The following is a 144,179-nucleotide window of genomic DNA, read 5'->3' as shown; positions in this document are numbered from 1 at the left end:
CGGGACGCCCCTTTGCTGGGGCAGCTGTGCGCTTTACAAGTATACGACATTTAACATTTATCAAGAATGTATATTATGCAGGAAATAAATAGGCTTCTGGTAACATAGATCTCTGCATCCATTGAGTGCTGTTTGTCAAAATCTTTTACAATTGTGTGCAATGATTTACAAACTTTTCACCCATTCCAGGTGGTATGAGCTATATAGATACTGACAATCACTAGTGTTTTGTTTGAACTGCATAAGGTAGGCAACAAGTCTGTAGGCTGCATCATGCCACAGTGACCCTTGTGAGCAAATGGGTTCTAAGGATTTTCTGCATAGTGTTTTCTATTATCTTTTAAGATGTGCGTGTATTTTGTGGAACACTGAATTTATATCGACCTCAAAATTATCGAGTTGCCATAATATTGTTGAGAAAATATCGATGGTCAAAATATCGACTGGCTATCTTTAAACAGATAAGTACTAAAATATCGACTCTAAAATATCGAGTTACTAAAATATAGACTGTAAAAATATCGTTTTTTTAAAATGTCTTTAAATTAAGTTAAAACTAATGTAATAATAAATATATTTATTATAAACTTACTTAAAATTATTACATTAATGTTATATTAATAAATATTTATTGTAAATTGAAAAAAAAAATAAAACAAATAATACATATATATCTATATAAAACATTTTTTTATTAAATAAACATATATAATAATTTTACCGTAGCATAGCAAAATGGTTAAAATTTATTGTAACAACTGTAGTGAATTCTACAACACCTAAACCGTTGGATAGCGTAGGTGTAAAATTTACTATTCCCACTCCAGTGGGTGCAACAGTAGGGAAAGTCTTGGATAGCGTAGGGGTAAAATTTACTATTCCCCCTCTAGTGGGTGCAACAGTAGGGAAAGCGCTGGATCGCGTAGGGGTAAAAATTACTATTCCCACACCAGTGGGTGCTACAGTGGGGAAAGCATTGGATAGCGTAGGGGTTTAAATTACTATTCCCACTCCAGTGGGTGCAACAGTAGGGAAAGCGCTGGATAGCGTAGGGGTAAAGATTACTTTTCCCACTCCAGTGGGTGCAACAGTAGGGAAAGCGTTGGATAGCGTAGGGGTTAAAATTACTATTCCCACTCCAGTGGGTGCTACAGTAGGGAAAGCGTTGGATAGCGTAGGGGTTAATATTACTATTCCCACTCCAGTGGGTGCAACAGTAGGGAAAGCATTGGATAGCGTAGGGGTTAAAATTACTATTCCCACTCCAGTGGGTGCAACAGTAGGGAAAGTGCTGGATAGCATAGGGGTTACAATTACTATTCCCACTCCAGTGGGTGCTACAGTAGGGAAAGCGTTGGATAGCGTAGGGGTTACAATTACTATTCCTACTCCAGTGGGTGCAACTGTAGGGAAAGCGTTGGATAGCGTAGGGGTTAAAATTACTATTCCCACTCCAGTGGGTGCTACAGTAGGGAAAGTGTTGGATAGCGTAGGGGTAAAAATTACTATTCCCACTCCAGTGAGTGCAACAGTATAAAAAAGCAAAACTTCATAATTAATTATAATTTATAGAAATATTAGTACCAAGTAAATTTAATTTCCTATACCAATAACTTTTATTTACCAATTAATTTTAATTTCATGGACAATTATTAATTAATTAAACACTTTAATTAATTAACTTAATTAATTAATTATTTATTGCTTTACTTCCCACCCTTTTCCCCTATAAACCCACAACCCGCTACTGAAACTAATTTACTATAAATTAATTATTTATCAATTAATCAATTATTATTAATTACCAATTATTTTTTATTTAATTAACTATTATTAATTATTTTACAATTAATATTAATTTACATAATTAATTAATTATATTTAAATTACTACCCACCCTATTCCCCTATAAACCCACTACCCGGTACTGAAACTAATTTACTATAAATTAATTATTTATCAATTAATCAATTATTATTAATTACTAATTTTTTTTTTTAATTACCAATTATTATTTTTTTACACTTATTATTAATAATTACGTAATTAATTAATTATATTTAAATTACTTCCCACCCTATTCCCCTATAAACCCACTACCCGCTACAGATTTATATTACACAATTATTAAAAATTTGTAAAAACTTGCCTTATTTTCCATTTTCTTTTGTCTATATTCTATCTAGTCGATATTATGCTAGTCTATATTTTTTATTCGATATTTTGGCTATTAATATCGATATAACTCAATATTTTTGTAGTCTATATTATGTCTGGTCGATATTTTGTCTAGTCTATATTTTTTCCTCGATATTATGTCCAGTCTATATTTTGGATACGATATTATGTCTGTTTATCATATTTTGTGTATTATTAGATAACATTTACCTCATGGCAGTTTCTCCAGGGTGTAGACAGCAGTGTCGCCCGCCCCTCCATCCCTTGCCAGCAGCCTAAAAAGTTGAAAAATAAAACAATACTAAAACAGGTTTATTATCAGTTTATTTTGCAACTTCTTAGTGCTGAGTCTTGAGTTGAGGCCATCACAGGGCAGTCACGGAGGGGGGGAGGTGAGCACTGCTATCAGTGTGCATGTCAGTTTGGCCAGCCAAACTGACATGCACACTATGGCTGTCTCCAACCCGAGCTGCATTGCCGGGTTGAAGACAGCAGGCACAGGCTCCCAGTATCCATGTAAGCGTACATCCAGGCCACTCAGGCCATAAGGGGAGCGTCAGGATTTGCCGTAGGTGAGCCCGGGAGCCTATGCGGCAGTCAGGAGCCAAAGTGCGTTGATGCGGTGGTGGCAGATACGTTATTTTTTTTCTACTTTTTAGGTCGAGGTAATATCCGGTCTGCCGAAGGCAGAACCGGAAGTACCGAGATCTTATGTTGCTTAGATGGATATTCCTCCCGCCTCCTCTTTTTGCCTCTCCTCTATTGACTGGCTCCCTAAACGGAGGCCAGCCATTGGAGGAGAGAGCCGACCCTCCAAATAGGCTCCGTCTTTTGCAGATTCGGGGGCGTGTTCCATGCTGTTCTTTCCACTGTTTTCCACGCCTCTTTTTAACAGCAGAACACGCCCCCGAATCTGAAAATGGCGGCGCTTTTCTTTATGCCATTTCGCAACGACCGCCGCACCAAGAAGTCACCCGAGTCCTTGCCCCTGCTGCTGCATTACTGCAACAGAGTTCGCAATGGCCGGGGAGTTAGGCGGAGGCAGCCCGGCCCAGACAGAAAACACGCACAGGATCGCAGGTACGGAGCGGGAGCCAGAGCGCACAAGCAGCAGCCCCACTACACCCCATCCTGCAGCTAGCACAGCCTGCACTCCCCATGGCCACCAGTGCCGTGCTGAGCCGGGGAGCACCCTGCCTCCGGCCCTAACCCGTCACCCACGCCCCCCCATTTCATTTCAATGCACTCCTTAGTCCGCTCAACAAAACTCCACCCCTCCTCTATATAAATTTCCTCAGTCCACCTGCAGCTTTGTAGCTGTAGATACCAGCCCTAGATCCAGTGTACGTGTTCGGGCAAATGTCTGCCCCCACCCCGAGAAGACCTCTGTAAGGGGCGGGGGTTGCTTAATTTGTGAAAACAGCGACTGCGCCTTCCCCTTGTAAACCCCCACAAGAAATAAAACGAGACCGAAAAATGCATCTTTACTCAGCGGAATATACTCTGAAGCGGCTCGTTCAGCCTCCGCTAGTGGCCACCTCTCTTGTCCACTGCGGAGAGAAGCCCTACTTGTGTGCGCTCCCCCCTCCCTAACACGGGTGCCAGGCGCAGCTCCTTGGCCGAGCACAGCGCCTTCAGGCCTGGGGCTGTGTTATGTGTTTTCTGCGTGGTGTGAATGTGCCCTCAAGCAAACGTCTTTGGTTGAACACCCCCACCTCCCAATTAATTGGACAGAACACACCACCCCCACCCCACATGCAGCAGCCGCCTCCGTTCATTTCATGAGTGGAGGTGGTAGCTGGTGCCCGTTCAGTTCAGCCCCTCCACGCCGCCGCTGCTCCCCCGCTGCCCCACCCCCGCTCCCTCCAGCTCCTACTGACCATACCCCGCCCCCGCCTCCCAGCTGCCCCTCCCTTCCACAAACAAACCTTAGGTGATAGCGCAAGACTAGGAGCTGTGTCCAGCCTGATTCCGGTCAGAACTGGTCGCTCCTCTCGCAGCTCTTCCCACCCATTTGTGCCAGCGACCTGCATCCTGTCCTGCCATTGTGCCTGGTATCGTTGCCTGCATTGATCACCATTGTGCCTGCTAATTGTGCCTGCGACCGCATTTTGTCTTGTTGAAAAGAAAAAGAGAGTACCCTGCCTCAGGATCTAAAGGCCCTAGTTAGAGGGTCCAGGAGATATATATAAAGGGGTGGTTAACCTAGGGATTGACACTGAACATCACAATCACATGGTCAAATCAAATAGACTAAACAGTTCATATTGAAAAATATATATTTTTAATTTTTTGTTTTCTGATCACACAGATATAAAAAGTTTCTTTTTGGAGTGTAGAAATATGTTTTTTAGTATATCAATAGTGCATATATATCATAAATAAAACAAACACATATATAGAGACAAAAGCAGAGGGGAGATTAGTCCTACCCAGTAACGGCCACTACTTTACACACACCATATCATTCACACTCAATCTTCACTCTAACTAGTCTAGTACCATACATCATTCATTCTACCAATCAATTTTTCTACTCCTTGCAGGTATAGCACAAAGATGGTAATGTGCTGAATATGTCACGATGTTAATCCAGATAGGTGGTTTTAGCTACGGGTCCTGATGTAGTGTGGACAATAACCGTATTCATGGAGACATACGCCGACGCGCGTTTCGGTGACAAGCCAATAAGGCTGCACCTTCGTCAGGGCAAGGGGCAGTATACTGGGGCGGACACAATGATAAAATTCTGCAAAACAAGGAATAAAACACGCATTTTACTTTCATATACATACATATGTTTTTCAGATTACAGTTCAGTCTTTGACATGCTAACATTCATCATCCCAAATGGGTAACTACCGATTTCAAACATTTAAGAAGACTATAGCCTGTTAGTTTGTCCTTCTGATAAACATTGGAGCAATGCTCCTATACCTGACCGTCGGTTGTCATGCAGTGTCAAACCTTCTAGAGACACTCCCTAGAAAAGATTCCCCAAAAGGTGGAACCAAAAAGGCATCATGGTAGCCTTAACTGTATGGACCATAGAGCACATTCAATACCACACAGATTTCTTACTCACATGTAAATCAACACATTTCAAGACAATTCATAGTCTCTCTCAGCACTCCTCTCTTATTGTACACGCATGATTCTAAAGCATCAATCAAGGATCGGGGCCAGACTCAACAGAAAGTTCAGCTAGTCCTTATATGTTAGTGTGAGTCCCAACTGGGACCAGGCAATCTGGTCTAACAATGCCCCCAATAGTTTAAGTATTTCTAGGCTTTTCACTTCTTTGTTTGGCCTGATTGTGACTTTATATTTCGAGAATGCCAGGCATCTGGCATTCATTTTGGCTATTTCTAAGATTTTACTTCTTTGTTTTACCTGGTTTTAGCTTTGTTATTCAAGAATATCAAGCATTGGGCGACTCCTTAGCAGGTATAGGGACGCCGATGCCGCCGGTGCTGTTAAAAGCCAGGCTTCAGGCTGTTCAGATTCTGTCAAAGGGATAATTAGGTTACCTCTTATGTCAAGACCTCCAGAAATTCTTCCAGGAGGCCCCCCCATCCAACAGTGAAAATAACAGATCTGGTTGTAAACCACCATCTTCTTTTACACCTTCTTTGGAGATGGTAGGACCTGAAGTCAATGTATTTGAAAAAACCGTCATGCATAAAATCACCAAGATGACCAAATATGTGCCCCTACCCAAGGACAACCTATCAGCTAAAGAAAAGAAGGCCCTAAAGGACTTGGAAACTAATAAAAATATCACGATTAAGCCTTGTGACAAAGGTGGAGGGATAACACTGTTAGACACGACTGACTACAAGAGGAGAATGAATGAACTACTATCATCCTCTGGACACTACACTCGGATAACGAGAAATCCCGAGAATGCCTTGAAGAAACGGATACTGACAATGGTTCAAAAAGCGGTCAGTCGAGAACACATCTGCGAAGCAGAGGCAGAATTCCTTACTCCGCCCAATACCAAAATACCCATCATATACGGTTTACCCAAACCCCACAAGAACAGCACTGATCCCCCTATGCAACCGATAGTTTCGACCATCGGCTCTGCCACCGAGCCATTATCGAAATATATCGATAAATTCTTAAATCCTATGGTGGCAGAACTGCAATCATACGTACGGGACACTGGACACTTTATCCAGCAAGTGGAGGGTATTCAATTCCACGAAGAGTCCGAAATTATGGTTACATTGGATGTAGAGGCACTATATTCGAATATACCACAACAAGGAGCATATGATGCCATCGAGACTGTACTCTCCAGAAATATCACCATAACAAATGCTGAATTCATCCTACAATGTCTCAAGGTAGTATTATTTGATAACTACTTTGAATTTGATAACACCCTATATAGACAGGCAACGGGTGTCAGTATGGGAGCTAGCTGCGCACCCAGTATTGCATGTCTATATATGGGGGAATTCGAAAGGACAAATATCTTCAATGAGATGGCCCCCTTTTTCGAGAACGTCATGAACTGGAAACGGTTCATTGACGATATCTTTTTTATTTGGAAGGGGGCAGAAGAACAACTGACCGAATTCATTGAATGGCTGAATCTGGCAGACACCAACCTTAAATTCACCAGCCACACCAGCAGATCTAGAATTGAATTCCTAGACATCTGGATTGAACATCAGAATAACACCATCAAAGTATCCCTGTACACCAAGCCAACAGCTCGTAACACCTTGCTGCAATATGCCAGCTTCCATCCACGCAGCCAGAGGGATAGTATCCCCTACAGTCAATTCCTTCGGATTAGGAGGAACTGTACTGACCTTCAAGATTTCTTAACCCAGGCTGACATACTTCAGGAAAAACTGCGGTTCCGAGGATACCCCCCGAGATTGATCAGAGAGTCTTTTAAAAGAGCCAGATACACCAACAGGGAAGCAATGTTCATGGAAAAAGAATCGGAGAAACTAAACCAGCTGGTTTGTGTAACACGTCATTCCGAAATGAATCATAAGATCAGACAGGCTGTGAATTCAAGCTGGCACATTCTAAACCTGGAAAGCGAAAAAACACACCTAAGACGACCTATCTTTGCATTCAAAAAAACCCAGAATTTGAAAAATCATCTGGTAAAGGGGAGAATACAAGAACCTGCAATGAATAAACAGACCACCATGACAGGAATGGAGCCAATATATGGCAACCACAAGTGTGGAACATGCCATATTTGCCCCCAAGCCATTATAGGTGATACTGTCATCACCAACACACGCACGATCTCAGTTAGCAGAAATACCACGCTAACTAATTGTCGCACCAGCAATATCATCTACCTCATACTGTGCCCGTGCAATCTCCCATATGTTGGAGAAACTGGAAGGGAATGCCGGGTACGGATAGGAGAGCACAAGTCTAATATAAGAAACAAAAAAATGACAGCCCCTATTGTGGCCCACTGGCTAGAGAAAAACCACAAAGACACAGAAATTCGCTGGTTCATCTTGGAAAAGATAAAGGCCAACCCTGGAACTGACCCAACATGCCTCCGAAAAAAACGGGAAGTCTTTTGGATTTTTTTCCTTGATTCTGTTGAAAAAGGACTGAATGAGGAATGCCCCTGGCATCAGGCCTTTTTATAACAATAGCATGGGACCTCTATGCCTCTAGGCTGCAAAACTTGGTTAAGATAATCCAGGGTCCCTCTCCCCTTTAATAATGATATGAGTAGTGGCAAAATTATGACTAACAGCTAGGCTTTACCCTATCAAAAAGGGAAGATTCCGGGATCCTCTGTGGCATCACCTAGTGGAGTTTGATTTAAAATACATCAACCGAGAGTGAATTGAAATGGCTGCTAATCTATCGGTATATACTAACTAGGAATGAACCTAAGTGATAGTGAATCCATTGGAACGTGTGGCAAAATGTGTACCGACGTCCAGTATAGGGGATGCACCTAACCTCTTTTCTTCTTGGTGAACGAAAAAAGCCTATAATTCTATTATAACTTTGCATGGCTCGATATCACTATTTGGTCCATCATCGACTTCTTGAAGGTAGATTTACCTATTATTATTATATACATAAATAGATGATGAAAATGGTCTATTTATAAAAATACACATTATTAAGCTATATCTATACTATAAAGTCCGTGCCTTCAAAAATCGTATTCCGATGAAGAAAATGAGAAGTGATGATAGGTTTTAGTAAGATGGCCTCCACAGCGCTTCTAAATGACATCCCAAACAGCGTCTCCATCTACTGCTTGGCATACCCAAGATGGCGACTGAACACAGGGGGGATTGAATAGTCCGTCTATCCTTTCCTCAAAATCAGGAACAGCTGATTTGGTAGAGTGGGCGCGAAAACGACGATCCTTAATAAGGACGCCGGAAACCTCGGAGAATCTAAGCTCCGTCCATCGGCCGACGGACCGGATCGGCGGAACCCCATCTGAAGGAAGACTGCTCGCAAGACGAAGGTAAGCATCCAATACCGAGCGCCCTATTAGTACGAAACCTGTACAGCGAGACATGTTTTTTAGCATTCCCTATGTCCCCGTGTTCCAGGTACATCAGCAGCCAGCAAACCACTGAGGCATCTCTATCCTTCTGGGACCTCTATATATATTAGGAGAATGACATTGTGCAGCGCCACTGGAACCCCGTGTTAAAGACAAAAAGAACCCCTTTTCTAAAAGGTAAATAGCGGCAGGAAATAGATGTGTAACGTGAAACGGCAGGAATTGGGCTCTGTAGCTTTACTGAAGTGCTATCTTTATCTGTAGGAACGCCAGAGACCTATGTGCCATTCAGTGCCGATTTAAATATCATAAAGGAGAACACCCACCCTAACGAGCCTACCCCTCCGGTATGTATGGATAGCTATAATAGCACGGTGGAACAGTTAGACGTGGGGCTAAATAACCTCTTCAAACATGTTGTCTCCCTAAAGGAAGAATCAATAACTACTGTCCTGGCTATAATATGTTACTGATTTAGCGTCGCTCTCTTTGACAGGCTTCATTGTTGTCTGTTATCACTCAGACCTTATAGAACCACCTGAACCGAAAGGGGAACAAAAACAACACGCTAAGGTGCCAACCGATCCTGGTAGGTATCCCTTAAATGTATAGCACTGGGTTTGTTAGGCCATAATAAGCCCCTCTATATTATTCTAAACTTGGTAATTACGGTCTTCGTAAATAAGAGAACTGTAAAGGAGGACAACTGAAAGACCACCTTGATGCCTTATGGCTATAAGCACAGATACGATAAAGGATACTGGCTAATTATAAAAATCTGACCTGTTTTAAATTACCCCGAAAATCTTGACATAAGAGGTAACCTAATTATCCCTTTGACAGAATCTGAACAGCCTGAAGCCTGGCTTTTAACAGCACCGGCGGCATCGGCGTCCCTATACCTGCTAAGGAGTCAGCCAATGCTTGATATTCTTGAATAACAAAGCTAAAACCAGGTAAAACAAAGAAGTAAAATCTTAGAAATAGCCAAAATGAATGCCAGATGCCTGGCATTCTCGAAATATAAAGTCACAATCAGGCCAAACAAAGAAGTGAAAAGCCTAGAAATACTTAAACTATTGGGGGCATTGTTAGACCAGATTGCCTGGTCCCAGTTGGGACTCACACTAACATATAAGGACTAGCTGAACTTTCTGTTGAGTCTGGCCCCGATCCTTGATTGATGCTTTAGAATCATGCGTGTACAATAAGAGAGGAGTGCTGAGAGAGACTATGAATTGTCTTGAAATGTGTTGATTTACATGTGAGTAAGAAATCTGTGTGGTATTGAATGTGCTCTATGGTCCATACAGTTAAGGCTACCATGATGCCTTTTTGGTTCCACCTTTTGGGGAATCTTTCCTAGGGAGTGTCTCTAGAAGGTTTGACACTGCATGACAACCGACGGTCAGGTATAGGAGCATTGCTCCAATGTTTATCAGAAGGACAAACTAACAGGCTATAGTCTTCTTAAATGTTTGAAATCGGTAGTTACCCATTTGGGATGATGAATGTTAGAATGTCAAAGACTGAACTGTAATCTGAAAAACATATGTATGTATATGAAAGTAAAATGCGTGTTTTATTCCTTGTTTTGCAGAATTTTATCATTGTGTCCGCCCCAGTATACTGCCCCTTGCCCTGACGAAGGTGCAGCCTTATTGGCTTGTCACCGAAACGCGCGTCGGCGTATGTCTCCATGAATACGGTTATTGTCCACACTACATCAGGACCCGTAGCTAAAACCACCTATCTGGATTAACATCGTGACATATTCAGCACATTACCATCTTTGTGCTATACCTGCAAGGAGTAGAAAAATTGATTGGTAGAATGAATGATGTATGGTACTAGACTAGTTAGAGTGAAGATTGAGTGTGAATGATATGGTGTGTGTAAAGTAGTGGCCGTTACTGGGTAGGACTAATCTCCCCTCTGCTTTTGTCTCTATATATGTGTTTGTTTTATTTATGATATATATGCACTATTGATATACTAAAAAACATATTTCTACACTCCAAAAAGAAACTTTTTATATCTGTGTGATCAGAAAACAAAAAATTAAAAATATATATTTTTCAATATGAACTGTTTAGTCTATTTGATTTGACCATGTGATTGTGATGTTCAGTGTCAATCCCTAGGTTAACCACCCCTTTATATATATCTCCTGGACCCTCTAACTAGGGCCTTTAGATCCTGAGGCAGGGTACTCTCTTTTTCTTTTCAATGGTTTCTTCCCCCCTATTTCCTGCCATATCCTCAAGCAACCCACGGGGAACCCCCTTCTTTGTTCGCATTTTGTCTTGTGCCAGCTAATTGTGCCTGCGACCGCATCTACTACTGTGCCAGCTTATTGTGCCTGCGACCGCATTCTGTGCCCTGATTGTGCCAGCGATCATTTTTGCTTGTGCCCACGACCTCCCTTGCCACCTCGACCAGCATTTGTTGGTGTGCTTTTAGCCCGTCCACGCCGCCCCTGCTCCCCCACGGTCCCACCCCTGCTCCCTCCAGCTCCTACTGACCATACCCCGCCCCCGCCTCTCAGCTGCCCCTCCATCCCACAAACAAACCTTAGGTGATAGCGCGAGACTAGGAGCTGTGTCCAGCCTGACTCCGGTCGGAACTGGTCGCTCCTCTGGCAGCTCTTCCCAGCCATTTGTGCCAGCGACCTGCATCCTGCCCTGCCATTAAGCCTGGTATCGTTTCCTGCATTGATCACCATTGTGCCAGCTAATTGTGCCTGCGACCGCATTTTGTCTTGTGCCAGCTAATTGTGCCTGCGACCGCATCTACTACTGTGCCAGCTTATTGTGCCTGCGACCGCATTCTGTGCCTTGATTGTGCCAGCGATCGTATTTTGCTTGTGCCCACGACCGCCCTTGCCACCTCGACCAGCATTTGCTGTTGTGCCTTTAGCCCGTCCACGCCGCCGCTTGTCTTCCGCGGCCCCACCCCCGATCCCTCCAGCTCTTACTGACCATACCCCGCCCCCGCCTCCCAGCTGCCCCTCCCTCGCTCCGCCCCCCTCCACTATCCATATATGACAGATGGACCTTCGCGCAGCGTTCACGCGCTGCGGATGCGCCCTATGCGTGCCGAAGGTGCGCCAAAGGTAAGCCCGTCTACGCCCGTCCGTGCCCAGACCGCGCTCAGCGCCACACACCCTGTCCCCCGTAAAACCCACTCCACCCGCATAACGTACGACGCCACAACCCTCTCATCACTTAACCCCGACGACTCCCATTCTGCTACCAAGCCACCCCAGGGCACACCCAGGGACCCTTCACCTGCCACTCCTGCAAGTTCGACTCATCAAGAGCCACACCAAATCCACTAACCCCAAACAGAACCCCTACACTAACCACCTAAAATGCATCCTACTCAACACCCGCTCGGTTCACAAACACGCCATTGACCTCTGGAACCTACTCGACACCACATCACCGGACGTCGCCTTCCTAACAGAAACCTGGATGAACGAATCATCAGCTCCCGACATCAACATAGCCATCCCGGACGGCTACAAGATCATCCGAAAGGACCGCACGAACCAAACAGGAGGAGGCATCGCCATCGTCCATAAAAACTCCATCCGCGTCACAACCAGTTCTGACGACAACCTCGCTATCCCCGAACACCTTCACTTCCAGATCCACACCGACCCCAAGATCACACTCAGAGGCACCCTCATCTACAGGCCACCAGGACCCCGCACACAATTCTGCGAAGACATCACTGACTTCATCACCCCACACGCCCTCCCCTCTGAGGAGTACATTCTACTTGGAGACCTCAATTTCCACCTAGAAAAGTGCAACAACAACAACACCACCACCCTTCTGGACAACCTCGCCAATCTCGGACTCAAACAACTTGTAGACACCCCCACCCACTATGCCGGGCACACGCTCGACCCAATCTTCACCTCCAGCAAGCACATCTCCTTCAATCACACCACAGCTCTCCATTGGACGGACCACAGCTGCGTTCACTTCAACTACAAAAAGACCACGACCCACAACAACCTTCAACCAATTCTCAGAAGAAACTGGAACAAAATCACCACCGACCAGCTCTTCACATCGCTTCACCAAAACCCTCCTGCCAACTCATCGGACCCTAACCAAGCAGCCACCAACCTCACACAATGGATTACCCACAGCGCTGACGAATTAGCACCCTTGAAAAAACATCAAATCAAACAAGGTAGCAAAAAAGCTCTCTGGTTCAACGACGACCTTAAGAAATCCAAGAAGCTCTGTCACACCCTTGAGAAAGCCTGGAGAAAAAATCAAACCACTGACAACCTGGCCACCTTCAAGAACGCCACCCGCAAACACCACCAACTGAGCCGATCCACCAAGAAATCAGCATTCAAGGATCGACTCGACAACAACGCCCACAACAGCAAGGAGCTATTCAACATAGTCAAAGAATTTACCAACCCCACCGCCAGCACCAACGACATCACTCCCTCCCAAGTCCTCTGCGACTCCCTAGCCTCATTCTTCCACAACAAAATCGCCGACATACATAACAGCTTCGACAGCCAGTCTGGAGACCAGTCCACTCCACCCACCTCCGAACCAAAACCCCCCTAGAATAACCTCTGCGCATGGAACCCAATCACCACCGAAGACACCATACGCTTGATGAACTCCATACACTCAGGATCCCCAACCGACCCATGTCCCCACCACATCTTCAACAAAGCAGACTCCATTATCGCACCCCATCTCCAAGACGTCATCAACTGCTCCCTCAACTCCGCTACCTTCCCGGAAAGCTGGAAACATGCCAAACTCAGCGCCCTTCTGAAAAAACCCACTGCAGACCCCACCGAACTCAAAAACTACCGCCCCATCTCGCTCCTCCCATTCCCTGCCAAAGTCATTGAGAAAGCCGTCAACAATCAGCTCGCCGCCTTCCTCGAATCCAACAAATCCCTCGACACCTCTCAGTCTGGCTTCCGAGCCAAACACAGCACCGAGTCCGCCCTCATCGCAGCATCAGACGACATTCGAACACTACTGGACAACGGAGAAACAGTTGCCCTCATCCTACTTGACCTCTCCGCGGCCTTCGACACAGTCTGTCATAACGCCCTTATACAACGCCTCAGCAACGTCGGAATACAAGGAAAAGCTTTGGAATGGATCATCTCTTTCCTCACCGGAAGAACCCAGAGAGTCCGTCTCTCCCCTTTTAGATCAGGGGCCACCGAAGTCATTTGCGGCGTACCACAAGGATCACCACTCAGCCCTACCGTCTTCAACGTATACATGAGCCCCCTCGCAACCATCGCGCAACAACACAACCTCAACATCATCTCCTAGGCCGACGACACACAGCTGATCCTCTCCCTCACCAAAGACCCAAACACCGCCAAAACCAGCCTACACGAAGGGATGAAATAAGTAGCCGAGTGGATGAAGAACAGCCGTTTAAAACTTAACTCGGACAAAACGGAAGTCCTCATCTTAGGTTCATCCCCCTCCGCCTGGGACGACTCATGGTGGCCGGCCCTGGGAACCGCACCCATACCGACGGACCACGCACGGAACTTGGGCTTCATCCTGGACTCCTCACTCTCGATGACCAGACAAGTCAACGCCGTCTCATCATCATGCTTCAACATCCTACGCATGCTCAAAAAAGCATTCCGTTGGATCCCCACCGAAACAAGAAAGACGGTCACCCACGCACTGGTCACAAGCCGACTGGACTACGGAAACACCCTTTACGCCGGAATCACAGCCAAACTACAGAAATAAACTCCAACGTATCCAAAACGCCTCAGCCAGACTCATACTAGACATCCTCCGCAAAGATCACATTTCCGGTCACCTGAAAGACCTCCACTGGCTCCCCGTCAACAAGAGAATAACATTCCGTCTCCTCACCCACGCACACAAAGCCCTCTATTACCTAGGACCCGATTGCCTCAATACGCGCCTATCCTTTTACACCCCCACCCGCCAGCTACGATCTTCCAATCAAGCCCTTGCCGCTATTCCGCGCATCCACAGAGCCACCATGGGTGGAAGATCCTACTCCCACTTAGCGGCCAAGACCTGGAACACTCTCCCCACCCACCTCTGCCTCACACAGAACAACCTCTCCTTCAGAAAACAACTAAAAACTTGGATATTCGATAAGTAAAATACCCCCCTTCCTCAAGCACCTTGAGACCCTCTGGGTGTGTAGTGTGCTATATAAGTGCTGACTTGACTTGACTTGATATGGTGGGGCACAAGCTGCCTGGAGTGGGGGGCAGCTCGTATTTCCCAGCTATCCTCATTACTCAGTTTGTCCTGTGACCTATGACCTCTATACTGAGGGCGGGCAGGGTGGTGCTGCTTCGGCCCCCTCTCAGCCTTCCCATATACAGGCGGCGGTGCAAAGGGTCAAAGGCCCCAAGTCCGCCCACCCCCGGAACTTTAAAAATAACCCCCGTTCTGTGCTGACATCAAACGTAATAGTTCACTGAAAGCATCCTTCGTCTTGGGAGGGGTTGGGGCTGTTCGAAGGTGAAGGTGTTTTGTCCTCTGGGGGCTGTTACGAGGCTGCCCGCTCTTGCCCACAAAGCAGCATGCCCCCGGAGGAGGGAGGGGGGGGGGCACTGGTCCCAGTTCATCTAAGCGTTTAAAAGCGACAGCCATCCCCGCAGCTTTATAAATCTAACCCCCTATGTGTTTGTGTTAACTACTTATTGGACATTTGATGTGGGCGTGTGATGTCGAAGATGACTCAGTGGAGCCTATAGGTGTGATGTGGGTGGATGATATACAGCAAGGTGTAGATGTGGTTATAGATGGTGTGTGTGTGTGTATGTAGCTTGAGTGTTTGGAGTGCGTGCAATGGGTGGGGGAATCTTGTAGGGTTTGAGAATGTAAGCAGTAGGTTCTTGGGGTGAAACCTATGAGTCTCACACCAAGGGTGGTCATAATAGTGGGAGGGAGATGTGAGATTTTAGAGAGAGGCTGAAGGGAGACATGTATATATCAAGCTGTGGGACGCGTTTTAAATGCTATTGTAGAGTTTAGGATTTTTTTATTTTTTGGTTGATAAGCAGGTTTATTAATTGAATGCAGGAGGATTATAGCAGTGCGGTCCATTGTTTGATTGTTTTGAAGTGGTTTTCTCTCGTGGTGTAGAGGATTTGGGGTAAGTGTAGAGTGGTTAAAGGGGTTTACAGTGCATGGAGGAGTTGGGACAGTAGGCAGGATATGTGTTAGCATAGTCTGTGTGTGGCGCTCGGTCTGTGTGTGTGTGTGTGTAGTCTGTGTGGCGCTCTGTCTGTGTGTGTGTGGCGCTCTGTCTGTGTGTGTGTGGTGCTCTGTCTGTGTGTGTGTGTGTAGCGCTCTGTGTGTGTGTAGCGCTCTGTGTGTGTGTGTAGCATGTGGCGCTCTGTGTGTGTGTGTGTAGCTCTGTGCGGATAGCTTTTTTTGTAGGTGGCTCTATGTGTGGGTGTCTATCTGTGTGAGAGTGGCTCTTTGTAGGTGGCTCTATGAGAATGACTGTGGGTGGCTCTGTGTGTGTGGCTCTGTGTGGGCGTAAATGTAGTAGGTCATGCATTTACGCGCGATTAAGCTATTGGCATTGTAAATGGCAATGCCATTTATTTAACGTTTAAGCTAGTGGCAATATAAATGACAATGCCATTTATTTATGATTAAAAAAAAAAGTCATGAGCAATGCCAATAGCTCTACCTTTAATAATGCCGAGACCATTGCATTGTAAATGCTTGTTATACATATCCTTGTCATCGTCCCCCGCCCACCACTCTGCCCTTGACAACAGCCACTACTGGTAGAAGGATTGCATATTGAAAACCCTTACTACCTGGCTGGGAGGTAAAATGGTCCTAGTAAACATGAACGGAAAACCAAAATGTTTCTCCCAAACAGAATTAGACAGTGTGAGGCAGCCCCAGCCTCATACAATGGGCCCCTCAGACCTCCTCCTCAAAGCACACAGGGCCTCATGGAACCCATATTCTATAAATCTCTATACCACCTCTCACAATAGGAGCATCCATATAATAATCTGATTTTGGATGGTGCTCTTCTTCCACTGCTAGGAGTTCATACCACCTTCAACTGCTAGGAGTTCAATACCATCCTTGCCTTGAACAATGGAAATATTGCCAAATTATCTCACAAACACCTGTTAGCTCAAAACAGGTATTCTTCAAGGGTCCATCTCTCATGTAATTATTTTCAGTCTATAGAAGGGACCCTGGCCCTCCCTCCTTAACCACTCCAAATTTTTTTATCACTTTTACGCTGATGATAATCCACTATATCAGAAAACATCCTCCCTTGTGTGGGTCTTCTGAGTACATGGAACTGTTTGTTATCAGCTGATATATTTACTTGACACAGCAGACAACATTTTTGCTAACCTAATTATGTTATGATTGGAGTATTGTGCAGCATCATAAAATTCTTTCCCATTGGAGCATTCTTGATTTCATGTAAAGACCTGGGAGCTAATATATGCAGTGAATCCCTTTATAGCCACCACTCAGCAACACCTTTAAAGCTTATAGAACTTAGCATCTTAGCGTGGAGAAGAGTCTTGCCGGTGGCAGTGGCAGGCTCCATCCGCTCGCGCTGGGTGTTTTAAATGTGTAACACTGTTAAGTGCTGATCTATAGCGCTAATTTTACTTTGGCAAGCAATAGCTATTTTTAAAATATATCGGTGTGCATTATCTCACTTTTGTTATTTACCTGATTGCCGACTCCCGCCCCGGTCCGCCGCGTCCATTTCTGGGCGTTTGTTTGCGGAGGGTGAGGAGGAGCCTAGCACTTCCGGGCTCGGGCGGCCAGGTCAGCGTTCTAGTGGCGCTGTAGGCGGCAAGTGTATTTAATCAGCAGCCTCTTTCACTCGCGCTGTGGAGAAGAGTCTTGCCGGTGGCAGTGGCAGGCTCCATCCGCTCGCGCTGGGTGTTTTAAATGTGTAACACTGTTAAGTGCTGATCTATAGCGCTAATTTTACTTTGGCAAGCAATAGCTATTTTTAAAATATATCGGTGTGCATTATCTCACTTTTGTTATTTACCTGATTGCCGACTCCCGCCCCGGTCCGCCGCGTCCATTTCTGGGCGTTTGTTTGCGGAGGGTGAGGAGGAGCCTAGCACTTCCGGGCTCGGGCGGCCAGGTCAGCGTTCTAGTGGCCCCTACGGCCTATAAATGTGTGTAGGCCAGTGACCGCGCAGCGGACGCGAGCAGCGGGCGCGCCGGAAGCGCGCCGAAGTCGAGCCAAAGTCAAGCCCGTCTGCGCCCGTCCGCGGCCGGACGGGGCGCGGGCCACAAACCCTGGCTCGCCTATATCGACCATTATAAGGTATGGCAGACAAGAGTTGCTGGATATTCGTCCCTACATCCCCATATGTGACAAACACTTGATGCATGCCCTATCGCTAGTAAATTGTACCGCATGCACTTTTGCCCCTGTCAACAGTCTGAATTCGGCCAGTGATATTAATACACTAAAGGCAGCTCTGCTAAACTGCAGATCCCTTCGAAAACATAGCTTAGAAATTTTCCATTTACTCGAAGACGACACTATCCAAATTCTGTTTCTTACAGAAACATGGCTGGACGAACATTCAGAGCCGGATATTATACAGACTCTTCCACCTGGTTTCGTCCTCTCCAGGTTGGACAGGAAAGATGGTAGAGGGGGTGGCATTGCTATAGCCACTAAAACCCCATTAGAATGCACCCTCTCTCCTACTGAGATTGACCATAGTGAAGCAGCCACTTTTACTATTACTACCGGTCCTAATCACTCCCTTTCTGGTATTCTGGTGTACCGCCCCCCTGGGCAACTCTATGACTTCACCCCTACTCTGGTGGAAGCCATAACTCATCTTGCGCTCAAAAAAACTCGCATTGTAGTGCTTGGTGACTTGAACGTCCATTTTGACGACCCGCTCGACAAAGAGGCGGCTGACATCAAATCAGAGCTACTCTCTTTAGAACTAGAGTTAAAAAATAATGATCCGATACACCAACACGGACATTTATTAGACCCTGTATTTGGAAACTGGAAGGGAATTCAGACCTTAGCTCCTCAGCCAATTCCCTGGTCTGATCACTATATAGTTCCTATATCCATCCAACTAGAAAGGACTGAGCAGTACAAACAAAGCTCACAACGATTCAAGCGTAGAAGATGGAAAAATTTCTCCATTGATTCCTTTTCTAATATCATTCAGGATGCTGGCCCCCCAAAAGGATCCGATAGTGAGACAGCATATGCTCACCTACAGGACAACATCGCAAAAGCGCTGGACGCTACCGCTCCCATCCGCACTACAACTAATGCCATAAGAACTAAAATAACTGCCCCGTGGTTCAATCAGGAGCTCCAGACCGCTAAAACGGCTTGTAAAAAGCTCGAAAGAGACTGGCGCGTTAGTTTCTGCCCTGAAATAAAAACCAGATACAAAACAGCACAAAAAGATTATTACAAAATGGTACGCATATCAAAAGCTTCCTACTATAACAAGCGAATTCTGGAAGCTGAGAACTCTTCTAAGGAGCTTTTTCAGATTTATAAAGAGATCTCTATAGTTGAGTCCAATCCCACCTCCCAGAATGATTCAGTGGATACTTGCAATAAAATTGCCAAGTATTTCGCTGATAAAATTACCAACATCTATGCAAATTTTTCCAGCAACATAAAATCTGGCAATGACTTCACAGAGAATGAAGCTCATATAAGCACTCTTACCCACCTATGTGCCTTCTCTGTACCTCCAGCTGAAACCCTGATAAAAATCTGTAAGAGTATCAAATCTGGTTCGCCACGCGACCCCGCACCTCCCAAAATTTTAACTGCTAGCCTCCCGGTTCTGGAGCCGCACTTCAGACACATGTTGCAAACATCTTTTTCTACAGCTACTCTCCCCGCGGACTGGAAAAAAGCTATAGTGTTCCCCATCAAGAAAAAACCTAACCTGAGCCAGGATATATTGGAGAATCTACGTCCAATTTCTCTACTCCCTTACCTCGCTAAATTAGCTGAGAAGGTAGCTAATGCCCAACTTATGATCCATCTTGAAACCCAAAAAACCTTTCACCCCTCACAATCGGGCTTCAGATCGGGCTTCTCCACAGAGACAGCACTCCTTAGAGCAACTGAAACTCTGCGGGAGGGAGCCGACAAAGGCAAAACCATGGCCTTGATCATGTTGGACCTCAGTGCCGCGTTTGACACTGTAGCTCACTCCATACTGCTACAGTGTCTAAACAGAGCGGGAGTCACAAAAGAGGCTCTCGGTTGGCTGAAAGCTTTTCTTACCAACAGAAGCTTTCAGGTCCAAAGAGGGACCTATCTCTCGGATAGCTTGACCTTAGAACAGGGGGTACCTCAGGGCTCTGCCCTGAGCCCCACCCTGTTCAATCTATATATGACACCTTTGGCAGAGGTGGTCCAATCGTTCGGCGTAGAGCTTGTCTCTTACGCCGACGATACCCAACTCCTGATCTCCCTGTCTCAATCCCCCTCCTCTGAGGCCGATAATTTTAAATCCTGTATGTGCAAACTGTCTAGATGGATGAATGAGCACTGCCTCAAATTAAACGGAACAAAAACAGAGGTGCTCATTATAGGGGGGAACAACACCAAATGGACCAAAGATTGGTGGCCCACATGTTTGGGACCAGTACCTACCCCTAGTCAGGAGGCCAAGAATCTGGGTGTCTGGATTGACAACAAACTCTCCTATGACAGTCATGTCAAAAAAACAGTGGGAAAGTGCTTTGGAGTTATGAAGACGCTTAGCCGCACCGTGGATCTACTTCCATTGAGCTCCAGGCGTACCATGACGCAGGCTCTTATCACTTCCCGTATGGATTATGGGAATGTGTTACTGCTGGGCACTTCCGCAAAAAACATTAGAAAACTGCAAGTTCTGCAAAATTCAGCGGCACGCCTCGTGCTAAGACTCCCGCGCAGAGCTCCTTCTAAACCTTCTTTGGATACTCTGCATTGGCTGCCCATTAGAAAGAGGATAGTATTCAAGGCACTTCTCTGGTGTCATAGGATCATTCATCAAAGAGCCCCCTCCTATTTGTCTGACTTAGCCTCACTCTATGAACCCTACAGATCTCTACGTTCTAAGGGAACAGGTCTGCTTAAAACAACGCGCCCTAATAAAGCCAGACTTGGAGGCAGGTCCTTTCGCACTCTTGCAGCCAAGGAGTGGAACACCCTCCCCATGAATATCAGACAGGAAAAAAACGAAACATCCTTTAGGAAACATCTAAAAACGTATCTTTTCATTATCTAATCACTGTCTGATGCCCCTCCACCCAAGCAATACTCTCTCCTCAGCGCGGGGACACGCCGGGAGGCGTCACCAGGCGCTTTACAAACTCCTATAATAATAATAATAATCTTTAAACATTTCAAACATAATTAAGCTCCCCAGCAACCAGTCCTCTTCCTTCGTACTTGCACTGCAAACTTGAACTGTAACACAACTCCAAAATAAGATCCTCGAAAAACAACTTCTTCTTTAGAATCAACTTCTTCCTCTAAAAGAATACATTGATACTCCACAAAGATCTTAAACTTGTCCTGTCATAAAAATATGAAAACATCAGGGAATGGTATATACTGGGAGGGATAATATTAGATTCCTTGTCTTTAATCAAATCCAGATTTCCAGCCCACCATGGGAATGGAAAATCTATATTTTATGTCAAGATCCAGAGGCCAATATTATGCAACTTTAAAGCTTAGCAAACAGACAAATTGCTGCACTCTCAACAGGCTTAAAGTAACATCTGAACATAGAATCAGAAGCCCAGTCATCACAAAGCAAAATGTCTTGCAAACTTCCACCCATCCTACAAGCCTTCGAAGCAGCTGCAACCCTCACAGAATGTGCACTAAACAAACCTACATCCACACCACATATTTGCATTATCTTTTTCACCCATCTAGCAAAAGAAGGTGAAGATACCGCTTTATGAGGATGTCTGAATGAAATAAGCAGTTGATCCACTCCTGACGGTCTCTACAAAACCATTCTTTGCTCATAGTCTTTTACACATCACACCACAAATAACTTCTCTCTTTCATCAAAATAAGGATAAAACAATTGAAGAAGAATTTGTCTTAGTTTTCTGTGTCAAAAGAAAACATAAACCCTCTGGAGTATAAGACCTATAAGACACCTCCAAAGTACGAACAACTGAAACCCTTCGGAATGACACTAAGCACAACAACAGTGTCAATTTAAAAGACACATCTCTGAGATCTCCATTATTATCCCAGCTCTCCAAACAACTCAAAACCTTTCAAATCTCCCAGAAGTGAGTGTATCTGGAACCCAGAGGCTTACCAATTCCAATGCTCCTTAAAACCTCCTCACCATTACATCTTGACCTACAGATAAACCATTTACCAAACCATGGCCAGCAACAATAGCTGCTCTATACATATATACTGAACTGTATGCCAGACGCTTTGCAAACAATTTGTTCAAAAAATTTATCACTTGATCTACATCAATTGAAATGGATTAGGATCCCTTTTCAAACACTAGCATAGCCATTCACTCCATGCCAATCTATATGCCTTCCTTGTTCCCGGAGTCCATGACTCCTTAATGAGAAGCCTCTGTTAAAACTCTTGGCTACTTCCATACTCTCTGAAAAGTCTCCATGCCACCCACATTAGTTATACTGTGTATCTCTCCTTGTGGACCTCACAAAATCTCTGGAAACTTCAGTAGCAACACAAGAAAGTCTACCCTCATCTCCAACATGATTGGATACCACTTCTGAGAGCTCAATAAAGTAGTGACTACAACTACTGTCTCCTTCCATCTGCAAATAATCCTTCTCACTCTTCCGATGATGGTAAACGGAGGAAACTCATATGGGTGAAGACCTCTCCAAACCAAGAGAAATGCATCTATACCTGCTGCTTGCTCCGGGTCTGGATGCCACCTAAAAAACCTCTCCACCTGTGCATTTAGCCTGTTCTCAAAGAAATCCATGAGTAAAGAAACCCACAAAGATTTTAAGTTACTCAACAGACCATTCTGTCCAACATCCAATCGCTCGAACCACGAAAAGCTCCTGAAAACCAGCCCACCACGAATATGTCAACCCTGGAATATGCTGCCTTTGTTCACTTAGGCTCCTTTTCATGCAATACTCCCAAAAAACCATTGCCAAATATGACAGTTTAATCTGCAAAACACTTGATTACAAAATACCCTGCTAATAGTTCTAAACAATTTATATGTAAATTCCTTTTCTGTTCTGTCAAGCGGCCACCAGTCCATGCCCATACCACATTTTCTACAGAGAAGCCGCCATCATCACCCCCAGTTTTGTCGCACCATCAACTGCTCCATCGAAACCGCCACCTTCCCTGGTGACTGGACACACACAGAGATCCCCCTACTGAAGAAGCTGTCCTCAGACCCGACAGATCTCAAGATCTTCAGATCCATCTCCTTCCTGCCCTTCCCAGCTAAAGTCATCATGAATGCCATCAATGTCAAAGTCTTAACTCTCCGAGTTCATCGAAGTAAACCACGTCCAGGACTCCTCCCAACCCAGCTTCTGAAGCAACCGTACCACGGAGACCGCACTCCTCCCTGTCAACAATGACATCTGCTCCCTCTTCGACTGGGGCGAGACCACAACCATCATTCTACTGGATCTCTTGTCTGCTTTTAACACCGTCTCCCACCGCACCCTAAACACGAGCATCCGCAACAAGGCACTGTACTCGATCCAATCCTTCTTCACCAGCCGGACAAGCAAGTCAGACTACCCACGTTCCTCTAAGAATCTACAGAGATCAGCTGCAGAGTGCCCCAGGGTTCCTCCCTGAACCCCACACTCTTCAACATCTACATGGCCCCCCTCAGAGACATCATCAGAAGCCACAAACTCAACATCGTCCCCTATGTTGACAACACCCAGCTGTTCCTCTCCCTCACCAATGAACCCACAACCGCCAGAACTAACTTCCACAGCGGAATGAAGTCCGTAACCACCTGGATGAAAAACAGTTGCCTCAAGCTCAACTCGGGCAAGACCGAAGTACTCATCCTCATCCCTTCAGCCTCGGACGACTCCTGGTGTCCAGCCAATCTGGGAACCCCTCCCACCTCTGCAGATTATGCATGCAACCTTGGCATCATACTGGCCTCATTGCTCTCAATGAACTACCAAATCAACTCAGTTTCCTCAGGCAGCTTCTACACACTCTGCCTGCTTCGAAAGACATTCAGATGGATCCTCACAGAATCCAGAAAAGGCTGTCACCCACGCATTCATCACTAGCAGTCTTGACTTCAACGCATTGTATGCTGGTGTCACCCAGAAACAACTCAAGAAACTATAGAACATTCAAAACTCTGCTTCCAGACTGGTCCTCGACATCCCCCGCCACAGCCACATCACCCTACAACTCCGATAAGTCCAATGGCTCCCGGGTCAAAAAGAGAATCAACTTCAAGCTCCTCATGCATGCCTACAAAGCTCTCCTCAACATAGGACTGGCAGACCTGAACCACTGCCTTGCATTACACGTTTCTGCCAGGCAACACGTGCTCTAGCCTCCTCTGTCCCCAGGATCCAATAGACAATTACCAGAGGAAGTTCCTTCTCCTACCTCGCTGCCAAAACCTGAAACACCCTGCTCCTCCACCTCAGGCAATTAGATTTGCTCACTCAATTCAAGAAGGAGTGAAAGACCAGGCTTCTTCGAATGATCCTCCATACCTAGAAGGACCAGCAGCCCTCCCCCATTACCTTGAGACCCTCACAGGTGAGTAGTTGCACTTTACACACCCCTGATTGATTGATTGACAATCCACAACTTTCACCCCATCTATGCCACCTTGCATCTGATTCCACATCCAAATCAGGATTTTCATAAGAAATTGCAAGCCCTTTCCAAGTTTCCATATTTCTTAACTACCATGCCAACTCTTCCCTTGTCTCAAGAGAAAGACAACTGTCTCTGAGTATCTCAATCCATCCCTTAAGTGCCTCACTTACAATCTTTGTAATCATATGCAAAATCATCTGATCCAAATCAAGATATCATACAGATAAATTATCAAACAAATTTCCCTCTCTCTCAAAAAATCAGCCACTGGCTGAAGGACCTTCATAAAGCACCAAGGTGCTGACGAGAGGCCGAAAGGAAAACACAGAAACTTCCACAATCTCCTCCTCCCTATGAACCTTAGACATGTCTGATGTTTCTCCCAAATTGGAACTGTCAGATTAGTATACTTAAGATCCAATTGGGTCAACCAATCTCCTTTCTGTAACACATCCTTCAACAAATGGATTCCCACATCTTGAAATTATGGTAAACCACCCAATCATTTAACTCTCCTAATTTTATCACCAAACACATTGCTTCATCCTTTGTTTCCACTATGAAAATATTGCTTACAAATCGGTCCACCTGATCCTCTTCTAACACAACTGCTCCTTTCACAATCACCTCCTGAATCTCCAAATCTATCAGCTTCATTTATTTTGAAGAGAAAACAACCTTTTTGGAATACATCTTTGTACAGTTCTCTACCCAAACTCCATGTGAAATCCATGAACTGTCTCTAAAACCAAGGATTCCTTGTTTTCTGAAACCAGCTCTGACAAAACTAGGCAAGTCTGCCGAACAATTTTAAAGGGGTAACATTAAGGTCCAATCTTACCTGTTGATCCTCTGTTTCTCTTTTTACCTCAGGTACTCCTTCCCTGAGCTCCCTGCCTCTGAGTAAACCGCCCCGTCACCAGCCGCGGATGAGCTGTGCTCATGATGGTGCGGTTCCGTCATGGCCCGCCCGCTTAATAGAACGTGCCGCGCAGGCGCGAAATCAGCGCCGCGCAGGAGCGTCGGGCGGGCCATGACGGGACGCTCCGTCATCAGCACAGCGCAACCGCGGCTGATTACGGAGCGGTTCCGTCATCAGCACGGAAAGGGTTAAGAACGACAGTTGCATTCAAAAGAGCCCAAAGTCATGCATCACTCTAAACGCATACTGTAAGTCCTTGTACACAGTTCCAATCTTTACTTTGGCTAGGATGAATGCACGGGTAAGGGCAAAATTCTTACCACTTGGGCAGATCTTACATTTGGTAAGTGACAACTTTTCACAATTAGATTTACAGTACATATAGCATAACGTGCAACCAGCACGCCTTCGTCCTTTCTGAAACAGGAACCATCAACAAAGTACATTAATTCACAGTTCGGAATAGGAACATCAGTCAAATCAACATGGGGCTTGGTGGTATGACCAGTAACAATTAAACAATCATTGGGCTCTTCCTTCTCAAGAGAAGGCATTCGAGAGGCAGGGGTCAGAGTGGAGCAACAGGCAAAGGTGATGTGAGAGGTGGACAACAATAGAATCTCATTTTCTCACAATTTGGTGAGGGAGTGGAGCTTAGTTTTAGTGGTGAGGAGGAGGACAAAAACATAATAGAGTTCAGTAAAAATCAAGGGAGAATTCAATACAATGTTTTCGGAAGCTTCAACCAAAATTGAGTCACATAGCATAGACATGGCAGGAGCCCCACTGTAGTGGTGTCAAGGCTGTGGAATGGAAGACTACAGGCTTTTTCTGATCCCATGATTCTGGACCAGCACTCCAAAGGCAAATCAACTGTGTTCATGACAATACAAGGGAAAGAGTTTAGCATAAACAGGAAATCCTATGATAGGGCCAGAAGTCAATGCTTATTTAATTCAAACAAATGCATTATTAACTTCCCTAGACCACTGTAAAGATTCAGGGATGCCTTTTCTGACATACTTTTGCAGGGGCATGGGCCATTGGACCATAGCACATAATCCATTGTCTATAATATCTGTACATACCCGAAAAGTACTTACTTGGCAAACGGTCATGAGACGGGGCAAATTGCAGATTACTTCAACTCAGTCAGAAGATAGGTAGTGTTTACCAGCGTAATTATTATGACCAAGGTACCATACTCAGGGAGACGCAAAATTGCAGATTCTCTTTTGTAACCTTGTGTCCCTTTTAGGCAAACCAGTGATAGAGTCCACCTTTCAGTGATTTAGTGTGACAGATGCCATTAGTAGGTCGTAGACACACTGAACTGACGTAGAATCCCCAGGAAAAGACCAAGTTGTCCAGATCTTTCTTTAAAGCTTGGGAAAAAATTGACGGTGAGTCTCTGAATCCTTCAGGGAATGTTCATCATGAATTTGAGACTGTGGAGTGAGAAAGCAAGGAGAAACTCCTTCTCTTCATGTATGAGGGTAGAGAGGAGGAACTCTGGTTTACCAAGGTGAACCACTGGACGTCTGCACAATAGCAGTGAAGGAGGGTGGTGGGGTTGGGTCTACAAGGAAACTTGGGATGACTATATTATTAATTGCCAGAAGTTCTTGCACAAATCTGTACAGGTTGGCTTTACTCGCTTTGCACATCAGCAATATTGGGGTGTTACATCTGCTAGCAATTGCCAATAGAACCCCTTGCTTAATTGGATCAACTATTACAGGATGAATCCAGGCCACTGCTTCAGGTTTCATTGGGTACTGGGATATCCTGGATAGCTTTTTCTGTGGGCGATATTGATTTTTTCTGGCTCCATCCATGATATGAACCCCACTTTATTGACTCCCATGGACCACAATGGGAGCACCACCTGGGAAAGCAAATTGGTTGAATCCAGAGACATGGCAGTTTATTTCTTACTTGATTAGCAGTCAGTGGTCTCACAGAGGAGGGCAAGGACTTCACTTTTTATGGTGTTGCGGTATTACACATACACTCCATCAGCAATGCAAAATAAGATAAGTTTAACTTACACACTATATTTTGCCCAAACAAATTGGCGGGAGAGGTCAGACTGAGTAAAAAGGAATGTTTGTCATTGGTAAGTCCCAGAGAAACAAAGACGAGATTGGAAATGTGATTAGGAACTCTTTGGTTAGAAATACTGTCTACATCAATGGAAAAGTCCAAGAGCGGCATTCAGGGAAACCAGAGGTTTTTAAGGAAGAGCCACTATGACCAATGTCAGTGAGGCAAGTGTTACATTAACCATTAATAAGGCAATATACATCATGGTATTTCCAGTATACTGGGATTAGAGTTTTCATGACACAGGTGTACCCTCTCAGGCTGCCCCAGAATTCAGGACATGAATTTGGAGTATCCAACACACACTAACAAAGGGGCGAGAGGTGCTCGCCTTCCTTTGCCCTCCCTTACACTTATCCAAGCCCACAAAGAAAAGGCAGAGTCAAAAAATTATCAGCCTATATTCAATTTTTGAAAAACTCAATGATTTTTAAAATTGCGCTCACCCACTAGATAGTAGCATGCTTCATCATAGTGCATTCTAATGTACTCTGGCGCAAACCAATGCTCAGAGTGAAGCAAACAACATATTCATGAAGGAGCACATGCCCCCACCAGCAGGGGATCCTCTGTGCCATACAACACTTTAAAACTACCGTAGAAGGTTCCATGTTTGCTTTATTCTGGGCCCTCTTGGTATTTAAAAATCTAAATCAGGATATACCTGGAAAATTAGATCCCTGTACCCCTACTTGCCATTATCAACATGTTTCAGCCTTCCAACTGCCCCTGTGAGTCAACAGCCTTCATCAGGAAAAATATTCCTTCTCTTATTTCCCTTACAGTTCCCCTCCCTGTCACTAACTATGTAGAGATAGGGATTCCATGAACAGCCATACTTGCCAACTCTGACACACACTCTCTCAGGAACTACCTGAAAGAAAAAATCTTCAAATCGATAGAATATCACTTGATGGAAGGCAGCTACTACCGGCCATATATCAATATGGCCACTAAAAACCAATGGTACAGTACTTAACCTTATACACAACTGTGCATAAGCTTCTAATGGAGGACACCAGTGGATATGGATATATATATATCGGAATTCCACGTTTCCAACAATTGGTTTCTCACTTAACTAGGCTCTACCATTCACAATAACTTATTCACATGCACCCAGTTTGGTCTGTATACTTCAAACATGCTCTGCAGCTTTACTCAAAACTGGGTGGGGGTTTCCTCAATATTGGAAAATTAATTCTTAACCATTAGGTCAGAGGGTCGGAAGGAAAATAATTCTACCCCGGGCTGCAGGTTAGTCCCTTAAAGGAAGAAGGGTTTAGGGTGGAAGGAGTGTAGCCTTTGTTATGAACAGCACTAGAATAGAGAGAGGAAAAATGTCTCCTAGCTGATTGTTTTCAGTCTGTCTAAATGTTTCTCTACTGACTACTTACTGACCGGCCATTTGTGAAAGTCTTTCTTTCAATTTCCTATTTTCCAGTATTCCTACTGCAGACAGCTAGTTCTGTTTTTTATGCCTGTAAAGAGACTTGAGGAGCCAATGGTTATTCAGCATATTCACGACCTAAGAACCTGACATTACCTCACGAGGGTTGATGTGGTGAAGAAGAAGTTTTTTAAAAGACATGAAATACTTTGGGCAGGTCCATGGCACAGGCTTGTCTTTACTGGTAGCATGCTGAGGAATATGACCATCCTCATGCAGACTAATGATCTTACCAACATCAGTGAGGCCTGCTTCATTCCACATGAATTTGAGTTATCGCATTCTAATTTGTTCAACTGACTGTAAAACTGAAACCACTTTTGCCATGAGCACTAGACAAACCTCATAAACATTTCATAGTTCAATTTTTTCTAATGTATCTTTCACCAGTCTGAATAAATCCAGATTGACAAATAATATACTGCGCTTATGTACTAGAGCCTTTGGAGACAGTGTGTCTGAAACCTAGAAGACCGCACATCCATTGAGGGAGAATTTATCATTCCAAGAAATGGAATTGCCTTTTATTCAGTTTATGTTTTCCATGCACCATATTTATTTCATTTTTCTCTTGTTCTAGGCCATAAATTAATTGGCAGTAAGTCTTCAAATTGCACAAAATGCTGAATGGAAATATTGTTGCTCTTTCTCTTTTGATATTCTGTACAACAATTAATTCTGGGTCAGTAACATGTAAGCAGTAATCATACATGGTCTGCTGTATTATTCAGTGAATTCCAAAGTGTTTGTTGGTATCATGTGTGTGTGGTGCTCTGTAAAATTGTATGTATTGTCAAGATCCATGCAGTATGAAGTCTTTTTTAAAGGCACAAAAGCACCCCCTTTAGTGGAAATGCAGGTAGTATTCAGTCTGTTTATATTTGAAATGTTGTGTATATAAAATTAATGTCATTTCCAATCAGTCCTAGGTGACAACTTAGAGCAGCAGACAAGAAAGACCTGGTGGTTCTGAAAATTGAACGCAGTCGTTGGGAAGGAAGAGCTTTCTCCTATCTGGCACCTAAACTCTGAAAATCCATACTACTGATAGGTGCCTAGAATGTCACTTTCAGTTTAGAAAATTCATAAAAGTTTGGCTTTTTTTTGGTCCTCATTTGCCTTACCCTCAAAGCTTGGCTTTACCCTCTTGGGTATTCAAGCACTTTAAATACTCATTTATTTTTATTTCCTTTCAATCTTGATAATCTCAAGCATTGGAATATTGTATATCTGTCAAAAATAATACAAAAGTTACCCTGCATGGCTCTAGAACATTGAGTTCATTATAGAAAGTTTTTTTGTTAACCCCCTCCACCTCAGTACGCATTGTGCTGTACGCATTTTCTGAATTTTGAACCAGAGCCTGGCTCAGAAAACCATAGGAGTACAACATGTTCCCTCTCCTTTCTGATCATGACTACTTTCTGCTCTCAGGGCTGTAGAGCACTGATAGTGGTAGCAGCAATACCATTTGCAGTGGCAAGATGGGCCTATCATTGCCTGGGAGAGTCACCTATCAACCTCTCGCTCCTTTATAAATTTGCCGGTCCTCTGCAACTGGGTTAGTCACCTGTTCTCGGGGAATTGACAAGCTTATGTGTGCAAAGAAAGTGTGTACTGTGTATATGATACATGTTACTATAGCCTCATTGGGATCCATTTTGTATTTGTTAAATCTAAGTGTTACCTAAAATGGAAGGTTGGTTAGGGTCTAGGTAGCAGATGTGAATTGGGGATCTCTACCCAAACATTCCAGGCATCCTTTGTTGTGGGTCAGACTGTTAAAAGGAGAAATAGGGTGCTTTTGAAACTAAGGAGTTTCTCATGCCTTTTCCAGCCCATTATTTCTGGAAAGGATATCACCCAAAGGTAACAGGCAGTAAATTGAGATAGCCTTCCTTAATTGTGCACGTTTGTGTTAAGTTTCTCCTACCTGGAGACTTCCAGCTTCACCTGCCTTCCTGCTGGTGTCTTGTGACAAAGAGCTGTCTGAGGTGCATCATAAAAAGAGGCTGAACTGCCCTGGACCAGTCTTGTAGCTGTGAACCAGCTGAGGAGTTATGAACAAAAGATGACCACTGATACGTTAGGGAAGAACCTGTATCACTCCACAAACCTGAGGATCCTGAAGTGACCCAGCAGAACTGTGTACAGAGGGTGCTGAGGTATTCATGTGTAGTGAACTTTGTTGCAAAAGTGTGCACTGAAAAATCACATGGTGCTAAGTAAGACGGGTCTGCAATCTGTGGCCGTCCAAGGAAGAAACAAGAATGTTGGAGGATAACCTTACTGACTAAGGGCCCGATTCACAGAATGAACTTAAGACTCAATCCTAAACTTACTACTATTTTGGTATTCACAGATTGCACTTACTACTTTTGGTATTCACAGAATGAACTTACTACTTTTGGTATTCACAGAATGAACTTACTCATTTCGGTATTCACAAAAGTTAGGACTACTAACTTTAGGACTCCTAAATACCTTCTGTGAATACCGAAAGTCTTAAAATTAGGATTTTTCTCAATTTAGTAGTAGTAAAGTTAGGAGTCCTAACTTTACTACTACTAAATTGATAAAAATCCTAATTTTAAGACTTTCGGTATTCACAGAAGGCAATTAGGAGTCCTAAAGTTAGTAGTCCTAACTTTACTACTGCTAAATTGAGAAAAATCCTTATTTTAGGACTTTCGGTATTCACAGAAGGCATTTAGGAGTCCTAAAGTTAGGAGTCCTAACTTTACTACTACTAAATCAAGAAAAATCCAAATTTTAAGACTTTCGGTATTCACAGTAGGCATTGAGGAGTCCTAAAGTTAGTAGTCCTAACTTCTGTGAATACCGAAATGAGTAAGTTCATTCTGTGAATACCAAAAGTAGTAAGTGCATTCTGTGAATGCCAAAAGTAGTAAGTTAATTCTGTGAATACCAAAAGTAGTAAGTGCAATCTGTGAATACCAAAACAGTAGTAAGTTTAGGATTGAGTCTTAAGTTAATTCTGTGAATCGGGCCCTGAGACTCTTTAATCAAGACCAGAGCACTCAATGATATAATCAGGGCTAGGCACCTAACTTGTTTGGGTAAGGTGTTGGTGCTTGGGTTTCAGAAAGAACCCATGTCACATAATCTGTTGAGCCACGAGCACTGCAACTCCACCATCACCTTCTCAACTGGATTTGGCACTGCCTCAACTTACCTTGTGCTGGTGCCTGTTGCTCACACACCATACTGCGCCTCCTCCCATGTCCTATAGGCTATTTATTCTTTAAGTTCAAAATATTTTATTGAACATTTTTCATAATAAACAATAAACAAGACATACAGAAAAAAATAACATTGCAAAAGATCTAATAAAATACTAAAGATACATTTGCTAATTCATTTTCAATAAGTAAAGACAAACTTGTGCATAGAAAACTTAAAAGAGGGGAAGGAAGGGGAGGGAATCATATAATATCAAATACTTATTAGTTGATAAATAGAGCGACTATACATTATTAATTTACATAGTAATAGAACAATAAATGGGGAAGAAGCAATAAATAAACTAATCATTTGACAAATAGATATCAATAGGAGTCCAAAATAGATAAGAAATAGAATTCTGACAAACCCCAGACAAAGATAACTGTGCATCTCTTCTTGTAAAAATAACCCAGGACCACCAAGCATGAACTGATAACTTGGAAACATCTTTCCAACAAAAGGTAATTGATTTTAACGCAGCTAAATTAAAAAGTTAAAAAGTTTACATTCAAGTTCACTTAAATCTTGCGACAAGGTTACAGATTTGCATATTAACAATTTATATGATACATCTTCTTGAATATTAAGAATATTTCTAATAATATCCCATACTTCTGTCCAGAATTATATATTACATGACAAGTAAAAAGCATGTGTTGTAGTGATCCTGAGTGTAAATTACAATGCCAACATGTATCAGATTGAAGAAGTTTAGCGTGAAATAAACGTGACGGAGTCCATAAGCAATTAAATAAAATATAAAAATTAGTTTGGAAAAGTGAAACAGGTAACCATCCAGATATATTAGTCATCCATATATTTTCCCACTTATCAGTAGATAATGAAAGCGATAATTCATTATTCCAGAACATTGCAATCATATTTATATTGCTGCCTAGATTGTTGGACAATTTTTTATATAAAATAGAAACTCCATGAGCATTAGTTGATATAGTTTGAATATAAATAGATAAATCAGCATGAATATTAGAAGGAATAGCTTGTGAAAAAGAATCCAAAATCGAATTAATTAAATATTCATATTTTATAAGGTCAGAATTAGCTAAACCAAACTTTGTAACATTTGAAATGAAATAAAAGCACTATTAGAATAAACATCCTTAAGATAAAAAATACCAGCTTTAATCCATGAAGACCAGAAACTAATATTTCTATTTAGTTTAATAACATTGCTATACCATAGAGATAATTCATCAGTATTGCACATGGGATATTGAAAAATTTAATCTATATAATTGAAAATCATTTTGGTGAATTTGAGGATAAGAGATTTATGAAAAAACTATGATTTGTTCGACATTGTTAATAGTATGGGAAGTGGAAAATGATTCACAATGGATTTTTCAATATGGGACCAGTTAGGAGGGTTATGTAAAGAGGAATGATTAAACCAAATAGCACTTAGATTTAAAATAAACGCCTTATGATAAAGAAGAAACTCTGGAATACCAAATCAGCATTACATTTAGACATTTAAACTAATACGTTGTGCTTTGTTATTCCAAAGAAATTTGGAAAGGAGTTTATCAATATCTTTATAAAATTTTAATGAATGAATGAAATAAGCTTTATTTCGATAAAACATATTTTAAAAGCATGAGACAATACTTCAACATCATAAAAAGATTACATTTATAAAATATTATTATATATTTATTATAGTATAAAATATTTTAGGAGCAATATTCATTTTAATAGATTCCATTCTACCCCACCATGAAAGATGCAATAAGACCATTTAGACATTGTATCTTTGATATATTTTAAAATAAAACCACTGTTTAAAGTTAAGGTTGATTTTATAGAAGAAAAGAAGAAAATACCCAGATATTTTAACTTATTTTTTGCCAAATAATTTCATGCATGGGAATCATATCAGGAGTACAAAAAACATTTAAAGGGAAAAATTCAGTTTTATTAGTATTCAATTTATATCCAGATACCAAAGAACATTTTGTAATTATTTCTATTAAGGAAGGGAAAGAGGATAATGGATCACTGATAAATAAAAGTACTTCATCAGCATAATGTTTCAATAATAACATCCTTAACTTTAATTGCTGTAATAGTATCACATTTTCTGATAGAAGCAAGAAAGGGTTCAATACCTATTAAAAACAATGGTGGAGAAAAGGGACATCCTTGACGAGTACCTCTGGAAAGGGAAAATTGATTGAAAATTTGGCCACTGATAAATAGATGAGCAGTAGGAGCAAAACATATAGCTGAAATCATACGAATAAAAGTATCACCATAATTAAAAAACGATAAAGTATGAAATAAAAATTGCCAATGAAGTTTGTCAAAGGCTTTTTCAGCATCCAAAGCCATGACTCCTGAAGGGCTAATTAATGTCTGACCTTGTTCAATGACATGCTGCAGAGTTCGTGTATTATTAGCTGAGTATCTATTCTTCATAAACCCGGATTGATCAGGATGAATAATAGAGTCTAATATAGGGGATAAACGTGTGGGTAGTATTTTAGCATATAATTTACAATCTTGATTTATTAAAGAAATAGGACGGTAATTAGAAAGAGTAGGATCTTTGTCTGGTGTAGGAAGAACGATAATTAAAGCTTCCGTAAAAGAACCAGACGTACTTCCTGATGAAGCAAATGATGTAAAAAGATGAAGTAAAAAAAATGAGACTTGGGATTGAAATTCTTTATAAAACTCTGCAGGTAAACCATCAGGACCCGGAGATTTATTTTGTTTGAGAGATTTTATAGCAGATAAAATGTCATCCTTAGTAATGGGTAGGTCCAATCCAAGTTTATCTGATTGAGAAATCTTAGGCAGATCACATGAGGATAGGAAGGAATATACCAAAGAGTCATCATTAAATTCAGGTTTATTATATAACTTAGAGTAAAAGTCCAAAACTTTATTGACAATATCTTTATGAGATACAGCAATTTTACCATTGGAGCCATGAATGGAAGTGATTTGGGTATTGTCTTTTTTAATATGAAGGTAATTTGCTAAAAGTCTTCCAGATTTCTTTGCATTGAAACTGAATTTAGCTTTGCCTTTAGAAAGTTGGATACCAGCTCTTTTACTAAGAATAGTATTAAAATCAGAGCGTAACTTTTGTAACTTATCCCTGTATTGCGAATCATTAGATGTAATAAAGAGTCGTTCATATTTCACTATTTGTTTTTCCAAATGTTTAATATTTGCATTGAAGGTTTTATTTTCGTGGGCCATTATAGAAATAGTAGCTCCTCTAATATAAGCTTTAAAAGTATCCCATTGATTAACCATAGAAGTAGAACCTTCAGGATTGAATTGAAAGTAATCATTAATGGCAGTTAAAAGTTTCAATTTGTAATGTTCGTTGAGAGCTATGCCAAGATTCATTCTCCATCTAGATTGTTTAGGAAATGTTGAATTCAAATTTAAAATACAAGAAATGATAGCATAATCAGAAACATCAATATTTCCAATCATAGGGGTTTTTATAGAATTAATAAGTTGTCTTGTGACTAAAATATAATCAATTTTAGAGTGTGAATTGTGTGGATTAGAAAAGAAAGTAAAAATGTTATCCGTAGGGAAATGAAGACGCTAAATATCAATTAACTTAGTAGTTTGAAGAAACGTTTTAAAAGCAAAATAAACCTTAGAGGGGTGAAATTTCGTCTGGGACAATCTATCTAGTAAAGGATCAGAGATAACATTAAAGTGACCAGCTACCATCAAAGGGAGATTCCCAATTTTTTGTACCTCTGTTGCAAGATTGGACCAAAAAGTGGGATCATCCGCAGTGGGCCCATAAGCATTTAGTAAGAAAATAATAGAATCATGAACTTTAACTTTTACAATTAAGTATCTTCCTTCTGTACCAGTAAATTTACTCAAAATTTGGCACTGAGATTTCTTTGCAATTAATATCGCTACACCATTTTTCTTGCCATTACCGGGAGAAGAAACAATACTGTCAACCCACTTTCTTTTCATATAATCCAGTATTTTATCATCAATATGAGTTTCCTGCAAAAAACAAAAATTAGCTTTGGAACTGCCTAAATAATCCAAAATCTTACTACGTTTAACTGGATGGCGTAAACCTTTAACATTTAACGAAATTACTTTAATGTTAGCCATAATGGAAGAAGAAAGAAGAAAAATATAAGAAGAGGACAACGAGGAAAAGAGCATATAAGAAGGTGTAAGTAGCTCTAGAGAATAGAAAAGGAATAGGAAAGGGTAGAACAGAGAAAAAAATACAAACAACAAACAAAACAACAAACATTACGTATAAAGCTGTCAGCAAAGATCAACATCAAGTAGTAGGGTCATGAGTGTCCTTGGAATGCTGCAATTGGAGATCAAGAAAATGTCGTAGATCCTCTTGTCGATGAAAGGATTTTGAGAAATTGTCTTTCCATATGCGCATTATAGATGGATCAAAAGGGCCATATTTGAAACCAAGACTTCTCAGCTGTGGGCGGGGGTCCGAAAATTCCTTACGTATTGCAACAGTTTCTTTAGCAAAGTCTTGATGGATACAAATTTTATTGCCATTGACCATCAATGAGGGAATTTGTCTTGCAGCTTTCCTAGTCAGAACAAAATGATGATGACGAAAAACTTTAAATATCATTTGTCTTGGTTTGGTATGTTGAGGATTGCGATGAGAAATGATTCTGTGGGCTTTTTCAACTTCAAATATTTCTGGAAATTTGATATTTAAAAGATCAGGAATCAAGGTTTCCAAATATATTCGACAATTAGAACCCTCAACTTCTTCTGGTAAATTAAAGATGTGAAGATTGTATTGTCTATTACGATTTTCCATATCCAGAACATGTGTGCACATAGGAGATTTTTTTGACACCAATGGGGTAAAAGCATCTATTGTGGCTTTATTATCTTGTATCTTGATTGAATTATCGCAGATTTTCATTGACAAACTGGCCATTTCTTTTCGCACATTTTTAACTTCCGTCGCAATAGTCTCAGTATTAGCATGAAGTGCTTGAATTTCTTCTAAAATTAAAGACAATGAAGGCTCTGATGACTCCACCACTTTTTAATGGACGAGGTGAAACCTTCTGTCTCCCTTTATTATTGGTAGGATTGTTATTTTCCATTTTTTGAGGAGAAAATTAGCTGACTTTGAAGTAAAATGAGTAAATGATTAATGTCAGAGTAAATAAAGAAAACGATATTAGGCACTCCTCAAATTTTTTTTTTTAAAAGACTGGTGCAGCAGCTAAACAGGACTGTGGGTGTGGCTCGGCCCAAGCCAGGCCATTTCCTGAAGTGAACTCCGCCCCGTGGCAGTCAATCCAGGCAATACCTCTGTGGAGAGCAGAGAGCAGGATCCATGAAGCTGAAAACACCACCTCCATCGACCAAAAAGGCACAAAACCCCTCAACAGGTAAGTGGCAGCATAACTAGCACAGCGACCACATTTGCGCCAATTTTTGGAAAGGAAATCATCATTTCTAATAAAAAGCGGGCAAAAAAATGAAGGAGCTTACATTGCACTGGCCATTTTGAATTGCGCGCTTGCTTGTGTCCGTCCTATAGGCTATTTGATGCACAAAACATACAGGGAACTGTCCTGCCAATAAAAGCAAGTGCTACCAGCACTGCTTGCAAACTAAGGCACCTATTAGGATGGAGGGACCGTCCGCAGGGGCAGCGGCGGTCACTCCGGTGCAATTAAGATGTGACCCCCACCCTGGTGGTCACAACCCGTATATTTAACATTGCGGCGGGTGCTGCTTTAAGCAGCACCCGCCGCAAAGTTAAATATGCATGCTGTGCACCTGCTGTGGCTGCCGCATTGTGCATGCAAATGCAGGGGGGTACCGTAGGTACCCCCCATGTGCACCCCCACCCCCCCTTCACCCTGGGAGCCCGCAACGGGCCCCCAAAGAAAAGACCGTATGCCTTGCACCACGGAAAGGCATGTCCTGAAGCACATCCTAATATGGCAGGCGGTGTCTTATAGACACCGCCACCAGATTAGAGCTTTTCTGCCATGGTCAGAAGCCGACCGCGGCGGAAAAGCGGAGGACGGTCTTCCCGTCCGCCGATGAACCCCCCCAGCCATCCTAATGTGGCGGGGGTCTTTTCATTCACCGCAGCGGTGAATCCGCATCCTCCGGGCCAGCAGTGGCTTCCGCCGGCCCGGAGGATTCGGATTCACCGCAATCCTAATCGAGCCCTAAGTAAGACAAGGTACTATGGAAAGATGGGAGAAGATGCTGAGGGCAGTTGGCAGAGTCCTCCTCCAATGGGGAGAGAATATTATGATGCACTGGCCCACAACTCAGTCAGAATTCTCCAGAGAGTCCACAGATAACATAGCCCTAAAATTGTCACCCCCCCCCCCAGGTAACTGATTGTGGACCACTAGACTAAAACTATCCTAGGAATATATCCTATGGCTGTTGTATAGGCACCCTTGTGATCTCTGAATTGAATTAGTACCACTGAATGTAGTTTGCTACTGCTGAATTATTGTGTACAGTATTATGTTTTGTGTGTTTTGAGTATTAGTAATAGTTTTTTGAAGAATAAGCATTAACTGGTCATTGGGTTATTAACTCATACTGGTTGTCTTATTGAGTGCTGAGACTCTAACCCCACACCAGCTTCCGGAGTAAGCCTTAAGCTGGCAAGCTATGCAATTCCGAAAATCAAGTACTAAAGAAGTATATTTGTTTCTCGGTTTTGTGTCCAAAGGTAGCTGTAAGCATCAGACACATTGGTAAATAGCAATAATTGACACAGTCTTAGTGCAATAACACCTGGATGCCCTGGGACTCCAGGAAATGTTCCTGCAACCTTCAAACACCTTACATTCATAATACTTTTTAGCAATATGTGACATACTTTAGATGCAAATTGTTTGAGGGAGGGAGTTAAGCCAGCTGGTCAGTACCTTCTACAGCATCAATAGGTTTCAGCCTCGTTCATGCACTCTTCATCGCAACAGTGATTATTTATCATGACTATATTTGAACACAGGAGTTTGTACATAGGAACAAAGGAAGAAATATATCCTTAAAGTCAGAAAGGACTTTCAGCAACATGCACACTGTGTTATGGTTCAGTTTCTCAACCACAGACTAATCTGCTCATTCCCTCAGCCTTTACATTTTATTTTTCTTAGGGGTATAAGTTATGTAAGTTGCTGTATTATGTAAAGACGTTTGAAGAGTCACTATTTCACCCTTTGAGATTGCCTTGATTGGAGACATAGTACATAGCATACCGACTTTTAAATTAAATGTTATTTTCTGGTGGATAATTCTAACTGCAGATTTCTCTTTTTTTTTTATTTCCCCAGGCATCAAAATGGATCTGGAAACTTTTCATGCAAAAGTTTAACAGTCCTCATAGGTGGTGTCAACGGACTCCATGGCAACCTAGTCCAGTTTCAAAATTGATGGTGCAGACCACCCATGCACGCTGACAACATTTCCCTTTTCTTCACCCCCTTTGACCCTCACTCCAAAACATTTATGGTTTATTGAATTCCAAAATGCTTTTCTCAACAGTGTGCTAGGGAATATTTCTTTCACAAAGACCACAGATTTCAAGCCATGCTGCACATGCTAGAAGCAGAAGTCCGTTATCGGCCTTCACTATGTCTGACTTTGGGGCCTGAAATCCAAACATGATTTGAAGCTATGCAGCAAATGCTTCCTGATGCATATAAAGATCACCACAGACCAGGTGGCAAAGCTGAATGTTGCCAAGGTTAAGAAACAAAGCTGGTCACACTGCAAGTCTCGGGCACACTCCCAATCCCAGTCCCTGTCCTGGTCTCCATTTTTGTGTAAGTTTAAGATGAAATTAAAAGACACATACGGTCAAGGAAAAGAGGTCCAGTGGGAGTCTTGTTGCTCCTTCTCCAGTGAGAGATTGCGCCGTTGGCCCTCAAAAAGTCCAACTCTGGATCCGTTGTCTGACTCTGACCTCATCCTTTAGCTGGAGCCAATATGCATAGCAGACTCGACAGCAGGTCAAGAGCTTCAAGGAGAATATTCTAAAGCTTTTTCAAAAGATTCTGGGTCCCTCTGGAGGGTCTTTGGATTGTATGGTTCCTGTGGGCCCCAATCAGACTTCCAGCAGGTGGGGACCCTTCACAACTGACTCCATTGTGCCTCAGACAAATGTTTGCCAGCATTAAGATACACCTTCTCACCTTTTCAGAAGGTGACAACGGTTCTTGCCACTTCAGTGCTGCCCTTGGCTCCAGAGGCCCCTGTTCTAATTCTGACCTCGATATCGATATCAGTTTTAGATTCAGAGCTGCGTTTGGATACATCCCAGCTAGTATCTTACTATGAGATCACTAAAGCACTGCCCTTGGTGTCATAAGATTCTCCAGTACGGATCTTGTTTCAAACCCAGTGTTTGGGGTGGTTTGAGGCTAAAATTGAGTTGGATTTCGATATTGTACAATGGCTTCAGAATGTTCCACATAACATCGATAATGAGAAGAAGGTGGTCAATTTGCTCCCTCCTGATTATACTGGCACTAGTCCAGGCATCCTGTGTCCTGGACTTTGGGGCTACCTACAGAGGAAAGTGCCTGTTTTTATGGTGGTAGTCTGCATAGTTTTAGAAGTTTAGGAATAATAACTCTGGAAATCAAAGTGAATTTGCTGAAAACCAAGCCTTTCAACTTCAAAGACTTTGTTGCCCTTCAATGAAGTCATGTTGGAAGTATGGGTCTTCAACTGTCTGGGTACCCACCAATGACTATGCCACACACAAGAGCTTAGTATTACAGGTCTTTACTCTTCTGTGCATAACTGTGAACTCAACATTGTTAATTAGCCTTCATTGCATTCCACACTAGCACCTACATCACAGCTCTACGAGTCCACCAGGAGCCAAAAGGGTTCCATCATTGCTAACTTGCACAACACTACAATGGAGTTTTAGACAGTGGCATGGGTGAAACCGTGCTCCTTATGAGTTGCCCTGTTTTGAGCTGCGCTAGAGGTTCCAGCCTTTGTGACAAAGCACCCTATGCCGGATAGCTTTAAAGTTTACATTTTAGCCAGCAAGACAAATGCAAATGATTTCCTGACGCCCAACATGACAGTTACCTTGTTGGGAAGACACATGCATGCCCTCTAGGATATGGCGAGGAAGATCTTGCAAGGTATTGTCCACCCTTCTTGAGGAGTTCTTAAATGCTTTCGCTATCTGCTTATAGCTAGAAAACCCACCAAAAGAGAATTTCCTAAGGTAAGTAATTTGTTATTCCCTGCAGATAGAAATGCTCTACTTCTTATAAACCTGACAGTAGTATAACATTTTCAAGCTGTTGATATATCAAGTGGCTGAAGAGAGAGTCTAAAGGGTTTGAATAGACTGATGAAAAAGGGACTATTGCCCAGCTATTCTGAGTTGATTAAGATATTTGAATGAATAAATAGCATACATTACCTGTGAATGAATCACTTGTGTCTTTTCATTTTATACATAGAGCAAACACCATCAAAAGACAGCAAAACACTGTAGCACTGTAAAATGTATAGTGAAATTAACAAGTGTGAAAAAAACTAAGAACGCAAATAATAAAAATAAAAATATTAAAATACCATCTTTACTTGTTTCTAAAAAAGAAATGCCTTTTAGGTCTGGCATCTAATAACATTATATGAATAATGTTCTGTCTTATAGGGACCTACAGTCAGATAGCTCTTTATCCATGTGAATGTTGTGCCATTCACATTTTCTTCTGCCCACTATACCATACATAGAACAATGGGTCAGCCCACTTCAGCCACTAGCAAACTTTACTGAACGTGATGGCTTTCTTCTCTTGCACAAGGAGCACATCCACATGCAGAGTATTTCCTTTAAGTTCCAGTGACTACTTTGGCAATGTGTGTTTCTGAGACCAAAAGATAATTATGCTTTTAGTCGATGATTTTTTCTTTAAATTGATGAAGGTCCAACAGATTCCCCTACAATAAATCTTTGCAAAAAAGTAAAACCATGACAAAACAAAACTTGTATTCACCAAGCCAAAATGCTGGCAGCCAGCCCCTCACCTGTTGGCTTTACTAATGCGTTTTAGGTCGAGCCTAGACAGTGCATGCACTGTCTGGAAGACATGCTGTATTCAGTATGTGGGCTTTCATTCCGCCCTTGCTGCCGATTGGTTAAGGAGAGTGTCACTCGCAAAAGCTTGCTTTTCAATGGTGTTTTTGCCTTCTATGTACCAACTTATCATGTCTTGCCCTTGCCTGGAGTATTGGCCTATTACAGGTATCCTTTCACAAAAGGGTTTTTCCCTTTGTGTTTGCGCTCTCTTTTAGTTTAGTTGTAGATTGCAGAGGTTTTCCTGAATGCTGCCTTCTACTCCCACATGCCATTGTCCCCCCTCCCTCCCTCCATCCATCCGTCCCTCCTCACCCATACCCCTAATGGCGACAGAGAAGAAAAGGGGGGGCCAATCGGCCCCCACGCATGCATGGCGGGGCCCGGCCCCTCCCATATCCCGATCCCTTCGTGGTGGCTTGTCCCGCCCCCTCGCCCCGGAAGTAGTTTTGCGCTTCCGGGCCGGGGGGGCGGGGCCGCGACCACGAAGGGGTTAAGAGCCTGGGGAGCGCGGGAAGCGGCCTCTTTGTGCCCGCGCTCCCCAGGCTCGCTCCTCGCCCCACCGTGGGGCTCTTTAATTTTCTGCTTCTTTATTTCAGGTGGAGACTGCTGACCTAGCGGAGAACGGCGGAGGATTGATCCCGGCGGAGGACGTATCCAGGGCGGCACGGTCTCCTTCGAGGATCCCAGGACGACGCGTCACTGAGGACGAGCAAGGGAGACTTCGCAGTGACCAGACTCCAGCGCACCGCCAATCGGCAATTTTGCGCGTTCGACTGGGAACAGGGGGACTTCGCCGTGACCAGACTCCAGCGTTCGACTGGGGGCTCTCCTGCAGTGAAAGCCGACCGGAGCATCAGAGCACGAGGTATTTTGCGGGGCGGGGGGACGGATTCGAGAACAGCAGCAGACGGGCACGGGAGCAGCCGGTGGGGGAAGTAAGACTAAAGTGAAGCGCGTTCGAGTTGGTGAAACGCGATCGATTGCCGAGCTGCTGCATGTGATATTGTCCGATCTGATTATTGTGAAGCTAAGCAGGGACAGCTAGGGCACAAGGTGGATGGGAGACCAAAGAAGGTTTCTTTAAGGGAAAACGTTTTTCGAATAACGTGTGATCTGTTTATCGTAGCATCGGGTTACACTCCCGTTCCCTTGGCGGGTCCGGTACCGAGTGTGGTCCCTCCTGTTTTGCCCGCGCCAGGTCCAATGCCAGCAGAGTTAGCAACCCAGATTGCAGCCGTCCTGCCCTGGTTAGGTGGTGGAGCGTTACCAGACAACACGAACCTCACAGCAGAACAACAAACATTGGTTGCCCAGATATTGTTGGCTAGTGGTTGGGGCAACACGCCACTGGCACCAGTTTCTCCCCAAACAGGTCCAGCGAACAATGGGGGTGCAGCCAAGCCCGTGGAAGTGACGTCACCCAACGACAATGGTAAGGAGGTTGCCCTACTACTGCTGAGCGAGGGCGCGATGCCCTCCAGGGGGGAGTGCCTAGCGCAACATGTGTCACAAAGTGTGAAAGAGATGATTTGGGCTGATAAATACGTTAATATCTTTTCTTTACTGATAGACAACAGGGAAGGGGAATATGCAAAATCTCATAAAGACATGATGTTGCCTAGTGAATGGAGAGCAAAATTGTACACATTTAGGGTTGAAGAAACCATCCTTAATTGGGTGAGGGCCTTTGCTGTGTACAGTGCGGTAATTGGGGAACGTTTTCCAGGAATGCAATCAGTTATGAGCTGCTACCAGAGTAGGATCACAATGTACTATGATAATCATGCGGGGGATGTCTGGAAGGAATACGATATAGCCTTCAGAAAGTCTAGGGAATTCAATAAGTCTCTGACATGGGATACGGTGGATTCCATTTCTTGGCACTCTCAATTTGAGAAGGGTCAAGGAGCAAGCACTAGCGCTGCCTGGAGCAAAAGTTATCCCCCCAGGCCACAACAGCCATTCCAGCAGCCCTTTCGACCAGCGCAGGGGGGGGGGAGACAAACCAAAAGACTAGAGGCAGTGGAAGTGCAAAAGGGGTGTGTTGGGACTTCAACAAACGGACATGCAACAGGGCACCGGGCACTTGTAAGTTCAGGCACGCGTGCAACCTATGCGGCCACCCTTCCCACCCAGAGGCGACATGCAGGAACAAAGGCAATGGGGCGGGTAATAGGGAAAGGAAGAAACCAGAATAACAAGATCCATCCCATTATAGCACATTCGCCCATTCTTTTGTCGGCTATGACCCCTTGGCTTAACAGGTACCCTAATCACACTTCTGCGAGATTGTTGTAAGAGGGGTTCACCCATGGTTTCCGAATTCCAGCTGGGGGTTATGTTGGGACACCGCAGTGCAGGAATCAGCTGTCAGTTCTCTCCAATCCCACGCTGGTGGCTAGCAAAATAGAAAAAGAGTTGCGCTTAGGTAGGGTAGCGGGTCCTTTTCATGTCATTCCTACAAAAAATTGTGTATGCTCTCCTTTGGGGGTAGTACCAAAAAAGGAGAAGGGCGAGTATAGGCTTATCCACAACTTGTCTGCACCTAGGGGCCTATCCTTGAATGATGCTATTGATGAATCAATTTGCAGCGTTAAATATGCATCTTTTGATCGGACATGCTGAGGGCCTTAGGCGCGGGGGCACTGATGGCCAAATCAGATATTGAGTCAGCCTTTAGACTACTCCCCGTTCACCCTGAGGACCAGCGCCTTTTAGGTTTCTCCTTTGATGGGAAGTACTACATGGATAAGTGTATGCCCATGGGCTGTTCCATTTCATGTGCATATTTCGAACAGTTCAGCTCCTTCCTGGAATGGGCCCTAAGGCAATCTACGGGGCACCAATGTGTCATGCATTATCTGGACGATTTTCTTTTCTTGGGTCCGGCGGGCTCACGGGAGTGTGCGTCAGCATTGCAGGAATTTTGCGTGCTCATGCGCTCTTTCGGGGTACCTCTGGCGCAGGGAAAAACGGTCGGGCCAGTAACATGCTTGGAATTCTTAGGAATTGAATTGGATTCAGTGGAGGGCTGCTTTAGATTACCAATGGAGAAGATACAAAGATTCAAGAATACCCTAGGACTATGCATACAGACTAAGAAGGTTACTCTACAAATGTTGCAGCAGACAGTGGGTCAGTTAAACTTTGCATTGAGAGTAATACCCATGGCGCGCCCTTTTTCACGCTCTATTGCACAGGCCATGAAGGGTCTTCGGGAGAAACATCACCGGACACGGCTATCTGCAGAGGTTCACCAGGATATGCGGATATGGATTGCATTCCTGGAGGACTTCAATGGCAGAGTGCTGTGGGGTGCACCCACGTTGTCCTCAGAGGACTTGGGTTTATGGACTGATGATGCAGGAAGTGTAGCTTTTGGTGCAATCCTTGGTAAGAAATGGGTGGCACAGAAGTGGCCTGCCTGGTGGGAGGAGAGCGGGCTGACGATGAACATTGGTTTCCTAGAGCTCTTCCCAATCTGGGTGGCACTGAAAGTGTGGCCTCAGGATTTGGCCAACCGATCAGTAATCTTCTGGTCAGATAATATGACAGTGGTGGAATGCATCAACCAACAAGCTGCAAGGTGTCCATTCATACTGCGCCTGATGAAGGAGATTGTGCTGTGTTGCATGACATTAAACATACTTTTCAGGGCGAAACATGTCCCAGGGGTGTTGAACAATGCAGCTGATGCCCTTTCTCGCTTTAAGATGCAGGTGTTCAGGGATCACTTGCCGGAGGCAGAGACAACCCCGGCCCATTTCCCGTCGACTCTCTGGCAGATTGGTGCCCCCAACTACATGACCTCGTGGCAGCCAGCCTAGCACCCAAGACAAGGAAAGCTTATGAAGGGGCGTTCAGGTCTTACTGTCACTTTCTGGGCCAGGGCTGGGAGAGCGGGTGGTTTTTGGAGGCTAGCTTTAATAATTACATGAGCGCCTTACACAAGGAAGGGCGCACGGCAGCAACAGCCAGCAGGCACAAGGCGGCAATCTCCTTTTTCGCACGTGCTAAGGGGGTGGGGGATCCCACGAATGGTTTCTTAGCACAGAAGGCATTGAAGGGATGGCGGCGCATGCAGGCACCTTCCACAGATGCTAGGAAACCGATAGGTTTTGAGCGCTTGTAGGCGGTGCTCCTCGCTCTGCCTGACACATGTAGCTTCGCGGCCGAGGTGTGTCTCTTTAAAGCGGCATTTTCCTTAGCCTTTTATGGGGCATTCAGGGTAAGCGAACTGGTGGCGGCCAACAAAGGCGATAGGGTAGGCGGCCTTCAGCTGCATGATGTCAGCATAAGAGGTGACACAATGTGGATTACCATCAGGAAATCAAAAACTGATCAGGAAGCTAGGGGGCAAACCCTGGTGTTACACCGGGCACGGAGCAATCTCTGCTGCCCGGTGGCACTGGTGGAGGAGCTCATAAGACAGTGGGCGCAGGAGTGTAGGGGGCCACTGCTGCTGCATGGGGATGGTACACCATTGACTAAGTTTCAGTTCCAGAGGGTACTAGCCATGAGTATGGCCAGGGCTGGTTATAACCACAAAGAGTTTGGGACGCACTCCTTTCGGATAGGGGCAGCCACAAAAGCGACGGCCAGGGGGTTGAACACAACCAGTGTGCAAAGGATTGGGAGGTGGTCCTCTAATGCCTACAAATGTTACGTGCGGTTGCACATGTTGTGAGAACTGTCGCCATTTGGAGTTTTCTAACACTTGCTCTTTTTGTCTGGTTATTTACAGTTTCTCGGGCCTGCGACGCAGGACAGAAACTTCCTATGGATCATCACATCAACTCATCAACATCAAGGAATTGCATGGAGGACAAAAAGAAGACAGTGGTAGTTTGGGTAGTAGGACATTCATTTGTAAAACGCGCTAACCCTATTTTTCTTGCAGGATCGGGTAGACGGAGGGCGGAGAGTGAGGGGTGCACGGTCTCCTTCCACGGCAGGGGGGGGCTTCGCCTTAGTCAGTTCAGGGATTATATGTTGGATTTACTAAGACAACATACTGTACCTCCTTCGGCGGTGATCCTTCATCTAGGGGGGAATGATCTGGCAGGCCTGCGTAGAAGGGTCCTCCTGGAAGAGATTATATCAGAAGCAGGGTGGCTGGCAAAGCGGTTACCGGGGGGCGTGATTGTATGGTCACAGCTGATACCGAGAATGCAATGGAGAGGGGGGGACTCAGTTAGCGCCTTGAATCACTCAGTAAAGAGGGTTAACAACAAGCTGGACAAGTTATTTAGAACTCCGGTCTTACAGACCATACCTCATGGGTGCATCTGGGGGGAGCACTTCTACCTGCGGGACGGGGTCCATTTAACAGAGGCAGGGAATTCCCTTTTCATAAGGAATATCTTGGCATGGGTTGAGGTCTTTGGAGGTAGGTTATGACCTTTCTATAGGTAGGTGCGGGGGGGGGCCAGATAGTCGGTCAACTATGCTGGCCTGTGGCGGTAAGGTCATAATCGGTGAGCAGCATTTTAAGGTCCTTAGGGGGGGGCGGGCCCATTCACGAAAGGGGCCGCCCGTCGGGAGGGGCCATTGGTCTCTCCCAGAACTTCAGGGGCAGGATATGATATCCATTACTTAGAAGGGTGCGGGGGAGGGAGTCTACGCTTTCCTCAGGCTGGTAGCCACCCCTCACAGACACTATGACGTCATCAAGGTGCGCAAGTGTGGGCCCTCCTGTTATGGTTTAATGGAGTTCAGGGAGCGCACGTGGGTGAAACGTGCCCTGGGTTGCGCATGCGCATCTCGAACGTGAGAGCGTAGCTGTAAAGGATCTGACACCGGTTAGCGACCTTGCCGTCCGACTTAATTATTAGAATGCATTTATTTTTCAGGATGTTAGACTCGGTTAGGAAACACGCTGTACTAGATGTTTGTTAAGGTTAGCCCATCATACAATGTCAAAATGGATGTAATCTAATGTTCTGAAATGTGCATTTAATAATTGTCAAAATGTTTATTTTATTAAAATTCATTTTATTTTCATATTTTAATAAATACGTCCAGGGGGTCCCGGACCCCCTGCCTTCCAAAGACCCATGTGTTGACTTGTTGAATTAAGTAATGCAATCTGTGTAGTAAGGCGGGGGGTGGCCGGTAGTCCCAGACCATGTGCTCCTGTCTTGTTTTAAGTTGATTTTGAACCTTTATTCACAGTTAGCGGGGCTCAGCTTCGCAGCCAATCATATTTTTTGTTGTAGTTGCCGAGTTTCACTCCAAGGAGGGACAGGGCGCTCCTGGTCTACACAATGCTCACCTGCAGAAACAGCGAGCAAGGAACGATGGGTAGTCCGTCTCTTTGTCTAGCTACCAGTCCTTCCAGAGCAGTTGTGCTGGGAACAGTAACTAGTGCTATGGCCTCTCTGCCCTCACCTAAGTCTTTGGTGACCCAGCGGGGTCCACCTGCCTCCAGCGCCTTTCTGTGGGTACTGACACAACAACTCCTGCAGCTTAACTTCCTATTGCTATCAAACTCTAACGCGTCTGGCCCCTACCATGGTGCTCTTCAAGAGCCCGAGTTTCTCGGGCTGTTGTGGTTTATATGGAAACATGCTCTGAAATAATCCACGAGCTCCCAGCTAGTAGATAGTCAGAAGTGGGACTTGTCACTGTGAGAGAGTAAATGTGAAAAAATAAATGAGCTCTGTTTCTTGTCTGCTAACATGTATCCATCAATATCTTATTTCTTGTGAGAAGAACTGAAAAAGCACATTTTGAGAAGCACGCTGATCTGTTTAGGTAATACTTTGAAATGTTATTTCCAAGAGACACTCTGTGGCATTTATTGCGTATGACGTGAAGCTCCTGCTACGTGGCCATATTGAAAGTCGTGCTGCAAATTAGAAACCTTTTTACTTGCCTAGCAATGGTTCGAACTTTCCACTGCTTTAGATTGGGATAAAAATAAAGCAAAAGGTGGTGTGGCCAAAAAAAGAACATACATCCTTTTCAAGAGCCAATGCAATTAAAGATGTGGCTCAAAATGAATACACTATAATTCTGTGCTTTGCGCAGCATGTCACCTTACTAGTCATTGTAGTCTCAATCAGTAAGATGGTGGCAGAGTACCATATGCTGCATCTATAGACAACGCATGCACGTGCATGTCTGGTGGAATAACAGTGTTTACGGCCCTGGCTGTGCACTTTCTGCCGGACTCATACAGGCTGGTCCCGGGCAGTCTACTCTATGCATCACTCCTCACAGGTTGTGTCCTCTCTCTGTCAGCCCTTGCAACCCTCCCCTCAGGCTGTCTACCCTCTGTCCTAGGCCGTCCCTCACTCTCCTCAGGCTGCTCGCCATCACTGCCTGCCTTTCGCAGACCGGATGCACAAGGAGAGTTAAGGTAAGTCATGCCCTTGAGGACCGTTGGCTGCTGAAAGTACAGTATTTTAAAGGATAGTTAGAAGCTACCAAGGGATCCCCTATAGTGCGTGCCTGGTGCACTGCACTGCACAAGGTCTTCTGGAAGGAGGAGCAGTTTCTCGACCCCCTGGAGGTTCACATTTGGAACATGGACAAGCATTTCACACTCCTCATCCTGGAGTTGGTCACATTGTCCGTCTCTGTGAGAGGTTAGTGTGTTTTGTAATTTTCACTGTATCAATGTATTCTCCTCCCTCCTTCTACCACTAACTGCTGCCGGGCATCCGTCCTACCCCTAACTGCTGCTGGGTCTCCCACTGTCACCAATGTGCACTCCTCCAGCCTTCTACCACTAATCCTGCTTCTCTTAGGAACCCCCCTCTCCCTTTTGCACATGGCATTAGCAGTCCAACGCTACCCTCTGTTGTCCAATGCTACCCTCTCTTGGTAGATATTCCCGTCTCTTATCCAATGCTACCCTCTCTTGTCTGATGCTACCCTCAGGAAACAACACTTACAATGCAACTTTTACAAAGCACTACCTTTACAACGAAACTTTTACACCGCAACCTCCATTACAACGCATGCCATTACAACGCAACCATTACAACGCATGTCACCACAATGCATACCACTACAACGCATACCTTTACAACGCAGTCATTACAACGCATACCATTACAACACATACCTACACTATCCAACACTTACCCTACTGTTGCACCCCCTGGAGTTAGAATAGTAATTTGTACCCCTACACTATCCAATACTTAGCCTACCGTTGCACCCCCTGGAGTTAGAATAATAATTTTAACCCCTACACTATCCAACACTTACCCTACTATTGCACCCCCTAGATTTAGATTAGTAATTTTTACCCCTACACTATCCAATACTTACCATATATGCAATGTAATGGTATGCGTTGTAATGGTATGCGTTGTAAATGTAGTATGCGTTGTAGTGGAATGCGTTGTAAAGGTAGTTTCAAAGATTTCGATGTAATGGCATGCGTTGTAATGGAATGCGTTGTAATGGATGTTGGGGTGTAAAAAATGCGTTGTAAAGGTATACATTGTAAAAGTATGCGTTGTAACGACATACATCCGCTATACTCTCTTGTCTAATGCCACCCTCTCTTGTCAGATGCTACCCTCTCTTGTCTAATGCTACCCTCTCTTGCCCAATACTCTCCTCTCTTGTCAGATGCTCCTGTCTCTAGTCTGATGCTCTCTTCTCTTGTCTGATGCTACCCTCTCTTGTTTAATGCTACCCTCTCTTGTTTAATGCTACCCTCTCTTGTCCTATGCGACCCTCTCTTGCTCGATGCTCTCCTCTCGTCCGATGCTCTACTCTCTTGTCCGATGCTACCCTCTCTTGTCGGATGCTCTCCTCTCTTGTCCGATGCTCTCCTCTCTTGTCCAATGCTCTCCTCTCTTGTCCGATGCTACCCTCTCTTGTCCGATGCTCTTCTCTCTTGTCTGATGCTACCCTCTCTTGTCCGATGCTCTCCTCTCTTGTCCAATGCTACCCTCTATTGTTCAATGCTACCCTCTCTTGCCCGATACTCTCATCTCTTGTCCAATGCTACCCTCTCTTGTCCGATGCTCTCCTCTCTTGTTCGATGCTACCCTCTATTGTTCAATGCTACTCTCTCTTGTCCGATGCTACCCTCTCTTGTCCGCTGCAACCCTGTCTTGCTCGATGCTCTCCTCTCTTGTCCGATGCTCTCCTCTCTTGTCCGATGCTAGTCTCTCTTGTCAGATGCTCTCCTCTCTTGTCCGATGCTCTCCTCTCTTCTCCAACGCTCTCCTCTCTTGTCCGATGCTCCCCTCTCTTTTCCGATGTTCTCCTCTCTTGTCCGATGCTAACCTCTATTGTTCAATGCAACCCTCTCTTGTCCGATGATACACTCTCTTGCACAACCTGTCAGCAGGGCCGGCGCTAAGCATGGGCAAAGTGGGCAGCCTCCCAGGGCCTCGCGGCTGTGTTACTGTGAGGGGGGCCCCCCACGGGCCCATCAACCTTTGAAATGGTGCCATTGTAAGAGTAACAGGTGGGGAGCCCCCTCCCTTGGGGTTTGCAGCCGTGGTGCAATGAGCGAGGCCCACGGCGGGGGCCCCCTCACTCCCCGGCTGCCATGGACTGAAAGTGCAATATGACACCCCATCCCTTTCAGATGCTGCAGTGCAGATTGGGCCCTGATCAGCCTAATCGCTGCATCTGCATAAAAGCAGTTAGGGAGATGCTTGAATTGGCGTGAGGTGTGAAGTGAGCCCTGCCCCTGCATGAAAGAAACGCAGAGCAACTTGCAGGGCTCACAACACAAAACCATAGAGTGATCTCACATTACAAAAGGTGCTGCTCCTTCTATGGAAGAAATGGATAAAGGGCTTATTATTCTTTTCTTTTTTTGCAACTCTGTTTTTTTTCTCAAACAAGCATGTTCATCCAAAACAAACATAAAAGAAGTTTAACATAAATAATAACTACAGTTATAAGCGCTTGGTGTTTTTTATTTTCATGTAATTTACATGAACCGAAGGAAGAATGAGCAATTCGCTCTTTAAAAGTTAAGTTGAGATGCTAACATTCAGTTAGGGGAAGCGATGGGGGGGGGTGATCCCACATCCATCCTTATCACCCCAAGGGGAGTGCAATGAACCCTCCAAGATAAACCCAAGTCATATAACCCCTCAGGCCACTCACCATTCATTGCTTTACGCATCTGAAAAGTAATATGAGAGCGGTTGTGTAACAAAATGATGGGGTCCCTCCCTGCAGAATGTGATAATGGGCCCCAGAGTCTCCCACATCTCACAGATATTCATTGGCCCTAGGCTGAATGGGAGGCCCCTGGCGGGATGGGGCCCTCAGAAGTGCTGTGGGCACATCTGTGATGCAGGGGACTGTATTGCGCCCAGGCACAAGACGTGAAGCAAGGTAAGAGGCCGGAGAGAAGAGTGGTGAATAGCAGGGTATGTAGGGGAGAGGTGGAAGCTTGAGAGGCAGAAACAGTGAATGGAGAGTAGAGGTGATAGAGATAAAACATGAAGGGGGAGATTTTCAAACCTTTTGTGCAGGTTTTGCGTCATAAAAGTGACGTTAACCAGCGCACATTTTTTTTGCTGCTATTTTCTTTCCAGCGAAAACTTGTTTTGTGCTGGAAAGCACCCTCTAAGTAATGCAAAGAAGCGCAAAGCACTGCTCTGCGTTACTTTGCGCCGAGGGGGTGGTACATGGGCGTGCCCATGTAACCACCCATGCCCTTTGATGCAAAACCATATTTTCACAAATTTGTGAACATGGTTTTGCGACTTTCATTTCTCCATGCTTTTACGACTTTGCATGCGCACTACACTGCGCAGCACGTATGCAAAGTGGGAAAAGCGTAGTATCGTACCCAGCATAGTTATTTTGCACAAGAAGGGTACCCTTCTGTACAAAACCTATGCAACACTCATGCACACACCCTAGCGCTTCAGCGCTAAGGTGTGTGCATGGCGCACAGAGCTGAAACGAGTGACGGTGCAAGGGAAAGGGGATGAGAGAGCCAAGTGTTTGAAGATATAGTGCTCTCCTGCTCCCTGGCTGTCGCGCAGGGCAGCACAGCCGCACAGGGGGGGGGAGGGGGAGGCTGCGATGCGTCACATGACTTTTTTCGGAATATCCCCAAAAGAGTTGAGAATGGAGGGGCGAGGTGGACATGAGGGACGCAGAACCCGTGAACAAAGTAGAAGAGAAAGATGGAAGGCAGTGCTTGGATAGGCGAGGTAGATATAAGAGAAGCAGAACCCTCAGGAAAACTTAAGTGTCATAGAGAGGGAATGGTGAGTGTTGGATATAAGAGGGCAAGACAACCAAGAGCAGGTAAGAGGCTGGGGTAGAGAGGCAGGGGAGAGGTAGAACCAGTGAGAGAAGGCTAGAGACTGCAGAGAGATGAGAGGTGAAGAGCTCAGCAGGTAGGTAGGAGGTGGGTGTAATATAGGCAGGATTTGTGAGAAAGGTAAGAGACAGTAGTTAAGATAAAGTGAAGTGTAGAGCATGGAAGGGAGACATGGATTTATGAGACAAACAGTGAGACAAGGTAAGAGGTAAGGGGATCAAAGAGGAGAGGTGGATGCAAAGGGGACAGACCAGCAAATAAATCTTAGGAGTCTGAAGGAAGAAATGAGAGAAGAATGGCAGTACATGGATGCGGTATGTAGATGTAAGAGAGGCAGAACAATCAAGAAAGCTTATACAGAGAAGAGAGAGGGAATGATGAGATGTGGATGTAGAAGGCCAGAATCGGTGAAAAAGGTAAGAGGCGGGGGGGGGGAGATGAGGCATACAGCATGGAGGAGAAAGATGGATATAAGGACATAACGAGAAAGAGAAGCAACAAAGCTGGGGATAGCAGAGAGATTGATGTAAAAGGGGCAGAATCCATGAAATAAAGTTTGAGGAAGAGATGATAATATGAATGAATAATGAATGGAAATAGATGGTGTAAGAGGCAAAATCTGTGAGAAAAGATTAGAGTGTTCAAGAGGATGAAAATCGAGAGAAGATGGAAATGGGGCAGAACCAGTGACAAAAGTTATAAGGCTGGTGGAGAGATGAGCAGTGAAGATAGCGTAGTAGAGTTTGATGGAAGAGTGGCAGAATCAGCAAGAGGAGAGAGGAAGGAAGTAAGGGGAGAGTTGTATGTAATGAAGTAGGAGCAGAAAGAAAAGATAAAAGGAAAGAGAAGAAGTTAAAGGCATGGCTGGATTTAGGATGGCATAACCAGCAAAGAAGATAAAGACTGGGTAGAGAGTTGGGATGTGAAGAGTAGGACAGAGAAGAGAGATGTGGATTTAAGAGGGGAGGAATCAGCAAGTGAATATCAGAGGCAAGGTGGAAAGATGAGAGGTAAAGAGTAGAGCATGGAGGTGTGAGGGTCAAGATGGATGTAAGAGTGGCAGAACCAAAGAGTAAAGGTAAAAGGCTTGGGCATTGGGGAAAGATAATACGTTAAAAGGAGAGCATGCAGAATGAGGTGGATGTAAGAGGGGCTGAACCAGCAAGAGAAGAAAGTAGGCTGAGCAAGAGGTGAGGTAAAAAGTAAAGCACAGAGGAGAGAGGTGAATGTAAGTGGGCAGAACCAGCAAAAAAAGTAGGAGGCTGGAGGAGAGGTAAAATTGTCTTTGAACTAGCATGTGCTGCTAAGTACATTAAGCCTTCTGCCAAAGTTTTCAATTACCTGCCTCTTTATTTTCCAAGTGCCCTCTCATCCTCTTATTTGTGCTTTCTGTTTACTGGAGCATTTTCAGGTTGCTCACCCGAACCATCATGGATCCCTTTATGTTGATGTCCATGCCTGCTAAAACCAAATGCCTTAACCTTGAACTTCATTGGTGCAACTGGAGTATCAGGGAGCCACCTGAAGATCCACTGTACAGCTATGGGACAGTCTGTCTTAGAATTTTATTCATGCACTAATCTGGAAACATTGGTTTTGGAGAGATAGAGGCATAGCTTTTAAACCCCGTTTGACGTGTTGCATTTCCACATAATACAGCTTTAAAATATTTGCACTTATTTTATTAGGGCTATTTTTTGTATTTGTAGCCATCTCAGTGATGTACACATTAGAGAGGTAGCTTCTTGCAAAGCTACTTCAACAGTGCCAAAAAATGATTAGTCAGTGGACACTTCTGTGATACTACATTTTATGCAAATTTGAGGGGCCTCACATGTTCCTATCCTGCCCGGGGCCCCACGAATCCTAGGACCGGCCCTGCCTGTCAGAACCATGTCACATGCTGAAGGAAAGGGACGACGACTCAGGCTTCAAGCTGCCATTGGTTGGTGGCTTTCGTGGAGATACCAACCTGGACACACTGACTCCCACACACCTTCACACACTGTCAGCCGTTTACACAGTTGCCCCCTCTCTCACACTTTCTCTTTCTCTCTCTCAAACACACGCACACACACTCACTTTCTCTCGTTCTCTCTGTCACACTCACAGACTCTTCTCTCACACACTCTGTCACACTCTCTGCTGCATACACACACACTTCAGCACCTGCGCCGGCACACGTCACTGACCCTCTCTCACACACACTCTTTCACGTTCTGTCTTTCTTTGTCACACTAACACACACTCCCTCACGCACTCACAATCCCTGCTCTATATACACACACACTTCAGCACTCACTTGTCACTAACTCTCTCTCACACACATGCATACAAACAGAGTTCATAGCCATGCATCTCAGTTCGAATGAGTAGGAGCTGCCAGAATGTTTAGATTGGGGGTACTACCTTCAAGTTATAAAATGTGGTGAAAACGAGAGTTGCAATTATGGTGACCATGAAGTCTGACAGAATTTGTGCCCTTCATGCTGACTCTATTCATGTAAAATTCATGCACCGTCTGCTTCTGATTTCTAATGTGAAAAAAACACTTTCAAGACAACAACAGCCGCCCTCATAACCAACAGATTTATAATTGTGCAGTGTGTGTCCTGTCACAAAGTGCACAAATTGCCACTTTTTACAATGCACATCAACCTCAATTAATGTTCCTCTGCTGCCCCCGTTCTTCCTAACCTTTGAGTGCGTGACGTCACTGTCGCTGTTTAGCTTCATTATTTCTTTTTGGTTTTCTGAGCACATTTTTATTAACCTAAAGCTCTCTGCATTTGTATTTTGTAGTGTTTTTGGCTGTTTTGTCATTTGTTATTGCTTTAATCTCCTTTTCTCCCTCCTGTTTTTTTCTCTGTCCTGCTTTGCCTTCTGTTTCCTCAACCCGTTTTTTCTTGCTGCTGCGTCCCTGCGTCCCTGCCCCCTTGCTCGCCCATTCGCCGCTCCGCTGCCACCTCTCAGCTGCTCCTCCCTCCCGAACTCCACTGAACCGACCATCGCTGCATCCACTTCACCTTCCGAAAACCCACCTGGCACCACCGCACCCAACAGATCCCCCATTGCAGCTGGAGCAAAATCACCGAAGACCAGCTAACACCGCATTTGCCCTTAGCCCACCCACATACCCCACCGACCCCAAAGCCACCACCAGCAACCTCAGGCATTGGATGGACAACTGCGCCAACACCCTCAACCCGATTTAGAAACCCTCCAACAGATGCCCCAACAAGAGTGCCAGCTGGTTCTCCGCAGACCTCCAGTCCTCCAAACAAACCTGATGAAAACTCGAGAAGAAATGGCGCCACGAACAGACACCGGAGAACCACGCAGCCCACAGGAACACCATGCGCCAACACCATCACCTCATGAGATCCGCCAAAAAGACCTCCTTCAAGGACCGCCTTGACAACAATGCACACAACAGCAAAGAACTCTTCAACATCGTGAAGGAACTCTCCAACCCCAGCTCCAACATCAATGACATCCCATCATCACAAGACCTGTGCAACTCCCTTGCCTCCTTCTTCCATCACAAGATCGCAGATATCAACAACAGCTTCGACAACCAGACCACCACGACAGCCAATGACAACTCAAGTCCCACAGTCACCACCCACAGTGACCCCCTGCTCACCTGGACTAACATCAATGACACCATCAAAATCATGAACACGGTCCACTCTGGCTCCCCCTCAGACCCGTGCCCACACCACATCGTCAAAAAAGCCAGTGCCGCCATCGCACCCCATCTCCGCAAGGCCATCATCATCTCCTTCGAGACCGCAACCTTCCCGGAGAGCTGGAAGCAAGCTGAGATCAATGCCTTGCTCAAGAAACCCAAGGCAGACCTGCGGGATCTCAAGAACTTTCGGCCCATCTCCCTGCTCCTGTTCCCGGGGAAGATCATCGAGAAAACCATCGCCAAACAGCTGACCCGCTACCTCAGAGGGAACAACTCCCTGGACCCATCCCAGTCCGCATTCTGCAGCAACTACAGCACCAAAACGGCCCTCATCCCCGCCACAGATGACATCAGGGCCCTGCTGGACAGCAGCGAGACTGCAGCCCTCATCCTCCTGGACCTATCAGCAGCCTTCGACATGACGCAGGAATCCAAGACAAAGCATTGGACTGGACCACCTTCTTCCTCTCTGGCAGAACCCAGAGCATCTGCCTCCCCTTTCCGATTCGAAGCCTCCAAGATCATCTGCGGCGTACTCCAAGTATCATCCCTTAGCCTGACATTTTTCAACATCTACATGGACCCGCTCGCCCACGTTGCCAGCCTACATGACCTCACACACAGCTGATCCTCTCCCTCACCAAGGACCCACTCACAACCAAAACCAACCCCCATGAAGGAATGAAAGCCGTCGCCGAATAGATGAAGAACAGCCATCTGAAGCTGAACTCGGACAAGACGGAGGTCCTCATCCTCGGCTCCACCTGGGGTGACTCCTGGTGGCCGACCGCCCTAGGAGCAGCACCGACACCCACTGACCACGCACGCAACCTGGGGTTCACCCTCGACTCAACACTCTCCATGACCAAGCAAGTCAACGCCATCTCATCCTCCTGCTTCAACACCCTCCGCATGCTCCGCAAGATCTAAAGGTGGATCCCCACTGACACAAGAAGAACGGTCACCCAGGCCCTCGTCAGCAGCAGGCTGGACTGTGGAAATGCCCTCTACAAGGGAGCCCCGCCAAACTGCTGAAACGAATACAACGCATACAGAAAGCCTCTGCCCGCATGATCCTTGACATCCCCCGACACAGCCACTTCACACCCCACCTGAAAGACCTGCCCTGGCTGCCCATCAACAAGAGGATCACTTTCAAGCTCCTCACCCACGCACACAAGACACTCCATGACAAAGGACCAGAAAACCTCAACAGACGACTCAACTTCTACACCCCAAACTGCCAGCTCCGCTCCGTCGACCACGCCCTAGCTACCGTCCCTCGCATCCAAAGAGCGACCTCCGGTGGCAGATAGTTCTCCTACCTCACCGCCAAGTCCTGGAACATTAAAAATTAAAAAATTGATTTTATAGATTTTCCACAAACTATCAAGTTTTTTTTTAAGTAACCTGATCCTGGAATGCAATGCCAAGATAGCCCCACATTTGTTTATGGAACTCAAAACCAACGCAGTCGCGAAAGTCAAAGCGACTGCGCTGGGTGAAGTAGTAACCGGATCCTGGAATGCTGCTAGCACACTGCGCGCCGCTACTACCTCCGCTCCCTCCCGAGACCCATAGGCCATGGGAGTGAACATTTACAAAAAAGGCGGGACATGCCTTTGACCAATTGCGTGCTTTCATTTTTTTAAAGCCACACTCAATGGCCAATAAAATGTGTGGGTGTAAACAAATTCACACTGAGAAGTCTGCAAGAAGTTGGGACTGCTTACAAGAAGCCTCCCATAGCACAGCGCATGCGCACTGCACTAGGCTTGACCTACAAAACCATTATTATTTATAATGCCAATCGCTCTAACTTTCCTAAATGTGAGACCGATTGCATTGGGAATGCTTGTTTCTTCAGTCAATTATTTTCTACTCCCCTTATGTTTCTGATTAGTATGTTGTTGACAATGTTCTAACTTCCATTTTTTTATTTCTCTTTTTTTAAACACTTGGGTGCATATTATCAAGGACCGGTGTTAAAATTATCGCTGTTTTATCGGCAGGAAACTGCAGATAAAACGGCGATAATGGGCTTGATAATACGCCCTTGTTAATTCCCATAGAAGCCCATGTTAACATCAGAAAATGGGCTTCTATGGGAATTAACAAGGGCGTATTATCAAGCCCATTATCAATGTTTTATCAGCAGTTTCCTGCCGATAAAACGGCAATAATTTTAACACCGGCCCTTGATAATATGCTCCCTACTTTTTAGAACTTTTGTTACTATTGCATTATTAATGCAATGAAACAGTCAATATTGTATTTTGTGATAGAGCGACACATACAACTGGTGGACAAAACCATTGCATGAAGTGATTACATATTAAACATGTTAAATTGTTCATGATGGATTATCATGGGCAGAAGAGCTGTCTAATATTAATGACATAGTGTTAAGTACTGCCCTCTGATTCAGTTTGGGTGAAAGAATAGAATTGGCTACCATTAATCTGACCTGTTTCATGAAAATTTTGAAAAGGCAGCTGGCTGGCTTAAGAATTTGCCCATACTGTCCCGTACTGTAGTTGTTAATTTCTCCAGGTCATAGATCATCCCCACTTTTCCCCACCATACATGTAAAGGAGGAATACCTGATGTAATGCCAAAGTTCGGCTACTAATAGATGTGTAATGAGTTCACCTTTCGGTGTGGAGAGAGGGTAGTCTCTGATCTCACATGGGTCACACAAGGGTACCGTTAGTGGGGTATGGGGATCCTTAATCCCAATATTTATCTCATGTGTGAGAGGATTTCTTTTCAAAATGCCTTAATGAATGTACATGACCAGCACTTGTGAAAAAGGTGCCCCTTTCACCACAATTTTTCCAACAATTGTCTGGGCTGCCAAATTTTGCAATCAGGCATGTGGTATTTAGACACTGCCAAGTGGGTAGCTTGTATGCATTTTCTTTGTGCCAGGTCCAAAGGGAGATCTTTATTGCTCTCTGCCAAATCTTTTTCCAAGTGTGTTCTGGAATTTCCTTTCCTAGACCCCCTTAACAGTGTGTTGGGCCCAGTTTTGTGAATGCTCACTATAGACATATTATGTCTAACCATGGGCGGAAAATCCGTTCCGCTCGCGGATTTTGTGGATTTTCGGTAAATCCGCGAACGCTCGCGAATTTACAGAAAATCCGCAAATTCGCACGCAGCGGATTTTTTTTTCTTGGTGATACAATTTTGCGGCGTGCGGCGTAAGCTCGCAATTGCGAACATATAGGTGCGGCGGGCAGCAACAATCTCGCACTCGCGAAATTACAAAATTTGCAATTCTGCACAAGAAATCCACTAGCAAACAGCATATACCTTCTGAAAATGATGATTTCTATCAGAATAACTCCTCAGGTTGACATTTGCCTGACCTTTTTTGGATTCGAGGCCTTTTGACTTTCTTTGGATCACTTTTGGATTAAAAATCAACTTTCACAAGTAAGTTTGTTTGGGGCATTACATTTGCAGAAAAACGAGTTTTGCTAAACTGAAAACACTCAGCAGGTGCAAAAGTTCAAATTCATCATTAGTAACCATTCCCTGTAGTGCTTCCTGACTGGGGCCCCTCCAGAGTTCAGTTGCTAGTTGCAACAATTGTATGACCCAGCTCTGACCCTCACAGGCGGATCATAGAATAGCTACAAGTTGGCCACAAAGGTCCTGGAAAAAAAAATTGCACTGCAACAGAAAGCAAATTACAGATAAGGAAGCAGGTGCCAGACTGGAATTTTAAAACAGTGATACATTAATAAATCAACCCCAAATTAATTCATGTCAGTTGAAGCAGGGCAGGTGTGCTTGCTTTCCCCCCCATAATCTACAGTGATGATGATGAACCAGAGGGTGGCATTGATGTACCAGAGGGTGGCATGGGTGACACAGAGGGTGGCAGTGTTGAAACAGAGGGTGCTGTGAACCTGTGATGATGAACCAGACGTAGAAACAACATAGTCGCGACCGTTGCATGCCGACAAGTAAGTTCGCAATTTCGAACTGGTACAAAATCCTCGCAAACTGGCAGAAACCCTTGCGAACACTATAAAATCAAAAAAATCCGCAAATTCGTGAGAATTCGCGGATTTTGCGGATTGTGAGTTCGCAAATACGCAAATTCGCGAACGCCAGATTCGCAAAATTCGCCCACAGGGAATTATGTCTCTATCTGTGCTGGCTTGTTTGCAAATATTTTTTCAAGCACGGTTTCTTCCTTTTTGCCCCATCGCAGACTTCTTGTGTGCCCATCCAGAGGAGTAATTGTGTCAACGTAATCTCTTAGTCAAGTTGTTAAAGAGTTTTCCATATCGATCGTATGGACCTTTGTTAGTTGACATGAAGCATTGAAAGGGAAAAATACATTTTTAACTTGTGAAGCCAATGTGACTCCAAAATAAGGACCAGGAATTGCCACATATAGTGAAAATTTTTTATTTGGATTACCAATCCAGTTTAAGTCAATACAGTGCATTCTTGTCTTTTCCCCTGTTCTGGCACCCTTTTGGCTGCCTAACGGCAATGCAGGCACCCTTGCATCATGGTGCAAATATGCCTGTGTTGGAAGGAGGATTGTTTTTGTGCAGGGAGAAGCACCTACTTGCACAAAAACAATCCATGAGGCTTTTTCTTCTTTCTATGTCTGCTGCAGAATGCCGCACAGAGAGAGAGGAACAAAAGAGGAGAAATAAAGATATTTCTCCTCATTATGCCTCACTTGGGGAGGTGTAGGGTTTTAGTGTATTCCTAGGTCTACCCCTTTGGGTAAATCTGTGAATGTGTCAAAATCCATAGAGGTTGCTTGGGGACACCCACACAACACCCAAGGCACTACTCTTCCTGCAGCAGAGTAATGCAACTCAGTGATTTGCACTGTGTTGCATTATTCAAGATTTATGAAGACACTCAGGGCCACTGCAAGGTGACCTTACATGGCTTCACAAATCTAATTTTTAAGTTGCCTTGCTCCTGCACCACATTGTGTAGTGCAAGAGCGATGCAAAGGGGCTCATAAAGATGCCCCAAAGTGTTTCGCATAAAGCTTCTCACGGGCAATAACAGGGCAAGCAGAGAGTTCTGTGCCTCTCGAAGTTTAAAGTGAATCTCAGCATATCCCAACTGTGAGAACACCAATGTAAAGCAACAAGAGATTCAGAGCTGTCCTTATCTCCTTTCACATCACCAGGAACCAATCAAATCGTTACTCGAGTGTGCATCTGCAACATCCCTTCAGTTTCCCATATCATCGAACTGGTACTGCAGCTTTCAACCTTGAACATCTCTCCATCCACGTGCATGATGGACGGAAGGCCTCTTTATTTATTATTTATTTATTTATAAAGTTTTATATAGCGCAAACTTGTTTTAAACATTTAATTCTCCTTGTTCATTGCCAAGTTCTTCCCTACTGGCCTCACTAACAGCAGTCTAATACAAACAATAAGCCTTTCTCTAGCTAAAAAGAATCATGATAATGCTCCTTCAAAGAAAAATAGAACATGCCGGCAAGGCAAAAATACATTTCACTTGAGGCCTGTAGTCAGGCTAATTTAGCTAAGCATTTAATGTGCACTTCTGTTACATGGATATACATTCACACATTGTAACTTGAAGAATAAATGTAAAACATGTTTAAATGAGTACACGTTTACATATGCAAATATAACCTGAAGTAAAAGTGTAAGAAGATGAATAAAGATTAATTGCTTCCATGTTTAAATTGAACTTTAGTGCGCATGTGTATAAATAGTAATATTGTAATTTCTAGAGCGTATAGCTTCCTTATTTGAGCTGTGCCGGTCCTGGGTAACGATGTCCAAATGCCTTCATGCAGTTATCAAACCTCCTTATGTCCTGAACTAAAGAAACAGGTTTTGCGTTTTTTTCTGAACAGTTTTTCTGACTGAGTCTGACAAATTTCTAAGGACAGATCCTTCCACTGTTTGGCTGCTAGATAGGCAAATGACTTGTACCCTTATGTACTTTCCTAAACCTGGGAACTATAGCCAAAATCTCCCCTGCTGATCTAAGGTTCCTCTGGAGTACGTAAGGTCTAACAAATGATTGCAGATACTGTGGACCTTTGATATTCATTTCATTATTGCAAAACATAAGGTTTTAAAAGTAGAATTTGTCTTACTAGGAGTCAATCAAGCTGCCTGGCACCACCTCCAAGGACAAACGTTTTGGCAGATTCAATATAAGCTTAGCCTCCACATTCTGCACTCTTTCTAATCGATTGAGCCTGCCCTGTGTCACTCCGAGGTAACAAACATTACAGTAGTCCAGCCTTGACACTATCAAGGCCTGAACCACAGTCTTCCTGAATGCATCAGGCAAGAAGCACAGTATTTTTCTTAGCATTTTAAAGAGCCTGAAAAATGTGCTCGCCACTGCGTAAATTAGGTTATCAAAAGATCATTTTTTGTCCACCCAGATGCCGAGATTCTTGACCTTGGGATTGGCTTCAGGTAAAGGACCCAGCTCTTTAGACCGCTAAGCAGTTGAACAGATGATCAACTGGTTACCAGGGCAGAACCTCCATTTTTCCTACATTAAGCTTAAGGCAATTTGAGTCCATCAATTTAGCTATCTCAGCAAGGCAGAGGCATGAAGACACAGGCATCTGGGTAGCATTTTTGGAGCATAATGATGGGCTGTGTATTATCAGCCTTTGACATGATTGAGAACCCCAAGCTCTCAATTACGTCTGCCAGAATATGCACATATACATTAAACAAGGTATGACTCAAAGAAGAGCCCTGCAGCACCCCGTGCTTCAGAGGGAGCATCGCAAAGCTTTATTTCCTACCCCACATTTCCAGAGTCTCTCTAACAAGATGTTCTGGCACACTGCATCAAATCCAGCACTGGGATCCAACATCAACAGTGCCGCAGATTCACCATCGACCAAGATCTGGTGAACTGACTCTGCCACCAACGGTAATACTCACTCTGTACTGTATGAGAGGTGTAACAGGTCATGACTCTCTATAAAGCACAATAGCCGTCTGTTGAAGCTTTCTCTGTGCTTTTGGAATATAGTGGAAGTAGCGAATCCAGACGATAACTTTCCAGCTGGGTGGGATTCAACAATGGCTTTTTTTAAAACAGAACCACCACAGCATGCTTTTATCTCCCAGGTGCATGGCCAGAGTTTAAAGAATAATTGTTCAGTTCACCTAGTACGGGGTGGATCATCTCCAAATCTCATTCCAGAATAGACTGGGAAGCTGGATCTAATAGGGAACCTCACTTCTCTGACTCATGGATTGCAGTTAGCTCCTCCGCATCAATTGATCTACAACCGAGCAGCCCAGAGCTGTTCTCTGACTTGTTGAACCAAACGTTCAAATACGAAGCCTCTCTAGCTTCTGCAGGAAATGAGTAAAAAATATTGGCTACCTTTTCCAGGAGGAAATGCGCCAGAACATTGTATCCATCCTCTTTTGGGATAGTTGAAGCTGAGAGTGCATTTAGCGCTGAAAATGACTTCACCACCATAAGAGGCTAACAGGAGGAATTTTGGACCTCCTGTATTTTAGTGGTGTAGAAATTGCAGCAATCCTTGTTATTGCTGCCTTGTAGTCCCTTTTATAAGTGAGGTCATATTCTTTGCGCCAAAGGCCCTCTTTGTTTGCACTTTTTCATTAAAGCTAATGGGTCCTCATTGAACCATTCAGCTGATGCCCGTTGTCTGTAAAAGGTCCAGTTTTTAAAAAGAGCGATATGATCTAATGTTTCATTAATCCAGATCTCTACTTCTGCATAGGCTATCACAGTACAGCTATCCAACATAGGACTGCCAGCAGCCAAAGCGCATCAGAACACAGAAGGGGTAGTTTTTACCCAGCACCTAACTTGCACCACAGAGGTCACTGGGACAATTTTAGGTGCACTCTCATATAGGACCAGAAAAATAATGACATATTGGTCAGACCACACAAGTAGCATGAGCTGCTTGACCACTATATCATCTATTTTTGAGAAGATAGGTTCCAGTGTGTGCCCCAAACTTTGTGTTGGGGACTTTGTGTTGGGGACCTAACAAATTGAAAAAAAATAACCAAGGACCTGCAGTTAACGGAAAAAACTAGGCCCTGGTCTTGGGAGTATCAATTGCGCTAGCACCTGTGCTGACCTGCAATGAGTCCAAGGGCGAAAACCCACAATTCTTGTACCTTGTTACTGTCTTGTTAAGATCTACAACATGTTGGCAGGCCCAATGCCAAGCAGTGGCAAGTTGCAGCACTCTTGTCTAGATACTGAACTGGGGCTGAATCCAAACCACCAGGGGTCCTGGCCCCTGACCCATCCAGGTGTGGACAAACACAGAGGGGCTTGCCTTTGGCATGCTTTTGATACATCTGTGCTGGCATCCCACTTAAATAGCCCAGAGAGGACGGAGCGCTGAAGCACTGACCTCTGAAATGGTGGCCTTAAGTGGATTAAAAGTTTACTGCAGTTGTCCTGCCCTCTCCGCACAAACAGAAACTCTTTGGCAGCTTGGAGAACAGCGGTGAAAAAGTAAGCCAAAACATCCTTCCCTCCAACACAATCTCCTAAAATTGAACAGAAACAGAAATTGTAATTGTTTTAAAAGCTTAAAATGGTGACATGCAGCGTGTGGAGTGCCGATACCCTTTGCTCCTCTGCGCTGGCATGCCACTGAAATCGCCCAGAGAGGAGGGAGTGCTAGAGCATTGACCTCCAAAATGGCGGTTGGGAGTGGATTAAAAGTTTACTGCAGCTGTCCTGCCCTCTACACACAAGCAGAAACTCTGCGGTGGACCAGAGAGTAGGGAACTGCGTGTGGCGAAAAAGTTTGCCGAAACACCCTTCCCCCCACTACAACACCCAGAAATTTAACAGTAACATAAATTCAAATTGTTTTAAAAGATTGAAATGCTGACGGAGAGTGAGGAGCGACAAATCTCTAATCCATACAATGATTTTAGTCTATTAGTTCATTCAAATGCATCACACGTTAATGAAGTTAAGGCATGCAGTGATATAATGTTAGCTATGAGTATATAATTGCACTTTTGTGACATAAAAGGGTAGCTCAGAAATTGCGCTGCTCCAATATCCCCTTTGATGGCGATTTTAGCCCTCACAATCACCATATGAATCTTATTGGATGAGACCAGCTCAAAACCCTGATGTTTTCAACATTTTCCTTCTAGAGTTTTCCAAGTATTTTATGTAATCATTAAATCCACACGGACTTTTCTCTAGTTGCACATCCTTTCATTTTCTTCTTATTCCCATCCTTTCCTGTACCTCTTTTTTTATGCTTTTATACACTTGTACCCCTTAAAATTACAAAGAGACAAGTTGCAAAAAGGGTAATTATCACAAGGGGTCTCAAATTGGAGACAAATATCCCACTTCCAAGGTTTCCAAACCACTTCCCTACTGCAGCACACACATCTCCAATTGCTTCCTAAGCACCTGCAGCATCCAACTCCTTTAAAGTTCCTTTTAGGTCTGAAATGTTTTAATGTATCCATTCACATCCTCACTGTTATAAGGTATATAGGTGCAGCATTGGTGAACATTGAACATCTTACTGACTCCGCCCTCCTTCACAAGAAGAATGTCTAACACAAGCAGATTCTGCATTACCATAAACCTTATAGCTATATTTCAGTGTCCACAGCTAACAATGAACGTGCAGTACTAGTAGCTAATTTATAAACTATAGTTGCTAGCTTTCTAATCGCAAAATCATTCAAAACTACTACTACAGAAGGAATCAATGCATCAAATATGTCTCCAACCATTTCATTTCTACTGCTACTTCATTAGGTTCTAACTCCCAATCTTCATACAGGATCATCTAGATGTTCTATGTGATAAATATTTGGGAAGACTGTTGCCAAGTAACATGTATGATACCAACCTCTGGGCAGTGTAAAATAAGCATGTTCCACACAGACATAATAAGCTCCAGGAATGATGGGATCCTGACCTCCCATGAATAATAGCCAGTTTCCTTCACATTCAAAATTGTGAACACAATCACTCCTTTACATATATTTAGTGTGAATTGTGGATTTCATTATACACACACATAGACCTGTGGAAGCCCTTGTGCTTCTAATCTTAAATTAGTGCAGGCATCCTTTCTGAATCTCTGTGTTTCAATTAGTATTTAGCCCACTTACTCCGGTATCTGTGATCCCACCCCATTTTCCAATGAGCATCCATTGCCCTTCTCCTGTCCTCTAAAGAATCTAAAAATATATTTTCAGTATCAGATGAGGAACAAGTTAAATTGCGCCTATAAGATTAAGCAATGCCTAGAGTTTAAATAGGTTTAAAGAAACTATCTGCTGTTTCTTTCACTTGAGTCTTGGGGTGGTGATTCAAAGGGACTTCAGAAAGCATTAAATCATAATTAGAAAAATAATACTGGAAATGATTCTTTCCATATAAAAGACTAATTAAAAAGCAATATGTAGCACCATATGTGAGAGAAATATGACTATAGGTAATCCCCTATGCAGCTGCTGCAGCTAACTGCATGGAGATGTAGCCTTCTTTTGCATCCATAGTGTTTATGTATTTTTAAAGCAACTTAAAATAAGCATTTGAGGAGAAGTGTCATCTTGAGGAATCTACATGCAGTGTTTTCAAATCGGGGGACATATTTATCATTCAGTTGACTCTTCCTTGCACCACGCAAGGGGGCCCTAGGGTGACACAATTACTAAGCTAGATTTATCAAGCCACACAAGGCCACAGCAGTTACACCAAGGATACCGGACGACGTGTGGCAGGCGGTAAGTACTATTTATTTAACTTTTATTTATTTAAAATGTTAGTGTTGTGTTGGGTGGAGGGAGGGATTGCTTCATACAGGCTTTTGGAAGGAGGGAGTATATTATTTTGGGCCTTTCGGAGGGAGTGTTTAATTATGGGCATTTGGAGAAATTGTGTTTTTTTTTTTAAGTGGCGGAGCACCTCACTCGCCCTACCACTTTCAAAGGTTGCCAGTCACCACAGATAGTTCAGTCTTCCTTTGTTTTCCTAGCCTTTCAAATGTAGTGGTGTGGAATATGAATTCGCCTCTAATGACTGTCTTTGCAGCGTCCCACAGAACGCTCTGGCTCACATCGCCCTAGTCATTTTGTTGAAACCATTTGACTGTGCTTTTCTTATGCATTTCTTCGCTAGAGGGTCTCTTAGAACTAATTCATTTATTAGCCATGGTGTAAAGATCCCCAACACAATAGTCATTTATTGTGAGCACCTCAACCATCTGAACATGATCATTCAGTTCCTGGCTCAACTTTTTCAGAGTGGAACTCTCAATCACATCACCACCAGGAAAGAAAGTCTATAATCCCACATTCCTTTGGCTTAAATCACAGTCACCACACATGGTCTCTAAGTTGGAGGGGTAATGGATTATGGTGCCCAGCCTCAGCAATACGGTGGCATGGTCAGAGAAATTTTTAGGGCCTATTTGGTTGGGACTATATTGTGTTGTTAGGCCTTGGAGGCAAGGAATAGTTTAAGGTGTGTGTCTAGGACCTGTTTAAATTAGAATAAAAGGTATAGTCCCTGTCTCCCCGGTGCTTCTCCCTCTATATGGTCACTAAGTATGGTAGATCCTGAATCAGGTTCGGGGGCCTTTGGGTAGGTTGGCTATGCCTCAGGATAGAAAATGATGTTAAAATCCCCTCCAATAATTATTTGGCATTTAGCTAAGTAATCTATTCATTGCAATAGGTCTGCATAGAATTATTCCTTCTCATCGCTGGCAGCATACAACAAATATCTTGGTAGATGGAGGCCTCCTAAATGAAGTGGTTTTCCTTCAAGTCAGCCTCATTTAGTATTTACAATTTGGTTCAAATATTCTACAGCTTCTGAGCAATGTTGCAGCCCTTTCAGTTTTCATGGTGGTGACCTAATAGAATTGAAAAGAGAAGCAGCAAGAATGTAGTCTAGGGATGTCTTGAGAGAGCAACTGGGCATCCTGAAGGAGCTGAGGCCTATGTCTACTTCTTTGGTTTAGAGTCAGGGCAACAAGGCTCTTTGTTGAATTGGAGAGTTTAGTCCTTGAACATTCAAGGTTACAGTGGTTGTAATGGTCATTGCTAAGGTATTTTGATCCTCTTTATTTGCAGGCTAGCAAACAATGTACCCTGCACATATCAATATTGTTGGGTAAGTGGCTTGTATCGTGCCCAGTGTGTAGGGTTGAACAAAGCATCATCTCTCTATGGCTGTGTATACTGTGGATATAAAGCAAGAAATAAACAGTCCAATTGAAAACTAACTGACATCTTAAAGACATTGCCTTTCATACTCAAGTGCAGCCCAGTAATCAGATTCTGGACTGTGAGTTTTATGGGACTAGCTTTGGCACATAGAAGATGAGCTCTACCCCTGAGTATACTGAGGTGACCTGTGACTCAACATTGTATATATTGTAGATGCCAGGCCTGAAAATTCACTGCAGGCCCGAAGGAGACTGCCATCTTGGATTCCCAACACTGCTGCTGGCAGGTTTTCAGTCTCAAACTCCTTCGGTCTACATGAGGGTGGATGTAAGGAACAGCCACTCAACTCAGGAGAGCCTTCTCACTCAAATACCTTGTCTCCTCTCCGCTTATTCACTTATTATTCAGACCCTCCAGGATTTCAAGATTTGCAAAATAATTGCGAAATCGGAATTTTTGTAAAAAAGGCTGTGCTTTTTATAAAAGTGAAATCAAGTCTAATTAGGGCTTGAACAGCAGATAGCAGCAGCAGTCCAGTCTCCTGCAAGAAGTAACTATGGAGACCAGATTGCCTGCAGGTATGTTGAGGAAGGTGCTGGCCAAGAGTGTGTAAACTTTCAGAACAGCTGAATAATCCCTTTCAGGTGCCACCGTTCAGTGCAATTCCTGCATTCCATTCTCAGCAACAATGTGCATACAGCAAGGGGGCGTTTCTATTGTTAGCTCCAGCTGTGCCAAGATAAAGGCCAAGTTAAGGGGCCATCAGGCTCCTCCTTTTGATTGAGTATCCTGACTGGATGTGACCTGGAACATCACTTAAATGCAAATTCAACGGAGGGGAAACAAAAGCACATAGCTTATCTCTTCACAGGTATTTAAGAGAGGCATGCTTTTGACTTTGTTCAGTCTCTTTATGTAAATAAGGGCATGCATGTGTTGATCTGTCACAGTATTTACACAAATAATAATTTAAATAGTACTCTTTTATTTCTTTTATAGTGCTATTCATCTCAATGCAGGGTATCAGAGCGCTTTATATAACATACACATTATACATTGGCAATAAATCATGTAAGTGTGTAAATCAATGTACAAGATGTGTTACATGAGTCAGTGAGGATTATAACATTTTGAAGTCACATGTCCTTTGCAACCCCCTGTGCGATATTAGAAGGATTACAATTTATTAACTGCAATTAACAAAAGGATCTCTGAATTCAAAGTTATAACGTACTTACATAGCTACATAAAATAAAAATCTCTCATCTGCATGTTACGTGATGTGCTTTGCAGGAGACACATTAACCTTCCATAATACTTTGATGAAAAATCTAGGACTACACAAAACACAGATGTCTTCAACAAATGCTCTAACCTCCAGAGTTATCTCACCATTATTATTATTCCCTGATATTTACTGGGCACCTCTGTAGCGGATGCCTTAACCCCATAAAATAGTTTAAAATGCAAACTTTGCATCCAATTAAGCAGAAGAAATCTACTGTCATACTTCTACTTGTTGCCAATATCTTTGTGGCAAGGTTTTAAAAGAAAAGAAAAAAAGAAAATGTTTTTAGTTGAGGCCGGTGGTGGGAGAGTGGAAGGGTTGTTGCCACTGGTCAGGATAGGAGTGCTGGCGCCCAGTTCCGAGGTGAGAGTAGACAGGAAGCGGAGAGCGGCGTTGGGCACCACGCATCTCCTCTCTTCTTGTTTCGGGACCCAGCAGGGGAGCATATAGGCTTGCAAGAGTGTCTTAGACGCTTGCGGGTGCACCAATTTAAAAGTAGAAAGTTATGATTGACCCTGGGATCTTTATTTCCCTTGGGCCATCTCGCTCCTGTGGTAGTCAAAGTCCCGGAAGTTCTCTGATTGGCTGCCAGCAACATGAGAAAAATGTTGCTGCCAGCCATTATAGCACTCGAGTTAGCTCAGCAAACAATTACTCTCAGACACTTTCAACATGCCTATTTGAAATTGGAATACTCTGCTAAAAGTTTTCATTGATTTAAGACTGAAAAGAAATGATTATGAATAAAACAAAGAGCCACAATAATATCATTAAAAAAAATGTATGCCATTAAATTTGCAAATCTGTGCCACAGCATCCTAGGGGGTGTGTTTAATCACCTCTTTGGGAGCTTATGGTACCGAGCTCAGGCAGGACACTTCTTCCCAGTACACGCTCTGGCCAGGCCCCCCTTTTAACTACTCTGTAAAGCCTTCTGATATCTAGCCGACCTTGTATATAAAACGAAACAAAATAAATACACAAATGTCATTGTTTGCAGTGAAGTAGGAATCTGGTTCCAACTAGCCGCTGCATTTACTAGGAATAAAAGATTTAAGGGTTTGGAAGAATCGCGCACCATAGCAATCTACCCAAAGTACCCTTTTATCTACTCAAAATATATGAGTTTTAGTGAATTTAAATCTTGCTCTTTAGGTGAATGTCTACGAGAGCCCGACTGATGAATCTAAATTGCAACCCGGCAACCTGTGGTATCCAGTAGAGGTTTTTGAAAGTTTTGATGATAAAGACCGCAATTGATCTTTCCAGTCTGTCTATAAAGTAGATAGCAGCTTGCAGGAATGTGGATTTAATAAAGCCTGTGGACACCCTTACACCTGATCCAATCGTGTACAGGTTGATGCCTCGAGTATTGTGCAAATGCCTGACTGCAAGCAATGCTGAAAATTGGAAGAGGTGGTGATAGATTTATGATGTGTATCTGATCTCTGGCCAGTATCGAGTTTAAAGCTCATTGTCCTTGACTGAGAGAAAATAATCTGTTTTACCATATCTGTCAGGTTTATCAAGTCAGGAATTGTCAGATGCAAAACAGTTCCTGCTGGACAACTACAGGGGCGTCCCCATCGCTAGTTTACGTTTCGAATAATAGTGAGGCGCCCAACCCTCAATTGTTGAAAAGTAAAAAGTCACATCTAGGGGCCTCATTTACGAGAAGTGGTGCATCGCTGCATGAAAGCACGATGCGCCACTTCTCAGTGCACCCTCCTTGCGACACCAACGATGCGTCATATTTACAATATGACGTATCATGTCGCAAGGAAGGACAGATAAGTCAGTATCACTGACGTATCTGTCAGTGCTAAAAGTGGCGCATTGCTGGAGTTGTGTCGGAAGCCTGACACAACTTCAGCAATGTTCCTTTCACATGGGGCAAGCCCCATGGGAAAGGGCCTGCGTCACCCTTACGCCAGCCATGAGGCAGGCGTAAGGTTTTGACGCATTGGCGTCCTACAAGTGGTGCATCAAAAGCTCATAGATTTCGCTGCGCCACTCCTATGACCCTTTCTTGTGGGGGTTTGCCCACCCTGCATACATTATACCTGGTGCAGGTATAATGTAGCGGAGGGGTTTACGAAGTGGCGCATCTACCTAGAAGCGTCACTTCCTAAATATGGCGCAACATGGCGCATGCTTTACGCCACTGTTGCGTCACAAAAGTGACGCACCAGTGGCAAAAAAGTGACGCAGGGGCTCATAAATGAGCCCCTAAGTCTGTAGTAAGACACACTACTCACAGTAAGTGTTTTGTGATTCAGTACTTGCATGGTGCCTGCTGGCTGAATTCTATCCACTTTCTAGTAATATTGATACAGATATGTGTAGCTGGTCTAGGGCAGCCAGAACAAAAGTCTTTAAATGTAGTTTTATTTCTTCTGTAATCAGAAACATAAATCAATCAGTGACAGAGATGTAACTGAGCTTCAAACCAGCTATTCCCTTTTTCCTTTCTTCCTTTACTGAATTCCTTCCACATTCCTTCTCTTCCTTCCTTCCATTCCTCATTCTCATCTTCTCATCTCCCCTTCCCTTCTTCATCCCCCCCACCCCTTCCCTCTTCCCTCCTCTTTCCTTCCATGTCTGGTTGGAGGCATAGTCAGGCTTCCTGAAGCTGATCAGTATGTGATGAGAGTTAGGAAGTCTTAGTCATCCAAGCAACAAAAAAAGAGTTCCAGAGTCAGATAAACTCCTCAAAAGTGCAATTACTCGGATCTAAACACACTCACATGTAGATCATCATGTTCAATACAATATCAAATCCTAGGTAAATCTGTGAACTCTTTTGAATTTAGGACGACAGGGATTAGTTAATGGCCTGATTTCAAAAGATTGAAATGTATATTTGCGGAAGTGATGTATACTATGAGGAGCCAATGTAGGAAAAAAAATCTATAAATGGAATGGCGTCTGCAAAAGAACCAACTCTGGAAACCTGTCTCTTCATGGTTTGAAAATGTAGCCATCATGTATTTCAGGGCCAAACGGTAGACCTTCTTCCCAAGTTCAAATAATATTTGTGAAGATTAATTATTCAGTTATTTATATATGTAATGGTGTTTAGAAAGAGCCACTGTGAAACCAAGGAATTAAGATGTGGTGCACAAGGAGTACAAACACCAGTATACCGCTGCAAGTACAAGACCAAAGGTTTGGAATATTGTGTGTGATTTTGCACATGCCGCATAATTCCCCTTCTCTTCAGCAACTCGACCCAATGGGTCGTTTTGTGTCGCAGATTGAACAAATAAAAGGCGCACCAATCTCACATTATGCATGCATATGTAAAACTTTGCCTTGGATACCCTTGCGTACCCTACTATACGCCTTCTGTATACCTTGTGAAAACAAATAAAGTAAAACACAGGTTAGTGTGATAGGCCAAAATCCCACACAGCATGAAGCTAGAGTTATTTAGGGGCTTAAAATGATTATAAAAATGAAGTTTTTTTTTTAGAACACACATTATCCATCTCTATGAGCATACTAAAATTCTCTCTCGAGAAGGGGGTCCCCAAAGGCTGTTAAGGCCTTCGTTATGAGCGACCAGGAAATGGGCTGCATTTTCTCCACCACCAGAGCAACTGATGCCGGAGGATACAAGTATCTCTGGGTATGTGGAAAATTTAGCTCATTACAATTTGAAACCAGAGGTTTCACTGCAAAATGAAAAATTACCAGGTAAATCTGTAATTGCGGGTCCAAGAACCCAGTAGTTTCTCACTGTGGGCCAAAATTAAACCAGCCAAAAAATCTGTGTGTAAGTAATAAAAAACAGTCAGAATTCTTATGAGGCCGATAAATGCTATTATAGGACCCATCAGAATTAAGATGCCCTCCTTTATAATAAGGGCATATTATTTGGCAATCTACTATACTCCACCTTGCGCAACTTGGAATCAGGATTTTAAGTTGGTCACTTTCCTACCTTGAGACTCATCTCATTGACACCAGTTAACAAGCATTGTTAAAGTGTGGTAATTTAGCAATGATTAGGTTAAGCATTTGCAGAAGACATCTTGTATTTAGAGACTATCTTGTCCGTTTATGGAATCCATTTTGTATTTCTGTTGGCCATTTTGTTTGCCATGTGCTCTTTCCTTCCTTCCTGTTAACTGCTCTTGAAATCTGCCTAGAGACAAGATATGTTTATCCTCTTCTGCTTTGTACATGCTCAGTTGAGCATGCAGTTGTTTCCAATTTGTAACTGTCAAGATGTGTCTACCAGAATTAGCTAACTGTCAGCCCTTCCCACTTGTTGCTAGCACACTCTCTGTATGACCTTATATGTATTTGAAACCAACACTCTGTGCCTTGTACCGCCTTTATTTCAGCCCCTGCGTGGGTATAAAAGGACCAAGCTCCTTCTAGTCAGTGTGCTACCTCATACACTACCGAAGGGTGTTGTGTGAATGTAGTTCCACCTCATGAGGTTTAATAAACTCAGTTTTTTCTATTCCAGTTTCTGTGCCAACTTCTTGCTATTGTCTAAGGACTATGTGTAGAGAAGGGTGAATCCCTTGCACTAGTAGGCCTGGCTGAGGCTTGCTACCACAAATTGGCGCTTCCAACGTGGGCCTCATCGGTGACTCGGATGCCCGAAGGACTGGTCGAGACGAACGATTGGAATCCTGCTTTGGACATGATCACTGCCAGAGGAGACCCAAGTCTTGGCATCCACAGAGTTTTCCCTTTCTTTCTGACCTGACCATCTAGGTGGCGCCGGTCCTCCACTGAGATCTCTTCTGTTGATTCGCCGTGCAGTGACCGTTTGGTCGATATGAGAACTTGGCAGTAGGAACCTGGACACCATTTGATTGGTAAGAGCCCTTTTGTGGCACTTGCTGAAAGTTTGACGCCTTGGATTGGTACGGTAGTTTAGAAACGCTTACTGTGGCATTTGTATATGGAATTGGCCAAATATTGAACTTGTCCTATGAATATGTATATATATATATGTGTTGCAATACATATAGGCAGGAAATGAGGAGATTTTTCTCTACTTCTAAGAATATTTGAACGGTGCAACGTACGAAGAGTACTTTAAGCGCTACTTTTGATTATAATACTGCATATTCTGCACTATTTTTGGCATGCCTGTTTCCAGCACACTTCGTAAGATGTGTTGCTTTTGTAGTGGTACCAATTTGAGAATCAATGAAGCACAGCCGGCCCCCCGGAGGGGACGCCTATTAGGGGCATGTATATTAAATATGGTATTTCGTCCATAATGTACAGCACATTGTGGAATAAATACACCAGCAAGGATCCTTAGTTGCGTTGGCCTATGCATGGGTCATTTGATTTGCAAAAGATCCAATATGTGGAGCAGCGGATGTTCAAGCGTAAGGCTAGGCAAGACATGTTTGATTGTGTGCGAAAGTGGGAGAAAGAAGTGCGTGAGCGAATGAAGCGTGAACAGGCCTTGATGGAAAAAGAACAGCGTAAAAGAGTGCATGCGAAAGCATTAGAAATGAAAAATAAAGAGATTAAAGAAATTAAAGAAAGGAAAGATAGGGAGCAGTCAGAAAGTCAGTTACAGGTAAATGGCCAATACGCTATTCGTAGGCCTCTTTATCCTATTCTTAATAAACCCCAAGATGATTCTCTCTTATTAGATCATTGTCCACCTCTGTATACTCTTCCCTCTGCTCCTGATTCAGATGAGGACTCTCCTACGGAGCAGGATAAAGCCTGAGACACTCGCTCATTGTTAAATACTGAACGTTCCTCTCAGATTAGATCTGCGGCACGTAAAGCCGATCATAGTACTAATACTGCTTCTGAAATCTTAGATACTATTCAGAATTGGTCGGAAAGGGAACAAAAATACTTCACCGATATATTTGCTGGAGAGGTTCTTGAGCGATTTAGGAAATATTCAGTGAAAGTAGAGCCAGATGATATAGCAGCTGATTGTAAGCAAATGCGTGAAGGTTCTTTTGTCTTCTCCCAGGTGGCTGACACGATCAGACGCTTGGTTAAACTACGTGATGAAGCAGTCCGTTTGCGGGAGGAAAAAAAGGCAGAAGACGCAGCTGCACAAACATCTCGAATCAACATGGCACGAGCTCCGACGCTCGAAACAGATAAGAATGTTGTAAATGTGAAACCCATGCGGAAAGCCGCACCTTTATATGTTCCTCCTAAAGGAACAGGTACAAGTGATGATAAGACTTCTGTCGACGCGAAAGGGTACTTTATTTATAATTGGGTTTACACTCCTTGGAATAGAGCAGATGTCATGGCTCTTAAAAATGCATTACCTGATCCACAAAAGAATCCGACAGCCTTTTCTGAAGAAATTCAGGGTGCCATTAGTTCTTGTACTTTGACCTTGTCTGACATTGATTTGTTTTTTGGATTAATATTACCGCCTAATATGTGGAGAACTGTGTGTAAAGTTGATGATTGTGTGGTATTTGGGGCATTGTGGCCAGATATAGAACAATTAGATAAAGATAGAGAACCTGCACAAAAACCGTGTCAGCTAATTTTAGATCTTCCAGCAGCTATCTTGGTTAAATTAAAGACGATTATTCCCCCTAAAAAGATTGATTGGACTATGTTAGCGTCTTGCAAGCAAAAGATAGATGAATCAGTTTCAGACTTCTTCACACGCTTTGAAGAAGCATTCCACGATTTTAGTGGTCAGTCATTGACAGATGACATGGGTAGGCATCTGTTTGTCGATAAATATGTCACAAACCTTTTGGCCGAAATAGCTAGTCGCCTAAAGGCGAGTGAAAGTTCATGGACTACCTAGTCTCAGGTTTCTCTCTTAACTTTGGCTCAGTATTATGAACGACAAGAATTAAAAGCTAAAAGTTAAGAGGATAAAAAATCTAAAGAGTTAAAAACACATTTATGATGACTCAAGCTTATGGCCCACCTTCTAGAGGTAATAATAGAGGTGGACGTGGATCTTATGGTTCGTCTTTTCCTCCCTATCCTCATGTAGATTTGTGTGTTGATCAGTGTGCGTACTGCAGACAATTCGGACATTGGATTTCAAATTGTCCAGTGCTACGTGCTCAGCAGGAATCACGTGGTCGGGGACAATTGAGAAATCGTTCAGGATATTCGGGGCCTAGAGGAAATATAAATGATCGTGCTAGGTTTGATGCTAATACACGTGGACAAGAGGGGCTAATACTTTTGACAGATGGAATCAATATCAAATGTCCGACTATGACTCATCTAATTTGCAAGATTCTGCTTATGCATAGGATTGCCTAGAATGGGATAAGGAATCAGTTGAAGTGCCAGTAGATCAGAAGGGTCCCTATGTTACAGCACATGTTTTGGGTTCTACTGATCAGTTTCTGGTTGATACAGGAGCTACTCGTAGCGCCTTGTCTAAACGCTTTATTCCAATGGCTCCCCTGTCTGGCTTAACTATTACATCGATAGGTTTCGATGGAACATCTTCCCTTAGACCATTGTCACAGCCACTTGCACTTCATGTTTACTGCTCCATGTCCGTTTTGCTTTCCCCAAATACACCAGACAATATTGTGGGTCTTGACATGCTCAAATATTTCAGGGCCACAATACGAAGTTCTACGGAAGGAGTACGGGTTATTTTAAATGACAACCACCCCATGATTGAGAGATCTTGTATTGTTAAAGAGGACATTGCCCTAGCTTCACTCCCTAGTACTTTGTGGGCTACTTCAGACACCGGTGTAGGGCAATCGGTTATTCAGCCGTGCATATTACTGTCAAGGAGGGTGCTTCATTGCCAAGACTGCCTCAGTATAACATTTTTCGAGAAGGAGAAGAAGCACTTACATGCATTGTTCAGGATTTGATTAAAGTGGGGGTTGTGGAAGAAGTTCCTTACAATATTTGCAATAGTCTGATTCTTCCCATTTTGAAAAAAGATACTGACACTAAAATGTATAGATTTATCATAGATTTGAGAGCAGGCAACAAGATTGTAGTACCGCAGTACCCTGTGGTTTCTGACATAACAACACTACTCACTTTGGTTCCTCCAACAGCGACTACATTCTCTGTTGTAGACTTGAAGAATGCTTTCTTTTCGATCCCTAGGACGCTAATTAAACTCTCACCGTGCAGCCATAAGGAGGGATTGACTGCCGCTGCACCAAGGGAAGGAATCCTACTGCACCTCGCGGAACCCGCTTCGTGGGTCCCGCTTCGCCTTCGTCTGCCCATCCAAGGGTTGGCCTCTGCAGGGTGAGTGCGCGAGCGACAGGGCTGCGAGCGCGGGGACCGGGACTCACTTTCCCAGGAGTACCGGCAACCCCGAGGCCAAGTCACCTGGCCCGCTCTCCCTGACCGCCCCGCCCCGCATTGCCGAAGAAAAGGTCTCCGCCCGTGCTGCTGTTTGGGACGCTAATTAAACTCTCACCGTGCTGCCATAAGGAGGGATTGACTGCCGCTGCACCAAGGGAAGGAATCCTACTGCACCTCGCGGAACCCGCTTCGCGGGTCCCGCTTCGCCTTCGTCTGCCCATCCAAGGGTTGGCCTCTGCAGGGTGAGTGCGCGAGCGACAGGGCTGCGAGCGCGGGGACCGGGACTCACTTTCCCAGGAGTCCCGGCAACCCCGAGGCCAAGTCACCTGACCCGCTCTCCCTGACCGCCCCGCCCGCATTGCCGAAGAAAAGGACTCCGCCCGTGCTGCTGTTTGGGACGCTAATTAAACTCTCACCGTGCTGCCATAAGGAGGGATTGACTGCCGCTGCACCAAGGGAAGGAATCCTACTGCACCTCGCGGAACCCTCTTCGCGGGTCCCGCTTCGCCTTCGTCTGCCCATCCAAGGGTTGGCCTCTGCAGGGTGAGTGCGCGAGCGACAGGGCTGCGAGCGCGGGGACCGGGACTCACTTTCCCAGGAGTCCCGGCAACCCCGAGGCCAAGTCACCTGGCCCGCTTTCCCTGACCGCCCCGCCCCGCAATCCCATCTCCTCCATCGACGCCCATAAGTAGAGACGAACACCGCTGCGCGGGAGCGCGCGGGAGTGCCCGGGGCTAAGCCCGGGCAAAGGGCGGGCCCTCTGTGGCCCTCAGAGGCCTGAGGAGGCCGGGCCGGGCCACTGACCTTGGTCGAGCGTACCTATCCTATTTGCGCTTTGAACTCCCAGGGCATACGGGTTATGTCCACCCGTAAAACTAGAAGCATGGCCATTGCTAGTGCTAAAAAACTTACTGGGACACTGGACGACTTTATTACCCGCACACATGCATTAATCGACGAGGGAATTACATTAATGGACAGGAGAGTATCACAAGACCTGGCCATGGCCAAACGCTCATCACTGGGCCTGATTGCACAGGCCCAGACACCCAGTACTGTTTCTCGGCCAGAAACTCAGGCTCTAGTACATAGCCACAGTGAAATTGGGGTCCTGGATGCCTCTAATATTGATATTGTCCAGGACCTGGAGGCTTCACCTAATCTTAATATCCTAACAGAGAGTGGAACACAACCACAAGAGTCAAACACTTGTGATACTACTGACGTTAACACTGAGAGGGGCAGGATTGAAGGGGTTATTCCCAAGCAGAAACAGAAGGGTAACAAACAAACCACTTCCAAACGAAAGAAGGGCCTGATTTACCCCAACCCCCCTAATTGTGAGAAGCTGCCAGATGCTCCACCCAGTTCAACAGGGGGGACTCTTCCAAACAAGCTTGGTTTACCCTTGAATCTACCAGACGACACCTTAATTGATCAAAGCCTGGAGGAAATCTTACAGTTTAGTGTAGACGCTGGAAATCCTCCTACAGCGCCATCACAGGAGGAGGAAGGTTTAACCATTAATAAATCCGTGATTTTCAACATGCTGAAATCATTGTTAGAACCCATAGAGGTTAGACTACGCTGTCTTGAAACTGTCCTAAAAAACATTCACAAGGACATAAGCGCTCCCAGTTTCTCCTTAAATAATAAAACTGTCCAGACCACCAATCAGACTAAATCACTAAAACCCCAGGCGATCGCTAACAAAACATTGGAGACTAATAAAGGGGTGCCGAAGAATCGTAGTAATACTTCAATCCAGACTATCCCTAACAATAAGCCCTCTACAGTAGAGGGAACTAAGAAAACTGATCCTGTCCATATACCCCCCAAAAACAATTCAACTCCTCAGGCTGCTCCTAGGGATGGTTTATCCCAACCTGTAATCCCTGAAGCACTTGATAAAGTGAAATGTAAGGGTCGGAAAAATATCCACCTGCCCACTGATGCCTGTCCTTACGTAGTTATACTTACTGGGGTCACCGAAATCCCTGCAACCGAACAAGAGTCTTATCAGACTCTAAAAAATAAAGTATGCCATTGGTTAGCCAACAACTATCCCCTTCCGCCAAACATTCCCTGCAACATTTTGATGATAGAGAGAGCCCCATGGGTAGGAGATAATAGGAAAAATCTACCAGGAGATTGTGTAGTGGTTACCTTCGAAAACACTGAGGTCGTAGAATTTATTTACAGCAGAAGGGCCCCGAGATACCAGGCGAGCACAGTAACTGCTAGACCTCTTTCATATTTTTACCTCCCACAAAATCAAGCCGACAATCGATGGAGTTGGCTTAAGGGCCCTCATGATCGTAAACCCAGACAGAGATCCAATTTTCCCTGGGCTCCACAAACCCCTGGCTGGGAGGAGGAATGGGACGGGGGATGGAACTTGGTTGGGAATAGAGGAGGCAGACCACCGCAAGGCGGCCCTTTTCTGGGTTCGCATCTCTTTCAACCATATCATTACCCCCAACAGCGAAATGGACCGGCCAATGCTCTGTACTTTCCAATGGCGAATCGTTTTGAATGCCTCTCAAACACAGACTGGGTGGACTGACATATGCAGGGCTCCCCAAAGGGAATGGGACCTCAGACCAGTTTAACTTTCCCTTGTAAGGAAGCGGCAATACCGGTTTCGACCACGGATAAACTTCTTTCTACTCCTGTTGACAGTCCGTTGGAGGCAAAGAGCCGGAGTACAACTATTCTCCCCACCGCACCTCTGGCGCTTTGTAAACTTCTTACTTGGAATGTGGCAGGTCTAAATGCAAAGGCGCTAGACCCTATATGGCAAGGGTTTGTAAAACAATACGACATTGTGGGATTGCAAGAAACTTGGGACACCACAACAAACTTTGCACTAGATGGCTTTTGCAGTTTTTTCACCCCTGCAGTTTCTAGTGCAAGAGGAAGATCAAAAGGAGGCCTACTTACACTGTGTTCCTTGAATCTGGTAGGGGCATTCAAACAAATAGAAACTGCACCCGCGAATACGCTAATCGTGGAGTGGACCCTACCTGGCTCCCAAACTTTTTTAGTAGTTAACTTTTATAATTCCAGGGAGTCTTCATGTGCTAATGAATATCTGACTTCTTTATTAAATTTCTTGTCAGCCTATAGATATGACCGCACCTCCCCCCCAGAGATGACAATACTGGGCGATTTTAATATTCACCCCTGTGAGGGTGATTGCCTCAACGATAGATATGGGGGCCTACCGACGGAAGCTATTCCCCACTTTGTGCACACAATTGAGGGTGAGTGTCTTGAGCATTTTTTGGCGAATTTAAATTCAAAGCAAGAATGACCCTAGAGACCCAACCTTCGTGGGGAAAGATGCTAATACTATTATAGATTTTATCTTTGTTTCATCTGGGGTCCTCGCAAAGGTACGCGAGTATATGGTGGTCACTGCTAGTTTCAGTGATCACAATCCTGTTCTTTTGATGTTGGACCTAGATTGTTTCCGGACCCATAATCCAACAGACGTGGCAGCCCCAAAGGATTTGATGTCTAAAGACCAGGGAAGGCGCCTAAAATGGGAACAGATAGTCCCTGAACAATTCTTCCATTCACTTGCCCAAGGGTCCGAGGCTGACATGGCAGTATGTCTGGATCCAACTGCCCGAGGTCCGGATGTAGTGGTTGCCTATGAGGAGATATGTGGAAGGATCGCCAAGAACTTGGAGCTAAGGCCCACCGGGCAAAGGATCAAGAAACCCCAGAAATGGTTTAACAAAGAATGCTCGCAGAAACATAGTGCCCTGATGAAAGCTCTAAAACAAAAACCCAGGGACAGGACTTTAGTGGCCAATCTAAGGAAGGATTATAAAACTGCAGTTCTCAATCGCAAATCTCGAATTAAGGAGGAAGCTTGGGAAAGCCTATTATCTACGGACGTATTGAGAGATAGCAAAAAGTTCTAGGCCATTGTGAACCAACCTTTTTTCACCAATGATGGGAAAACTGACATGGACTGTGTAATAGAAGATGGCAGATGGGTAGGCCACTTTGAAAAGATTTACGAATCCACAGCATCTGGTTCATCTGATAAAGCCCATAAATCTTCCAACTTGGTTATGGAATTCAGCAGTATGGAGGTTGAAAGGGCGATCAGAGACACAAGTAAACACAAGGCCCCGGGCCCTGATGGGGTCCCCGCAGATCTCTACATCCAATACCCACAATTTTGGTCGAAGATACTAACGAACGTTTTTAATGCAATACCCACAGCTGGTTTTCCTTCCTCTTGGTCCACCTCTATTATTGTGCCCATATTCAAGAAAGGGAACAGGGGGGACCCGGCTTGCTACAGGCCAATCTCCTTGCTGGACTCTGCCGTCAAGATCCTGGGCAGAGTCATCTTGCAAAGGCTCGGGGATTGGCTTGGAGAGAGCGGGATCCTCTCGGATTTACAGTACGGTTTCAGAGCACATAGAGGGACTATGGACCAATGTCTTAACCTTCACCTAATTATCAGCAAGTACACTGTGGTGAAGGGGGGACTTCTTTATTTGGTATTTATGGACTTATCATCTGCTTTTGATTTGGTCAATCGTTCAAAACTGTGGACTATTTTGCGTAATATGGGTTTGGACACTACCCTGGTTAATTTTTTGCACGACCTCCATTTAAATTTGTTTGCTTCTGTTAGGGTGAACAGGGATGGAAGGTGCACAGCGAAGTTTAAGTCCGGGAGAGGTGTCAGACAAGGTTGCATTCTGGCACCTCTCCTTTTTACACTGTACATCAACTCCTTGGGGAACTCATTGAACTCAGTCACCCCGGATATTCCTCGTATTGGGGGGGTACCTATTCCGGTCCTCCTATACGCGGACGATGCCGTCCTTTTAGCTCGGACTGGCACAGGCCTCCAAAAACTATTAGATCATTTTGGCCTTTTTATGGAAGCACTCGATCTTAAGATTAACTCCGCCAAATCTCATGTTATGGTTACTGGTTCACGAAAGAAACACACGAAGATCAGGTCTTGCAGCTGTAATAGTTCACCAATTTCCAGGGTCCCTTTCTTTTGTTATTTGGGTGTCACCTTCGATGAGAAAGGAACATGGGGCGCACAAATGAGATTAAAACAGAATGGAGTCATTAGATCCACTACAGCCCTTCTGCATTTTTCCAAAAAATTGGGCTCAAGACCCATGGAAGCTATGACTCGCATCTATAAAGCCAAATGTTTGGCAATTGCCTCCTATGGGGCTGCTATATGGGGCTATGTCTCAAGTCCAGGTATCCAAATCGCAGAAAATAACTTCATACGAGCCTTACTATCACTCCCAAAATCGTCTCCTATACATACAATGCATAATGAAATAGGCTTGGGCCATGTTACTGACCTCTTACAAATGTACCCAGTGTTATGCTGGGTTAAAACCTGGACAAACGAGGAAATCAGTTTAAATCATTGTATCCTCAAAGATTGTATGTCCCTGGATAAAGCCGATAACATCCCGTGGCTGGCGTATGTTAGAGCGGCATGCGCGAGGCTTGGGCGCCCAGAAATGTACTCTCTGCCACACAATTTAAAAAAAGAGGATGTAAAGTGGGTCAAGCTGCATTTCCAAAACCTGTTGGAGTCTGAAAGGGAAATGGTTGAACTAGGTAAACCAATGGTACGTTCACTTTTCCAACTCTCCTCAACTATAGCCATGGAACCTTATCTGAAATATGTCACCAAGCCTTACCATCGCTTTTTACTTATAAGGTTCAGGTTTAACCTAATACACCTTGTGCTTGGCTCACAATCAAAGTGGGGCTTACCAGAAAACTTACCCCCCTGTACCTGCGATTGTTTTTCTACACAAGACACCCTTCACTTAGTCATGCTCTGTGAACATTACCTCGTGGCTCGCAAAAAATTTCTGGTACCTATTCTGAAAGATTTGAATTTTGTCCAGGTACGGCCAGCATTATTATATTTACAGATGCTGAATTCGGTACAGATTACATATGGGGTAGCTTGTTTTCTGGCAGCAGCTGCCAGACAAAATAAATTAAGAACGGCTGCTACTCTGAATAACCAAATTTGACATTTGCACAATTTTGTTGGATACCATCTAAATTTGCTGAGATAGACACTTATTTTAAAAATCTTTACTGTGTTCTTATGAAGGTGTAGTAATGTCTTTTTCATACATGTTTAATTGAATTTTAATTTGGTATTGTGTACTGTGTTTTGCTTTTATGGTTTTAAGTAACCGAATAAAGTTTCTTTGACTGACTGACCCTATTCATCCTAATATCCGATATTTGTTCGGTTTCACTTTGAATAATCGATTGTACAGATTTTGTAGAGTTCATCAAGGCTATACTGAGAGTCCTAGTATTTATAATCAAGCCTTAAAACGACAACTTGATTCCTTTACTTTGTCTGAAGGAGTGGCTCTCATACAATATGTCGATGACATATTGTTAGCAGCCGATACACCTGAGCAGTGTAAAAATGTACTTTGTCTTTACTTTCTTTCCTTGCTACACACAACCATAAAGTATCACAGAAGAAATTGCAATATTGTAGACCAAAGGTGACCTATTTAGGACACCTTCTGTCTAAGGAGGGCCGTGCACTGACAGCAGATCACATTCAAGCAATTTTAGACACCCCAGTACCTTCCACACAGAAAGATGTCCGTGCATTTATTGGTTTGACTTTGTTTTGTAGGCAATGGATATTGGGCTTTTCACACATTGTTAAACCTCTGCTAGCGCTTTTGACTAAGAACACTCCGATCCCCCTTCCATGGACAGATGAATGTCAAAATGCTTTTCGTCAGTTAAGACAAGCTCTTTGCTTTGCACCAGTGTTAGGCACACCAGACTATACAAAAGATTTTACACTCTATGTGCACCAGAAAGATGGATGTGCATTGTCAACTTTAGTACAGACACACGGTGACAAGCAGCGTCCCTGTGCATATTTTTCTGCAGTTCTTGATCCTGTTGCTCGTGCGTTGCCTGGATGTTTCCGTTCAGTTGCAGCGACATCTGTGTCTACACGTCAGAGCGAAGGGATAGTTTTGTCACACAAATTGTTGGTGCTAGTACCCCATGCAGTAGATGCCCTTTTGAATCAGACCAGAACACAACACCTAACTAGTGCTCGCCTGACAGAATATGAATTGACACTGTTAGCACCCAATATTACCCTGAAGAGATGTGTCACACTACACCTAGCCACTTTATTTCCATATCCTGCAACACAGTCCCAGTCAAAGGAGCCTCATGATTGTATATTCCTTACTGAGGAACAGACAAAGGGTCACATTGATTTGCAAGATACGCCCCTTCCAGATGTCGATGGGGAGCTGTGGGTTGATGGGTCCTGTTTGAAGTTTCCAGATGGCACAACCTCAGCTGCATATGCAATCACCACACTTGAAACAGTAGTGGAAACAGTTCCTATACCACAGAAGTCGGCTCAAGCAGCTGAACAAATAGTTTTGACACGAGCGTGTGTGCTTAGTACAAATTTTTGTGTGATCATTTACACGGATAGCTGCTATGCTTTCGGAGTGGTTCATGATTTTGGCCTACTCTGGAAGGAAAGAGGCTTTCTTACATCCCACGGGATGCAGATAATGCATGAAGAATTAGTACATAATCTCTTGACTGCACTTACATATCCGAAGAAAGTTGCCATTATGAAGTGTAGCCCACACAAGAAGATCACTGACAAAATAGGACAAGGAAATGCCTTTGCAGATCATGTAGCTCGTGAAACTGCAATACAGCGAAGCACTACTTCCATGTACATAGTGAAATCTCAAGCTGAGCAATGGCATGATGTTAGAGAGGAAGTACTAGATGTACAGAGATCTGCCTCTGTAGCAGAACTTGAGCAATGGTCCAAAGAAGGAATATTGAACGATGAGGGTTGTTGGCGCAACAAAGACATGGATAAGTGGAAATTACCTGCAGCTTATTTACAACCTACGGTTCAAATGGCACATGGGTTGGCACATGTTGGAGCTCTAGCGATAACGAAACTACTTACACGAGTCTGGGAGCATCCTGAGATTGCCAGCACAGCCAACAGAGTAGTACAGTCCTGTTTGATCTGTTGGCAGTATAATCCTGGTAAAGGGACTCAAACTCCTACAGGAGGGTTTGTTACACCGACTGCACCTTTTGAGGTTTTGCAGATGGATTACATCCAACTTGAACGCTGTAACAATCTAAAGTATGTCCTAGTGGTGGTATGTGCCTTCAATAAATGGATAGAGGCATACCCTACGAAGGATAATACAGCGCTCACTACAGCCAAGGTGCTTTTAAAGGAGTTTTTCCCAAGATATGGTGTTTGTAAACTTTTGTGGAGTAACAACAGACCTCATTTTATTGTGCAAGTTGTTGAGCATGTTCTGAAAGGATTAGGTATCAAACAGAAGTTCCATGCAGTCTTCCACCAACAATCCGCAGGATTACTGGAGAGGTACAACGCTACTCTGAAATTAAAGTTAGCGAAAATTCTGGCTTCCATGCCCTTAAAGTGGCCAGATGACCTAGTTGCTAGGACACCCCCGCGCCGCACGGCCACTAGCTGCTGCGTGCGCCTCCCTGCCCATGTGCCCCACTGCCTCGCTGCCGTCTCGTGACCACGCCCCCTGCCTCAGAGCAGCGTGGTCCGTGCTCGCTCGTCCTGCCTGTTGTTTTTGCCGTCCTGTTTGTAATTGTTGTATTTTTTGCCCATCTGTATTGCCTGTATTTTATGTCCGGTTTGTAATTTGTCATCTCCTTCCTGTGTAGCCTTTTGTTGTGACCCCCGTCCTCCCTCCCCGCTTCCCGCCACCGCCGATTACCCCGCCCCTTTTTCTTCTGTACCCTCCCCGCTTCCGCCTCCCAGCTGCTCTGCCCCCCCGCGCACTTGGCCATATATGGCGACCGTGCGACGCAGGTGAGTGTGACCTAGTTGCTAGGACACCCCAGCGCCGCACGGCCACCAGCTGCTGCGTGCGCCTCCCTGCCCGTGTGCCCCACTGCCTCGCTGCCGTCTCGTGACCACGCCCCCTGCCTCAGAGCGGCGTGGTCCGTGCTCGCTCGTCCTGCCTGTTGTTTTTGCCGTCCTGTTTGTAATTGTTGTATTTTTTGCCCATCTGTATTGCCTGTATTTTATGTCCGGTTTGTAATTTGTCATCTCCTTCCTGTGTAACCTTTTGTTGTGACCCCCGTCCTCCCTCCCCGCTTCCCGCCACCGCCGATTACCCCGCCCCTTTTTCTTCTGTACCCTCTCCGCTCCCGCCTCCCAGCTGCTCCGCCCCCCGCGCACTTGGCCATATTTGGCGACCGTGCGACGCAGGTGAGTGTGACCTAGTTGCTAGGACACCCCCGCGCCGCACGGCCACCAGCTGCTGCGTGCGCCTCCCTGCCCGTGTGCCCCACTGCCTCGCTGCCGTCTCGTGACCCGCCCCCTGCCTCAGAGCGGCGTGGTCCGTGCTCGCTCGTCCTGCCTGTTGTTTTTGCCGTCCTGTTTGTAATTGTTGTATTTTTTGCCCATCTGTATTGCCTGTATTTTATGTCCGGTTTGTAATTTGTCATCTCCTTCCTGTGTAACCTTTTGTTGTGACCCCCGTCCTCCCTCCCCGCTTCCCGCCACCGCCGATTACCCCGCCCCTTTTTCTTCTGTACCCTCCCCGCTCCCGCCTCCCAGCTGCTCCGCCCCCCGCGCACTTCGCCATATATGGCGACCGTGCGAACGCGCAGCGATCACGCGCAGCGGGCGCGCCGATTGTGCGCCGAAGGCGCGCCAAAGGTAAGCCCGTCTACGCCCGTCCGCGCCTGGACCGCGCCCAGTGCCAGGACCCCTGGCCCACGAGGACCCCGACCGACCCGCCTGACGTACACCGCCGCCACCCTCATCGCACTCAACACCGGCCGAATCCCTGGATGCTACCGAGCCACCCCACGACGCACCCACGGACCCTTCAGCTGCCACGCCTGCAAGTTCACCTGCATCCGGACCTGCCTCGCACCAGCACCCACCAAGACGAACACCAGCAGCACCCACCTCAAGTGCATCCTGCTCAACACCCGCTCCGTCCACAGACACGCCATCGAACTCTGGAACCTCCTCGACACCACAGCTCCAGACGTTGCCTTCCTCACGGAGACCTGGATGAACGCCTCTTCAGCTCCCGACATCGCCATCGCCATCCCAGAGGGCTACAAGATCACCCGGAGGGATCGCACCGCCAACCAGATGGGAGGAGGCATCGCCATCATCCACAGGAACACCATCCGAATCACGACCAGCACCGACAACACCCTGACCACCGCCGAACACCTGCATTTCCAGATCCACACCGACCCGAAGACCACCCTCAGAGGCACCCTGATCTACCGACCTCCGGGACCACGGACCCAATTCAGCGAGGACATCGCTGACTTCGTCAGCCCGCATGCCCTCCCCTCCGCCGACTACATCCTCCTGGGGGACCTCAACTTCCACCTGGAGAACAACAACGACCGCAACACCAGCACCCTGCTCGACAACCTCGCCAATCTTGGACTCAAGCAGCTGGTGTCCACCCCCACCCACCTCGCCGGACACACACTCGACGCAGTCTTCTCATCCAGCACAGACATCGACTTCAGCCATGCCACAGAGCTTCAATGGACGGACCACAGCTGCGTCCACTTCACCTTCAAAAGAACGACGACCCACCACCACCAACAACAGACCGCCCGCAGAAGCTGGAACAAGATCACAGCCGACCAACTCGCCACCTCCCTGAGCCAGCACCCTCCGGCCAGCTCAGCGAACCCCAGCCAAGCCGCCGAAAACCTCACGAAGTGGATAAGCAACTGCGCGGACGAGCTCGCCCCGCTGAGGACCCCGCCCAGCAGACCCGGCAGCAAGAAAGCCCCATGGTTCACCGATGAACTCAAGAGCTCCAAGAAGAACTGCCGAGCCCTCGAGAAAGTCTGGAGAAGGGAACCAACACCAGACAACATGACCACCTTCAAGCTTGCCACCCGGAAGCACCACCAGCTGATCCGCGCTGCCAAGAAAACGGCTTTCAAGGACCGGCTGGACAACAACGCACACAACTGCAAGGAACTCTTCAACATCGTGAAAGAGCTATCCAACCCCAGCGCAGGTAACAATGACATCACCCCATCGCAAGACCTCTGCAACTCCCTCGCCTCATACTTCCACAACAAGATCGCGGACATACACAACAGCTTCAACAACCAACCAACGCACACCACGACCGAACAACCACCCCCCACCACCACCCTCCACGCCTGGACTCCGATCAGCACCGAAGACACCATCCGCACGATGAACTCCATCCACTCCGGATCTCCGACCGACCCCTGCCCTCACCACGTCTTCAACAAGGCTGACGCTGTCATCGCACCCCACCTGCGAGACATCATCAACACATCCTTCGACACCGCCACCTTCCCTGAGAGCTGGAAGCACGCCGAACTCAGCGCTCTACTCAAGAAACCCACAGCAGACCCCACCGAACTCAAGAATTACCGCCCCATCTCGCTCCTCCCGTTCCCAGCCAAAGTCATCGAGAAGACCGTCAACAAGCAGCTGGCCGCCTTCCTGGAGACGAATGGATCCCTCGACCCCTCACAGTCTGGCTTCCGTGCCAACCACAGCACCGAGACCGCCCTCATCGCCGCCACCGATGACATCCGAGCCCTGATGGACAACGGAGAAACAGCGGCCCTCATCCTCCTAGACCTCTCCACGGCATTCGACACCGTCTGCCACCGCACCCTAGTACAGCGCCTCAGCAACGTCGGTATCCAGGAGAAGGCTCTGGAATGGATCATCTCCTTCCTCGACGGAAGAACACAGAGAGTCCGCCTACCACTGTACAAGTCAGAGGCCACCGAAGTCATCTGCGGCGTCCCTCAAGGATCCTCGCTGAGCCCCACCCTCTTCAACGTCTACATGAGCCCCCTCGCGGCCATCGCACGCCAACACAACCTCAGCATAATCTCCTACGCCGACGACACCCAGCTGATCCTCTCCCTGACCAACGACCCCGCCGCCGCCAGAGCCAACCTGCACGAAGGGATGAAAGAGGTAGCCGAGTGGATGACGACCAGCCGCCTGAAACTGAACTCAGACAAGACGGAGGTCCTCATCCTGGGCTCTTCACCCTCCGCCTGGGACGACTCCTGGTGGCCTCCCGCCCTGGGCACCGCACCCAAACCAACAGACCACGCACGAAACCTGGGCTTCATCCTGGACTCCTCCCTCTCCATGACCAGGCAAGTCAACAACGTCTCCTCGGCGTGCTTCAACATCCTACGCATGCTACGGAAGATCTTCTGGTGGATCCCCACCGAGACCAGGAAGACCGTCACCCAGGCCCTCGTCACTAGCCGACTGGACTACGGCAACGCCCTCTACGCCGGCACCACCGCCAAGCTTCAGAAGAGACTCCAGCGGATCCAGAATGCCTCAGCCAGACTCATCCTCGACATCCCACGAACCAGCCACATGTCCGGACATCTGAGAGACCTGCACTGGCTCCCCGTCAACAAAAGAATCACCTTCCGCCTCCTCACCCACGCACACAACGCCCTACACGCCCAAGGCCCGAGCTACCTCAACAACCGAATCAACTTCTACGCTCCCAAACGCCACCTCCGATCAGCCAACCACGCCCTCGCCGCCGTCCCCCGCATCCGAAGAGCGACTTCAGGAGGAAGATCCTTCTCCTACCTGGCCGCCAAGACCTGGAACGCCCTCCCGACCGACCTGCGCCTGACCCAAGACCACCTCTCCTTCAGGAAGAAGCTGAAGACCTGGCTGTTCGAGCAGTAGCGGCACCCCCCTCCCCCCAGCGCCTTGAGACCCTACGGGTAAGTAGTGCGCTCTATAAATGCCATTGATTGATTGATTGAGATGCGTTACCTCTGGCATTGCTGTCCATAAGATCGGTGCCACACTCACGACCTGGGCTTACACCGTATGAGGTAGTATTTGGAAGACCGATGAACATTTGGGGAGTTCCTAAGCCACGCCCCATACATGATGCGCCTTGTGTTCTGTTGAATGATTATTTGGCACAATTAACTGATTGTTTGACCTCTATTCATCAACAGGTTCGAGAAGCTCCTCTGGACAGATCTACAGGTGAGACCCATGACCTCCGTCCCGGTGATCACCTGATGATAAAAGCATTCGACAGATCGAACAGCTTGGAGCCGAGGTGGCGAGGTCCGGAGCAGGTGCTGTTGGCTACAAGGACAGTGGTTCGAGTGAAACAGAAAGAACTGGCTCCATACCACGCACTGCAAGCGTGTATCGCCTGCCTTGATGGAACCTGCTGTGCTGACTGACCATCGAGAAATTCTGGAGACGGAGAAAGGTCAAGCTATCTCATTTGACGAGCCTACGGAAGTCTTCCTGGACCACACGATTTCTGGAGCATGGCGATACAATTTGAGACCGAGGAAAGAATCTGCAGTTTTGAACGAGACTGGTTGAGCAACCGCCCTGGGTTTCTGAAGCGGAGAGTCAATGAGGCAAGGGGGGGACAGCCCTGCATTAGTTTTATGACACCCGTCTTGGCCCGTGGTGAAGAAATCAACGGCTACCCAAGGGAGAAGAGCTCCAACGATTGTTTTCAACAGGTACTTAGAAAGATCGAGCATTGTTGTCATTGAAATGAATAATAGGATAATGATTTGTGCTGTAGGGTTTGTGTTGCCTTGGTGGTTTTGGCAATAACCACTTGGTTCATTGAGAAAGCAGTTCCTGCTCAACAGCTTTTTGTTGCAACTACTCCAGCTCCACTGAGCATCGTTACTATACTTTTCCTTATCATGAGCAGAAACATCGACAGTCCTATCTGAATAACACATTAATTTAGATGTTGCATCATACCCGTAATGCTACAAATACTACCAATTGTTGGGTATGTGGGATGATACTAAGCATGGGCTGAAAATTCGTTCCGCTCGCAGAATTTGCGGATTTTCCGTGATTTCGCGATCCGCGAATTTTGCGAAATCATGGTAAAATCCGCGAATCAGCAGGCCGAATTTTAAGCCTAGCACTTACAGGGTTACAGCAGCAGGTGCAAAAGTTGAAGCTAATTTTTTGTAACCTTGTACAAAAGGGTTACAAAGAAATTAACTTCAACTTGGGCACCTGCTGCTGTAAGCCTGTAAGTGCTTCCTGGCGCCTCGTTGCCTACTTGCAACTATTCTCTGACCCTGCTCTGACCCTTGAAGCAGGGTCAGAGAATAGTGAAAAGTGGGCAATGAGGCGCCTGTCACGAAAATTAAACCTCAACAGGAAGCACTGACAGATATAAAACAAGCATTTGCAATGCAATAGGTCTCGCATTAGGAAAGTTTGAGCTATCGGTCTTGTAAATGACAATTTAATTTATTTATGTGTTGATTTTGAAAATAGCTAAATTAATAGCTTTGTCATTTACAATGCCAATAGTTATAACTTTCGCAAATGTGACACCTATAGCATTTGTAAAGCAACATGTTTTGAATTTACGTGACTTAGATACATTGATATTACAAATTACATTAGCTTTTATTTTTTTTAAACAATTAATACTTAAATAAAAGTGATTTTAATTACAATGGCAATAGCTTAAACTTTTGTAAATAACTTTTGTGAAGATTATGTTCAGTGTATTTTATTGTGACGAAAATCTAAGAACAGAAGTGAAATATTAACTTCTTTTTGTGATATTTGTAATAAAGCTTGAAACATTGAGAGAACATATTTGAACCAGTTGTTGTTGAATGGTTGCGCAGATTGATGCTGGGGTGGAGCTGAGTGGTGCTGTGGTGGTGCTGAGTGGTGCTGTGGTGATGCTGAGTGGTGCTGTAGTGGTGCTGAGTGATACTGGGATGGTACTGAGTGATGCTGGGGTGGTGCTGAGTGGTGCTGTGGTGATGCTGAGTGATGCTGTGGTGGTGCTGAGTGATGCTGTGGTGGTGCTGAGTGGTGCTTCTGAGTGATAATGTGGTGGTGCTGAGTGATGCTGTGGTGGTGCTGAGTGATGCTGTGGTGGTGCTGAGTGGTGCTGTGGTGGTGCTGAGTGATGCTGTGGTGGTGCTGAGTGATGCTGTGGTGGTGCTGAGTGGTGCTGTGGTAGTGCTGAGTGATAATGTGGTGGCGCGGAGTGGGGCTGTGGTGGTGCTGAGTGGTGCTGTGGTGGTGCTAAAATATGCTGTGTTGGTGCTGAGTGGTGCTGTGGTGGTGCTGAGTGATGCTGCGGTGGTGCTGAGTGATGCTCTGGTGGTGCTGAGTGGTGCTGTGGTGGTGCTGAGTGATGCTGCGGTGGTGCTGAGTGATGCTCTGGTGGTGCTGAGTGGTGCTGTGGTGGTGCTGAGTGATAATGTGGTGGTGCTGAGTGATGCTGTGGTGGTGCTGAGTGATGCTGTGGGGGCACTGAGTGGTGCTGTAGTGGTGTTGAGTTGTGCTGTGGTGGTGCTGAGTGATGCTGTGGTGGTGCTGAGTGATGCTGTGGTGGTGCTGAGTGGTGCTGTGGTGGTGCTGAGTGGTGCTGTGGTGGTGCTGAGTGATAATGTGGTGGTGCTGAGTGATAATGTGGTGGTGCAGAGTGATGCTGGGGTAGCGCTGAGTGATGATGTGGTGATGCAGAGGGCAGAAAGGCACACAAAGCAGTCTAACAAAGGGCAGAAGGGCAGAAAAACAAGGGAAACACGAGTCTAACAGAGGGCAGAAGGGCACAAAAAACCAGTCTAACAGAGGACAGAAGGCCAGAAAAACAAGGGAAAAACGAGTCTAACAAAGGGCAGAAGGGTACAAAAAACGAGTCTAACAGGGGGCAGAAAGGCACAAAAACGAGTCTAACAGAGGGCAGAAGGGCACAAAAAACTAGTCTAACAGAGGGCAGAAGGGCAGAAAAACAAGAGAATAACAGGGCAGAAGGGCACAAAAAACGAGTCTAACAGAGGGCAGAAGGGCAGAAAAACAAGGGAAAAATGAGTCTAACAGAGGGCAGGAGGGCACAAAAAACGAGTCTAACAGGCGGCAGAAGAGCAGAAAAACAAGGGAAAAACGAGTCTAACAGAAGGCAGAAGGGCAGAAAAACAAGGGAAAAACAAGTCTAACAGAGGGCAGAAGGGCACAAAAAACAAGTCTAACAGGGGGCAGAATGAATCCCGCCCTGCATGTTTGTCCACGAAGATGCCACCTTTTTGTGCAATACCTCTACTCAACTGGAGTACTTTCTACTGTCTAATCAGTAAGTGCTCCCTCATTGGCTAAATGTATAGGGGCAGATTTACAATAACTGGCACATCCCCAGGGATGCGCCAGTTATTGTGCGCCGCAGCTCTGCCACCCATGGTGCACCGCATTTACAATGCATTCACTAGAAGAGGGCAACCCAATAATCCCCAAGGAACTGGGTAATATAAGCTTAATAGAAAAATGTACCTTGAGGAATCATTTCATATCATTGCTCATTTTATATCAAGTCATATATATGTACATTGATTGAAAAGGACATAAGAAACGTGGTAGCTTTTGTTTAGCTTTTATATCACACTTGAAACATATGTATGTTAAGAATTATTAAAAAAATTAATACAAAAACTAGGCAACAAAAAACACTACCATAATCCATACATCTTTTAGTAGTGCATTATACCGTTGGTACAATATGTATCATATATATATATATACATAAAGTGCTCCTGAAACATCAGTCAGTTGATTAGTCAGTTCTTTTTACACATCCTGTTGTTGGTGATAGTAAACCAAACGGTATAGGGGCGTCGACGTTTTGGTCTTTATTGTACAATTTACACCAAGACCATCCTCAGGACTATACGTTGCACAAGATATTGAACAGATACCAATCACATAAGCCTTCCAGATCAAGTTAAGGCTTCTCACCAAAGACCAATAAAGTTCAGAAGTACTCCTCCACAATGTTGTCACGGTAGTACAATTCAAACGGGTATAAGTCCGCTATAGAAGTTTATACGCATATCATCTCACTCGTATGCTCTGCTCATGACGGGAACAATCCTCGTCCTTCTCAGTCGGCCTGGGTGTTGCGGGAGGGTGTAGCTGTGCCCCGTTGCCTTCTGGGCTATGTGTTCCGCCCTCTGCTACTTCACTCGGAGTCACCCGATTTCCAAAGATGCGAGCGTTTCCCGCAAAGCGGGAAACGCGAGAAGTGGTGAGTTTTGCTCTGTGGAGGTGCGTGGTTCACCTCCAGGCCGTAGTCCCCAATACTGCTGCTTCAATGTTTGGGCTATAATCAAAGTCTTTCCCCTGATCATGTGTTATTTCGCAACATTTGCTGGCCTACCATATGTTGATTGATTGTTGCCTCAAAGAATATGGAGGACTTAAATTTCACCTTCAGTTCCACAACTCTTTTAAACTCCTCAGTTTTTCGAGGAAAACTCATGTCCCCTCCACTCCTTCCACAGCTCATTAAGCCAGCTAGATAATGGTGGAGGTCAGGGGTAGGTGTTTCTAGATCTTATGTACATTTCTTTCAGATAACTAGAGACTCCATTTTTGACTGTGAACCTTAGCAACCTCCTTTGACCTTGCCAATGAATCCACTTTTATAACCTTTTACTTCACATGTATTGAACATTGCCCCACACGTTCTAAACAGGCTTTGAGCATGCCATGTAATAGACTTCCTGGTCTTATTATATAATTAAGACCTCCGCTAGCTTGCGTCAAGGATATTATAATTCTATTAAAGACTAGGAAGCAGAAACTATACAATAACCACTCACTTTGGCCCTTCCTAGGCACTCCTTGGATTAGGCCTCACTTCTTTGCAGTTGATACTACTTTGTAATGCGAAGCTATGCCATGCTCTGCCTTGCTTGGCTTACCCTACAATTTGCCAAAACTTCACAGAAATCTAAGCTGAGTGGTCTTGCATTTCCAAGGGTAGGCAAGGAAGGAAAGTAGCTGGATTTTTTTTGCCAATGGGTAACCCATGGCTTATATCTAGGTTGAAGATCATGTTTCAGAAGTGGAAAGACTCAAGCAGCACACATACAAAGAAATTACTATGCAGACTGTTAGTTATACAGTCTTTGGTGACAGCAAACTCTGCTGCTGTGCAGGATTCCTTGGGCTGTTTGCCTGTGCAGTTCAAATGATGAATGAAGTTTACTTTACATAGTTGGGCCAAGCCTGTGGGTTTTAGTAGAAACCCAACTTACGGACCGCTAAGAATTTATTTTTACCGAGCATGTGGACCTTTGTTTATTTGAAACATGTATGATAGTGTGCTCCTTCCAAGCGTGTGCCAGAGCTGCCCAAGGCACTCTACCTTTGTTTTCTATGCACCATTCACTGTTCTAGTGCATTTTCAGTCTTGCGGAAAAAGAAGGAGCACAGCTCCAAATCACTGTAATTTGTACTGGTGATTTTGTCAATTTCTAGAATCTTCTTCAAGCACCATAGGTTCCAAGGCTTATTTTGACATGGTGGCAATAGGAATGAAAATTGAATTTAATAATCCCGGGTCTGTATGATGAACAGGTTCCAATTCAGTATGCAGGGGTCCACACATCTAGTTTTCCTCATATTTAAAGGTGTGCTGCACATAGTTGGAAAAACAGTGCAGTGGCTCTCTCTTCATCTAAGCTACATTGTCTGCAATATATACACTAATGTGTAGATTTTCGGGATTCATGTATGCACTGTAGCAGCTCAGTTTCAACGAAACCAGTGCATGGACCTCTTCTGATCCTGTTATATGTTACTGAAGATGTTCATGTAATGGTCCTCGTTTTTTTGTATCAGGGAATGCAGCTTATTTAAGAACGTTTTTCAGACCATCACCAAGTATATTTAACACCTTGGCTGCTGGCAGTTTTCCCGTCCTGTGCTGGAAATTGCCATTTTGCTGGTGTCATGACGAGCTCAGCTCGTCATCAGCACAGCTCAACCGTGCATCATGACGAGCTGAGCTCGTCATCAGCATCGAAAGGGTTAAGAACCGGATTGTTAGGTGCAGCACCTTTGTTGTGATGAGTTTGGGATTTATGTATCCTATGACATGTGGGGGAATGTACATGAGTAGACCTATTATGACATGTACACGTTCTATGGTTTTGAATAAGGAAGTTTGGTTGCTGGCAGCCATTAGCGCTGGCTGTATGTTGGGTTACCTCTGATGAAATAAACTTCTCATCAGGAATTCATGTGGGAATCTCTCTTGAATTTACAACAGCTTTATGTGGGAGCCTTCATTCGAGAGGTGTTGTATTAACACCGATCTTTGTTGACACAATCTTGATACCTGAGCATTCGCAAAGAAAAGTTCCTCCCCACTCTTAGTGAAGGAGCATGGCATCATGGTGGTGCCTCTTCACTTGGACTGAGACCTTGCCCCTGGCTTAGCTGTACATCTGCTAGTCACTACACAGCAGTGTGCAGTGACCGCTGAGCTGAACTGATATGAAGAGAGTCATGCTTGTAAGGTGGTAGTCATGGTAAGTCCAGGGAGTTCGCTGACCCTGTGGATGGTCAAAAGGCCATATTAATTGTCTTAACAGATTTAAAAGGGTTATAGTGGAGGCATCCATCGGAGAAACGTGCTTAGAGGTAGGCACTTCTAGTGTGATTAGAGGTAGAAACTATCAAAGCTTTAATACCAGAGGGCACCAAAGCAGTAAAAATGTAGCAAAATCCTATGTTTTACAGTTTCTATTGAAAAACACATATTTCATTTGATGGTGTTTTATTGGTTAAAACAGTTTTTACTAAAAAACGGAAACCCTAGGTAAATGTGAGCTGAGCCACATTTAGGTGTCTGGGTGAGTTCTGGTGTGGGAAGGTGTTCATAATGGGACACAGTTGAGAACCTTGGAGGGATGTATGACGTTACAACGCATACTTTTACAACGCCTACCTTTACAACGCATTTTTTACACCGCAACATCCATTACAACGCATACCATTACAATGCATACCATTACAATGAATACTTTGAAACTACCTTTAGAACGCATTCCACTACAACGCATACTACATTTACAACGCATACCATTACAACGCATAAAATTACATTGCATGTAAGGTAAGTATTGGATAGTGTAGGGGTAAAAATTACTATTCTAACTCCAGGGGGTGCAACAGTAGGGTAAGTGTTGGATAGTGTAGGGGTTAAAATTACTATTCCAACTCCAGGGGGTGCAACAGTAGGGTAAGTGTTGGATAGTGTAGGGGTAAAAATTACTATTCTAACTCCAGGGGGTGCAACAGTAGGGTAAGTGTTGGATAGTGTAAGGGTACAATGTGTTTTAATGCTATGCGTTGTAATGGTATGCGTTGTAATGACTGCGTGGTAATGGCATGCGTTGCAGTGGTGTGCGTTGTAGTGTCATGCGTTGTAATGGTTGCGTTGTAAATGCATGCATTGTAATGGATGTTGCATTGTAAAAGATTCGTTGTAATGGTAGTGCGTTGTAAAAGTTGCGTTGTAAAGGTTGTTTCTCACCCCTGGAGCTAAGGCTGAAGGCAGTATGAGTCAGAGGGCCATAACAGTGTTCACATTACATGCCCTGCCAATCCTTGGCATCTCGTCAGTGCACAGCTCTCATATGTACCATCTGTAATTACCAAGTCTAATTATTTACAACAAAATCATTGTTGCTGCTTATTTATATCAAACTGCTAACAAGCATTCACAAAGCCAAAATGTCTAGCTTGTTTTAGGCATATCTTTCTTGTGTGATATGTCTCGATGCAATAGTAGAAAACACACAAAGAGGCACTTAAATGAAGCAGCATGCTATGTAAAGTAAAGTGATTTCGTTCACATGTTTTAAGCCCCGCTCTTCATTATTTAGGCCATGCCCCATTTAGAACCCCCCCCAGCAAAAAGCTGTCTCATTGGTGAGAACAAAAATTGTAATGCAGTAAAACTGTGGAGTCCTTGCGGTCAAATCTAACACTTGAGGAGCAGAAATAGGGAGGGACTACCCTGGTCCTCTGAGGGATTCAATATGCAGCGTCTCTGGGAGGGCTAGGAGCACAGCTGGTTTATGTGTCAGAGAAGGGAGTAATGCACTTCAGTGAATGAGAGCCAAAGCCGAACCTCTTCCACTGTTACACCACTGGTCGTGATTGTAGGTCCATTGCCAACACAGGCACGTGGAGATTAAAAGTTGAGGTATTGGTTTTACACAAGTTTTGATCTATACTTGTTTGATTATTTAAGATGGATTAATTCACACAAACCTCCAGTCAAAGAAATTAATGCTGTTTTTTATGGGACTTGTCAACGTTATCATAAATGATGGTACAGGATGCTAAATAAGGATTTAATGTAATAGAATGTTGAAGGCTCTTGAACCCTGTGACAAACAATTAAATGAACCAGCTACTTTATTTTGTATCATTAATGAAGTCTCTGCCGCTTCTTGTTTTTTTCGCATTGCACCCAGTTTTTAATGGCTTAGAAATCAGAACAAATATTTTACTTCAATTAGCATCAAGGAGTGATCTTTGTTCCGCTCTCTGCACAAGTAAATAACTCATTAATGCGGTTTTGATTCAGCTAATTCTGCCTCTCTTAAGCTTCAGTTAGAATTCCCCGGGATCCCAACATGTAATGATGGGCAGCCTTCTATTTAATATTATTCTCTTTCTTCGCTACAAGAGTTGTTTGCTACTGGTGAAGTTACAGTCCCAGAGAAAGGAGATGTGGCATGTGACCTGAGCCGCTGAATCTGGAACTAAGGAACGAGGGGGCATATTAGCAAGAACCTCGTTCAAATTATCGTCGTTTTAATACATGTACAGTTTTCATATATACACAATGTACACTTCATTACACAAACAATTAAATCACACTCATATATATAATACACTTCATATATACAATACATACAACATATATCAAACATATACACATATCGAAAAAAACAGTAGATCAATAATTGGTTCCCCTACTGAGAACAAAACAAACAGCGTGTACACTCTTAAATCAGAGCAATACACTACAAGGTAGTCCCTATTGCACCTCAGGAATAACACCTCCAAAACTATATATGGGGCGCTTTACTTTCTTCATGCAACTCGATTTGATGGGACTCCTTAAAAAATGTCGACGCTGGCGCAGTCAGTCGCGTTTCTGTGTTCTGTATCACATCGAGTAAGACCAAATATCAACAAAAGATCAAGTAAACTTGCCCTTCAGTGACCGTTTAGTGCCAGAGAGGGTTACACGCTGTGCTCTGTGAACAAGTAAAGTGCCCCAAAATTGCAATAAAAGAGAAGGAAAAAATAAAAGGAAAGAAAGGAACAAAGACATAACTACTAAGCTAGAGACACCTCACCCAGTCAAACATGCTCTCCAGGTGTCAGAGAAACTATCCATCACCACATACGGAGATAACCAGCACCAAGGCAGTGAGACAATGGCACCCACATCAACAACTCAAACTACTCATACCTGAATGGGATATAAGCCCTCTTAGGCAAAACACATGGCTGGGAGGGACCGAGCCCACTGCCGTCTCACCAACAATGGCCCTTAAACCCTAATGCAAGAATCAAAAAGACACAACATGCATTTATTTAGAATCATGTAAGGGCAATGCAGGGAAACTAATAGTATTAGCAAAGTAGTAGCTGCAGCCAAGACAGCTAACTCCTACCTTATGTAGCTGTATTACACTCTCAAGATGTCACCAGTCCACAGAGTTTTTCAAATAGCGAGATGAACCTGGCACTCAATACCTAATGGGCCAAAGGAAACGAGAAAAAAAAATGATTTAAAAAAATTCTCTTCTCGTATTCCAATGAAGCGTAGAGCGTCTCACACACTACCACCAAAATACCAAACTACCAAAAGTGGAGCACCTCCCGAGTAAATTACCTGCAATCATGCGGTCCCGTCACTAACATCAAACTGCCAACGACTTGGAGCAGCAAGTTTCCCAAATGGCAAGTGTATGAGTCCCATCAACCACTGTTATCAAGACGTACACGCGCTGACGTCAGGTTCCATCTATCAATGACTTAAAGAACGGACCACCACAGGAGGCTTCGCCTACTGATACACCTACCGCCTGCTGCTACTTACACTACGTACACTCACTAACGTAATGTTCCGTTTGCCACCATCATAGAAATGGGACTACCAGAAGAGGCTTCGACTAATCCTACACTTCCCGGCCAGCCATGGTCCAGACTCACCACGCAAAATCTCTGCACGATAACAATGCGGGCAAAGTTAACTAAAAAAAAAACTCGAGTCCAAAAAAGGAGTCAATACAAACTACGATTAATAAATAAAAAACTACAAAAATACTTACTACATAAATTCTAGGGGCACACGACCCACTGCTGAATTACAGCAGGAGTACATGAGTTATCATACACTACACCTTCAAGTATTAACCCTATAGGAGTCCATATCTACAACAGCACTGTGGTCATTTTAATACAACCCGTAGACACCAACAGAAATACGCAATAATCGGATCAAAGAAAGAGAGGACCACACTGTGGGCAACAACACCCATCAGACACTGCATGTTCACTTACAAGCGTACACTCTACCAAAATGTACAAAATGTAAAAGGAGTGTACCTGAAAGAAAAATAAAAAAAGACAAAATAGCATGTGTCATGAAAAAAACATGCAACTAAAGGAAGGAAGGGGACAGCAAGGGAGCCCCAATCAACCTTAAGTAATCTATTAATAGCATTATTAGCAACAATATTCCCAACATAGTGAGGAGCATTACATCAAGAATAGAAGGCAATAGAGCCAACAAGAACTAAAAAAATACTGAAAAAGTGCTAAACTAAATTATATATACCACTCTGCATATTTAGTGCATATGGATGGCTTAGCCAGAATAAGGAAATTATTGAGTTCATACAAAAAATCCCCCTCCCTTAAGTCAAACGCTCAAACCTGAAACATAAAGACTATTTAGATCAGTGCCCATATTTCATCTCTGTCATTCAAGCCTTCTGTCGCAATATGATATTTTTCTATTAAACGAGCTTCTGTGCGGTTTGATATGGTTTCTAATTCTTTCTTGTTGTTGACTTTAATCACTACTAACACCGACCAGACTAACTCATCTTCACTGTGTCCACATTTGCTGTAATGTAGAACTAACAGTGCTCCTGGCGTCCTACATCTAATGCGTGAATTATGTTGACCAATACGCATTTTAACAGCTTGATGATTTGGCCAATATATGCCAGCCCACATGGGCCCATCACCACATACACCACATTTTTGGTGTTGCAGTTCCTAAAGGATTGCATCATGTGTGTCTTGTTATATTAAATGTTAAAACACATGTTATTTGCGCTACATTCTTTTTAGCCTTGGGTGTCAACAAGGTTTCGCGCGGAGTGCACCACGCTCTTTTCAGTGTGGCCCTAACTAATTTTCTCGGGCAACCTCTCATACACAGTTTATTAAGCAGGATTTCAGAATTATCAAAGTAATCACCATTAGCAGAGCAATTACGGCGAATCCGTAAAAATTGCCCATAGGGCAAATTTTCTTTGAGGCTCCTAGGATGTCCACTCGAGAACTCCAGGAGCGTATTCCTGTCTGTAGGCTTAGTGTAGAGGCTGACCTCCAGCTGCCCATTGTTATTAAAGATCCACAGATCTAAAAAAATAATCCTGGTATTACTAAAGGTCTTAGTGAACCTCAGATCAGGGGTGCAAGCATTCAGCCATACATGGAACTGCTCCAGTTCAACTTCATTACCATTCCATATAAGGAATATATCATCGATGAAATGCACCCACCTCGACACCTGGTGCCAAAATGGGGTCGCCTCATCGAAGACATATCTCCTCTCAAATTGATCCATCACAAGGTTGTCAATCTCTGGGGCAAAACAACACCCCATCACCACCCCTTTTATTTGCAGGAATAGTTTGCTAATAAACGTGAAAAAACTATTCTTTAAACAGATTCCAGCTAGATCCAAAAGGAACCTGATAGGCACCTGGTGTGGTCTTGCCCTACGTTCAAGTACAATCTCCATCACAAGCAAAGCCTCATCCTGAGGGATGTTCGTGTATAAACTCTCGATGTCGAAGGAGACCAACAACTGGTGGTCTCCCTCGAACATCGAGTGTTCAATCTTATGAATAAAATCCATACTATCTCTCACATACGTTTGTGTGGTGCTTACAAACGGCTTTAAAAAGGGGTCAATATATTTGCCCAAAGGTTCAAGTAAAGAACCACATGCAGCGATAATGGGGCTCCCTGGTGGTTTCTCGGTGTACTTGTGTATTTTTGGAAGTACATACAGGCTAGGTACCTTTTGCATAGTAAAATTAAGGTAATCATACTCCTTTTTGCTTAAATATCCACAATCAAGGGCCTGTGTGGTTAAATACAGGATTTTAGCTTTAAGCATTGCCGCAGGACTATCTACAAATTTACGGTAATGCATAAGGTTACCCAATTGTCTCAGTTCTTCATTGTCATACTCATTACTGTTCCATAGGACAATTCCACCACCCTTGTCTGCTGGTTTTACCACTGTCAGGGGATTGTTGGCCAGATTTTTTAAGGCTATATGTTCCTGTTTCGTAAAGTTAGATTTGTAAGAGATGTTTTTTCTATTCAGTGAATCAATTTCCTTAAGAATTTGATTTTCGAAGAATATAATTTCATCAGGCATGCTCGCACTATCCGGACAAAAAGATGATTTCTTCTTAAGCCCACTGACATTAAACTCAGGAGTTTCCTCTTGATCTAAGAAAAAGGTTTTCAATCAGACTTTTCTTAAGAATTGTAACACCTTGGTCTTAGTTTCGACTGGATCTTGTGTCACTAAAGGAACAAATGAAAGACCCTTTTGTAAAACCTTCATTTCCCATGGTGTCAATACATGTTTCGACAAGTTGTATATAGGCAATAGTTCAGTATGATCACCCATATCTGTTCTACCCGCTTGTAGTAATGTTCCAACCACATCTGGCCTAATACTGTCTACCGCCTGTATACTCTCTGTCTGGTTCAAAACAGATTCTGATCCTGTGGTGCTTGGAAGATTGGAGACCTCCATCCTCTTCTGAATCCTCTGGCCCTGCGCCCCCCTCTGTCTAAAAAAGGTGGTGGAACGTTGGGATATTGGTAAAAAGGTTGGTAAGGTTGGAAATATGCTCCTGCTCCTTGATCAGAATCTGTTGAGGAATCAAAGAAAGTCAAAAATCTTGTCCGGGATCTCCCTTTGTATTGTGAGTTTAAAGCCCCTGGATTTGTATTTTTAAAGAAGTCTTCTTTAAGATATGGGCATACTAAATCTTGATTGAAGTTCTCAATATCTCTACTCAATTTTGATGTTTTTAAATTGACAGTGTGAGTTTTAAAATCTGTCAAGGTTTTATTGATACTCTCCAGCAGGGCTTTAGCATCTACAATCGTGGAGTCTCCCTCTATCTCTTCTTCCAGTCGTTCAATCTCTTTAAGTTCCTCCTCACTAATCTGCAAGGCAGTATTTATTGATAACACAATCCAATCGCAAGAGCACTTTGTCCCTACTCCACTGAAATCAATCAAGTAAGGTCTATCGTTAAGAAAGATCACTGGGATATTTTTCATTTGGAGTCCCACCAGTATGTTGTTAGTTTTCAAATATCCCAATAAGACCTCAGCATGTAACTGAGTTTGTGTATTGTTCTTTCTTAATTGAATGAGTCTCTCTCCTTTATCTGAACTAAGTGTTTTTTCTCCTATAATGTCGGCCCCCAACAATGAGGGTATCTGTTTCAGCCTGTTAATCTCTTCTTCAGAATAGCTAACCATGTGAGGTTCTGACATAGTAATATCTCATCAGTATATACCCCACCAGCAGCTAACCAAGAAAATTATTTGCATGCAAAATAGGGTCAAGTAAACAAAATAAAAAAATATTTTTAAGAAATGGTCAAGATACAGAATAACAAAAAAATCATAAATGTTAATATCTCAATATCCCCAGTCACTTCGAACGCACACACACAATTATGTGTCATTGTATAATGTAACTGGTGAGTGCTTAAAGCGCTCCATTACCATCAGCTGATGCTCGCACCATGGCAAGATAGAGGATGGAACAAGCGCTCCAATACCATCAGATTGTGCAAAAAAAAATAAGCTGCTCAAAAACTGGGAGGATATGAAACAGTAAGTGTTTAAGTGACTTACAAATTATAGATAGATAAACAAAAGATAGATACAAAGTTAGATAGACAGATAAATAGCTAGAGATATCTAGCTAGATAGAAGATAGCTAGCTAGATAGATAAAAGATAGATAGATAGATAGATAGATAGATAGATAGATAGATAGATAGATAGATAGATAGATAGATAGATAGATAGATAGATAGATAGATTGATAGATAGATTGATAGATAGATAGATAGATAGTAGGGGGTGGGATGAAGCCAAACAGTACACACAACAGGTAACTTTTTGAGACTGAGCATGCACGCCGCCTAAACGGGAGACCTAAACAAAACCTAAACTTGTAATGTGGTGCTCCTGTAAAGCACTCTAATGCCCTTGTGTCAAGTTTGCTATATAAAACTGTACAAAACAAAGGAAGGGGTCATGGTACTCCCTCCATAACATCACAAAATAAAATGATGGCTGGAATGTTGAAACTTTTCAAACACTCACCCTTAGTAACAGGTCTGGGTTTAATCCAATGTTATTTTGCTTGCAACATCACCACAGTTTGAACCCACCCATATGCAAATCACTCTTGACCCTGCTCCCCATGGGAACAGTCCAGCCCGAACTGCCAAGCCAGGTCCTCCCTGGATTGGAAAGAAGGATTGTGGGACCGGTTTCAGGGAATCACCCTTCATCAACCAGGCTAGCTTGAATACAGTGCAACAGTGAGCAAGGGACACACGTCTGGACAAAACCTTAGCCACTTAGGTCGCACATTGCAACATCACAAAATAAAATGATGGACAGAGTTTTGAAACAGATCTGGGCTTAATCCATCTTTATTTTGCTCGCCACATCACCCCAGTTTGGACCCAGCCCGTCTTGGCCCATAGAAACCGTCCCGCCCGAACTGCCACATAACTGTGATGCATGCATGTTACAAGCTACGCACCCTGTGATATAATTTAAGGATTCAGAGCCACTTCCGCTTGCACCACCCATTTCCCTGTAATCGCTGCCAATGATGGTGCCACAACAACTACTAACCATCTCTTTCACCTGCAAGTGTGACAATTCAGAGATCACACTCAACCATATGGCAGAGTGTCATAAGTGAAGCACATCATGGTTTAAATCCTGATATCTCACCTGTAGTTACTTTTGAGGGTAATACCTTCAGTGAATTTAGGACACTGACGTTGGAAGATCTGGAGGGCATGGCCTGGAGTATTAAATTGAGATCCCTTCGTGACACACCCCACCTAAAATTCTGATGCAAGGAATGAACATCATTCTTCCTCATGTCAAACAGTTATTCGGCCAGTCTTTCAGCCCTGGAGAAATTCCTCTGAAATGGAAGCAAGCGGTAGTACTTCCTTTACAGAAATCAAGCATTGGCATAGATGATAGGTCTCGCTTTTGGAACCTTATAAGTGTTTAGTTATGCAGCACAATATCCTAGGTGCAACAACATTAACCTTTGCATGGTTAAACACTTATAAGGTCCGAAAGGCGAGACCTATTGGCTATGCCATAATTTGTTTGTTTTTTACTTGGTAAATAAAAAATGAGCAGGCTAGATAAAACACGTATACAGCCCATTTGCAAAGGCACAGTGGTATGGTACAACTGGGTGTTAACCCCTCACGTTGGTTCCAAGGAGTATAAAAAGTCTAGATTGCTTAGTTGGTCCTTGTCCTCGTGAGGAGTAGTGAGGGAAAATAAGGGTGTGAAGTGTCCAGAATGGTATCCATATACCCAGCATTCAAAAGCGCCAGCAGCTTGGGCCTAAGAAAGCTTTTGCCACCTGTAATTATTTTTTTTTTAAATCAAATGAATGGGTGTGTGTGTGTGGGGGGGGTTGTTTTTTATTACCATTGTTGCACATGCAGTTAAGACACAATTTGAGCAACTGAGAAAGGGGACCGCCTTCCCTCAACAATTTTACTAGGTATCATGTTCCATTCAGCAGATCTACATGTATGGGTCATGACATGCTGTGGGCTAATGTGCAATAGCGAAGAACATATATATACCCCTTCTACATCTCTCCAGAGTACAAGGAAGGATGCAGTTAGCTGGATTCACCAAGCTTTGTGAGTAGGGCAGAGTGTGTGGCTTGCTTCTGTACACTGCTCATACAATGGAATATTGTGAGACAATAAGCATTGTTTTCGCAAGGTTGTTCCAATGAATTTGACAATTTGACTTTTGCCCTGTGCTGCACAGGAGTGGAAGTGTATTAATGAATGTGCTTGTTCCAAACAGCGATTTTTTAGCTACATTTATTTATTTTCACTAGCGTGGAGTAAATGTGCCTGTATTTGAGCGTCAAATCTTCGGGTGGGTTTTGTCCTTAGTGTTATAATGCATGGATACGCAGAGGCTGGTGGCGGCGATCGGTGATGGCCCGCCATTCTGGCTGTCTTGGTCTCTGCCTCGTCGCTCCATAGCCCCGCGATCACACCGAGCATGGTCGTGACGCCACCCATCCATCGGCGGCGATCTGGGAGCTGGAGAGTCGATTGCTGCCCCCAACACCTCATTGAAGCACGAAATAGCCCCCGATCGGCAACAGTCGCCTGACTCCAAAATGGCGTCCAGTGTTGAAAACGGCCGACGGAGCCGATCCTAAATATCTGGAGACTCCTGGGGGTGTACAGCACCATCGGGACAGAGGTGAGCAGCGGACCACACGCTTCCAGGGACAAACCAAACGGGAATTTCTCTCTCTGCAGCAAGGACATAAACACACGATGGTAATCGAAAAACCATCGAAGCCCAACAATGCCAGAAACGGATTTACATTGTGAGAACTGTTCAAGGGACTTGCTATTTTATTCCCTGACTGGCTTCGGCCACTAAAGTATCTGTTTTGAGGCTAGCCTAACACTTACTGGCAAACGTTTAGTGCCAGATGTGTTGGATTTACCAATGCGCATTTGTGAAAGAGGCAAATACTCTGATTTACATCTTTAATTTTTCATCTTCGGAATCCTCCAGTGTATCTTTTTAGTTGTGGCGTCTAAAATACCACCCCTATACGTCTTAGAGTTTAACCAGTCATATCCCTTATTATGTGTATGTAGTTGTCTCTTATCACTAGTGTTTGCAGTGGACCTTTGCACTCTCTACCACCCCTATGTGACCCTTAGAGTATTTCCAGTCATATCCCTCCTGTGTAGATAGAAGATAACTCTAATGACTAGTATCCTATGTGATTTTTAGATTGTATCCATGTGTATCCCCTCCCTGTGTTTAGAGATATAGCTTTAAAGACTAGTCGCCTATGTGACTGTTGGAGTATAGCCAGGTGTATCCCTTCCCCCATGTGAAGAGATAACCCTATTCACTAGAACAAAAAGAAATGTGTTCCTTATGTAACGTAACTGATTCTATGGAAAGTGCTTTGATAACATGTAACGGAACTGATGCTATGTAAAGCGCTCTGATAACCTAATCGGTTCAAGTTCGCGCTATATAAAACTCTAAAATAAATAAATAAATAAATGGGGCATATTAGTTGAAATGAAACTGACAGCAGGGGCATTGCCCCCTGACAATCTGGGGAGGTGGCAGACACTCTCCCCTGCATTAGAATGATTCCCCATGGCTGGCCTGGGAGTCACAGGGCCCGCATGCCGAAAGGTGGCCATAAAACATTCCTGGAAAACAACAGGCTTCTGGGAAGGGGAGGAGGGAGGGGGCATGGAGAAAGACAGAGCCCAGCTTAATTGCATAAGGCATTGCAACACTGTCCCACCCCTCCCTGGGAGCCAAGCAGCTGTCGAGAAGTGGGGGCGGGAGCCTCGGGAGGAGCTTGGATTACATAATGTTGCAGAAAAACAAATTGACCGAGTGTGACAACTGGAGCCCAAAGATAATGGAGGCGGGATTGTTGGAATCTAATTAATAAACCTGCATGCACAGCAGAGCGCGACTTGAAGTCTCGCCATGTAACAATGGGCCCTCAAGAGATGCTGGGGGCTGGGAGCAGGCTCGCAGCCAGGAGTTCCGGGAGGGTTGGGGCAGAGTCAGGTGCGTGCCTGGTATGCCGCATGAGTGGCCAGCATCACTCCCCATTCGTCCTTCTAAGGGTAATAATAATAGGAGTGTCTTTCTGCAATAAGAGCGTGGGGACTTTTCCTGACAAACCAGTGCCTTTGAAAGTCCGGAAGAGCTGGACCAGAGTCAGTTGCTGTTAGTGACACCGGGGCTATTTATCTAGAAGAGTTGTCTTAAATAGCGTAGATAAACTGGGTTTCGGGTGCTATACAGTGTAGAGTCTACATTCAGACAGCAAAGAGGGCAAACACGTAGGGCTGGCCAGGCCACAGGATAAACGTACACAGCAAAGCTTGCACTGTAACAATAGTATCAAAAAGAATAGAATAGAAAGGGGTGGGGAAAATAGGCCGAGTTCAGTGTAAAATAGCACCATAATTACAATTTGGTGGCAATTGGAAGAGAGCAGGAGTGCTGGCAGTACGATGAACAGTGAGGGTGAGAAATCAAGCACCCAGCAAAACAAGCAATGGCCGCACGGTGTGAAAGTGATTGTGATGCACTTAATGACCCGTGATGGAGGAAAGACAGATGACGTCTGCGTGTGTGCACGCGCGCGTAACGCAAACTTGAGGCTAGCAAAAGCCTGTAGTATCACTTTCAAAACCCACTTCCTAAATGTCTCGCAGGGCAGCGCATGCGCTGGCTCAGGTGAGACCTAAAAACGTCAGAAGACCCAATGCAGTTGGAAAGTTTACTCCCCATTTTGCTGCTACCATTTTTCAAAAAAATCACAGAGAAAGTGGTGAACAACCAACTTGTGAATCATATCTAGTCGAATGATTTGTTTCATTCTTCGCAATTTGGTTTTAGAGCTTCCCACTCCACTGAGGCAGCACTACTCCTTGCAACTGAAACTTTCAGGAAATGTGCCGATGAAGGCCAAACATTTGCACTGGTCCTACTAGACCTTAGCGCAGCATTTGATACATGATCACCTAACCTACTGCTCAAAAGATTAAATAGCTGCGGGTCAGGGGCTTAGCGCTAAGCTGGATGACCTCTTTCTTAACATCTCTGAGTTCTCAAGTAGCTCAGCACCCATTTATGTCAGAGAGCATTTCCCTTACGAAAGGGGTCCCACTGGGCTCTATTTTGAGTCCTACTCTATTCAATCTCTGCATTAGCCCACTTGCAGAACTAGTAGAAAAACATATTATAACAATTTTATCATAAGCAGATGATATGCAACTGATCGTTACTTTATCTCAGGCTGCATCTCAGTTCTCTCTATGCTTAGAGGAACAAGCCTCATGGCTGTCTAACGACTGCTTAAAACGTAATGGAAATAAAACCGAAATAATGGTAGTCAGGAAAGTACCCTCTATATGGTCATCTGCCTGGTGGCCTGAGCCTTTGGGATGAACCTCTGTTCCAAAAGCAGAAATCAAATATTTGGGTTTTGGCTGGACCCCAAACTCATGTTTGAGAGTCAAATCTGGAAAGTAGTAGGGAAATGTTTTGGGACTCTCAAAGTCCTAAGGAAACTACTGGCTCTTTTACCAGTCAATGCCAGGAAAACTATTTTCTATGCGTTGGTGACGTCCCAGATAGATTCTGGCAACATCCTATATCTGGGAACAACTAAAAAAGGTCTAACAAAGCTTCAAATGATTCAAAATGCAGCATCACGCCTGGTCCACAAACCTCCCAAGCAGAACATCTATTAAGAAGGCTGTGATGGCTCCCCTCTGGCTTCCGATGGAGAAGAGGATTGCTTTTAAGACCATGTGCTACTGCCACAGAATTTTGTGGAACAATGGCCCGAGCTATCTCCGTTCGATGATAACTTCCAATCTACCTACACGCATTTTAATATCTACAAGAGTTCACTTGGTTACGGTGCCACGATTTCAAAAAGTCAGGATGAGGGCATGATCCTTTCATAGCTTGCAGCCAAAAGATGGAACACCTTGCAAGTGACTTTGAGAGCCGACAGTCGTGAAAGTATCTTTCGCAAGGGATTAAAAACCTGTCTGTGTTCCTTTTCAATAAGATCATCTAACTTCGGCTCTAGGTTCTGAATATCTTTGCACAGGTACAGAATCTCTTCTGCTCCTCCCTTGAGTTCTAATACCTAGTGTGGGGACTCACCGGCGGTGTAACCATGCGCTTTACAAATGGAAAAAATAAAAATAAATAAAGTGTGATGTTGACAATTCAAAGCAGAGCACCAGAAACCAATTAAGTGCTGGTGCTGAGCACTGGAAACCACTGGCTAAAATTAAGCACTGGGCTGTGCTGCCCTAGGCCAATTTGAAAGGCAGGTATGCATCGCATTTTAGAGATACAGTGCATTCTTGCCCTGCACAATTTGGTGCCTATAGGCAATGCAGACACCCTTGCACCATGGTGCAAGGGTATCTGCATTGTTGACAGGATTGTTTTGTGCACTAAGAGGCAACTTCCTGCACAACAAATTATCCTGAGAGGTGTTTTCATCGTTCTATGTGTGCTGGGGAACACCCACTGCAATGGCCATGGAATGCCTCCTAAATGCAAAGTAAGGCAGCACAGTGCTTTGCACTATCTTGCGTTACTCCGTATCTATGAGGTAATGCAAAGCCACGCAGGATGACTTTGCATCACCTCATAGATATGATTGAGAGGCCTGCGCCACCGGAGCATCAAAAAAGTGACACTCAGGCCTCTTGTAAATATGCACCTCATTGTCTGATGCAGTGCTCAGTGTGTAACCTCCAAACTGCAGCTTCCAATGGAACAACAATGCAACAACAAAGCTTGTTGGTAAATTCTAGATGCTGTGGAGTCAGAGAGAGTGGGGCAAATAATGTGTATGTGTGTGTGCGCGCACACTTGTGTATGAGTAAACGGAATGCTGTGATTGCATGTTAGGCATTTGATATACTGTGTACCTTAGATGCTAAAGTGTGCATTCAGAACTCTATTATCACGTTTCCATGTTACCCCTATAAAGCACAACATGTAGAATTAATGCAAACGAGTTTTGCTTTTGATTATTGAAATGGTGCAAGCTTCAGCAGTACACAGAAAAGAAGAGACATATTTACCAGCAGCAGGTTTGGATTGCCCCGATCTGCCATTGCTGGTGCCCATTCTATACCTCTAAAAAACACAAAAGGTGATGGGTGGATTTGCTTTCAAAAGTTTCAACCGCTCACTATTGCTCAGACCGCATTCCATTCAATTTTCTTCTTGACTGATTGCCTCCAGACAGGGAACAACCATTGGTTCTGCTCCACCAACATCAGTCAATTTGAACTGTTAGGCCACATCCACTCTGAACATGAATACAAGCAACTCCAGACCAGTTGTAGCCTTGTTGGTACTACTCATTGGGATGCAGTTCGATCCAGTGACACAGCAAGCATGGGGCCCACACCTAGGCACAACCTTTGAATTTAGAGCAAAACATTAAAACAGTAAACAGTGATGGCTGGAACACTTGCAAATGTCTCTGCCATTGGTACTTGTGCCAAATTACAGTCTTTAATTATTTTTGCCTACTGTCCTATGCAGATCAGTCTTGTCTTGCTCCTAATGGGAGCAGTCCAGTCTAAAGTGACACACCACAATTAATTCAAACATTCTACCCATCACTTTTTTTATTTTTCTTATTGAGACAGCATTCTGTGTCTATGTTGGTATAGCTTGGCAAATATCTTTCCATCTTACTGAAGCCAAAACGATTTATAGGATCAAGCAGGTAATATGTGTGAGCAGTGCGAGGTCCAAATGGAATGGAGCAGTGCTGGGCTCAAAGGGGTAGAGCAGCAGTGCACGGGTGAGAGGCCAGACAGTTGCGCATGTTCCAGGGAGTGGAGGACAGTAGAAGGTGCATCATTTTAAAGAGCAGGGCAGGGTCCAAGGGAGAGAGCTTTGCAGGGTCCATAGGTGTGGAGAAAGCACAGGCTTCAAAGATATATGGTGGCAATGAAATCTCTTCTGAAGATGTCGCAGGGATCAAAGGTCATGCCCTATATGTAATTCTCCACACCCCATGAAGATTGGGAAATTGGCTCCCCTGACTACCAATACCCCTTACAAGAATATATGCATTATATCACCCACTACATGTTTCTGTCTTGATTCACACCTGCCACTTTTCTTTGTTTAAAGTAATACCCATCCTTTGATTTGCTACTTACTTCGAGCTCCAATATTCCAACCATCCCATACCACATGGCAATGCTGGATGAAGATCTCTTATTAGAAAATATCTCCATCTGTCTATGTGTCTGTCTACCTGTTTATCACACTATCTGACGATATATAGATATGCATTTTGAGGCATCAATCTAACATTTACCAGCACCCACCAAGGGCCCTCTTACTGTGAAAACAATTTTTTGTATTAACGTGTGCATGGGAAAAAACAACAAGCATAATAATAATAATCTAGGCTTTGTAAAGCACAGCAAATCACCATGAGGGTCTCAAGGTGCTGATTTCTAGGCATGGGAAGATTAAGTGATTTGCCCAGAATCACAGGATGTTGAAGCACAGCATGGTGTTGTATTACAGTAGATGGTTACAACAGAAATTCGTGGCACAGTACAGAGTGGAGAGGATGGAAGTAGGGGTAAAAGAGGTAGCGGGCTACAATGAGGTTGCAAGAGATTGAGACAGGTAATTCTCTTCAAAAGGAACAGTGAATAATTGCTGGGAGACAAGGTATTATCTGAGGAGATAGCAAGAGTGATGGTGCTGTCGGAACTAGCTCTGAGGGAGGGAACAGGAAAAGATGTGTTGTGGCAAAGAGAGATTTCACCTTCAGCTACAATTCTTCCAAATGCTGGTTTCAGTGATAACAAGTCTCGGCAGCAGTAATAGCCGAGCTGCCCCAAAGCTGAAGAGAGAGAGCATAGGTGTGGTGCAAAACCAGAATCTGGGAGTTTTCTAGCTATAGTTTAAAGTACTGAATACTATTGACTTATTGGAGTATTCCACTGCAGACTCTATATTATTCAATCTTTCCAGCTTTTTGTGTTATGTATTTTTTTATTTAAGTTTTATCAACTTGGGTATGTCATCATGTGCATTTATGTTATATTAACTTGTGCCTATAATCGTTTAGTCTCCTTCGTTAAGGCTCTTCTAGCTCTACTTGTTTTAACTTAAATGACGCTGTCTGGATTCAGCTGAGGTTAATCGTCAAATTCTGACCTGGTCTGGACTCCCTGGACTAGCTTTAAGATCATGAGGCCTTCTCCTGATGGAACAGTGGACAAGCATGACAGGTGCACATATATACTAAGCTTTATATCGAGTGTATACATATTGGATAATACAGCAAGCTGTTTCTTCAATCTCATCTGTCTTTTTTGCCTACCAGCAGTAGCAACAATGGCATAAACATCTACTATTTGTCACTACAGCTTGGTCACTCCCGACATTGGATACATTTAAACCACAGGGTGGAGCTGAAAGGGTGTCTCTAACACTATGTTGACACATTGACGCACCTCAGCCCTCTGCCCTCACCCTACCCGTCAGCACATACTGCACGCACATGCTCTGTCTACACTCACATTCCAGGCCCTGGGTTATATTTTGCCTTTGAACCAGGAAATCTAGGCCACGTTCCCCAAGCCCTTGCTGTTTATCTGCAGAAAGCAATTTGTGCTGAGTCGGTGAGGCTGTCGACGCGCGCGCCTGACAGTGCTGAGGAGAGACGCCTGCCCCTGAGCCTGCCTCCACCTGACTCCACCATGCTCCGGCGGCTTAGCGCGCGCTCTTGCCTTCCTTTCCCATCACCTTCCCGCGAAACACCTTTCGATGTTATCAAGAGAGAAAAAGATATTGTGTGTTTTTTTTAAATTTCTTTACAAGGGCTCCCCGAGTTCATGGATAATGTCCAGGGCTGCCAGGCTCCCTCTACACCGCCATGTCGTCCTAATGGCTTCCAGATCCCATCACATATTAAATTCATGCGTTTTCAGCAAAGCCATCTATTTAATGCAATTCACTAAATGCCTGCGCAGCGCTCCTGACAGTGACATATTAGTTTTGCAGTCTTTTGCAATCTGATATCTCTGAATTTGCCACCGTACTAAAGATTTGATTAATGTGGTTCCATTTCAGTGCAGTAATTGGCTGAGACTGTTGTAGAAAATAATCAGGCTTTCATTCCTTACAAATGTACGGACATGCTAATGAGGGAGTGGGTTAATTAAGCCCCCGGCAGAAAGCGACAGTTACTGATGACTGTTATGACAAACCACCGACTCGGCATTTGGGAGCAGGACAGCAAATTTGCACTTTATGAAATTACAGAAAACTGGGACATAAGGAATAAATAGTTACATCTGTTTGGTCGGTTGTTTGTAAGAGAGAGAGACGACTGGGAGCAGCTCACAGTACCCTTAAGGATGGGCGAAAAATTGAAAGTTTCATCAACATTTACAAAGCTTTACTGATGAGGTTGGATCTGATGAAAGAGGGTCAAACTATGATGCAGAGATGGCATTTTTTCTCAAAACTCTTGAATGCGAAAATGACATTTAGTCAAGCAAAAAAGACAATAATTCTTTTCCTGATGCACATCTTTGGCAAATACATCCTTGTTTAAGACTATATAGTACTAGGTGAGAGATCTTCAGGCATTATTTGGGTGCCAAGTAGCATATTTAAGAGTGGAGTTGTGTCACTCTTGCACCACGCAAGGTAGCGAAAGGTTGACAGAAGTCGTAATTGAGATTTATGAAGCAACGCAAGGTCACTTTGCATGGCCCTGAGTGGCTCAATAAATGTGGAGTAAAGCAACGCAGCGCACATCGCTGCATTGCCTTACTCTGCACTAGGGAGGCGTTCCATGGGCGTTTTATGAGTGTTCCCACTCAGCATCCATGGTTTATGGGACCAGGCTGTGTCCCGTTATTGCTTGTCCATGCTTATGTACATTTTATCAGTCTCTCCATTGGCTCCCTAATCAGTTACCATAAGTCAGGCCATTTGGTGGTATACCAAGAAATTATGGAACAGCAGTGCTTTATTTTGGGGGGAGGTCTATTTTTGCAACGCACTATAAATGTTCTTGTAGAAATTTTGAGTTGTCTAAACACAGTCTTATCTACTGGGAAAGATGCACTTGAAGCATAGACAGTAGTTGTGAGACTATATATATATATGGCGGTCATGGTGGAAGAAAAGTTCAAGTTATATATATATATATATATGTATATTCACTGAAAAAAACCATAGGTTTCAGGCCTTATATAGTTAGGAATTAGCATTTAAAAAACCTTGCAAATTCACTTAAAAAACCATAGGTTTCAGGCCTTATATAGTATTATAGTTAGGAATTAGCATTTAAAAAACCTTGCAAATTCACTTAAAAAACCATAGGTTTCAGGCCTTATATAGTTAGGAATTAGCATTTTAAAAACCTTGCAAATTCACCTAAAAAACTATAGGTTCCAGGCCTTATATAGTTAGGAATTAGCATTTTAAAAACCATTGAAATTGCTCCTATATAGTTAGTTGTACTAACTATATTTCGCGCACCCGCAATCCACTGCTGATGATGTCACATATTACATCATTCATGACATGGTCAGTGACATCACTGATGACATCACTGGTGATATCTCAAATGACATCACTGATGATATCATTCATGTGATAATACGATGCACCTCCTCACACTCTAATATAACCTTTGATACACCCAGTGTTAAATACAGACTACCATTCTTGAAACCATTGACACACCAATACCAGTTACTACATACGGACTCACTGATTCCTAGGTATACACAAACATTCACTCATTCACCCATAGAATCACTCATACATACAGTCACTCATCAATACAACACTATCATATGCACTCATACACCTATACAGACACTCACACACGGCCACTCATCCATGGAGTTACTCACACACCTAGTCAGTCATGCAAAGAATCAATCACACTTTCATTTCCTCGACTATACAGTTATACACACAACACCTTACTTATTCAAACATATACTAACACATACTTACTCTCTTATACAATCACTGATAAAGTACACAATGATCCATACAGCCACTCGCACATTCACTGGCTCTCATGTATAGTCATTTATATATGCCAACTCTCACATGCACTGTGTTTTACATATGTACTTACTTGGACATGTAGCACTGAGATATCCATTCACTCACCAACACACCCATGCACACAGTCAACCGCCCATATAGCTGTTTCCACATGCACTCTTGAACTCATACACCTAGTGAATCAACTGCTCACACATCTATGCACAGAGTCACACACCTCCCAGCCACCCACACACACACTCAGTCTCCCATTCAAATACTTGGGCAACCAATCAAAACCCATATAGCCACTCATATAGCTACTGATCAACACATGCAGCAGCTTACACAACAACAGACATACTTATGCACACATTCAGACAGGTTAGTCACTAACCCATGCATTTATTAAGACACATTTAATCACTCACTCATACAGTCAGTCACGCACCTACTAAATCCTCCATCCAGACACTTATACATCCACTCATTCTTCAATATGTAAAACATATTTAAACTTTACAGAAACACACAGTCACTGGATGATGTCATCAGTGATGTCATCAGTGATGTCAAATGAGATGTCATCAGTGATGTCATCAGTGATGTCATTTGAGATGTCATCAGTGATATCATCAGTGATGTCACTTACCATGTCATGAATGATGTAATATGTGACATCATCAGCAGTGGATTGCGGGTGCGCGAAATATAGTTAGTGCAACAAACTATATAAGAGCAATTTCAATGGTTTTATAAATGCTAATTCCTAATTATATAATGCCTGAAACCTATGGTTTTTTAAGTGAAAAAAAAAAAAAAATATATATATATATATATATATATATATATATATATATATATATATATACCAGCCACATTTCCTCCAAGAAGAAATACGCCGTACGCCTTGGTAGGTGAAAAAACATGTGCAATTTATTTCACAACTTGCATCGCAGCAGCAGATTTCTCAGCCTGACGCGTTTCAACTCCTGTAGCGAGTCTTAATCATAGGCAGCCATTCTTTCTCTCACATAGTGACCACGTGTTCCAATTTACGTTGTTAGACCACCCTAAATGTTCTGTGGTCTTAAAGTCACAGTCTCAAAGTGAGTGTTGGGAAACTTTATTAAACTTTACATTATTTCATTTTGGTTTGTGCAATGGCTTTTTCCTTCGTTTTTCATTTCTGGGCACATTTGCATCCATTTCATTTCCTTAAAGTGACGAGTTTTCCCAGCATTGCTAAATACTTGGCAATTAAACATCTTCGTGCCATGGTGCAAGTCCATTATCGTGTCAGATGCCTTGTCTCTACACCAGCCAGCAACCATAACGATTGAATCCCTTGCCCTTTTTCCCATATAAAGTTCAGGTTAGATTACTCCGTACCTGGTTTCTGTCTTTGTGGAAGTGGGCCGGTCAGGTTCCATTGAAATACAATCCAGCAACAAGTCTCCGTGTAGGAACCCGACTCAACAATGGGACGGCATCGGCGTGCGGGGACGGAGTGCCCTCGCTAAACATACCAGCCACATTTCCTCCAAGAAGAAATACGCCGTACGCCTTGGCAGGTGAAAAAACATGTGCAATTTATTTCACAACTTGCATCGCAGCAGCAGATTTCTCAGCCTGACGCGTTTCAACTCCTGTAGCGAGTCTTAATCATAGGCAGCCATTCTTTCTCTCACATAGTGACCACATGTTCCAATTTACGTTGTTAGACCACCCTAAATGTTCTGTGGTCTTAAAGTCACAGTCTCAAAGTGAGTGTTGGGAAACTTTATTAAACTTTACATTATTTCATTTTGGTTTGTGCAATGGCTTTTTCCTTCGTTTTTCATTTCTGGGCACATTTGCATCCATTTCATTTCCTTAAAGTGACGAGTTTTCCCAGCATTGCTAAATACTTGGCAATTAAACATCTTCGTGCCATGGTGCAAGTCCATTATCGTGTCAGATGCCTTGTCTCTACACCAGCCAGCAACCATAACGATTGAATCCCTTGCCCTTTTTCCCATATAAAGTTCAGGTTAGATTACTCCGTACCTGGTTTCTGTCTTTGTGGAAGTGGGCCGGTCAGGTTCCATTTAAATACAATCCAGCAACAAGTCTCCGTGTAGGAACCCGACTCAACAATGGGACGGCATCGGCGTGCGGGGACGGAGTGCCCTCGCTAAACATACCAGCCACATTTCCTCCAAGAAGAAATACGCCGTACGCCTTGGTAGGTGAAAAAACATGTGCAATTTATTTCACAACTTGCATCGCAGCAGCAGATTTCTCAGCCTGACGCGTTTCAACTCCTGTAGCGAGTCTTAATCATAGGCAGCCATTCTTTCTCTCACATAGTGACCACGTGTTCCAATTTACGTTGTTAGACCACCCTAAATGTTCTGTGGTCTTAAAGTCACAGTCTCAAAGTGAGTGTTGGGAAACTTTATTAAACTTTACATTATTTCATTTTGGTTTGTGCAATGGCTTTTTCCTTCGTTTTTCATTTCTGGGCACATTTGCATCCATTTCATTTCCTTAAAGTGACGAGTTTTCCCAGCATTGCTAAATACTTGGCAATTAAACATCTTCGTGCCATGGTGCAAGTCCATTATCGTGTCAGATGCCTTGTCTCTACACCAGCCAGCAACCATAACGATTGAATCCCTTGCCCTTTTTCCCATATAAAGTTCAGGTTAGATTACTCCGTACCTGGTTTCTGTCTTTGTGGAAGTGGGCCGGTCAGGTCCATTTAATAAAGTTTCCCAACACTCACTTTGAGACTGTGACTTTAAGACCACAGAACATTTAGGGTGGTCTAACAACGTAAATTGGAACACGTGGTCACTATGTGAGAGAAAGAATGGCTGCCTATGATTAAGACTCGCTACAGGAGTTGAAACGCGTCAGGCTGAGAAATCTGCTGCTGCGATGCAAGTTGTGAAATAAATTGCACATGTTTTTTCACCTACCAAGGCGTACGGCGTATTTCTTCTTGGAGGAAATGTGGCTGGTATGTTTAGCGAGGGCACTCCGTCCCCGCACGCCGATGCCGTCCCATTGTTGAGTCGGGTTCCTACACGGAGACTTGTTGCTGGATTGTATTTAAATGGAACCTGACCGGCCCACTTCCAATTAATCAATTGGTAACGTTTCGTGACAGCACTGTAAAAGGAAATATGGAGTCTGCAAGATGTACATATTACTGTTATGACCAGATAAGAGACTAATGCAGGCAAAATGCCATGATAATCCACTGTACACTTATAACCGGTTTCATCTACATAACATTTGTTACAGGGTGCAGTTTACAAATCTGTTGTCCATGTCTATGATGGTGTGCAACACGTGACCAAAAACCTACCAATCGGAATGTAATCCCACTGAGCACTAGCACTTTAAAAATTGCCTTTTCCCCAGCGTTCGTCATGTGATCAAGGCCTCTGTGTAGGCCGAAACGTCATGCTGTGGTGTGCCGCTTCCTCGAGGGTACAATAAAGAAATATTGCTCACTGCACCTGAGGTCTCCTCTCTTCTTCCTGCGCAGCGGTTTCCAGCATTGGGCTCCGGGCGAGAGGCGGCAGGGATTGTTTCATATTGCCAGACCGGCAGTGTGCTTCGCCGGTATTCGGATGACCCCTCTCTTTGCTTGCGGCGGAACGACAGGAAGCCGAGACCTCTGCTGACCCGGAAGTCGTCTGTCTCTCCCGTTAGGGAGTATCTGTTCCAGCCCCCGGTTACTGCTAACGCTGTGCTGCCTGTGAACCCAACGAGGAGCCTGCCGAGCGTTCCGCTCTGGATGTGATTCTTCGGCTGGGATCGGTGAAGCGGCACGGAAAAGAAAACACCGGTAAGGGGAGAGTGTGCTTGACTGTTCGGCGGCTTGTATTTGCAGTGTCCGCCCTAACAGTTGTGAGAGCGCACCACGCGCAATATTGACTTTGAGGGAGCGGCATGTCGGCAGACGCACTCAGAGCGAGGGAACAGGCAGCGCTTAACGCGTTTGATGACTCCCCGGCCGGGGGGTCTGTTGAACCATCCGCCTCTAATGCACCGGCTGATGAAGTTGGTAGCGTTCGTGATCATTTAAAAAAACTGGAGAAGTTGATGAAAAGGGAAGTCTCCAAGTGGTGGGAGCACCGTTCACTGAGTCGCTATTTGGAAGTCAATAGGATACCGCGTGGTCTGCGGGTCATGCTGGCTCCAAGTTACGAGGATCCAGACCCGGAAATGCTCCGTGAATGGGCCGACTGCAATTTAGAATCATCACGCAAATTAGTCCAAATACTGGTCCGCTATGCGGAAAGTGACCGGCTCAAAACGCAGGCAAAGATTGAGGAACTTAATCATGTCATTGAAGCTGCCAGTGTGGACTGTCCCAATGAGTGTACTAAACTCAGAGGCAATATGATGGCAAGAATACAAAAGGAGGAAGAATCCATCAGCAAAAGGAAAGCCTGGAAATTCCAACGCGACAAGGCAGACTATGCGGAAGGCCGCATTTTCACTTTTGCGAAGAAGTATGACGCTATCAAAGCCTCACGGGGCCAAAAAATTGCAGCCACAGCGGATCGCTCAAATCAAGCACACGGAACAGCACAGCAGGATGACTCCTCGGAGTCCAACTTTAGTTCAAGCATGAATAGCGACTCTGACTCCAACTCTGCACAATCAGGAAGGCAATTGGGGTTTACAAAGCTCACGCCAGCAGAGGAGTTGGACTGTGTAAGGAAAGATTGGCGAGGGACCCTTCGCCCGAGAACGCAGTCGCGCTCAGGAACAAAAAAATCAACGCAAAACGCTACCAACGTCGCAAGGCCAGATCCAGAGCAAGAGCCAAATCAGCAGAAAAGGAAGAAAAAGAGTGCAAAGAGATGGAACAGGAAGTGAATTTGCAATCTGGAGATAAAGACGTTGCCCCCTCTATTATCAACCTGACTGACATGATTTTGTCCAAGACTGAGCTTTGCATCCTGTCTAAAGGTCTCACATATTGTCCTCCATGCGATCTGAACTATGCGGACACAAGGATTGATCTTTACAAATTTGTCCGGAAAATCAAATTACAGAAACACTTCGCTGGAGGAAAAACCCGCAGCAGCGTGACGCGGGTTGAAGCAGGAGATGAGGGACTACAAGCCCGTGATATGCCAGGTTTGGAGGCCCTAGAATCTCTCAGATTGGAGCAGTCATCGTCTCAAGTTACATCTGGAGGTGAGCCCAGCAGGGTGGGTGGGCTAACGTCTTTTAAACCACGCTCCACGTTCACACCTGTCATGATCTATGATAATCTCGATATCTTCCACGATGCAGTTGTCAAGGACATTAAGACATTACATTCCAAGGTGCTCAATTCCAAACGGAAAAAATTCACACAAAATGATCAATACATGCGACTCATCCAGAAAATTCAGGCCAATGAAAATGTCATTGTTAGACAGTCTGACAAGGGAGGGAATATAGTTTTGTGGCCACGTGCACTATACCTGGAAGAAGCCCTCTCCCAATTAAATGATTTGAACTGCTACAGACACAGTGACATTACGTTGGTCAAAAAAGCTCAGGAAGATTTCCACTCGTTACTCATGGGGTGGAGGTCCTTTGGCCTACTGAGCATGGATGAGCTTAAATACTTAAAGAACAACCATCCAGTCATGCCAGTCCTGTACCTAATCCCGAAGATCCACAAGAATCCAAATAAACCCCCGGGAAGACCGATAATTGCAGCGTGTGGGGGTTTATTAGAGAAAACAACAGTGTATGTGGACTCTTTCTTGCAGGAATTTGTTCAGGAGTTACCATCTTATGTGCAAGATTCCAATGATTTTGTAAGAAAGATACAGGATATAGAGTGGGGTACAGATCTGTGGCTCATTACATTAGATGTCACGTCTTTATATACTAGCATTAATCATCAAGACGGATTGAGAGCCATAGAATTCTACCTAGGACTGAGACCAATAATCATGACTGACCATAATCGCATGCTACTCTCAATGATTTCATTTTGTTTACACCATAATTTTTTCCTGTTCAACAATAGATATTACCAGCAGGTCAGGGGTGTGGCCATGGGGGCCTGTTTCTCTCCCAGCTATGCCTGTCTTCATATGGGCTACTGGGAGAGACAGGTCCTCTATGGCACGCACGCTGACATTTCCAGACAATCTATTGTTAGGTGGTATCGTTATATTGACGATGTGTTCCTAGTCTGGAAGGGCACCCGCCAAGAGGCTGAGCACTTTGTTGACCTCATCAATAGGAATGACTACAACCTGCACTTTACCTCTACCATCAGCAGGGATCAGGTGCATTTCCTTGACATGACAGTTACACCAGGGGCAGCAAATCTAGAAACGAGGTTGTATCGCAAGGAGACGGCTGGAAATACAATTCTCCACGCCAGCAGCCATCATCCAGCTCACCTTATACGCAGCATTCCATATGGCGAAATGTTGCGTATAAGACGTTTGAGCAGTACAGAAGCCCAGTGCAATCTTGCTCAGCAAGCCAGTAGATCTAGATTCCTGGCTAGGGGGTATAAGGCCGCAACAGTGGATAAGGCCATAATTAAAGCTAATGCCATTCCACGCAACCATGCCCTTCAGCCCAAAGTCCACAAAAAGTCCACCATCACTAATGATCAACCGGTCAGATTGATTTGGGCCTTTAATAGGCAACATAGAGCGCTGGGGAAAATAGTTTCCAAACATTGGAATTTGGTGAAATGTGACCCAGTGATAGGGGACAGAATATCTAATACCCCATCTATCACATACAGACGAGCATATTCTATGCAGAATGCCCTAGTCAAATCTAGCCCAGAAGTCCTTACCAGTAAAAATTGGCTAGGGAAGAGTTAGGGCTTTAGGAAGTGTTCATCCTGCAAGGCTTGCCAGCATGGTTTGAACAAAACTGAATATGCTATCCCTTTCACCTCCATTGCACGCAAGATTAAAAAACAGCTCACGTGCAAAAGTGAGTATGTGGTGTATGTGCTGGAGTGTCCGTGTGCCTTGCGATATGTTGGCAGGACCAAATTGCAGGTGCACAAGAGGATACTCCAGCACATCAGGGCCATCAACACAAGTGATCCAGCATACCCGGTGGCCCGCCACTTTAAGGAACACCACAATAATGACAGTTCCCTGCTGCACTACTATGCTATTGACTGTGTTGGTCCTCTCAGGAGAGGAGGAGATAGAGATGGGGCTTTGAGAAAATTAGAGACCAGGTATATACTGGAAATGGATTGCCGAGCTCCGGGGGGATTGAATTCCACAGAAGACTTCTATGCGTGTTTATGACATTAACATACTGTCGTGCACGGCTATCTGCTTCCCCTGTTGAGCAGCCCTACGCTCCCAAATATGTAATGAAGATACATCTGTCTGTCTTGGTATTGAGATTCCTTGTCTTAATAGCATATAACTTAGAGGTTTGGATGGTTTGAAAGTGGAGTGCAGCCTAGGCTTAGGTTGCACCTTAATGTACTAAGAGCTTTTTCACTTTTAAAGGAACCAGCCAGCAAGCTCTATAGAGAAAGAGTTGGATAAAACAATATCACATATTCACAAATAAAACTAAAAAACTTTCACAGAAAAAAGTGCACAGTTTAGTTTTCTTATCTCTCACTAGTCACGTAGGTACATCCGGGTTTTGGTTTGGTCCAACCAGGCAATTCGAGAGCACAGTGGAGGGCCAGCAGGGCAGAGGCTGCGATGGTTTCCCCTTCTTTGATGGGGTCAACATCTCCTCTGCCAGCTAGCTTTCCAGCTCAATGTATACACATGTGTAAGCAAATTAGTGCATTATCAAGGGGATGCTGCGATCTTAGTGCTAGGGTTAAAAACGCATTTATGCTGTGACATTATTCATGTTCACTATAGATCTCATCCCGCTTCAATGGTGTTGTGTTTATATGTATATTTATTGACAATATACTGTACAGTCATGGTTTTAACATATATATTTATATATTTATGACACATTATTTATGAATTTATATTTTGTATATATTGGTTCAGGAATTGGGTGTTATACATGATTTTGTACAAATTGTATATTGAATATAGTGTATATATTGAGAATGATTTTCATGACACAAATTGCACTTTGCACAACGATACTGATTTGCACAATTGGATTTATCCAGTGATCTTTGTTGAATATTGTTTACATAAATGTAATTGCATTTGCACTTTAATATTATGGAGTGGACTGTTGCAATATGGCGCTAACTCAGGGATTATCCCAGGATGTTTGCAGTTTACAAATCTGTTGTCCATGTCTATGATGGTGTGCAACACGTGACCAAAAACCTACCAATCGGAATGTAATCCCACTGAGCACTAGCACTTTAAAAATTGCCTTTTCCCCAGCGTGCGTCATGTGATCAAGGCCTCTGTGTAGGCCGAAACGTCATGCTGTGGTGTGCCGCTTCCTCGAGGGTACAATAAAGAAATATTGCTCACTGCACCTGAGGTCTCCTCTCTTCTTCCTGCGCAGCGGTTTCCAGCATTGGGCTCCGGGCGAGAGGCGGCAGGGATTGTTTCATATATATATATATATATATATATATATATATATATATAATATATATATATATATATATATATATATATATATATATATATCACCACAAACTCCAACTGTTGCTGCCTTTCCTTCGCGGGATGCACACAGAGAGCACAGACCACCAAGCAGATTTTAAATGCCTTTTAGTTTATTTGCATAGTAAGCAACAAACAAACGCTGGCAGCCATAAATATATTTATTTGCTCAAGTTTTTCATTGTTTATGTTCATTTAATCAATTGGTAACGTTTCGTGACAGCACTGTAAAAGGAAATATGGAGTCTGCAAGATGTACATATTACTGTTATGACCAGATAAGAGACTAATGCAGGCAAAATGCCATGATAATCCACTGTACACTTATAAGCGGTTTCATCTACATAACATTTGTTACAGGGTGGGTTTGGAAATGTTGCAATGAGTAATGACTTTGTTAGTCCCTATGTGGTACATTGCTACCTATTCTCCTTGACTTGCTGTCCTCATTTACCAAAGTCCATTAGGTTTCTCTCAGATCGTCCAAGATTTTTATAAGTATCTTCAGATAGCCCCTCCCTTTACATTCCACCTTGTCGGCTGTCATACATCAGTTCATATTGCGGCTCCATTCCTCATTGGTAGGGAAACCCAAGTGTCGCCTCCAGTTTCTTGACAAGTACAGCCTCATAAGCACGTTTTGGGATTAATTCACCCAAATATTCACAGCTGAACGCTTGTGTAGTACATTGTATAGAAAGTTTTCAATTGGACCAAGCAAAAACCATATCTTGCTGATGACTCTCGAGGTGTATGCATATGATTGCTACCATAGCCCATTTCCTTTGGGGCCATTGCACTCTCCAGCTGACTTTGATGCCATACAGTTTTTTTGTGCGTGGCTCATTAAGCTTGTAAATATCAGCAAAGTTGTTTTTAGTCGTTCTAGTCTCTTTACCTTACTTCTTGAGGTGGCATTTCAAACCCTACCATCAGCCCCTTAATGCAAAAAGTAACAGTAAGCTTGAGCTGGTATGTGGATGCATGTGTGTATTTACCAATTGGGGGTGTTGCCAAAATGGTGGCTGGGACGAATGCACTGTGACGAGTCCCTCGCTGTTATCCTGCCTGACTTCACACTGAAGACTGGTGTTCCACTCTTGAGCACTTCGAGGACAATCCTGGGGTCTCCATGGCAGCCCAGGTTCGGGCATGAGACGTCACTGAGGGTGCAGTGGCATCTTGCTTTGGGCTGCAGCCATGACCTCGCATGATCCTGCGTTCTGGCTGGGTGAGTCCCCGCGCGGGGATATGGCAGTGATCATAGGCAGTAGAAGACCATCACAAGTCTGCACCATTGCATCGCTTCAGATGCCCATGCTAAAGACTATAGTGCACAATGGAAACATCGGGGCTCTACTCCTCCCCCAACTGCCTCGCAGCAGTAGACCACAAGACCGACGGCGTCCTTGGGCCCGATGTGCTAACCTGTATCTCCTCCTTAATCAGACTAAAGTTGAGGGTCCTTGCCTGTCAGTGGAGCGCTCGTTGGCTGCAGTGTGCCAGACTATGTTCTCTTTGGTGGGATGTCTGGATGCACCCCTGTTGACTGCTGCCAACAAATGAGAACATTACTGGACCAATCCTCTGGGTTCCTTGATGACCCCACACTTAAGACACTTAAGGTGAGATCCTGGTGCACTTCCTTGTGTGGATGTTCCACTAGACTGCACCACAACAAGAGCCGCCCCTAATCTGCAGCCATAGTTAAGCAGCACTGCCTGAAAGGAGGACCTAAAAGCGGAGAGCGGCTGTCCCATCTTCAGTCTGCCACAACGACACTGAGAGATGCAGCCATCATAACTCCTCATAACCCCAAACAGAAAATTATTGTGATAAGCGCCGCTCGCGTTTAAATGCGGCAGCGCAAACGTTCAAGCGGGCTGTCCTGTGTGCGCAGCCTGCAGGGAACACTGCTCACCAGTACAGGTGCGGCAGGGCTCTTCTCATGTGGCTCGCCTTCTCCTCTACGCCAGCACCTGCGGGGCTCCCCCAACACCACTGGGGCCCCACAGCGGTACGGGCGGCGTCTCTTCTTTTCCCGGGGCTCCCTCAGCACACGGGAGCCCCGCACCAGCCGCCAGCATCACCCGGTCTCCCCCTCGGCACGGGAGACCGGCCGGGCACATCGAAGGCTTCCCCCAGACAGGGGAAGCGGAAACAACGTCCTCCCGGCCCCGCCCACAACCAGGCGGCGGCCATCTTGAGGCGGCTCGGGCCGCGATCTCGGGGGTAAAACGAGGGGTGGGCACCCTCGAAATTAAAATAAAAACATTACAATAAAAGACAGAAGCCCCCCAAGCCCCCCCCCCCAATTTTTTTTTCCAAAAAATCGCGGGGTGCGCGCACGGTGCGCGCTTATAGATATATAATTCGATTCTCTTTTAATTTTCTCAGGAACTACTGGAGGGATTTACACTATTTAACCAAAAGCGTGATCTGCGTACCAGACACTACCATTTTGACAAGTTTGGTGTAATTCCCTTCAGCGGTTCAAGCTGTAGCCGTGTCTAAAGGTCCTATGGAAATTAACATGGGGAAAACACGTTTTGGGACCCCCTTTTTTCTCAGCCCCCACTTGACTAATCCCCCCCAAACTTTCAGGGAAGGAGAGGAGCGGAGCGAGCCATCTTCTTTGAGAAATTTGCGAAGATTTATCAACCAGCGCTAAAGTTATTCCCAATAGAATGTTGGTGATTTCCTATGGAAACTAGGTCCTGACTATATATACCTACTGGCTACCGCCAGTAGGTAATATATATATATATATATATATATATATATATATATATATATATATATATATATATATATATATATATATATCCAACACGTGACTCCTCTGATCTCTCGGTGTCTCAGCAATCACGCAGCACACCAGCAAACAGGAAGGAGACGGACCACAGCACATCAGCAGAGTTGTTTTATTTGAACAACAGAAAGCAGCTACGTGTTTCTGGCAAGTTGTGCCCTTGTTCACGCTGCAACTAGTACATCGAACTCAATGCTATTTTATATGCTAATTACACATAGTGACCAACCCCTCACAGTGACATAGTGAGTCATGTGACTTTATAGAAATAAACAACATACTTCCACAGTAAGGTGACAGTGTATCAAATGGAACATTACCAAAAGACAGAAAAACATCACTGGTTAAATCCAGATATCAAAATACATGATTCATAAATTCTCACCGGTTAAATCCATTATGGCATTCATGTATCTCATAGAACCTATGTATAATAGAAAAAAATTCCCTTACTTAAAAAACAGATAAACATCTGTTTAGTAATAAACAATAACAGGGAAATTCTAATATATACAACTCAGGCATATGGGTATATCCGTCAATGTACTAGTAGTCGTATGGAAAAGTGCTAAGTGAGTAAAGTGCAACATTTGTAAAAAGTGCATGAGAAGGAAGAGCTAAACCAGCTAAAGTGCAATACCAGTCATTATATCAAGTACGATAAGCAAATATATATTGACAGATGGATAAATAGTGGGTTATAGATTACCCTATCATTTCAAGTGTATATGTCACGTACTTTAATAATAATAAATAGTATAAATAGTTAAAATGGAAGGAACCTAGAACCATATACAAAATCTGGGTTTAAGATAATCATATGTCGATATCTAATGACCTTTCAATTTCATAGGTCTACCTATACACAATTCTTAACCTCATATTTACAACCCACATTAATTTACATATGCTTATTTACAAAGTTCACCTCCATTGTCCTATTGATTAATCATATATGTACAAGAGTAGAAAAATAGGAAAATAGAAAAATAGAAAAACAGTAGCAAAACGGTATCAAAATCTTATCAATATCTTCAAAAGGGTGGAAAAGTAGAACATTACAAAATTACAAAAGTACAAAAGTGCAAAACTCCTCATATAAATACATATGTATAAATGTATACAACATAGATCAATATATACACATAAATACATATATATCAAAATTACAAACAATTCATTACGGATTCCAATCATTCCAAACTTACAGTTCAGTAGAAAAAGTATATACAGCCATATATACAATTTAGGTGACAAAAATGAACAGACCCTGACTCGACCTCAAAATAGGGAACCTAACTAAGAGGGAGAAAGCTAGTGGGGATGGGTCTGTGTTTATCAACAGGAAGTGTATAGCGACAGGAAATTGATATGGTTATAAGAAGTGGTGTAATTCATCTATATTATTCAAACCATTGGGCCAGCGTGTATCGAGCTCCAATATCATCCTAGTTTCTAGCTGTCTTAGTCGTGACTCCCTATCACCTCCTCTTGTCATAGGTGGCACAGACCCAATTACAAAATACTTCAAGCACGAGAGATCTTTGTTGTGCACTCTTTTGAAGTGGCGTGCCACCGGGTAGGCAGGGTCACTGTGTAAAATAGCGCGCAAATGCTGCAAGATCCTGACATGCACCTGCAGCTTGGTACTACCCACGTATTGTAAGCCGCAGGTACATGTCAGGACATACACAGCGAAATCTGTTTTACAGTTGAAATTGCCCAAGATCTTTCTGGGTTCAGTAGAAAATGGAGTCAAATATTGGGATGTATTTACTCCAAATCTACATGCGCGACAGCTAGAACATTTGAAAAAACCCCTCGAAGGTTTTAACCAGGGGGTTTTTGCTTTTAATTCAGGAGCCGGCTTATCCAACACAGATCCCATACTTTTAGCCCGTCTAAAGGTAATAGTGGGATTGGCTGGTAACCTAGTGTTTAATATGTGGTCACTCAGCACTATAGGCCAATTCTTTTTAAAGATTGCTTTCAATTTCCTGTCCTCACTGCTGAAGGCTGTTATCATTCTAGGAACATCATGTAGAGTATCAAGTGCAATATTAGTTTCTGGCTCAGGTTGTCGGGAAGGGAACAAACTCTCTCTGGGTCTCAATTTGGATTTTTCGACCGCTTCTTTCAGGATTTTCTCAGAGTAGCCCCTAGCTTTTAAGCGCCCCAACAATTCCTCTAAACATTTTTCAAAGTCAGAGGGCAGACTACAAATTCTTTTTAATCTAAGAATTTCTCCATAGGGAATCCCCACGATGGTGTGTTTCGGGTGCATACTGGCGGCATGTAAGGTCATATTGCCTGCCGTCGCCTTCCTATGGAGTGTGGTCATAAGCTTGTTCTCAGAAACATAAATCTCTACATCTAGAAATTGCATTCTACATTGGCTGATACTGATGGAAAATTTAAGATTCATGGCATTGTTATTCATATCATCAATGAAAGAGATAGCTCCTTCCTTAGGCCCTTTCCACACCATGAATATATCGTCTATATACCTTAGGTAACAGACAACGTGATCTTCCATGGTGGTACGGTGCGTCGCGATGAGGACCTGCTCCTCCCACCAGCCCACGTGTAAACACGCGTAGCTGGGAGAGAAACAGGCCCCCATCGCCACACCTCTCATTTGTCGGTAGACATCCTTACCAAAGGTGAAAAAGTTGTTGTGCAGACACCAATTGATTAACCCAAGAATCACTTTGTTATGCTCATAAAAAGCCATGGGTCGTTTGTCCAAAAAGTGCTTGGTTGCATGCATACCTTGTTTGTGGTCAATACTCGTGTATAATGATTCCACGTCTAATGATATTAACCACATATCTTCTTCCCAATTTATGCAGGCAATTTTGTCCAAAAAGTCACTGGTGTCACGCACGTAGCTGGCAAGGTTTTTCACTATATCCTGGAGAAAGAAGTCTATGTATTGACCAACGTTTTCGCTCATACTGCCAATGGCAGAAACTATTGGCCTCCCAGGCACTGGTGTTATATCTTTGTGTACTTTTGGAATCAAATACAGAGATGGCATTCTTGGGAAATTAATATTCATGTATTTGTATTCCTCGCTGGAAATAAGTCCTTCTCTCTTCCATTGTGAAAGCAGTTGTTGTAATTCTCCCTTGGCATGGAGGTATTCTTTCTGATTGGACAACTTATAACATACGGGATCAGAAAGTTGTCGCTTGGCCTCTAGGATGTAAGCTTGTTTGGGCCAAATCACAAGATTGCCTCCCTTATCTGATTTTTTTATTACAATCTCATGATTCTCCCCCAGTTTCTTTATAAGTTTGCCATATTCTCTCCTCATGAATGTAGTTTTCTTCCGTGATTTGGAGTTGGTATGTTTGTACAATTGTTTAATATCATTAATCACACAGTCATGGAAGACGTCAATGGCGTCTTTGGGTGTCACAGGCACAAACTTGGATTTGCTCTTGAACGGACTTAGCCCTGCTCCTTTTTGCAAGACCGATATTTTACTTAGTCTTGCCTGAGTAGGAGCATCTAAATCCGCCTCAGTATCGTATGTAGAGGTATTTAAGTCATTGGCGTCAAGAAAGGTGTATACATCAGAGGCAGATAACATATTAAGGTTGTCAGTAGTAGCCTCATCGCCCATATCATTCACCAGGTCTTTGCTAGATTTCAGTGCAAAATGTTTTTTCAGTTTTAACTTCCTAATGAAAAAGAATAAATCAACTCTAGTCATAGTGTAGTTAAAACTTTGTACTGGACAAAAGTTCTATATATATATTGGAAAGGGAATCTTAGAATTGGTCGAGCGAAGTCGAGAGGCCTCCTGGTGAGGTTCCTCCCCTAGGATCGTACAGATGAGCAATCACCCCCCTACAGATAGACACCACACAAGGATAGGTTCTCAACGTTTTTATCAACAATTTAAGGCAGGTTATCGTGGCGATACAGGTCCAACTGGATCCAGGGATCCTTTCAGGTTTAGTCACTGAGGGAAGGGGGTAGCGGGACAGTCTCGGTACCAGTCTGGTACAGGGATACCCTACGCTCAGCTCTCAATCCTCGAGCTGGGGGGTTCCTCAGGGTTGGGCCGCGGCAGCGCCAGCAGGGCTCCAAAGATGGCTTCAGTGAAGATGGGCCGCGGCAGCGCCAGCAGGGCTCCAGAGATGGTTTCAACGAAGAGGGTGGATGGTGTCGCCCTCGGCCGGAGGACAGGGGTCGAGGTAGTCCAGGTCCCGCCATGCGGGAGGAGTGGGACCACACCACGAGGCCGGGTCCAACAATATATATATATATATATATATATATATATATATATATATATATATATATATATATATATATATATATATATATATATATATATATATATATATATATATATATATATATATATATATATATATATATATATATATATATATATATGTGTATATATATATATATATATATATATATATGGATGCCTTCAATCCTCTCTGCACGACCCAGCCGGCGCCCTGCCAAAGGATGAACCACAGACACCTGAAGAACGTGGAATGCAGGTCTTTTATTTTTCAATGCTTTGTCAGACGCGTTTCGAAAACCGTAGTTTTCTTTCTCAATGTACAAACATATAGTCCACTTTTGGTTTTTATACCATTTTTTCAAAATGTGATGCTTTCCCCCTCTCCATGTGACAAAATAGACAGAAAGGAAATACTGGTCAGGTATGCATGCTGGGACTTGTAGTTTGCAAGACCTCATCCAACAATTTACCATATGTATTTTGCATAATTACCACCTGAATGCAGTAAAATAACTCGCTGCAGCATAGAATGCGCAAACTATATCCATGGTTTTCAGTCATAATTCAAGTTGATGTTTTCATAATATAATATTATCACCTTTGATATGTTTCAAAATGAATATAAATAAATATATAAATATAACCATTAGAAAAATATATATATACATATGACCCATATAATATCAAAAGCACATATATAAATATATATCTATTGTCAATTGATAAAAACAGGCATCATATATGTACAGAATGCAATATAAAAATAGAAATCGACTATTAAAATAGAGAGTCTAAAATTCTATACAATTATTACGGAATAAATTCCTGATTTCATTATTCGGTGAACATCATCAACCAGTGGAAAACTACGTAAGGTATGTGCAAAATTATGCAGAGTGCAAAATTGCAAATTATGTGCAAATTATATATATTATAGCAGCATCCTGGAATTTCCTTGATAAAGTGCAAAAAAGTAAAAGTGATTATTTTTAAATTTCACTCAGATATACTATTTACTGGTGAGAATATTAACTCATTCATGGTTTTAAAATTTACAGGAGAAAAAAAGGTTTCTACTTGTAATGTGAAAAACTAAAAACAGTATTGAGATATAAAAGGGGGGGGAGGCCAAAATTATATGTATGAGGAATTCAAAAATATTCAGGTTTGGAGATACACAGAGGATACGGGGTTTTGGGGGATGGAGCATCAGAGGAAATGGTGTAAATCCTCTGTGTTGTTCAGTCCATTGGGGTGTCTGCTGTCTAGTTCCATAATGAATTTAGACTCCAACTGACGTAAGTTCTTGTCCCGGTTGCCACCTTTCGGATCGTCATCTATTGCAGCAATGACAAAATATTTTAGATCCGCCAGTTTGTTATTATGGATGGCTTTAAAGTGTCTTGCAACCGGGTAGCTACTGTCATTATTGACAATGGCCCGTAGATGTTGTAAGATCCGGACGTGCACTTGCTGCTTGGTACTTCCCACATACCTAAGCCCACAAGTGCACGTCAGGATATAGACTGCATATTCTGTTTTGCAGCCATAACACCCCTGGATTTTAAACTCTGTTGGACTGAAAGGCGTGATGTACTTTTTAGTTGTTACCCCAAATTTACAAGCTCGACATGACGAGCATTTGAAAAATCCCTGTTTTACAGGTAACCATGGAGTTGATTTCTTTTTGGGTTTACTGGTAAGATCAGGAATACTCTTGGCAATTTGACTTCTCATAGAGACACCCCTCCGATATGTTATAGTCGGGTTATCTGGTAATTCTGGTTTCATAACCGCATCAGTCTGTACTATTGGCCAATTACGGTTAACTATAGACCGGATTTGGCGATGCTGGTTATTATAAGTAAGAATTAATCTCGGGGTATTGGTATTGGGATTCTCCTCACTTTCTAGTGGTTCTCCTATCTCTATGTTGGTATTCAACAATGATTCCCTGGGTCTATTATTGACTTTCTCCAAAGCCTTTTGTAGACTTCGTGCCGTATAGCCTCTTCTGCGGAATCTCTCAATGGCTTCTCGCATACAAGTGTTCTGCTGCTCCACACTGCTACATATACGCTTGATGCGGAGAAGCTCACCATATGGAATGCTCTCAATCAAATGTCGGGGGTGAGCACTGGAGGCATGCAACGTGGAGTTGCCGGCCGTCAGTTTCCTGTGTAAAGTTGTTCTTATCTCACCATCCTCCACATATACCTTGGTATCAAGAAATTCTACCTCAGAACAGCTTATATGTGAAGTAAAGTTCAGATTGATTTGATTGGCATTGATGTCACCTATAAAATCGATTGCATTCTCCTTAGTGCCCTTCCACAGGACAAAGACATCATCTATAAATCTTAACCACAACTTTATGTGGGCTCCATATTTTAAAGATAGTTCTTGTCTTAATGTCTGCTCCTCCCACCAGCCAACCACTAAACAGGCATAGCTGGGGGAGAAGCACGACCCCATAGCTACACCTCGGCATTGTCTGTACATCTTCTTTCCGAATAAAAAATAGTTGTTATTTAAACACCATTTGATACTCTTCATGATCATTTTGTTATGTTCATGGCTTTCAATAGACCTGGTTAAAAGGAAGTGTTTCACTGCATTAAGTCCAACTTCATGATCTATGCAGGTGTATAGGGATTCTATATCCATAGTTATTAATTGCATATCATCTTCCCAATCAATGTTCATTATTTTTACTAAAAAATCACCAGTGTCTTTTACATAAGAAGGTAATTCTTTTACCAGATCTTGTAAAAAAAAGTCGATGTATTGGGATAAGTGCTCACTTGCACTATCAATTACCGATATAATGGGACGTCCTGGGACGGGTGTCCTTTCTTTATGAGTTTTGGGGAGAAAGTAAATCGAAGGGATTATGGGAGAGTCATTCCATAGGAAGGCATATTCGTCCTTCGAGATCATGTTGTCTCTTTTGCATTGGAGTAGGTGTTTCCTCAGTGTCTCCAAAGCTCTAGTGTATTCCTTGTTATTTGTTTCCTCATAACACATTGTATCTGCAAGTTGTCGATTAGCTTCCGTCAAATAGTCCTGTTTTGGCCAAAGGACTATATTACCGCCTTTGTCAGACGCTTTCACAATTATTTCAGTGTTGTTTTTTAACTTCATCATTAGTCGATTGTATTGGATCTGATTGAAACCAAGTTGTTTGGGGTGATGATTGATACGGTGGTACAAAACCTTTATATCTTCCGTTATTCTCTCGTGGAAGATGTCAAGGGCGTCTTTGGGCATTATAGGAACGAATACGGATTTCGGCTTGAAGGGACTACTGCCAGCCCCCAATTGACTTATTGAAGCTTGTTGTAGTTGTAGTTGAGTGGACATTTCATTTTCATCCTCCTCACTCATATTACATCTATATATATATATATATATATATATATATATATATATATATATATATATATATATATATATATATATATATATATATATATATATATATATATATATATATATATATATATATATATATATATATATATATATATATATATATATATATATATAACCTACTGGCAGTAGCCAGTAGGTATATATAGTTAGGACCTAGTTTCCATAGCAAATCACCAACATTCTATTGGGAATAACTTTGGCGCTGGTTGATGAATCTTCGCAAATTTCTCAAAGAAGATGGCTCGCTCCGCTCCTCTCCTTCCCTGAAAGTTTGGGGGGGATTAGTCAAGTGGGGGCTGAGAAAAAAGGGGGGTCCCAAAACGTGTTTTCCCCATGTTAATTTCCATAGGACCTTTAGACACGGCTACAGCTTGAACCGCTGAAGGGAATTACACCAAACTTGTCAAAATGGTAGTGTCTGGTACGCAGATCACGCTTTTGGTTAAATAGTGTAAATCCCTCCTGTAGTTCCTGAGAAAATTAAAAGAGAATCAAATTATATATCTATAAGCGCGCACCGTCGCGCACCCCGCGATTTTTCGGAAAAAAAAATTTGGGGGGGATTTGGGGGGCTTCTGTCTTTTATTGTAATGTTTTTATTTTAATTTCGAGGGTGCCCACCCCTCGTTTTACCCCTGAGATCACCGCCGCGGCCCAAGCCGCCTCAAGATGGCCGCCGCCTGGTTGTGGGCGGGGCCGGGAGGACGTTGTTTCCGCTTCCCCTGCCTGGGGGAAGCCTTCGATGTGCCCGGCCGGTCTCCCGTGCCGAGGGTGAGACCGGGTGATGCTGGCGGCTGGTGCGGGGCTCCCGTGTGCTGAGGGAGCCCCGGGAAAAGAAGAGACGCCGCCCGTACCACTGTGGGGCCCCCGTGGTGTTGGGAGAGCCCCGCAGGTGCCGGCGTAGAGGAGAAGGCGAGCCACATGAGAAGACCCCCGCCGCACCTGTACCGGTGAACAGTGTTCCCTGCAGGCTGCGCACACAGGACAGCCCGCTAGAACGTTTGCGCTGCCGCATTTAAACGCGAGCGGCGCTAATAACAATAATTTTCTGTTTGGGGTTATGAGGAGTTATGATGGCTGCATCTCTCAGTGTGGTTGTGGCAGACTGAAGATGGGACAGCCGCTCTCCGCTTTTAGGTCCTCCTTTCAGGCAGTGCTGCTTAACTATGGCTGCAGATTAGGGGCGGCTCTTGTTGTGGTGCAGTCTAGTGGAACATCCACACAAGGAAGTGCACCAGGATCTCACCTTAAGTGTCTTAAGTGTGGGGTCATCAAGGAACCCAGAGGATCGGTCCAGTAATGTTCTCATTTGTTGGCAGCAGTCAACAGGGGTGCATCCAGACATCCCACCAAAGAGAACATAGTCTGGCACACTGCAGCCAACGAGCGCTCCACTGACAGGCAAGGACCCTCAACTTTAGTCTGATGAAGGAGGAGATACAGGTTAGCACATCGGGCCCAAGGACACCGTGGGTCTTGTGGTCTACTGCTGCGAGGCAGTTGGGGGTGGAGTAGAGCCCCGATGTTTCCATTGTGCACTATAGTCTTTAGCATGGGCATCTGAAGCGATGCAATGGTGCAGACTTGTGATGGTCTTGTACTGCCTATGATCACTGCCATATCCCAGCGCGGGGACTCACCCAGCCAGAACGCAGGATCATGCGAGGTCATTGCTGCAGCCCAAAGCAAGATGCCACTGCACCCTCAGTGACGTCTCATGCCCGAACCTGGGCTGCCATGGAGACCTCGGGATTGTCCTCGAAGTGCTCAAGAGTGGAACACCAGTCTTCAGTGTGAAGTCAGGCAGGATAACAGCGAGGGACTCGTCACAGTGCATTCGTCCCAGCCACCATTTTGGCAACACCCCCAATTGGTAAATACACACATACATCCACATACCAGCTCAAGCTTACTGTTACTTTTTGCATTAAGGGGCTGATGGTAGAGTTTGAAGTGCCACCTCAAGAAGTAAGGTAAAGAGGCTAGAACGACTAAAAACAACTTTGCTGATATTTACAAGCTTAATGAGCCACGCACAAAAAAACTGTATGGCATCAAAGTCAGCTGGAGAGTGCAATGGCCCCAAAGGAAATGGGCTATGGCAGCAATCATATGCATACACCTCGAGAGTCATCAGCAAGATATGGTTTTTGCTTGGTCCAATTGAAAACTTTCTATACAATGTACTACACAAGCGTTCAGCTGTGAATATTTGGGTGAACTAATCCCAAAACGTTCTTATGAGGCTGTAGTTGTCAAGAAACTGGAGGCGACACTTGGGTTTCCCTACCAATGAGGAATGGAGCCGCAATATGAACTGATGTATGACAGCCGACAAGGTGGAATGTAAAGGGAGGGGCTATCTGAAAATACTTATAAAAATCTTGGACGATCTGAGAGAAACCTAATGGACTTTGGTAAATGAGGACAGCAAGTCAAGGAGAATAGGTAGCAATGTACCACATAGGGACTAACAAAGTCATTACTCATTGCAACATTTCCAAACCCACCCTGTAACAAATGTTATGTAGATGAAACCGGTTATAAGTGTACAGTGGATTATCATGGCATTTTGCCTGCATTAGTCTCTTATCTGGTCATAACAGTAATATGTACATCTTGCAGACTCCATATTTCCTTTTACAGTGCTGTCACGAAACGTTACCAATTGATTAAATGAACATAAACAATGAAAAACTTGAGCAAATAAATATATTTATGGCTGCCAGCGTTTGTTTGTTGCTTACTATGCAAATAAACTAAAAAGCATTTAAAATCTGCTTGGTGGTCTGTGCTCTCTGTGTGCATCCCGCAAAGGAAAGGCAGCAACAGTTGGAGTTTGTGGTGATATATATATATATATGTATATATTCACTGAAAAAACCATAGGTTTCAGGACTTATATAGTTAGGAATTAGCATTTAAAAAACCTTTGAAATTCACTGAAAGAACCATAGGTTTTAGGCCTTATATAGTTAGGAATTAGCATTTAAAAAAACCTTTGAAATTCACTGAAAAAACCATAGGTTTTAGGCCTTATATAGTTAAGAATTAGCATTTAAAAAACCTTGAAAATTCACTGAAAAAAACCATAGGTTTCAGGCCTTATATAGTTAGGAATTAACATATAAAAAAACATTGAATTTCCTCCTATATAGTTAGTTGGACTAACTATATATGGCGCACCCGCAATCCACTGCTGATGATGCCACATATTACATCATTCATGACATGGTCAGTGACATCACTGATGACATCACTGATGACATCTCAAATGACATCACTGATGACATCTCATTTGACATCACTGATGACATCACTGATGACATCATCCAGTGACTGTGTTTTTTTGTAAAGTTTAAATATGTTTTACATATTGAAGAATGAGTGGATGTATAAGTGTCTGGATGAAGGATTTAGTAGGTGCGTGACTGACTGTATGACTGAGTGATTAAATGTGTCTTACTGAATGCATAGGTTAGTGACTAAACTGTGAATGTGTGCATCAGTATGTCTGTTGTTGTGTAAGCTGCTGACCTAGGAATCAGTGAGTGCCTATGTAGTAACTGGTATTGGTGTGCCAATAGTTGCAAGAATGGTAGTCTGTATTTAACACTGGGTGTATCAAAGGTTATATTAGAGTGTGAGGAGGTGCATCGTATTATCACATGAATGATGTAATCAGTGATGTCATCAGTGATGTCAAATGAGATGTCATCAGTGATGTCATTTGAGATGTCATCAGTGATGTCATCAGTGATGTCACTGACCATGTCATGAATGATGTAATATGTGACATCATCAGCAGTGGATTGAGGGTGCGCCATATGTAGTTAGTCCAACTACCTATATAGGAGGAATTTCAATGGTTTTTTATATGTTAATTCCTAACTATATAAGGCCTGAAACCTATGGTTTTTTCAGTGAATTTTCAGGGTTTTTTAAATGCTAATTCCTAACTATATAAGGCCTAAAACCTATGGTTTTTTCAGTGAATTTCAAAGGTTTTTTAAATGCTAATTCCTAACTATATAAGGCCTAAAACCTATGGTTTTTTCAGTGAATATATATATATATTCACATTAGGTTACACTCCAAGATGCATCCAGGCCCCATGCAGAGAAAACGGACTCTTAGATGCGCGGCAAGTTGCTGGTTAAGATATAGTCTTTATTTAAATTAAATCAACAGTGAAAAAGCGCTCATGACGTGTTTCGGCCATCCCATATATATATATTGAATTTGTCACCAGAATGATTTTTGAATATGATGACAATTTATGTGAAATAATGTTGCCTATGAATATATAATTTTTGACTTTGATATATGAACGGAATGTGTTATGGCGGAGTATTTTCTCCATGCACATTACCTTTCAACAACATGTGACTATAAAAACACCCCAAAAATTGTAGTATAATGTTGACAAACGCAACGGCTGAAATGCGTATGAGATAGACTGTTGCTACTGTCTTTACCCGTTTTCAAAAATAAATATTTCCTACCACATCGAGGGCCGAGATTCCTTTGGGATGGAGAGGATAAGTGTTATATATACATATATATATATATATATAAGCACAATCTCAGCATTCTCTCACCAGGAGACCAATTTCTGGATACCAGCAGCGCAGAAGAAGAGAGGAAGACCCAAAGTGCAGGTGAGCAGTGATTTTATTTAATAGCGTGGAAGGTCCACCTCAGCATAACGTTTCGGCCTACACAGAGGCCTTGGTCACATATATATATATATATATATATATATATATATATATATATATATATATTTTTTTTTTTTTTTCACTTAAAAAACCATAGGTTTCAGGCCTTATATAATTAGGAATTAGCATTTATAAAACCATTGAAATTGCTCCTATATAGTTAGTTGTACTAACTATATTTAGCGCACCCGCAATCCACTGCTGATGATGTCACATATTACATCATTCATGACATGATAAGTGACATCTCTGATGATAACACTGATGACATCTCAAATGACATCACTGATGACATCACTGATGACATCTCATTTGACATCACTGATGACATCACTGATGACATCATCCAGTGACTGTGTGTTTCTGTAAAGTTTAAATATGTTTTACATATTGAAGAATGAGTGGATGTATAAGTGTCTGGATGAAGGATTTAGTAGGTGCGTGACTGACTGTATGAGTGAGTGATTAAATGTGTCTTAATAAATGCATGGGTTAGTGACTAACCTGTCTGAATGTGTGCATCAATATGTCTGTTGTTGTGTAAGCTGCTGCATGTGTTGATCAGTAGCTATATGAGTGGCTATATGGGTTTTGATTGGTTGCCCAAGTATTTGAATGGGAGACTGAGTGTGTGTGTGGGTGGCTGGGAGGTGTGTGACTCTGTGCATAGATGTGTGAGCAGTTGATTCACTAGGTGTATGAGTTCAAGAGTTCATGTGGAAACAGCTATATGGGCGGTTGACTGTGTGCATGGGTGTGTTGGTGAGTGAATGGATATCTCAGTGCTACATGTCCAAGTAAGTACATATGTAAAACACAGTGCATGTGAGAGTTGGCATATATAAATGACTATACATGAGAGCCAGTGAATGTGCGAGTGGCTGTATGGATCATTGTGTACTTGTATCAGTGATTGTATAGGAGAGTAAGTATGTGTTAGTATATGTTTGAATAAGTAAGGTGTTGTGTGTATAACTGTATAGTCGAGGAAATGAAAGTGTGATTGATTCTTTGCATGACTGACTAGGTGTGTGAGTAACTCCATGGATGAGTGGCCGTGTGTGAGTGTCTGTATAGGTGTATGAGTGCATATTATAGTGTTGTAGTGATGAGTGACTGTATGTATGAGTGATTCTATGGGTGAATGAGTGAATGTTTGTGTATACCTAGGAATCCGTGAGTCCGTATGTAGTAACTGGTATTGGTGTGTCAATGGTTTCAAGAATGGTAGTCTGTATTTAACACTGGGTGTATCAAAGGTTATATTAGAGTGTGAGGAGGTGCATCGTATTATCACATGAATGATATCATCAGTGATGTGATCAGTGATGTAAAATGAGATGTCATCAGTGATGTCATCAGTGATGTCATTTGAGATATCATCAGTGATGTCATCAGTGATGTCACTGACCATGTCATGAATGATGTAATATGTGACCTCATCAGCAGTGGATTCCGGGTGCGCGAAATATAGTTAGTACAACTAACTATATAGGAGCAATTTCAATGGTTTTTAAAATGCTAATTCCTAACTATATAGGCCTGGAACCTATATTTTTTTAGGTGAATTTGCAAGGTTTTTAAAATGCTAATTCCTAACTATATAAGGCCTGAAACCTATGGTTTTTTAAGTGAATTTGCAAGGTTTTTTAAATGCTAATTCCTAACTATAATACTATATAAGGCCTGAAACCTATGGTTTCTTAAGTGAATTTGCAAGGTTTTTTAAATGCTAATTCCTAACTATATAAGGCCTGAAACCTATGGTTTTTTCAGCGAATTTGCAAGGTTTTTTAAATGCTAATTCCTAACTATATCAGGCGTGAAACCTATATTTTTTTTCAATAAATTTCAAAGGTTTTGTAAATGCTATTTCTATTAGCGAATAACGTTTATATATGTTATTATCCTTC

The sequence above is a fragment of the Lissotriton vulgaris genome, chromosome 11 (genome assembly GCF_964263255.1).
Source record: "Lissotriton vulgaris chromosome 11, aLisVul1.2, whole genome shotgun sequence".
Taxonomy (NCBI): domain Eukaryota; kingdom Metazoa; phylum Chordata; class Amphibia; order Caudata; family Salamandridae; genus Lissotriton; species Lissotriton vulgaris.
The sequence above is the reverse complement of the archived record's forward strand: the minus strand, read 5'-3'. Positions refer to the sequence as shown.